The 144179-nt window shown below is 44.5% G+C and overlaps 2 protein-coding genes and 1 pseudogene across 3 annotated transcripts in view; all 3 read right to left on the bottom strand.

Moving 5' to 3' along the window:
* Window positions 1-50395: 50395 nt before the first annotated feature.
* Window positions 50396-102439, bottom strand: LOC141172569 (tumor necrosis factor receptor superfamily member 14-like). Of its 2 annotated transcripts, XM_073656920.1 has the most exons (7): window positions 102190-102436; window positions 86396-86480; window positions 73281-73400; window positions 72834-72980; window positions 59888-59978; window positions 56657-56820; window positions 50396-54051 (listed from the first exon to the last, which is right to left on the bottom strand). In XM_073656920.1, exons 1-7 carry the CDS (start codon window positions 102223-102225, stop codon window positions 54029-54031), a joined length of 666 nt encoding a protein of 221 aa, XP_073513021.1. In that variant the 5' UTR covers window positions 102226-102436; the 3' UTR covers window positions 50396-54028. The 2 variants fall into 2 exon arrangements, with proteins under 2 accessions (XP_073513021.1, XP_073513022.1); XM_073656921.1 differs by lacking the exon at window positions 72834-72980 and having other exon boundaries at window positions 102190-102439.
* Window positions 102440-113085: 10646 nt separating this feature from the next.
* Window positions 113086-113544, bottom strand: LOC141171797 (dual specificity protein phosphatase 23 pseudogene; annotated as a pseudogene).
* Window positions 113545-129107: 15563 nt separating this feature from the next.
* TNFRSF14 (TNF receptor superfamily member 14) overlaps window positions 129108-144179 on the bottom strand; it is a 26290-nt gene continuing 11218 nt past the window's right edge. Inside the window, exons 3-7 of the mRNA XM_073656919.1 lie at window positions 143050-143178; window positions 142603-142749; window positions 137093-137183; window positions 134991-135154; window positions 129108-134113 (exon numbers count right to left, since the gene is read on the bottom strand). Coding sequence (XP_073513020.1) covers window positions 134016-134113; window positions 134991-135154; window positions 137093-137183; window positions 142603-142749; window positions 143050-143178 — 629 coding nt within the window. The 3' untranslated portion in view covers window positions 129108-134015. The remainder of the gene's footprint in view (window positions 134114-134990; window positions 135155-137092; window positions 137184-142602; window positions 142750-143049; window positions 143179-144179) is intronic.

The raw sequence follows: 144179 nt of genomic DNA, 5'->3' as shown, positions 1-144179 counted from the left end.
CCGCATGCGCAGTAGAAGTTTCCCACGCTGTCAGTGACGGACGTCCAGGAGGTGAGCTGAGTTCATTGTCGGCTCATCTGGATGCCGTCACAGCGAGACACTGAGGAGCGCAAGCATGCCTGCGCTTCTCAGTGTCTGCGGGATGACATGCTGGATGGCAGCGTTCTGCTGCGGTCTAGCCTGTCATCTCGATGTAGCTGAGCTGGAGCTGTCCTGGGAACCATGGAGAGGTAAGGATGAGGTTGCTTTATTATTTTTCTTTTATTGCAGGAGATCGTTGGCTTCAGCTGGAATGGGCGTGATGGTAAGTATGGTTTAATTTAGAGCAATAAAGAATTGTGTGTTTATTTCAATTAAAGGACTTTATTCTGGGTGTTTGTGTTTTCTTTTAACTTTGACTATGGGGTTAGTAATGGGGGTGTCTTATAGACGCCTCTCCATTACTAACCTGGGCTTGATGTCAGCTGGCATTATAAGCTGACATCAACCCCAACCCTATTACCCCACTGCCACCGCTACAGGGCAGTGGGAAGAGCGAGGCTAAGTGCCAGAATTGGCGCATCCTATGGATGCGCCATTTCTGGGGCGGCTGACGGCTGGTGTTTCTAGCCTGGGAGGGGGCCAATATTCATGGTACCCTTCCTGGGCTATTAATATCAGCCTCCAGCTGTCTGCCTAGCCTTTGCTAGCTATTAAAATAGGGGGGACCCCACGTCATTTTTTTGGGGTCCCCCATTTTAATAGCTAGTAAAGGCTAGGTATTCAGCTGGAGGCTGATATTAGTAGCCTGGGGAGCTCCGTGGGTATTACCCCTTTCCCAGGCTTCAAACATCTGCCCCAGCCGTCTGCTTAACCTCCGCTAGAGACTAAAATTAAGGGGAACCCCACGCCAATTTTTTTTTAAATAAATCCGTTATTTTAACACTAGATGACAAGTACAGTAACCAGCACTGTCACTGTACTTCATATATATGTGACTGACATGTTTCTATCTATCTAATCTATGTGTGATGCTCTATCAGATGCTGAATTGCCGGCCGGCTTTTTTAAAGAGACGGTGCATGAAAACACTAATATTTGTTTTAATAAATCCTTTACACTAAATGACAAGTACAGTAATCAGCACTGTCACTGTACTTCATATATATGTGACTGACATGTTTCTATCTATCTAATCTATGTGTGATGCTCTATTCTTTCTATTCTAAATTGTCGGGTGCCGGCTTATGCCGCTGCTGAATTGCCGGCTTTTCATATATTGTCACAGAAGCGATGCGAACTTCCCTGCTCCGGACACAGCGCAGCGCTTCTGTGACAAGTGAAAGCTGTCGGCACAGAAGCCCTGCGCTGTGTCCGGAGCTGGGAATACGCAGCGATGTGTCAGTTTCAGCACAGAAGCGCTGACTGTCTGGACCTACCGCCGCCGTATTTTAACTCCCTCCACCTTATATTAACTCCGACATGGCAGGGATACGGCCACGGCAGCTTATTAACACCCCCAGAGTATCCCCGCATGTCAATTTCTGAAAGTTCAAAAGCATTACCGGCGTATAAGACGACCCCAGACTAGACAGAAGATTTTTCAGTCTTCAAAAGTCGTCTTATACGCCGGAATATACGGTATGTCCAATTTTCCCATTTTATTTTTGTTGTGGTGTTCCAATACACAGGAAATAAACATGTATAAGAAAGTAATACCTCATTTTCTGGAACTATTTCAGGGGTGCCAACACTTTTGGCCATGACTATGTAGCAATGTCAGGACTAAGCTCAGAGCAATGATTACAATTATGCGGGTTTTTTTTTGGCATGATGGGTGTTGTAGTTTTGCTGCAGAGCCACATTTTGCAGGTCTGATCCAGATCGTACAAGTTCAATCTCCCATAGGAAGGTATTAAATGGATGTTATTTAGGATGGGCCCAGAGCAGACGGATATCTGACCCATGCATGGCCGGAGTTCTCCATACCACCTCCTTCCATGTAGAGCTACAGCTGTCTGTAAAAGGAAAAAAAAAAGAAAGTGTTGCCAAACTGGACAAATTGTACAGTCTAAACATCTGGCATGTTGTGTTCAACAGGAAGGAAAACATCCTTTTGGAAGTCCTCCCCCCTCCCTTGTATTTCTCAGTTGCGAGGCTTATCTATTTTGCAAGAATTCTTCATTTAGACATCTTGGCCACAAGTCTTCAGGACGTCGTCGTGGCCTGACCCTCACTGCGTGCCAGCGTTAAAGCTGAAATGCCTGTTGGGATAAGTGTAGAATTTCTTGGATTAATCTCCGATGTGTGACTCCACCGAGAGTCCGGCTCATCAAACGCTGGAGCGAGGAGTGAGCCAGTTGTTCCAGTCTATATATCTGCCAAAGAGTTAGAACATTTAATACCGCACTATGGTCCTGCTCACAACACGCTGGGCCGAGCAGATCTGTGCACCGCTTATTCCCCAACAGTTGGCTTTTGTAACCGGTGACCTTCTTTGCACCCAACCTGTAATGGTGAAACATGAACGATTTTTCCCACCATTCACCCTGCGCAGAGGATTTCAGCTTCTCATACTGTGGGTGGTTTCTGGCTTCTCTGAGCTTAGTGTACGTTACACATGTTAATGTTTAGATTCCGCTTAAAGTTACAATTGTGAAATCTCTCACCTATACGTATAGGAAGCCAACTTTTTGTGTAAACTTTCAGAAACAACGTATAATAGTAATTTTTATTTATATAGCGCCAACATAATCCGCAGCAGTGTACAACATATGGGCCAGACATTTGTGGCTGCGGTCAGGATATAGATTTTTGGCATAGCCTAATGTTTATTTTTTGAGATCCGTATCACTTTTTTAAAAAAATGTTTTTAGATCCAAAATAAAAAATACTAAAAGGACTAATTAATACACCCCCCCCCCCCCCCCCAAGGACAACATCTGCATGGAGTTTGTATGTTCTCCCCGTGTTCGCGTGGGTTTCCTCCGGGTTCTCCTGTTTCCTCCCACACTCCAAAGACATACTGATAGGGAATCTAGATTGTGAGCCCCAATGGGGACAGTAATAATGTCTATAAAGCGCTGCGGAATTAATGGTGCTATATAAGTGAATAAATAAAAATAAAGTTTCCTATGTCATCTTTGCAATGGATCTGTTACACCCCACGTTTGACATCCATAACCTCTATTTTTTTTTTTTGTACATTCATTAATATGTAGAGGAGAGTCTCCTCCAAAAAAAAAAAAAAAAAACAACGGATAACACTCGCTCCTGCTGTGTTTTTTATTTTTGTACCTGTGGAAAAATGCTCATTAAAACTACCCGGCTAATATGCAGTCCCTTTTGCACATGGATGGAAGATAAGTTTGTCTGAAAGTAGAAAAACTCTATGAATAGAGAGGCGGCCGCGCATGTGTTCTCTCTCCATTATAGGGACGGACATATCATTGGTGCCAACTGTGCAGCTGCATAGGGTCCCCTAGAAATAAGGGGCCACTACCACCTCCAAAGCAAGTGGAATTGTGCATATGATGAGCTATTTGGTCTGCAAAGGGCCCTTATATTGTTCCTGCTCAGGGGCCCTATTATGTCTGTGTCCAACCATGCCATTAGGTCTCATTCACACGATAATGTTTCATTACTTGTTCAGTTTTTATTTTTCATGGATATAACCAGAGGTCAATATAATGTTTAATCTATTTTTTTTTTTTTCTGGAATGAGTGCAAAAAAAAGTCAATTTGTGGATCATAATTGTGCATTATAAGTCAATGGTTCTTGGTGGGGGTGGAAACTGAGCGCACATGGACCAAAAATGGATAAAAATCATTTTAAGGCTATGTTCACACACCTTTTTTTTTTCTAAAACATGCAATAAAAATTTCACAATGCCCATTTTGCGTCATAGTTGAGGCTTTTTTGGGTGTGGATTGCACGTACCTTTGTCTACAGCTCATGTTCAATCAAGTTTGTTTTATTCTGCAAAATATATATATATATTTTTTGCATTTCTTTTCAGTTATTACTTGGGTGAAAAAAATGCTAAAATTATTGCCATGCCTCAGATTTTTTTTTTTTTTTAAATTCCAGTTCTCAAATTATCAGGAAAAAAAAAACCTTCGTGAATGAGATTTCTGAAATCTCAAAGAGTTTCTCTTGGGACTGTAAAAAGTAGCTTTTAATTTGCATAAAAAAAAAAAAAAGCTGCATGTGAATATGGCAAATAGTCATTGAAATCAATCTTTTCTTCTTATAGTAAAAAAAAAAAAACATCTGAATGAGACCTTACAATAAAAAAGGAGCCTCTGCTGCCTGTGATCCCATCCGCTGCACCATCATGGAACAGAGTTACAATCTCAGTGATCGATCGTTTCATAACTTTTAAAGCTCCTTGTTACTATCTAGGAGTGGGGTGCACTTATTTTTCTTTTACCATGGTCCATAATGACAGCACAGAATTGGAAGACGAGGGTTGAAAATGGGGTTTATATTGGTGCCGATTATTACAGGTGGTTTTATTATGACTCCAAGAAAGTTTTCTCTGTCCAAACACATTGAATAAAGTTTTGTCCGACTCTTCGGCCTCGTCCATTATACTGGGAAATCCTCGTCTATGCTGGACTGTGTGATCTTCCCACTTCATTTGTCCGTATAATACTTGGCACCGGCCGCTGGAGCACGCAGCGCACTATTTCTATTATTGTTAACTGCATCGTACATTATACCATGGAAATGATTAGGAAAAATGGCCGGGAGCCTGCAAGCAGTTATGTATGATCAAAGCCCATGTCTGGGACATGATTGTTTATCTGCATAGTAATCCATACAAATGCCAGGCCCAGGGTTGTACGTCGGCCACCTATGGAGACCCAGATTCTGTACGCAGCACACATGCAGCGCTAATCATCAGGAATGACCAGTGTACGTGGTATATGTAGTATATTTCAGCTCATTAAATTGGTTTTCCTGTCTCCAGGCACAGTTGTTTTAAAAAATAAAAACATGTGCCTTATTCACCCTCCACAGGTCCAAACCTAAGTGTCTGTTATCGTCCAATATCTGAGCTCTGCAGTTCTGTGCTGTCATCTTTGCTAGAGGCACTGAGCTCAGTGATTGGCTGCAGCACTGTCTGTGCAGACAGGATTAGCATCGGAAACTTAGTGCTGGACCCAGGGAGGGTGAGTAAGGCTCAGTTTGTTTGTTTGTTTTTTTTAAACTGCACTGGATACCACTTTAAATGTATTTTTTTTGTTGTTGTGCTTTTTAACAATTTTCTTGTGTAAGGAAAAACGTCTGCTTTTGTGGTTATGTGCACTGCTCCTCCTGTAGTGATTAGTTTTGTTTCGCTGCCCGAGCAGGTGATGTCGGCCGTACATGTCGTGCGTTGTCTCTGCCTATTTTCCACTATATATTTCGGCCTAGAGAGTCGCTGACCAATGTTCTTCAATTTGAGTATTGTTCAGAAAAATCCCCCTCCCCCACCACGGTTATTACTTTATCTTCACATCTCTAGTGCAGAGCGCTCCTGACCCGGCTCCACACAGAAATGGGAATTATATCAGCCGCTGTAAAGCCGCCATACACATTAGAATGATTGTTCGGCTGAACGCTATCCCTCACGACGTCCCCCATACACAGGAATGCTGGGCTCAGCCGAGCTCTCCAGTGTTCTCTTGATGTCACAGCTCACCTCCTCCCTCTATATACAGTAGATAACACAGGACAACATGCAAGGAGTTTGTATGTTCTCCCCATATTTGTGTGGGTTTCCTCTAACTCCAAAGTCATACTGATAGGGATTGTAGATTGTGAGCCCTAATGGGGACAGTGATCATGTCTGTAAAACGCTATGGAATTAATGGCATTATATAAGTGAGTAAAATAAATACAGTAGATAATACAGGATCCACCATTCACAATAGTCACAGCTCACCTCCTCCTCCTCCTCCTGTACAATGACTGATAACACCTCTATATACAGTAGATAACACAGGATCCACCATTCACAATAGGTGATGTCACAGCTCACCTCTTCCTCTACAATGACTGATTACACCTCTATATACATTAGATAACACAGGATCCACCATTCACAATAGGTGATGTCACAGTTCACCTCCACCTCCTGTACAATGACTGATAACGCCTCTATATACAGTAGATAACACAGGATCCACCATTCACAAGAGCTGATGGCACAGCTCACCTCCTCCCCCTCCTGTACAGTGGTTGATAACACCTCTATATACAGTAGATAACACAGGATCCACCATTCACAATAGGTGATGTCACAGCTCACCTCCACCTCCTGTACAATGACTGATAACACCTCTAAATATACTAGATAACATGGGATCCACCATTCACAATAAGTTGTGTCACAGCTCACCTCCTCCTCCTGTACAATGACTGATAACACCTCTATATACAGCAGATAACACAGGATCCACCATTCACAATAGCTGATGTCACAGCTCACCTCCTCCTCTACAATGACTGATAACACCTCTATATACAGTAGATAACACAGGATCCACCATTCACAATAGCTGATGTCACAGCTCACCTCCTCCTCCTATACAATGACTGATAACACCTAAATATACTAGACAACATGGGATCCACCATTCACAATAAGTTGTGTCACAGCTCACCTCCTCCTCCTCCCTTCTCAATGCTCTTTGCCCAGATTAGAGCGTGCCCAGTTTACACTTCTATACAAATGAATAGTCTTATGTCCACGTGAAGAATAAATTTAAGCTAAAGACCTGACATAAATAGGCCATTTTCTGATGACACCTTCCCTTTAAGAGACACCAATGATCATTTTCCAGAAGTGTTTTCTCCTGACTCGATGACGTATTCCCGGGCCTTGACGTTCTGTTCTCCCCCCGGGGCAGGTGCCCCTCTCCGGCCCCTCGTCATACTGATAGACGTGGTATTCGGCTGGATATAAGTGGCGGTTAGCGCGACCTGCGAGCCACGAAGAACGTTCTCTACGGGAAGATTGTAATTTGGATGTGAGATAACACGTCTGGGAGAAGCCATGCAGACATGAGGGGTTACTCATAGGGCTACTGATTGGCAGCAGCGCTGACGTTCTGGACAGCACATGTCTGATAAGGCTCCCTCCATGGCTCTGTACCCGGTCGCCGATGTATCACACACCGGCTTCATGTCTTCTTCCCTCCCTTCTTGGCTTGGAGCTAAAATAAATGTTTAGTGGTTTTGTCCCGACTGCCTGAGTGAATTTGCTGTAAAAACTTTTGCATTTCGACATAAATTGCCAGAAATGAGACGAGAGTGAATCACACGTGTCACCGCAATGTGGAGCAGCCAGCAAGGTCTGCGGCCGCCATCATTCATCAATGACAGACATGACGGTCTCTTGTACACAGATGGAGGACATTTGCCAAGTTTCTAGCTTGTCAGAACAGTTTGTGGTCTGCAAAGCGCGTAGTCGAACACCTGGCACCCCCATCGATCAGCTCCGATGCACAGAGAGTACAGAGCCAGAACAGCACAGCGCCCTATAGTGTAGTGGCCAATGTCAGGTACTGTGGCTCCGCTCCTATTCACTTCAATAGGAGCTGAACTGCAGTTCTTGGCAGCGGCCACTACACCGTGTACGGAGCTGTGCTGTTCTGGCTCTGAATGTGGGCGAGCCGGGTGTCAAACTCCCATTGATCATCTATAGGTCATCAGCTCCATACACCATGTAGTGCTCGTTCTTGGGTACTGCAGCTCAGCTGTTAGAGTAAATTCAAGCTGAACTGTAGCGTCCGAGAACGGGCACTACATAATATACAGGGCTGTGCTGCTTCCTGATCATCCAGGAACTATAAACAGCTAATCAGTGGGGCTCCCGGACGTTGGACCCCCACTCATCCGATATTTTCCTAGTCTGGTCTTTTTTTCTTTAAGGAGTATTCAGATCTCCAAGATCCTATCCCAATATGTAGTAGGTGTAATAATAATAATATTAGCAAATACCTTCAATTAGAAATGTAATATAGTTCTTCTGATTAGCTATGTCACTTACCCCCATGTGCAGGCCATTGCAGTAGCTTAGGTATCCATGGTTACAACCACTCATATAGTGAGTTGCTAGTGGTTGTAACCATGGATACCTAAGCTACTGCAATGGCCTGCACATGGGGGTAAGCGACATAGCTAATCAGGAGAACTATACTACAATGCAGGTATCTGCTAAGATTATTACTACATATTGGAATAGGATTTGTAAATGGGAATACCCCTTTTAAAGAGTGACCGTCATTTTTAATTTTATTTCAGAAATCAATAGTACATGTGAAAATAAGAAACTTTGTTATATACAGGTGCCTCTCACAAAATTAGAATATCATCAAAAAGTTAATTAATTTCAGTTCTTCAATTCAAAAAGTGAAACTCATATATTCTATAGAGTCATTACAAACAGAGTGATCTATTTCACGTGTTTATTTCTGTTAATGTTGATAATTATGGCTTACAGCCAATGAAAACACAAAAGTCATTATCTCAGTAAATTAGAATACTTTATAACAACAGCTTGAAAAATGTTTTTAAAATCTGTAATGTTGTCCTACTGAAATGTATGTTCAGTAAATGCCCTCAATACTTGGTCGGGGCTACTTTTGCATCAATTACTGCATCAATGCGGCGTGGCATGGAGGCGATCAGCCTGTGGCACTGCTGAGGAGTTATGGAAGCCCAGGTTGCTTTGATTGCAGCCTTCAGCTCATCTGCATTGTTGGGTCTGGTGTCTCATCTTCCTCTTGACAATACCCCATAGATTCTCTATAATAGATTCTCTATGGGGTTAAGGTCAGGCGAGTTTGCTGCCAATCAAGCACAGTGATACTGTTGTTTGTAAACCAGGTATTGGTACTTTTGGCAGTGTGGACAGGTGCCAAGTCCTGCTGGAGAAGGACATTTCCATCTCCAAAAAGCTTGTCAGCAGAGGGAAGCATGAAGTGCTCTAAAACGTCCTGGTAGACGGCTGCGCTGACTTTGGTCTTGATAAAACACAGTGGACCTACACCAGCAGATGACATGGCTCCCCAAACCATCACTGATTGTGGAAACTTCACACTAGACCTCAAGCAGCTTGGATTGTGGCCTCTCCACTCTTCCTCCAGACTCTGGGACCTTGTGGAGTGTGTCAATGACTGCCTTCTGGACATCTGTCAAGTCAGCAGTCTTCCCCATGATTGTGGAGCCTACTGAAACAGACTAAGGGACCTTTTTTAAGTAAGCCTTTGCAGGTGTTTTTTATTATTTATTCTAATTTACTGAGATAATGATTTTTGTGTTTTCATTGGCTGTAAGCCATAATCATCAACATTAACAGAAATAAACACGTGAAATAGATCACTCTGTAATGACTCTATATAATATGAGTTTCACTTTTGTATTGAAATAAATTAACTTTTTGATGATATTCTAATTTAGTGAGATGCACCTGTATATCTTATCAGAGAAATCTGCTTCTTTCTCTGCCAAAATTGATCAGTCATCATCAAAATTGTCAATTTGGAGGTAAAATCTGTATTCAGTGAAAACAGACTTTCAAGTTCCTTAAGGAGACTATTAATAACGGTGAAAAGTGAATGAAAAATGTTTTAAAAATATCTGGAAAAACAAAACAAAAAAAAGCCCCTAAAAGTTCAAATCAACCTTATTTTTTCACCATTCATAATAAAGATATTAAAAAAAATACACATGTGGTATTCAGAAAAGTCAGATCTATCAAAATATAAAACAACCCGATTGGTAAACAACGCAAACGAAAAAAATTAAAGAACGACAAAATTACGTTTTTTTTGTTGCTGCAATTCCAAAAAAAGGCTGTGACAAGCGATCAAAAAGTCACCTCTATCCAAAAATGGTATCAATAAAAATATTGTCTCGCCATGCAAAAAATAAGCCATCACTCAGCTCCAGCGTCCGAAAAAATAAAACTGTTACGGGTCTCGGAAAATGGCGACACAACACAAAAATTTTTTTTACATTTTTTATTTTTTTATAATAAAAAGCAAAGCTGGACATGTTGGGTATTGCCATAATCACATTGATGACGAGGATCATATTGCAAGGTCATTTTTACCATAAAATGTACACCGTAAAAACAATTCCCAAAAAACAATGTAAGAATTGCGTTTTTTTCACAATTTCACCACACTTGAATTTTTTTTTCCCATTTTCCAGTACACTGTGTGGTAAAATGAATGGTGTCATGTCGTTTTTACATCGCTGTGCATTATGTTCATTTTTTGCTGGAACCCACCTGTAAAAGGCGTCATGTGCACAAAGCCTCAGGGAGAACTACTCATTTGGATAAGTGCTGTCCTAATGGGAAATTTTTACTTATTCCCAGTTGTTTATATAGCACCATCTTATTCCACAGCGCTGTACAGAGATTGCCATAACTTCCATAGAGCTCACAATCTAATTTCCCTAAGGGCTCATTCAGATATCTAATTTTCACATATGAGTGCTATTCATGGTTTTCACGGATACCCCTCATACCTATGGGGCCATACACATGTCCACGGAAAATCGGGGTCAAAATCAACAATTCAAGTCAATGGGTGCGTGAAAAAATCGGATCGCACTCGGATGACATCAGAGTGTGGTCTGATTTTCACGGACTGTCAGAATGGAGAAGGTGGAGAAACTTTTTTTTGTTTTACTTCTCACAGATGACAGTCGGAGCACACTCTGATCAGAATCCGATGTGTGAATGAGCCCTAACTTAGAAAATTGGACCGATTTCATAAGAAGCCAATTATCCAATCAGTAGAAGGACAACATACAAATTCCAAAAACATTGATTTTACATGGAAATAAAACCATATACAGTATGTACACACAGAAACCTCTCCAAAAACCACCTCGTTCATTGTTATTTCCGCTGTAGATCATACATTGAATCCATTGTTTTATACCTAGGTTTCTCCGGTTTTCAATGCAATTTTGGGTGGTTGTTTTTAAAAAAAAATTCCCTATATATCAGGGGCGGAACTACCGCCCGTGCAGCCCGTTCATTGAACGGGGGCCCCGAGGGAGAGGGGGCCCCTCCAGCCTCCAGCAGGGCCGCCATCAGGGCATGACTGCCCTGACTCCAGTATGGGGCCCGGCCGGTAGGGGCCCCCTCGGAGCCTCGTTGGGGAGCCCCCTCTTGTGCGTCTCTCTCCTCATGGGGCCCCCGGCCCCATGCTAAGCGCCGGGTCCGGGACATCTCAGCACTGCGCTGCTACGGCAGCGCCTTCATGATTCCCTTGACTTCCGGTCATGTGACGGCGCCGTCACATGGCCGGAAGTCAGGAGAACCTGGTGTCAGCGATTTGGACGAGCGCCAGGATTCTGCAGGGATCGCATGGGGGTAAGTATAACAAGTTTTATTTTTTTTTTTTAAATACAATTAGCTTGGAGTGGGGGGAATGGGAGATGAGAGATGCACATGTGGGGGGGGGGAGATGAGAGATGCACATGTGGGGGGGGGGAGATGAGAGATGCACATGTGGGGGGGGAGATGAGAGATGCACATGTGGGGGGGGTGAGAGAGGTGCACATGTGGGGGGAATGGGAGATGAGAGATGCACATGTGGGGGAGATGAGAGATGCACTTGTGGGGGGAATGGGAGATGAGAGATGCACATGTGGGGGGGATGAGAGATGCACATGTGGGGGGGTGGGAGATGAGAGATGCACATGTGGGGGGTGGGGAGATGAGAGATGCACATGTGGGGGGTGGGGAGATGAGAGATGCACATGTGGGGGGGGGAGATGAGAGATGCACATGTGGGGGGGAGATGAGAGATGCACATGTGGGGGGGAGATAAGAGATGCACATGTGGGGGGGATGAGAGAGGTGCACATGTGGGGGGAATGGGAGATGAGAGATGCACATGTGGGGGAGATGAGAGATGCACATGTGGGGGGAATGGGAGATGAGAGATGCACATGTGGGGGGGATGAGAGATGCACATGTGGGGGGTGGGAGATGAGAGATGCACATGTGGGGGGTGGGGAGATGAGAGATGCACATGTGGGGGGTGGGGAGATGAGAGATGCACATGTGGGGGGGATGAGAGATGCACATGTGGGGGGGTGGGAGATGAGAGATGCACATGTGGGGGGGAGATGAGAGATGCACATGTGGGGGGGGGGTGAGAGATGCACATGTGGAGGGGTGGAAGATGAGAGATGCACATGTGGGGGGGGGGAGATGAGAGATGCACATGTGGGGGGGGGGAGAGATGCACATGTGGGGGGGGGAGATGAGAGATGCACATGTGGGGGGGGGAGATGAGAGATGCACATGTGGGGGGGATGAGAGATGCACATGTGGGGGGGGAGATGAGAGATGCACATGTGGGGGGGATGAGAGATGCACATGTGGGGGGGTGGGGAGATGCACATGTGGGGGGGGAGATGAGAGATGCACATGTGGGGGGGAGATGAGAGATGCACATGTGGGGGGGAGATGAGAGATGCACATGTGGGGGGGGGAGATGAGAGATGCACATGTGGGGGGGGAGATGAGAGATGCACATGTGGGAGGGGATGAGAGATGCACATGTGGGGGGGAGATGAGAGATGCACATGTGGGGGGGGGAGATGAGAGATGCACATGTGGGGGGGAGATGAGAGATGCACATGTGGGGGGGGAGATGAGAGATGCACATGTGGGGGGAGATGAGAGATGCACATGTGGGGGGAGATGAGAGATGCACATGTGGGGGTGGGGGAGATGAGAGATGCACATGTGGGGGGGGAGATGAGAGATGCACATGTGGGGGGGGGATGAGAGATGCACATGTGGGGGGGGGAGATGAGAGATGCACATGTGGGGGGGGAGATGAGAGATGCACATGTGGGGGGGGAGATGAGAGATGCACATGTGGGGGGGTGGGGAGATGAGAGATGCACATGTGGGGGTGGGGGAGATGAGAGATGCACATGTGGGGGGGGAGATGAGAGATGCACATGTGGGGGGGGGATGAGAGATGCACATGTGGGGGGGGATGAGAGATGCACATGTGGGGGGGGGATGAGAGATGCACATGTGGGGGGGGAGATGAGAGATGCACATGTGGGGGGGTGGGGAGATGATAGATGCACATGTGGGGGTGGGGGAGATGAGAGATGCACATTTTGGGGGGGGAGATAAGAGATGCACATGTGGGGGGATGAGAGAGATGCACATGTGGGGGGGTGGGGAGATGATAGATGCACATGTGGGGGTGGGGGAGATGAGAGATGCACATTTTGGGGGGGGGGGATAAGAGATGCACATGTGGGGGGATGAGAGAGATGCACATGTGGGGGAGGGGGATGAGAGATGTGCACATGGGGGGGTGGTGAGAGATGCACATGTCGGGGGGGAGATGAGAGATGCACATGTGGGGGGGGGAGATGAGAGATGCACATGTGGGGGGGGAGATGAGAGATGCACATGTGGGGGGGAGATGAGAGATGCACATGTGGGGGGGGAGATGAGAGATGCACATGTGGGGGGGGGATGAGAGATGCACATGTGGGGGAGGGAGATGAGAGATGCGCATGTGGGGGGGGAGATGAGAGATGCGCATGTGGGGGGGGAGATGAGAGATGCACATGTGGGGGGGAGATGAGAGATGCACATGGGGGGGTTTGAGAGCTGCACATGGGGGGGGGGTTTGAGAGCTTGCCATGGGGGGGTTGAGAGCTGCACATGGGGGGATAAGAGCTGCACATGGGGGAATTGGGAGTAGGGGGATAATGAGCTGCACATAATGAATGTGGGGTGGGGGAGAGTAAATGATAAATGATGATGGGATGGGGAGAGCACGGACATGATATAATGAATTGGGGCAGGGGGTTGCATGTAAATAATGAATGCGGGGAGCAGGAAGTATAGAGTAGGGGGCGTTGCGGATGCAGGTGTGTAACTGGTAACAAATTGGCGGAAAGAGTAGAGGTTCTAATTAAATTATATATTAAGTGCCTATTTACAGTTAATGGGGGCACCGTGGTGGATTACAATTTATATTTGGAATGGTAGGTTGCATAATAACTAACCATATATTGATGGTGGATGCACGTCTGTATTCAGCTGCTTAATGTAGAAGTTGGAGAATGTGCTCTAGATAACTGTGTTATTTTATGCAGAGACGAGTCCTGGCCGGAAGACGTGATGGCGGTCTGTGCTGGATGAAGGAGAAAAGCGTAGCTGAAGGACTTCACCTAGAGACGTCACCAGTGAGTCAGTGTATTACATGTACACTTACACTATATACTATGTACTGGGCTCCTGTGTATAATGTCACTGGTGATCACTGTATTACCTGTACACTATATACAGAGCTCCTGTGTATAATGTCACTGGTGATCACTGTATTACCTGTACACTGACACTATATACAGAGCTCCTGTGTATAATGTCACTGGTGATCACTGTATTACCTGTACACTGACACTATATACAGAGCTCCTGTGTATAATGTCACTGGTGATCACTGTATTACCTGTACACTGACACTATATACAGAGCTCCTGTGTATAATGTCACTGGTGATCACTAGATTACCTGGACACTTACATTATACATACCATGTATAGAGCTCCCGTGTATAATGACACTTATGGTAATATTAGTAATGTGGTGGTAATATTAGTAATGTGGTGGTAATATGTGGTCTGGTCATGGTGTGGCAGTTTTTCTCCCTTCTGTGTGGTATTATTCGGTCACTATGTTGTGGTAATATGTGGTCTGGTCATGATGTGGTGGTATTCCCTGTATGTGGTATTATTGATCATTTTAAAAAAAAATGTATATGACACATTCCCTTAAAGAAAACTAAATAAAAATATATCTAAAAAGAGTATTGGATATTTTAAGAAAATTTTAATAGGTTAGAGTAGGGCCCGGCCAGAAGAGTCTACCTTATCGTGGTGGCGGCTTTAAAAATCTTTTGGCCAAAACAAAAGCTGCTGGCTATGTATGTGGCGCCGTCACATGGCCGAACGTCAGGAGAACCTGGTGGCAGCGACGTGGACGAGCGCCAGGATTCTGCAGGGATCGCATGGGGTTAAGTGAGAGATACATGGGGGGGATGAGAGATGCACATGGGGGGGATGAGAGATGCACATGGGGGTGGGTGAGACATGCACATGGGGGGGTGAGAGATGCACATGGGGGGGATGAGAGATGCACATGGGGGGGATGAGAGATGCACATGGGGGGGTGAGAGATGCACATGGGGGGGATGAGAGATGCACATGGGGGGGATGAGAGATGCACATGGGGGGATGAGAGATGCACATGGGGGGATGAGAGATGCACATGGGGGCATGAGAGATGCACGGGGGGGCATGAGAGATGCACATGGGGGGATGAGATCTGCACATGGGGGGTGAGAGATGCACATGGGGGGTTATGTTTACATAACTTTGTTGCCTTATGAAGGGAGGGGGGGGGCCAAAAAAATTCTTGCACAGGGGCCCACTACAGTCTGTGTCCGCCCCTGCTATATATATATATATATGCATATATAAATGTATATATGTATATACATATATATATATATATATATATATATATATATATATATACAAACTTTTATGCATACTTGAAGTTTTAACTTTTCAAGAACTTTCTCCAAGTGACTGCAGCACCGCCCTGACGCTCCCTCCTCCTCTACATAACTTCAAAAGTGGTTTAAACCCTAATGGCTTTGTAAGTAAGCCGAAGAAGTATGTGTGTCACACACCTGTGCACGCCGCCACGCTTGGCCGTCCTTGCGGTATTTATTTTATTCTAACCATCTTGTGCCGTAGACACAATGGGCGGACTGTGACTCCCGACATCTCCATCAAGATGCGCTGAAACAATGTATTTAATGAATCAAGTTTAAAAACTCGCAGAAAAGTATTTTTTCCCCAAAATTCCAACGTGAAAAAAAAACAACAAAAAAAGCAACTATCTTCTTCTTTCCCACTTTCCCTCATCCTCCACTCGCAGCGACTTGATACATGAATATCTCCATTGAAGGCGTCGTTCTTCCATGTGTTGTCCGTGACTTTTCCCCATCCGGACACACAATGCACACAGCTGTTTGCATGAAACCTCATTTGCATAAGTGGTAGTAAAAAAAAAAATGGACAATTTTGCGTGTGTTGGAAACACGTCCGTGTTCGTTTGATGTCTCCTCAGTAGAGATCTAGTGATAAGTTACATTTTTCGTTTAATTGCTGCCGCAAAAGCCATTTACAGACCACTTCACAGAGTTTACTGCTGCGATGAACCCCGGTCCAGACAAAGACGGAAAAAAGTTCTCATAAATCTTTACAATTTGACAGTATTTTCCTCCCTCTTCCACTGCACTGAGATACTGCAGAAAACCACCAGCCATTGATCCTGCCCCTGGCAAAGTCTTACAGGGAACATATTTATCTGTAAAGGGATCCGTCACCAGACAACTGTCTGTAAATTCTAGTAAAGATAAGCTGAGGGGGAGAATTTGCCCAAGGAGGGGCGCCAGGGTCGGTAATGGGCCCACAAACTATCACAGCATTTTTTGCATATTGTTTGTAAATTTGTAAAATTCTTTGTAAATATTTGTAAATTGTTTAGGTCCCCATGGGCTTCGGTTTCGGGTACCGCCGCAACCTTTGCTCCACGTCCGATACTTTTTTATTATCTTACATTAATAGTTTATTTGTACATAGTTTTTTCAAGCATGTGTTCTGTCCGGGTTTTTCACAGACAGAGCACGTACCCCTAGCCTATATGGCTGTTCACATGTCCAGGTTTTTTTGCAAACCGAGTGTCCGCAAAAAAAAAAAAAAAGAGTTTTTGGTCCCAGTCAATTGACCATGCAAATCAATTGATCCGCGAAAAAAAACTGACTACACACGGATGCCATCTATGTGTCCATTTTTTTACTGTTAGATTAAAAATCTGTTATTTACTCTCCCTCCCTGGGTCCACGCTGACAACGCTGCAGCCAATCAGTGAGCTCGTCAGCTCTGCCCGAGTTAGTGGCACAAGCTGCTCCGAGCTGCTGAACTCACCGATTGGCTGCAATGCTGACAAGAGCAGACGCTAGGAGCTGCGGTGGAGACTGATTGCTGGACCCAGGGAGGGTGAGGTAAGTGCATTTTATTTGCTTATTTAAAACAAAACTGTGCTTGGAAAGAGTTTTCTGAAACTGGAAATTCTTTTAACGAGTAGGAATTTTTTTTCCCCATATGAAAAAAACTGATGCCGCACTGAGGATAAAAATGGACACACGGACCCAAATTGGATGAAAATCTCAGACACTAATGAAAACTGGTCTGTGTGAATGAGGCTTTAAGGTCAGGGAGCTGAGAAGAATGCACTATACACAATTGCCTAAATGTCATGAGTTTTTTTTTAGATACTTGGACCACCAGCCAAATTGTAATAATGCTCGATCATAAGGCAATGTTAACGTGGCTGTAATCAGCTGATGATTAAGCAAAAAGCTCATTTGTCTTCCGATCAGATAGTTTATCGCCAAAACACCATCATCTGCCAACAATATGCAAACTGCATGGGGACCAAATGATCGTATTAAAGGGAATCTGTCAGCAGGATTCCCCTCCCCCCCAAACTATTCATATGCTCATGTAGCTCTTTCAAAGACAAGTCCAGCAATACCTTTACATGGCCGGTCCTTTCCTCCGTTACTGAGAAATCATAGATTGAATTGATACACAAATGAGGCTGAAGAGTTATGGTAGATTTGAATCCTCTGTCACTCCAGCTCTACTCCCCACCCAGTGCCGCCTCCTCCTGCTTGACTGATGGCTCCTTTGTCTGAAGTCACACTTCATAGAGGCTGGGCGGAGAATAGAGCTGAAGTGACAGAGGCTTCAGATCTACCATAGCTCTGACGATAGGGATGGATGACACATTATTGGTGCCCTCTATATAATATTACTCTGCTCTTCACTTTTTCAACTCCTGCAGATTAGGGTCATTTCTTCGCAAGCACCCCATTAAAATGATATTTTTTGGCTTTTGTAAACTTAGGTTTGTAAATCTCATGTTTTCTGTTTCCGATGGTAATGTTTTATCATTTTGTTCTGTAGCAGAATCTTGTCTCGTTCTGCTCTTTGTAAAATCAGCCGTCTAATCCAGAACACGTGCCTAATTACATCTTAAAGAATGTGTTTGCAACCATGTTTCTTCTTATTGCTCCAACACTAAAATGAAGCAATTTTGTAAAGAATCTTTCTTCTGTCTGATCCTTCAGCCATTCTCTTTTCCATGGAGAAAACTTTAAGGAAATGTGATGACATCATGGGGACCCCACAGCCGAAGTCCTATTTGCTCCCCTTCCCCCCCCCCAAAAAAATTATAATTTTCAGCGGGATCTCAAAAGTGCATATCTCACAACTTTTCAGCCTTGAGAATGTAATTTTACCCCTATTGAAGCCCCTTAGGGTACGTTCCCACGATCAGTAACCGCTGTGGCCCCGACACTGCACAACGTCCTCACCACTTCCGCCCTCATTATGCAAATGAGCAGACAGACACTTTTTTTTTTTTTTTACATGCGGACTTTCCTCATTGATGTTAATCTAGGGGGAAAGTCCACATGCGGACCTACAAGAAAAACTGACATGCTGCGGATCTGTATGATGCACCCCATGTCCGTGTCTGCGGGTGATCTGCAGGTGCACGGAGACGTATAGTGGACATGGGATTTCTAGAAATCCATCCCTTATTCTGTAACATCTGGCCGCTATGGTTTTGACTCTGAATAAATACACAGCATTAAAACAGCAGCAAATCCAGAACGTGGGAACACACCTGACGCGCCCCTGGGCCTTCTGTGTCGTGCGGCATCGCGTGCACGGGGGCTTACCCGGAGCCGGATCAGATGGGGGTAGTAGTCTCGTGGCGGTGACCCGGTCCGTGCCCAGGGAGTCAGACTAAGTGGCGCTGTATATTAGCAGTTGATGTTGGACGACTACGCCACCCGTTGAATGCAGCTAAGGAGTTGCTGCTGCAGGGCAGACCGCTGAGGCCGGTGGTAGGATTGTGCAGCGTGATAGTATAACCCCCAACGGGAGGGGTATGGCCTCAGGGCAGCCGACGTGGATGATGGGGGTAGCAGGAACCACTCAGAGACGATGCGGTGTAGTTCAGGGTCTTTACTGGTGACAAAGATAGACCCTCCCGGAGTACTGGCTAGCGGTTGGGGCCTGGTCAGTCCTTGAGCAGATGGGATCTCCCCTGGCCAGGCGGAGTTGTAGGCCTCCCAAACTGACTGTACTCTTTTGGCTACCTTGCTAGAAGCGAGTATAAGTAGCCCACGTCCCTGAGTGTACCGTGTGGTGCTCACCCGTATGGCCGGTGACTCGGGGCCTTCTAGTAGCTTCCGCTCCACGACGGCGGTGCTGGTCCCATGCGTGTGACCGTGCCTTCGGGTTTCTTGGCCAGAGGACCTGAAATCCCCTGCCTGACGGATTCTGCTGCTGGGTAGGAGTTAGTCCCCACAGCCTCGGACTCCGGGTCCGGTAAGAAATCTTCTCAGTCAGGGCGAGCTCTGCAGCTGCCAGCCCCTGACTCTTTGTAACACTGCTCCCACAGAGCTCCTGTTGTTTCTTCCTATGCTGCTTCTCTTCTCTACTCCTGGCATGGCCCAGGAGCTGGGCCCAGCCGGAGCCACAGCTCCCTGTCAGCCCTCCTGGCCGAACTCTCCCTCAGAACTCCCTAACCCTGCCTCAGCCCCAGGTTTATACAGGGGAAGTTCTTCCCCTCCCAGGACTGGGCAGGAGGTGTGGCATGCATAGGATTCCTGACCAAGAGACCTCCCACCTGCTCTCAGACATAACATTGCATTACTGTGGAAACCAGACCCCTGGGGTGCCACATTCCCCCCTAGTGAAATTTAGTACTCCGGGACTAAACATATTTTTAGAAAAACATAACAAGGTATAAACAATAATAATACAATAAGAAAAACACATAAAGATGGTCACGGCGTGTCCGCAACCGGGTGCAGTTTTTGAAGAAAAGCAAGGTGTCCATTTCACCAAAACAGGGAGACGTAACCAGGTAGGGGTCTGTCCTGCCCCGAGTCCTTAACAGTCTTTTAGTCCATCCTGGGTTACGCTCCACTAACTGTACAAAGGATTCCCGGTAAATCCACCAAGGACTCCTATAAATTACTAGAAACACATAATTATTTACAGGATATGGCCGCTCTCAGTCCTCGGCCAGTGGGGATAAGGATTGGCTGCTCACAGTCCTCAGCCTGGTAAGGGATAGGGGCACATGGGGAACCATTCACTAATCCCAACGGGGACCATATTTTAATTAGCAGCAGTCCTTGTACCCTTACGGGTAACTATTTACAGCTCTTTATTCACGCTACTTCCCTTCAGTAGCTATGTCCTCTTTGTGCTCCCTCCTGAGGGTAGTCCTCAGACCCGTCCGGGTCCTCTTGGCTTTCCTCGTATTGGTAGTACTGCAGCTCCTCCTTGGTTAGCTGGGTTAGTATCTCTGCGACAGTCCTCCTCCCAGGTGGCCAGGACTTTACCCCCCTTTGGGCTGCCCCGGTTAATTGGGCCACCAGGATGCTCACTTTTTGCTCCTCTGTGAGGGGGTACACCTGGAAGAGGCTATCCAGCTTTTCTCTAAAGTCATGCAGGGTATGTGACTCCCCTGAGTACTGGGGTAGCCAGGCTGCCCCCGGGATATAGGGCATGGTGAAAGGCATGACCGCAACAGCGGTGGCGCTGGCGGGGGTTGAAGCGGTGAAGCTCTCCTCCGTATCCGACATCCTTCTCCCCCCTAGTGGACCGTGGCCTACCTTGCGATGATCCTCTTCCGTAGGCCGCGGCTCCACAGTGGATCGTCAGGGTTGAGGACCTTCCGTCGCGCTCCTGTGACGTCGGCGTCTGCTGGGCTCCTTCCAGGACCTTACGCAACGTCCGGACGTGAGGCGGGGCTTCAGTTCTCGCGCGCTTTCGGAGTCCACGCCCCTCTTCTTCCCGCGCGGCGTCCTCAAGATGGCGTCCAATGGCGGGAAAACTCCACGTATGGCGGGAAGAAGGCCGAAGATGGCGCCGGATGGCAGGAAAACTCCACCGATGGCGGGAAGGAAGCGGAAGATGGCGCCGGATGGCGGGAATCTTCACCACAGGTAAGTTTGAACAGTCTTTTTCAGGCACGCAGTACCCGGTGGTTGCGGGCACGAGATCCTGCCGACTACGCCAAAAGTTGACGCGCCCCTGGGCCTTCTGTGTCGTGCGGCATCGCGTGCACGGGGGCTTACCCGGAGCCGGATCAGATGGGGGTAGTAGTCTCGTGGCGGTGACCCGGTCCGTGCCCAGGGAGTCAGACTAAGTGGCGCTGTATATTAGCAATTGATGTTGGACGACTACGCCACCCGTTGAATGCAGCTAAGGAGCTGCTGCTGCAGGGCAGACCGCTGAGGCCGGTGGTAGGATTGTGCAGCGTGATAGTATAACCCCCAACGGGAGGGGTATGGCCTCAGGGCAGCCGACGTGGATGATGGGGGTAGCAGGAACCACTCAGAGACGATGCGGTGTAGTTCAGGGTCTTTACTGGTGATAAAGATAGACCCTCCCGGAGTACTGGCTAGCGATCGGGGCCTGGTCAGTCCTTGAGCAGATGGGATCTCCCCTGGCCAGGCGGAGTTGTAGGCCTCCCAAACTGACTGTACTCTTCTGGCTACCTTGCTAGAGGCGGGTATAAGTAGCCCACGTCCCTGAGTGTACCGTGTGGTGCTCACCCGTATGGCCGGTGACTCGGGGCCTTCTAGTAGCTTCCGCTCCACGACGGCGGTGCTGGTCCCATGCGTGTGACCGTGCCTTCGGGTTTCTTGGCCAGAGGACCTGAAATCCCCTGCCTGACGGATTCTGCTGCTGGGTAGGAGTTAGTCCCCACAGCCTCGGACTCCGGGTCCGGTAAGAAATCTTCTCAGTCAGGGCGAGCTCTGCAGCTGCCAGCCCCTGACTCTTTGTAACACTGCTCCCACAGAGCTCCTGTTGTTTCTTCCTATGCTGCTTCTCTTCTCTACTCCTGGCATGGCCCAGGAGCTGGGCCCAGCCGGAGCCACAGCTCCCTGTCAGCCCTCCTGGCCGAACTCTCCCTCAGAACACCCTAACCCTGCCTCAGCCCCAGGTTTATACAGGGGAAGTTCTTCCCCTCCCAGGACTGGGCAGGAGGTGTGGCATGCATAGGATTCCTGACCAAGAGACCTCCCACCTGCTCTCAGACATAACATTGCATTACTGTGGAAACCAGACCCCTGGGGTGCCACACACCCTTAGTGTTCCCCCGCACTAAGATACTCCTTTAATGGCCTTCTTAAAGTAGGATTCCAACAAATGTGCCCCCCAAACACAGTAAGATACCCCATGGTGAATTCCTCTACAGTACCCTCCACACATCTATAATATAACCGGCCAAGCGTCCCTCTGTCTGAAGCCTCTATAGACTGTGCATGTGTGACGTGCAGTCAGGCTCCAGACAGAATCACGCATCCAGCCGTTACAGGTAAGAGGAGTGTATGGCGCCGGAGATCACGGTATGTGTAGACACTGAACGCATACTGTGATCTCCGGCGCTGTACTTACATACTTACCAGATCGGGAGGAGCATTGCCGGGGCGCCTCTCTTCTGGCCGGAGACCAGGGTCGGAATCGGCGCATGTGCATAGTGCTATCCGGTGCCATTTTACTGAAGACACATTTGCAGTGTGTCTTCAGCAAAATGGCGCCGGACCGCACGGTGCTCTGGCGCCGCACTCCTCCCCCGGCCTCCAGCAGAACAGGACACAGCAGCGCTGGAGCACAGAGAAGAAAGGTGAGTATAACTGTTTATTTTTTTTGTATGTGTGCAGAGGAGTACCATGCACACCGGGATTGGGGGTTGAGGGGGCCACACATACCAGGATTGGGGGGGTGAGGGGTACCATGCATACCAGGATTGGGTGGGAGAGGGAACCACACATACCAGGATTGAGGGATGAGGGGGCCACACATACCAGAATTGAGGGGATGAGGGGACCATGCATACCAGGATTGGGGGATACCATGCACACCAGGATTGGTGGATGAGGAGTGCCATGCATACCAGGATAGGGGATGGGGGGTGCCATGCATACCAAGATTGGGGGAAGAGGGTGCCATGCATACCAGGATTGAGGGGAGAAGGGTACCATACATACCAGGATTGGGGATGAGGGGTGCCATGCATACCAAGATTGGGGAATAGTGGGGCCATGCATACCAGGATGAGGGATGGGGTGCCATGCATACCAGGATTGAGGGATGAGGGGTACCATACATACCAGGATTGGGGATGAGGGGTGCCATGCATACCAGGATTGGGGATGAGGAGTGCCATGCTTACCAGGATTGAGGGGTGAGGGGTACCATGCATACCAGGATTGGAGGATGAAGGGTACCATGCATACCAGGATTGGGGGATGAGGGGTACCATACATACCAGGATAGGGATCTGCGGGGGCATGCATACCAGGATTCGGATGAGGGGTGCCATGCATACCAGGATAGGGATGAGGGGTACCATGTATACCAGGATAGGGATGAGGGGTACCATGCATACCAGGATGAGGGACGCCATGCATGCCAGGATTGGGGATGAGGGGAGCCATGCATGCCAGGATTGGGGATGAGGGGTGCCATGCATACCAGGATTGGGGATGAGGGGTGCCATGCATGCCAGGATTGTGAGTGAGGGGTGCCATGCATACAGGATTGGGGATGAGGGGTGCCATGCATATTAGGATTGGGAGTGAGGGGTGCCATGCGTACCAGGATTGAGGGTGAGGGGTGACATGCGTATCAGGAATGAGGGTGAGGGGTGCCATGTGTACCAGGATTGAGGGTGAGCGGTGCCATGCGTACCAGGATTGGGGGTGTGGGGTACCATGCATACGAGGATAGGGATGAGGCGTGCTATGCATACCAGGATAGGGATGAGGGCAGCACATAACAGAATGGGGGAACAGGATTGGGGAGCACAAATACCAGGATGGGGGCAGCACAAATACCAGGATGGGGGCAGCACATACCAGCATGGGAGACCATATACCAATAAAAATGCTCGCCACCCAGGCGCAGAACGGGCTCAATAGCTAGTACAGTATGATGACCTACAGTACTCCCTCGCAAAGTAGGATACCCCCACTATGACCTCAACACAGTATGATGTCCCCCACACACAGTATGATAGTCCCCACAGAGCCCTCTACTCAACATCATGGCCCCCACAACCTTCCACACTGTATAATGGCCCCTACACATTATAATGGCCCCCACTAGCCCTCCAAGCATTATACTGACACCCCACGTAGCCGTTCAAATAACATAAAGACCCCCACAGATTCCCCGTTGATTAAAAAGAAAATACCTCTCCAAGTTCCCCCGCTGCTCCGGTCTCTGCACTGCTCGGCACAGCGGGTGTGATGTAATGACGTCATCTTGCCCAGTGTGCTGAGACGTCTGATGCCCAAGGAGAATGATGGAGGAGAGAGCGGACGGCTGTTCCATCATTGTTTATGACTGTATCTGCATGCTGAATTCGGATACAGTTGAAAGTGTGATACCGGGTGTCAGGAAAACACACTTGGTCAGACCTTGCAGCCCTCTGGCGCCCCCTTATCCTGCTGGTCAAACACGGTATTGACCGAGGATAAGCACAGGCGCAGCTGCTCTAATTTATGTCGACTATTGTGGCACGTGATGTGACAGGACGTATATATACCACCAGTTCCGTCCAGGTACGTATATATACCTCCGACCAGCCACCCTCAAACCGCAATATCACATAAATACTGGTATACTGCCACCACCGATCGCTTAACAGGTGGATCGGGTACCCGTTAGGTAACGTGAATTAGCGGGTGAGGAACGTGTTTGCTTGACATAGGACAAGAAGAACGAAGCAGGTAAATAATAATAATTTACTCCCGAAAGGGGGCAGTGTTTACTAAAGATATACAAGATATTATAAAAGAGACAATTTACATATATGCATAGACAGTTATTAAAATAAAAGGGATAAGTAATAGCAAAACCTGCGCCACGAGGTGATGGTGTCAGATTCTGTGGGGGGGACGGCTCCCCGGAAATTAGATGTGATTCTTCCACGCAGCGAGGTGTGCATGCGTCTGACGTCCCTGGCAAGAATCTGCTGGTTTATGGCTGTTCTGGTTTTTAGTAAGGGGCCAAAACACCAGGAGACACCCATGTCGCTTACCTGACAAAACGGCTCGGTTTTGTGAACCCACCCAGCTGCATAAGACATAAAAATCCTCCATCTTTCATATCTTGGTGTGGGGGGGTCCCACATCCAAGATGGAGACATCATGTTTGTCGTTACTAATATTCATGCAGCTGGATATCAAATATGATATCTCTATGAAGCTCAGAACCCATTTCCCGGGCTTCCGGCGGTTTCCCAGCCATGCAAGATATACCATTGTAACCGGAAAAAGGTGAGCATTCCAAAAATGTGGTCCCTGGGTTTGTGACAGTCATGTGCCTTATTAAATTCTTCATTAACCGTACAAACTTTTAAACAATAGGATTTTGGAGGGAAAGACCAGTTTAGACTAGAAGGTTTGCTCTTCGCTGAGATTTTATGGCAGTAATAAAAATTCCTGATGTGGGGGAAAGCACTGAGTTCTATGTCTTACAAATGGACAGGGGGTGGAAATTTAGGACATCTCTCATTTTTAAAACTCGGACAAAAATACATTTTGCCTGACACCGGGCAGGGAGGCCCCCGGTCGTGTGGTCTGCCGCTCCGCTGTCTGGAGCTATGGAGACCCATGGATCTGCATTGGAACTTTCGACACAAAACTTTTTACCTTTTCCAAAATTACTTTTTTAAGCTTTTTTTTTTTTAGATGAAAAATGATTGTGAGCTGAGCCTAGGAACAAACAATGGCTCCAAATCATCTCCAAATGTGGTTTGCCCTATGCCAGGGGGGTAGATATAAGGGGGGCAGAGGTAGGTTGCCCCAAAGTCTGCGTTATCCATTTTTCCACCTCCGGTCTCTACAGGGAGGAGGACTGCTGCTCTGTACTGGAGGATGTCATCGCTGCACCACTTGGCACCGTTGGCAGCACAGTTGGAGGCACTGAGTATTACGCAGCACGAAGTACCGGAGAAAAACACACGATTTACAGAAAACAGAAGTGGTTTCTTTTCGCTGTAACCTCAAGTGGCTCGCCTGGCTAATGACTTCATAGGGAGCTGCATGCTCCAGTCTAGACACCCTTCCTCCTCAGTACTACAGGCTCCAATGTGATCAGCAGGGAAGACTCATAGGCAGAGATCATGAGGTCAGTCTGGGTGTTTTCTCCCATCTGCACAACCTGCATAGACGGATACAGCTGCATCCTCCCCAATATGACTCTGCACTCACACTTTGCACCAAGGCATTTCTCAACCATTACCACATCCAAGTGGGAGTCGCAGTGAGCGATGGACATTGTCCTCCGCAGTCTGGCAGCGGGATCAAGCCTGACTCCAAAATCACCTTCATGTCAGATTTGTTATTCTGTTCCTGAGCTTTTGATTTGTTCCACAGGTTTATGCATACTCAGACTTCATGTAAAACCGCAAATAGGCAGCAACGTCGTCTGATGGCAGGAGTCCATTCACAAGAGACGCTTAACTCCTTACAGGCCAACTCAGCGCTCAACGTGTCCAGTGAAAAGTCGCTGAGCATTCAGGGTGCGATATTACGGTCTCCTGTTAGTGGAGAATTACTTGTGACTATCAAGAATCTCAGATTCTATGAACAACCTTAGGGATTGTTCACACTGGACGTTTTCGCATGCAGTATTTCAAATCTGGGTATGTATAGGCGCAGCAATTATCTGCTAAATTTCCATTGCAGATGATGAAAGTTAAATCTCTCGACAGTTATGCAGCAAAGTTTGCCATATCTGAACACGATCTTAGAGAAGCTATCATCAGAAAATGACTTGTTTAAATCAGATCTTTGTGTTATTTAAAAAAAAAAGTACATTTTTTTTTTGCGAAAAACAAAATGAGAAAACTTGCAATTTTCACACTGGCCACTGGGGCATTTTTAGAATCATACTTCCTGTCCTTTCAAGAAGAGTTTCCAGCAGTCTCCTTATCAGCAGAGGCAGGATGACAATGACAGGTAGCACCTCTATACACAGCTGATAGCACAGGATCATAATAGGTGATGTAGCAGTTGGACTTATTACTTCACAATAACCTTTGCACACGCTCATTGGACGCTTCAAAACAAAAGAGTCAGAGTCTGTTCATGGTGGCTGATGTACATGTATTGTTTCCTGAAACAGGAAGTTAGAGTCTAAAAAATCCTCAGTGGCCGGTGTGAAAATTGTAAGATTTCTATTTTGGGCGATCAACAGAGATGGACACTGAGGTTATTGCACAACTTGTAGTCTGATTTACATGATTTTACGGACATGGTCACAAAGAGCAAATAAGCTGTGAGATGATTTTGCAGGCAAAAAGTTGCATGAAACTAAATGAGATTTTAACTCCCAATTTTTATTTTTGCACTTCTTCATTTTCTTCTTCTTCTGCAAGAGTGAGAAGAGAAAAAGAGAAGAAGAAGAAGAGAGGAGAGAGAGAAAATTTTCCAGTTCCAAAGTTCGGGTCCCCATTGTTTTCAGTGGAAAATAAATGATGTCTCAGAAAATGGTAACAAAATTATATATAATATATAAATTTGTTTTACAAATTTCTTACATTTTTTAATCACTAAAAAATATTCAAAACAACTATATAAGTTTGGCATCACGTTAATCATACTAATCTGGACAATAATTTTGCCAGGTCATTTTTTACCGCACATTGAACACTTTATTGTTTGATTAATCGGTCTGTATACTGCAATATTAGAGTGTCATCAGTGTTTTTGGATCCCAGTTTCAACAGTGTTCGGTTTTAGTGATTTTCATGTATTAAAAAAAAAAAAAAAAAGAATTACAACGCGTCTCTCTATCCTTAGTAACGTTAATGATGGACAGCACACGGACTGTACAATGATGCCGTCTGTGCGCTGTCCAGGATTTTCACGGACACACAAACATGTGAACGTCACCATAGATTATAATTGGTATATGCTTTATCGGTGAAAAAAATAATAAAACATATGCATCACATAGGTGATTCATGGACGTCTGAATGAGGGCTTAGTAGTTGAGATGGGTAATAGGGTGAGGATGCTTGATGTCGGTTGTGAACAGGGATGCTTTTCCCAGTATATGGATAAGATAAGGCTGATAGCATTGCCCACAAGACATCACTCTCTTCTACCATGAAAGAGTTGACTTTGATTTTCAGCTTCATGAACTTTGGCTGACTTTCCCTATTGACAGTCTTTCACCCCAAGACTGAAGATTAAATGGTCACAAGATGAGCTTGAACCCAGATCTTCCCCCGGTCACTGGGGTTATCCTCAGGGGGGCAGCGGATGAATGGACTCTGTTCAGGTTTCTGTCGCATTTTTATGCATACAACCATTCCTGAAACCAATAAATCTGTGAAACAAGGAGCAGTTACTAAGTGTGGGACATGAGAATATTCTATACAATGGTCATAGTGAATGGTCTATACAATGGTCATAGTGAATGGTCTATACAATGGTCATAGTGAATGGTCTATACAATGGTCATAGTGAATCCTGCATTGAGCAGGGGGTTGGACACTATGACCCTGGAGGTCCCTTCCAACTCCCATCCTCCACGGCTGGCCAGAACCTCATTATTTGTTTAGGAGCAATGGTGGACATACCATTGGTGGACCCTGTGCAGCCGCCCAGTGGCCCAAGAGGTCAGGAGGCCACCACCACCTCCAAAGCAGATGCATCATGATGAGCTATGGGATTGCAGATTGCCCATATATTGGCTTTGCGCAGGAGCCTTCTCCTCCTGGACCGGCTGTGCACAATGTCATGTCATGAAGCACACAGACGTACATTATGGGGATCCTTGTCAGTCCGACTTAACACAACCGACATTCATGGTCTGAATATTGCCCGTCCGTTGGTCTCCTGATCCAAACTCCACAGACTCAGAGGTATATTCTGTTGAGTTTGGGTCAGGAGATCTGCGTCTGGTCTGGACATTGTGACGTGTCATACTGGTTTCATACCAGATCCAAAATACGCCGATGTATGTAGTCTTAAAATTTGTACCTTTTAGTGAAACAAGTGTCCGTTTTTTCATTTTTTTAGAACAGATTTGCTCATTGGCTGTGTCTGATATAGCAGCCTAGACTCATTCACTGCAATACCAGACCCATCCATTGGATAAGAGTGGCGCTATTTCCGGAAAAGGTAATTATTTTTTTTTTCTAATCCAATGCAAGTTTTTTTTCTACAAAAGAAAGTCACTTTGCTACACTAACCATAGAAAAAAATGACAGCACGCACTAGCCTTGTGTATTTTGTGGATAAGACAGTGCTGGGTTAATAGCATTGAGGTCTGTGAATTGCAATATTCAGCAGTTCTCACCAATTGTGCACCACTGCTGACCCTTGTACATCACATTCCCCTAATATTGCACCCGTCCTGTCCAAGTTTCAAGTAGGAGACTGAAGTCCCTATAGACAGAACAAGAAATAAATGATGTGCAAATCAGTGGGGTGCAAACGGCTGAGAACTGTGACTGAGCCCCCCCAATAAAAATGACACCTTTTTTGTAGAGATCCGACATGCCAGTCATGAGAAATCTAGTGAAGTCCTATGCAAATGAGGCTGGAAGTGATCAGGCTGGAAGTGCACAAGGGGTGGGAGGAAGAAGCTGTTCTGATGCATTGACACGCCCCCAGTGCACTTCCAGCCTGATTTGCATATGGCTTCTACACTAGATTTCTCATGACTGGCACATTGGATCTCTACAACAAAGGTATCATTTTTATTGGAGTCGCTGTCACATTGTGTTCAAGATTATTGTAATTGTTCTTGTATTATACCCCTTTTTCACATGTAAAGCACCAAGGAATAAATGGAGCTATAATAATAATAATAATAATGTGCGCCAACGCAGCCGTACCAACACTTCCATATTTCATAACATGCTGACAGGTTCCCTTTCAAGTCACAGCTGTGACTGGACACATGCCTCGGGGGTATGCTGCCCCTATGCCATTACTAAGGGATGACTATGGTGTTGTAATCTTATCAGAGTTCTGTCATTTATTATATAAATCTTACGACCCTTATCTTGGTTCTGTAATCCATCTGCAATCTGATGATATAATCCCAGAAGTGTAATAACTCCCTGTTATAATACCAGTGAAGTACAATATATCAGTAAGACCCACTCTTATAGTACAATAGTGCTATAAGAGAGGACAGTATATCACGGTGTGGTCTGACGATATATATGAGATCATAGACAGTTTTTTGTCTCCCATGTACAGTGTGTATTCTTCTATTTTACCCACATTGGAGTCATAGACGGTTGAAGAACCGTTGATTCGGTGATTGTCTGGTGAACAATCATGCCACAGCTATACACATTTTACAGTGGATCACCCTGGCCATATACATGTTCAATGACGCCGGTTGAAGGCTGAGATCTTCAAGGAAAGATGTTCATGGACTAAAAACCAACATTTTTCAGCATGACTCTTCTAGATGGAGTCAGTCTAGGGCAGAGCTTCCTAATCTTTTTCTTCTGGGGCTTCACCAGAGAGTGGTGCAAAATTAGGTAAAAATGAAAAATACTGCTCAATTTACGTTTTTGTTTCTTTTTACTTTCCTGAATCAGGAAATTAGTCAGTTATGTTTCTAAACTTTTTCTGCACAAAAAGCACTTAGAGGTTTATAATCATTTCCCAGAATATGGATTTCTCTGCTATGCCTCGCCAAAAACTAGGGGGTGACTCAGAATTTGACAAGCACAAGTTTAGGGCACTATGCATGGTTTCCCCACTTATTTAGAGCCATCATATTCCACAGACATTACCATCCCTGTAATGGTAATGGGGCTCACAATCTACATTCCCTATCTGTATATCTTTCAGGTGTGAAAGGAAACTGGGGAACCCGGAGGAAACCCACGCAAACATGGGGAGAACATACAAACTCCTTGCAGATGTTGTCCTTGGTGGGATTTGAACAAAAGGACCCCAGTGCTGCAAAGCAACAGTGCTAACCATTGAGCCACCAATTGTGCTAACTACTGAGCCCCTGGTCAGCAAAAGCCGTTTGTGCGTTACATTCTGCAGAGATGAGTCGTGGAGGGAAGAAGTCTTCATGGTGGTCTGGGCCAAATGGAGAAGAGAATCTAAAATGAAAAATTCCAAACAGAGAGGACTTTGCCTGTGAGTCACAGTCTGTCGTCGTTCTTCATTGTTAAAGGGGTTGTTCACTACATTTTATTACCCCCCCCCCCCCAATGTATCCCCCCAGGCCCTTAAATGTCTTTGTAATTACCTTCTGTTGCAGTTACTGCCTGTCAGCGGCGCTATCGGTGGCTGCTCACAGGCATCACGTGACCCCAGGCTGCAGCCAGCTCTGACATCCGCTGATGTCACGTCATGGTTCCGGATGCAGCCGGGGGTCTTTCTTCTGCGTTCCACCGGTGGATGCTGGGCTGTGGGTGGGGTTACCGCGCGCTCTCCCTCTCCCCATTCATTGGGAAAGCGCGCGGTGGATGCTGGGTGTGACGTGCGGGGTAACCCCACCCACAACCCAGCATCCACCCCAGGGACCACGTCACTGATGTCACGCCTCACTTGACGTCACATCAGCGGGGGGTCACGTAATGCCTGTGAGCAGCCAAGGATAGCGCCGCTCACAGGCAGTAAATGCAACACAAGGTAATTACAAAAACCCTCAGGGGCCCCGGGGGAATACATTGGGGGATAATAAAAAGTTGTGAAAAACTTATTTAAAGAACTGTTGTGGTTAAAGTCTTGTGTTTTTAACAATTTTCGACAAACATGTAAAGTGCAGCACGGTGGCTCAGTGGTTTAGGACTCTTGCTTTGCAGCGCTGGGGACCTGGGTTCAAAACCCACAAAGGACAAAATCTGTAAGAAGTTTACATGTGTTTCCTCCCATGCTCCAAAGACATATTGACTCCAAAGACTCTAGACTGTGAGCTCCAATGGGGACAGGGATGATCATGTCTGTAAAGTGCTGTGGAATATGATGATGCTATATATGTAAATATAGTAGAATGTTGCTAGGAAAAGACTGGGATCTAAGGTGTATGGTTTCTCCTTGTGGAGAGTGACATCCTGTGTCTGGCATGCCAGTATGACTTAAACGCCCTGCATGTTCCTCTGAGAAATTAAATATGCAAATTGCCTCTTCAGAGAAGAAGAGGGATTGAACCCTAGCACCACCTATTGGAAGAAGCAATACTAAAAATCAATATCGAGCCTTGCAATATGACTTAGGCTAAAAGCTAAATCAGAATCTCAATTTGCAGACACAGTGTTTTGGGGTTTTTCCCCTCATCAGTGCAAAGCTTGGATTTGGCTAGGTGAGAGGCTCTGGACTGAGGTCTAAGGGGTAATGTTTCTCCTTGTGGAGAGTTGCATGGCAGCTAGGAAAATACATCACTCACTAATTAGTGGGGATCTCCATAACTCCAAATGAATAGGGATCAGTGCCTGTATGAGACTTATAAATGCAGGAAAGTCATTATCCAATTCCATTGGCTACCAAGCATGCTCTTTATAAACAGTGCCACCCCTGTATACAAGCTGTGTGTGGTATTGCAGATCAACGTTATTAAACTAATTGAGATGTAACCATAGGACCTATTTTTTTTTTTTTTTGCAAAAAAGCAGCAATGTTTTTCTAATCCTGTCCATCACCTTCATTAATCACACACCTGACACAATGCAGAACGCGCCGCCACATACTGTATCTGTGCAATGCTCAGTATCTAGAGCTGAGGTGTTTGCCTTGAAGTTATAGGCCAAGTCTGTGAAGTGTGGAATAATCTATGTCATGCATACATCTGGCTTGGGCTGGATCGCCTTGGCATGTGCGAAGTATAAATTAGGCAGGACATAACATAGGCATGAGAAAGCGGAGAACACCAGCCAGGCCGTGAGTCTCCTGTATCCAGGCAGTTGCTAAAACAAGTGCACGCACAACAGACGGAGGCTCGCTCCAGCCCCGGACACACCACGGCAATATCATAAATAATCTGTTACTGGGAGCGCAGCTGCCAAGATCCTCGTCTCTAGAACAGAGCAGGAACGTTTTCGGGCAGGTTCGCTTTCCTGCGCGGAGAATTCCCTTTATGCATTGGGATTTCTTTTCACAAGCTCACAAAATCCATTGCTGCCCAGTGACTGTTATTAGCATTGATCTACATAACGTCATCATGTTTGGATGGTCCGACCTTTACTTCTATGCAAAAAAAAACCCCAAAACGCGGGGAATCCTTCCTCTATGTTAAGGTTATGTACACCTTTGTGAAAAATGTTTCATTGCTTCCTACATTGCGAAGTTAAGCAACTTTCTAAATAGTTTTCATTAAAGGGAATCTGTCATAAGGTTTTTGCAACCCCAGTATGATGTAGGGGCAGAGACCCTGATTCCAGCAATGCATCACTTACTGGGCTACTTTGTGTAGTTTTCTCTGTTTTCTCAGCTGCAGATCTAGCAGTTCTCTGAATGCTGAACTGTGCATAACCACACCCACACCACTGATTGGCTGCTTGTACACTTGGCATAAGCAAAATGCTGCCAATCAGCGTTGGGTGTGTGGTTAGACTACCTGGCAGCAAGTTGACTAGTCCTCTAGTGAAAATCTACTGATAAAGAGTGAATTTATCAAAACTACAGCAAGCAGCCCAGTAAGTGACACATCGCTGGAATCAGGGTCTCTGTCCCTATATCATACTGGTCTTAGATTAGGTAGCAAAAATCTGGTGACAGATTCCCTTTAACAATTTTCTACCATCTTACTCTTGCAAAGTGTTTGTAAGTTGTACTCAGTTCTGACTGCTCTCTCTGCTCCCATCTCCCTCCTCTCCGTGTTAGGGCTCTTTCACATATCACTATTTCTGGTACGAGTGGTGACAGTTTCCACACGTACCGGAGACACTGACACATGCAGACCCATTCAAATTAATAGGTCTGCGCACATGTCAGTGTGTTTCTACGGACCGTGTGTCCATGTGCTCCACACGCTGACATGTCTATTTTTGGCCGACAGCAAAATAAAAAAATCTATATACTTTACCTTCCCAATCTTCGGCTGTTCCTTTGGTAGCACCAACGTGTTCCCCTGCTCAGGGGTCTCTGTATGCTGACAAGGATGCGGAGATCGCCAGGAGTCTTGGCTGGTGGAATCACGAGAGTGCCAGAATATTGGGTCAGTAAGTATGTATGTATGTATATATATATATATATATTTTTTTTTTTAATTTAACCTACTTTTGCAGCAAAATTTGATTCAGATCTGCAGTAAAATCCAGAACAATGGGATTTATTTGCAGAATTTTCTATACCTATTAACTTCAATGGAGAAAATCCACAAAAGAAATAAAAATCCTTGCTCATTTCACAGCCTGGTGTCAGACCCTCACTGATCTGAAATCAATGGGTCATCAGTATATAAGTCTTGGACAATCCTTTTAATGTTGGAGGTGCTTTCGCTTATGTCCTAGTCTACACAGGAGTGGGATTATAGCAGTAAAATACACGATCAGCAGGAATAGAAGAGATGCCATGAGGTAGACTGTATGGACTTAATATATGACCGGCACATTAAAGCCGTTCTTGTATATGGTTGCAACTTTCTCTTGGACTACGTTCCCACGATGAGCTTTTTATGCTTCGGATTTAAAAAAACCCGCAATTAACCTATTTTCCTTAATGGGTGTAGAAAATCTGCAACATCAAAAACTCACCAAAAAGCTCAGCCTTAAGACTATTGGAGCGCAGCTCTGGAGCACAAACTGCTACCGCTACTACCGCTAATGTGTAAGCTTTTAGAACCCACATACGTTTTTTTATCTTGCATTGATGATTTGGGTTAAGAAGCAGAAATGTTTCCATTAATACGCCGCTATCCTGTTCTTCTTATGGGACGTCTCTTTTCTGCTCCATTCAGCAGTTTTTCACGTTTTCTTTCCGCTTATTATGTTTGTAATAAAACACTTTCTTTCGCCTGGGAAAATCTCAGCTCTATTCATCCGGATGGTTTTCTGGATACTGCAGATTTATAGCGTATTGACTGGAAGGTATTCGGGTATTGAATGCGCCGACCAGTCGTGAAACCATAAGCCTGGAAGATTCTGTGACCATTGTGCACCGCACAGACCGGCCATGGCCACGGACGGGAACGCATCTGAGCTGGGGATAAAAAGACTAATTGTCTTTTGTCATTTTTACAAGGAGTATTTAATGGAGGCGAAGGTATCAGCTGTGAGGGAAATTCCAAAGATACTTCTCCAGTTATGTGATATTACCCCAGAGAATTCCCAGACAAAGTCCATCTGACAGCTTCTCTGTGGTTAATGCTCCTCCACACAAGGCGCAGGGAGTGGGATCTATGGAGTGCTTAGTGGGGAAGGAATTCCTGGCATCTCCCAGAGATATTGAATGCTCACCTAACAGCCGGGCTTATCAAACCTCTCCACAATACACAGTCCTCCTTATAAGCGGTGATAGAAATCTGGTGCACAGGGGCCTGGAAGGGATCAACGGGGCCAGGATATGGATCACCTGTGAAAAAGACTGGATACGGGTGTAATCCAGAGGCTGCAACAAATCCCAGATTAGCCATGCAATTGCTCATTCACACTCACCTGTGGCAAGTAACAGTTGTGGGAAAATGAAAATCACACCTGAAACCAGATATAAAGGGGAGAAGTTGACTCAATCTTTGCATTGTGCCACACTAAGCATGGAGAACAGAAAGAGGAGAAGAGAACTGTCTGAGTAGTTGAGAACCAAAATTGTTGCACAATCTCAAGGTTACAAGTCCATCTCCAGAGATCTTGATGTTCCTTTGCCCACAGTGCACGACATAATCAAGAAGTTTACAACCCATGGCACTGTAGTTAATCTCCCTGTGGGGACGGCAGAGAAAAATTGATGAAAGGTTGCAACTCAGGATAGTGTGGATGGTGAATAAACAGCCCCAATCAAGTTCCAAAGAAATTCAAGCTGCCCTGCAGGCTCAGGGTGCATCAGTGTCAGCGCAAACTATTTGTCGATGTTTGAATGAAATGTAACGCTCTGGCAGCAGACCCAGGAGGATCCCACTGCTGACAGAGAGACATAAAAAAGCTAGACTGCAGTTTGCCAAAATGTACGTGAGTAAGCCAAAATCCTTCTGGAAAAGCATCTTGTAGACAGATGAGACCAAGATAGAGCTTTTTGGTAAAGCACATCATTCTACTGTTTACCGAAAACAGAATGAGGCCTGCAAAGAAAAGAACCTACAGTCAAATATGGTGGAGGTTCCAAATTATTTTAGGGTTGTTTTGCTGCCTTGACTGTGCGCAAGGCATCATGAAATCTGAAGACTACCCAAGGATTTTGGGTTGCAATGTATTACCCCGTGTCAGAAAGCTGGGTTTGTGTCCCAAGTTATGGGGTCTTCCAGTAAGACAATGACTCCAAATATACTTCAAGAAGCCTATTGGTGGGGTTTTGTGTTAAATTATGTTTATTTTGTCTTCTTTTTCTCAGTTTTTTGTGCTGTTCCAATACATACAAAGGAAATGTGTATAACAAAACATCTGTAATTGCAATACTTTTCTGGGAGAAATACTTCATTTTCTGGAACAATTTCAAGGGTGCCAACACTTTTGGCCATGATTGTACATGGAGTTCAATATTACCACAGTGTTCACCTCCCTCTTGTGGTGGCTGTCGGTAGGCAGAATTTTAGTCTCTGCTTAAAGTGGTTGTCCACTACAGCTTAATAGTGTTGTCCGTTTTTTTGATAAAAGTGTGCATCTCTATGTGACTGCAGACTCCTGAATCCTTACAGTGTGCACATGACGAGCTGTCGGGATTCTCTGGTGTTGACAGGGAGAACAAGCCGTCAAGTGACTGTAAGGATGCGATTTGCATACATGCGATCACATGCCGACTAGACGTGCTCGACCTCACTCAATGCAAGTGAATTTTCGGAATGTGGCCCGTAGTAGGCAAAGTCACGTGACCACTCCTGCTCTCACCATCTACATCGGAGATTCCCGAGACCCCCAATTAAGATAAATACAGTGTATGCTGGCCTCCTGCAGCAATACCTTTCCAGCATTGTCGGTGCCACTGTTCCCAGAAGTGAAGTGACTTGTTGTGTCACGTGCCCGCTGCAGCCAACAAGTGGCCTCTCGTCAGCTGCAGCTCATTGATATTCTGTCAGGGCAGACGTCGGCACTGGTGAAATAGTCTGGACTGCAGCTGACGAGAGACCACCGCCTGCACGTGACGCAACGAGTCACTTCGCCACCGGGAACAGTGGCACCGACATCGCTGGAAAAGCATCGCTGCAAGAGGGGAGTATACACTGCTATTTTAATTAGGGTACCAAACTGATTAAGGGGTAGTTGATTGGTAGTGGACAAACCCTTTAACATAAAAAAAACAAAGACAAAAAAAAACCCTACCACTATTAAGACATACGTTACCTGACCTTGCATTCTACATCTATGGAGGAGCCAGATGTCATACACCAGGAGCGCAGGAACTTAATGTAAATCCTGAATTGAAGTACTAGGCTATGTTCACACATTGCGTTTTTGCAGCTTTTTTTTTTTTTAATACAAATTAAAAGCTGCGTTTTACAGTACCAGCAAAAGCTATGAGAGTTCAGAAATCTCAGGCACACACATTGTTTTTTTCCTGACTGAATTGGTAAACTGCTGAGTTTTTGTAAACTGCAGCATGTCACTTCTTTCCGCTTTTTTGCAGTGTTTTTTTTCACCCATAGAAAGCAATGGGCAAGTGCAAAAAATCAGGTATCAGATTTTGCTGTGTTTTTGGAGAGGAAAACTCCCGAACAGCAGGCACTAAACTGTATCAACATGAAAAACGCAGCAAAAAATGCAGCAAAGCAGTTTCTTACTGCCAAGAGAGCAGATATTGCCTGCAGAAAAAAAAAACGCAGCAAAAACACAACTTTCTTTTAAATAAAGTGGACCCCAAATGCTCTTTAATACCTAAAATAATAAACAGAGCAGGTACTAACTGTGGTCAGCGGTTCTGACCGTCTACCTCGGAACAGCCGCTGAGTTCAGTGATTGGCTGCAGCAGTGATGTGTACTGTTGACCTTGACGTCACCACCGCAGCCAAAACACTGAGGACAGAACAGCGTTGGGAGCCGCACTGCACCTGGGGAGGACAATTACCTGCTTTGTTGTTACTTTAGGTATATAGGAGTGGAATTTGAGGTCGACTTAAATTGGAAAACCCTTTTAAGACGTATTGTCCATATTGTGTAACATGGTCTGACATCAGAAGATTTGATTGCATGGGTGCATGTGCTGCGACCACTACCTATTGCTAAAATGAAGGTATAAAAGTAGTCATTAGTCTTCCTTCTGCCGATTCAGGTTCTCATTCATCCCTCTTCCTACAACCAGGCTTGGACTGGCCCATAGGACAACAGGGGAATCCTTCAGTGGGCCACCACCCTCTTATACGAGCAGTACTTGGCACAATATACTTGAATAAGATGCTGCCTTTGTACACAGTGATTCATTTAAAAATCTGCCCAGATCATTATTATATAAATTTGTGATTGAGAATAATGTCACATTTGCATGTAGCTGAAAAGTGGGGTCCTGGAGCTGTTTTACTGGTGGGCCCTTGTCACCCCAGTCCAACACTGCCTACAACGGTCCATTTTTTCCTTTTTACAAAGGATTCGATTTAAGATTGTGCACAAAATAAAGAAAGATCTAATAGTAGGTGAACCAATATGATGCACAAAATTATACAAAATTGTCTAAAGATGCGTCAAATATATCATCCATCATGTACCACTGTGATAAATCAGGTGACATTTTAGTTTTGTCCAACTTTACGATGTCTAAATAAAAGATGGGACCAGTGATTCTATTACTAGGGCGCCATACATATGATATTAGCAATAGTATACTATAGACGGTGCAAACATAGACTTGACTGTCTGAAAATGCTCCAAATTTATCGCAGTGGCTCACATTGAAAAAGAATTTGGCTCATCTTTAACAATAAAAAAAATTGTGCAACTTTCTACCACCTCTGGATGACTTACTTTGTGCCACGTTTTTGCGTTTACATTTTGGTGCATGTTGTTGCATTTTTTAAACCACGCTCCTTTACCTTAGATCCACACCCACTTGGCAAGAGCCAGGGAAAAAAAAGCTACAACAGAAGAAAAAAAATTGAGACTAAAACTCAATTAGAAATTTTCACAACGAGGTCTGAGCACAAGCACATTAGTAAATCTGCTCCATCAAGTTTTAACTGATGCCACAGCTGCTGAGATGGAAGAAGTGTCTCTGTATTCTGAATGCAGCCAATAAAGTGCGCTGAGCTGTATCCTGAACTCACATAGCAATGAGTGAAGAGTGCTGCGCATGTGCAATCACATCTCCACTCTCTGCACCTGTTGAACCGAGGGGATTGGGACCACCTCTTTTGGAGATAAGTGCAGGTCTCAGAGGTAGAACCCACACCTATTACACATTTATGGTATATGCTATGTGCCATGTCTGTCATGAGATAACCCTATTAGGCTGAGTTCACATGATGCGTTTTTCATGCGTTTCTGCGGCGTTTTTGCAGTTGCGTAAACGCCGCGGAAACGCATGAAAAACGCATGGTAGAAGGGCAGCAATGTTCCCCAATTGAAATCCGCATGTGCTGTGCCCATGATGCGGATTTTTGCGCAGCGTAAACGCTGCGCTCAAAAATCCGCAGCATGTCAATTAATTTTGCGGAAACACTGCTTTTTTGGCGCCATTGACTTGCATTAGACCGCATCACTGTATATGTTGATGCGCTTTTCATGCGTTCTAATGTGCAGATGGTACCCGGGTGTGGATGAGAGGACTCTCATCCAGACCCAGGTACCATTAAAAAAAAAAGAATAAAATAAAAAATATATACATACTCACCTTCTGACGGCAGGCGCAGCGCTCCTGCTTGGTTCCCCGCACTTCGCGGTTGAATGAAGAAAGACCTTCGCTGACGTCAGAGTCATGTGACGGGTCACGTGACGCTGACGTCGGCAGGTCCTTCAGTCTTCCCTGCCGGTAGCCTGGACCGAGTGAAGCAGGACACCGGGGGCCATCAGAGGGGAAAGTATATATTAATTTTTTATTTTTTGACATTCACACACTATATAAATCCATGCCGGCTGCATGGATTTATATAGTGTGAAGTTGACAAGCACTTTCCAAGTGATGCTAAAATCGCTTGGGAAGCGCTTGTCAACCCGCATGCGGAAATGAAAGTGAAGACCGCTTCATTTCCGCATGTCCCTGGCAGGAAACCGCATATACAATCCGCATGTGTTTTTTCCTGCCAGGGAGATGCAGAAATGCTCAGGAAAAAATCCTGAGCATTTCTGCATCGTGTGCACATACCCTTAATTTGGATTCAAGAAAATACAGGCAGGTGAAATAAGTATAAAACTCGTCACTAATTTTCGAAGTAAATATATTTCTAAAGGTCCTATTGACATGAAATTCTCACCAAATATCGGTAACAAACCATCCAATCCACACAGGCAAAGAAATCAAACCATAGATGTTCATTAATTAAGGTACACGTATGTGTAATAATGAGAGATGATACAGGTAAAAGTATTGAACACGCTTACTGAAATGTAATTAATACTTCGTACAAAAGCTTTTATTGGTGATGACAGCTTCAAGACACCTCCTGTATGGAGAAGCTAGTCGCAGGCATTGCTCAGGTGTGATTTTAGCCCATTCTTCTATTTTCCCTTGGTAGGTGCTGTTAGTTTATTTATAACACATGTGAGCACAACGTGCAAGCATTCACTATAGCCATAATAAAGATGAACCTGTACAAATATTTTCAGTCGCTCTTGACTCTTAGGTTTGTTCTGTGTGACTAGTTTTTCAGTCTTTACACTCAGTGGAGCACTGCCCCCTAGTGACCACATAAGAAAAATACACTCAAACTTGTAAATTGAAAATAACACGCTAAACGAACAAGAGCTGACACAAGAGATAATGCGAGTACACATCATTGTTTTACACTGAGATAGTAAAGCACTGGTATATAGAGTTGATCCATTGTATTACTGTTTAGTCCCGTAAAGGAAAAATGAAGTCAGCACATCCCTAAGTGAATTTAAACTTGATTCTTTATTGATTCCTCCATTAAAAGTTACTTGAGTTGCTTCATCATGAATGCCTCTTACATGTTTCAATTGGTAAGCCTGCTTTTAGTCAGAGACTAAGCCCTTTATCTATGTGGTGTATTGGATTGAATGCATTATTTTGCATTGTAAAATATATAGACTGCACGACCAGAAAAGTGAAAAAAAAAGTATTGCAGAGCACCTCTCCAATATTAACAACAAGAATGTATTGCATTCTGGAGCCGTAAAACATTTTGTAACCCTGCTTTACTCTTCTCCGCAACTTTATCCCTGACTTGTCTGGTGTGTTCCTGACCTGTTCCTTTATCTCTAACCTGTCTGGTGTGTTCCAGACTTGTTTCTCTATCCCTGACATGTTCTGGACCTGTTCCTATATCCCTGACCGGTCTGGTGTGTTTCTGACCTGTTCCTCTATAATTGACCTGTCTGGTGTGTTTCTGACCTGTTCCTCTATAATTGACCTGTCTGGTGTGTTCCCGACCTGTTCCTCTATCCCTGACCTGTCTGGTGTGTTCCTGACGTGTTCTGGACCTGTTCCTATATCCCTGACCGGTCTGGTGTGTTTCTGACCTGTTCCTCTATAATTGACCTGTCTGGTGTGTTCCCGACCTGTTCCTCTATCCCTGACGTGTTCTGGACCTGTTCCTTTATCCCTGACCTATCTGGTGTGTTACTGACGTGTTCTGGACCTGTTCCTATATCCCTGACCTGTCTGTGTGTTTCCGACCTGTTCCTCTATCCCTGAACTGTCTGGTGTGTTCCTTACGTGTTCTGGACCTGTTCCTTTATCCTTGACCTGTCTGGTGTGTTCCTGATGTGTTCTGGACCTGTTCCTTTATCCCTGACCTGTCTGCTGTGTTTCTCGGTTTTCAAGATGCTGTTTGATCTCTAATGCTCTCAAACAAACCTATGAGGCCTTCACAGAACATCTGTAGATACACTGAGAATTACTCACAGGTAGATGCAATGTAATAATTACATAGGTCTGCAAGGGTATAATTGTTTGAAAAGAAGTGATTTTTGTGCGCTTTCGATTGCTGAACTCAGTAAAAATATAGAAAAAATTCCATCACGTATAGTTTTTTCACGAACACTAACTTCATAGATTTTTTCTTGCACCATATTTTGACCCCTTTGCGTGACCTTTGGTGGATGATTTTTGTGTCATTAGATTGGTTAGAAATTAATAGACACTGCGCTGCGATTGGCTGTGGGCAGAGAATATTTTCTTAACCCAGCTTCCAAAAAAGTGTGGTGGTGTCCATAGCATCCAATCAGAGCATATCTTTCATTTTACCTCAGCAATATAAGAAATAAAAGCTGTACTGTGATTGGTTGTTATGGGCAGTAAAGACAGATTTTTTTTTTTTAGTAACCGTTCATAACAGTGTGGTGGTGTCCATAGCAATCAATCAGAGCACAGCTTTCATTTTACCTCAGCAGTATAAGAACTGAAAGCTGTACTGTGCTTGGTGACTACTGGGAGATTTTCTTTTAGACAGAGTTCATTAGAGTCTGGTGGCGGTGCGCTGCCTACCACGATTCCTTTCAGTATTTAGTGATTGTGGTGGATTAAGCTTCTGTTTCTAACATTATCAAAATGGCTACAAGGCGGGTGTCAAAATTCACCAGACAGTTTTGAAGAAACAACGAAGAAGACCTAAGACAGTAGTCTAGAGGGAAGAAAAAGCCTTCGTTTTGGCATCCCTATGAACTGGAGGGAATCTTGAAATCATAATGATGCACATGCAATGTGGAGGGATTTTACCTTGAAAATAAGAAGGAAATTATATACCCAGACCTGCCCCATCAGGAATTCACTCTGTGCCTCACGGTCCAGGAATACCTGTCTCTTCACCAAAGAAACTTGAAGATACACCTGATACAGAACATGAAGAGCAGGATTCTGATGAAGACTTTCACGCTAGTCCCGACGAGCCACAGCTTTTTTCACAGCTCAAATTAAATGATTTAATCAGGGACTTGGACCTTCCTAAATATTCTGCAGAACTTTTAAGTTCTAGCTTTAAGGACAATAACCTGCTAGCTCCTGGTACTCTTTTTTTCATGGTACAGAATCAGAAAAAAAGTAATTCCTTCCACAATTTTCTGAAGATAGTGCTCTAGTGTATTGCAGTGATGTTCCTGGGCTGATGGAAAAATTTAACATCGAGTACAATAAGCGAGTGGAGACTATTGATTCATCCAAAAAAGTCTGAAAGCTGTGCTACTGCACAATGGCAGCAAATATGCATCCGTGCCTGTAAGGCATTTTGTACACTTGAAGGAAAACTATGAGAATTTAGACTTTAATTCTCAAGAAACATAACTACGAGGATCAAGGATGGTCAATATGTGGTGATCTGAAAGTTCTTGCTTTGCTTCTTGGGCAGCAAAAAGGATACACAAAGTACCCATGCTTTTTTTGTGAATGGGACAGCCGGGAGAGGACTCAAAAAAAGTTGGCCAAAGAACATCTTTGCAACCTGGACTCAAGAACATAGTTGCGGAAAGTTTAGTTGATCCCACTAAAGTTCTCCTGCCACCACTCCACATTAAGATTGGACTGGTGAAGCAGTTTGTGGAAGCTCTACTGAAAGAAGGGGAAACTTAAGTTCCTGTGTACCAAGTTTCAGAGATTGTCTGAAGCAAAACTGAAGGAAGGCATTTTTGAGGGTCTGGATATTCTGAAACTCATGAAGGACGACGTGTTCAGAGCAAAAATGAAAGTGGGTGAGAAAAAGGGCTTGGGATTCTTTTAAAGAAGTTGTGAAGAAATTTCTAGCTAACAAGAAAGATCCAAAATTTAAGTCCATCGTGGAGAACATGCTAAAATGTATCAAAGCCTTGGGTTGTCTGATGAATTTGAAGTTACATTTTTTACATTCCCATTTTTACAACTTTCCTGAAAACCTTGGTGCTGTTAGCGAAGAGCAAGGAGAAAGATTTCATCAGGATATCAAGGAGATGGAATGACGATACCAAGGTAGATAGAACGTGAACATGATGAGGTACTATGCTGGATGCTTCACAGAGAAGATCCGCAGGCGTTCTATAAGAGAAAAGGGATCAAGAGAAGCTTTAAAGAGAAAAGGCGCAATAATTTTCAATAAAGTTGCAGAATGAATGTTCAGTAAAGGTTTCTATATAATATTGTGCACATTTTTGCCACAATAAAAATTTTTTCTTGTTCATCTTGCTTGAATGTAATTTCAGAAGCGTTTTGTGCAAAATCCATACGTTAGGGTTAAAAATAGATGCACTATTTTTTTAATCAGGGCATAAGAAAACATAAGAATCAGTCATTAGATTTTTTTTTTCCAAATCAAACCCAAATTTGGCATACCTGTGTTCTGTGACTTCTGGAGACAAGTGGTCACTCAGGATTTTATTAAAGTGGTATCAGACTACAGAGGGCTGAATACAAAGGCACCTCACAATTTCCAGATTTATATTTTTTAAATAATTAGAAAACCATGAATCATTTCCTTTACAGTTCACAACTACTTGCTACTTTGCGTTGGTATACAACATAAAATCCCAATAAAATACATTGAAGTTTGTGGGTATAATGTGATTTTTTTTTTTTTATAGAAAAGTTCATTGGGTGTGAATACTTTATCAAGGCACTGTAAATGGTTAAACAGCAGTGGTCACAGGTAGCTCTTGGTGCGGCTGTTCCTGCAGGTGCTGGCTGTATAGCACAGATTGCACCTGCCCTAAATGTGGTGAGCTCAAGTCCTGAGCCCGCTCCATACACCAGCACCCAAACGCTGCAGTACAGAATCAGGGTGTAGCAAAGGGGTTAAAGCAATGGAATAATCAGTGTAAGTTCCCTAATGTGACAAGAGGGGGAAAAAGGAGAGAAATGAAAACAAAACAAATGTCTTAATTAAAACAATTTTTATTTAACAAAAGTGCTCATATATGAGATATTAAAAAAAGATACATAAATTGTTTTAAACAGTAATTTAAACTGCTTGTAAAAAAAAATAATCAACGTTAAATATTATCATATGCATACAACCAAAATATACAGCAACTGATTCAAACGAAAAAAAATATGCTTTTTGGGTCATCAGGCAGGGAACAGCAAGTTGAAAACGGACGTTTCATAGCCTGTTTACACAGCTAAACCACACGCTTGAAGCAATTGTCTGATCTGTAATACAACCCCTGGCAAAAATTATGGAATCACCGGGCTCGGAGGATGTTCATTCAGTTGTTTAATGTTGTTGAAAAAAAGCAGATCACAGACATGGCACAAAAACTAAAGTAATTTCAAATGGCAACTTTAGGGCTTTAAGAAACACTAAAAGAAATTAAAAAAAAAATGTGGCACTCAGTAAGGGAAATTTTTTTCAGACCAAGCAGAGGGAAAAAATTATGGAATCACTCAATTCTGAGGAAAAAAATATGGAATCACCCTGTAAATTTTCATTTCCAAAACTAACACCTGCATCAAATTAGATCTGCTCGTTAGTCTGCATCTAAAAAGGAGTGATCATACCTTGGAGAGCTGTTGCACCAAGTGGACTGACATGAATCATGGCTCCAACATGAGAGATGTCAATTGAAACAAAGGAGAGGATTATCAAACTCTTAAAAGAAGGTACATCATCACGCAATGTTGCAAAAGATGTTGGTTGTTCACAGTCAGCTGTGTCTAAAATCTGGACCAAATACAAACAACATTGGAAGGTTGTTAAAGGCAAACATACTGGTAGACTAAGGAAGACATCAAAGCGTCAAGACAGGAAACTTAAAGCAATATGTCTCCAAAACAGGAAATGCACAACAAAACAAATGAGGAACGAATGGGAGGAAACTGGAGTCAATGTCTGTGACCGAACTGTAAGAAACCGCCTAAAGGAAATGGGATTTACATACAGAAAAGCTAAACAAAAGCCATCATTAACACATAAACAGAAAAAAGCAAGGATACAATGAGCTAAGGAAAAAGCAATCGTGGACTGTGGATGACTGGATGAAAGTCATATTCAGTGATGAATCGCAAATCTGCATTGGGCAAGGTGATGATGCTGGAACTTTTGTTTGGTGCCGTTCCAATGAGATTTATAAAGATGACTACATGAAGAGAACATGTAAATTTCCACAGTCATTGATGATATGGGGCTGCATGTCAGGTAAAGGCACTGGGGAGATGGCTGTCATTACATCTTTAATAAATGCCCAAGTTTACATTGATATTTTGGACAGTTTTCTTATCCCATCAATTGAAAGGATGTTTGGGGATGATGACATCGTTTCTCAAGATGATAATGCATCCTGCCATAGAGCAAAAACAGTGAAAACATTCCTTGAAAGAAGAGATATAAGGTCAATGTCATGGCCTACAAATAGTCCGGATCTCAATCCAATTGAAAATCTTTGGTGGAAGTTGAAGAAAATGGTCCATGACAAGGCTCCAACCTGCAAAGCTGATCTGGCAACAGGAATTAGAGAAAGTTGGAGCCAGATTGATGAAGAGTACTGTTTGTCACTCATTAAGTCCATGCCTCAGAGACTGCAAGCTGTTATTAAAGCCAGAGGTGGCGCAACAAAATACTAGTGATGTACTGGAATTTTCTTTTGTGTGTTTGTTTTTCATGATTCCATAATTTTTTCCTCAGAATTGAGTGATTCCATAATTTTTTTCCTCTGCTTGGTCTGAAAAAAATTACCCTAAGTACTAATTTTTTTTTCTTGATTTCTTTTAGTGTTTCTTAAAGCCCTAAAGTTGCCATTTAAAATGACTTTAGTTTTGTGCCATGTCTGTGATCTGCTTTTTTTCAACAACATTAAACAACTGAATGAACATCCCCCAAGCCCGGTGATTCCATAATTTTTGCCAGGGGTTGTAGATCGTTTACTGCGCATAGGCGGCCAATGTTCTCGACAGCATGAGTCCTGTTTACACAAGATAATGTGCTGCCGAGAACGATGCTCTTTTGTGCAGCACCAAAGATCATTTCACCTGATGAACAAGCATTTTAGTTGCTCATCGGATGATCAGCAGAATGTATATTATGAAATGATCATTCCTTTGATTGGTAAATGGACCTTAGGGATCTTTATTTCACTCATCAACACTGAAATTGCAACACCAAGAAGGAAAAGTCATGGAATTATGAAAATCACAGGATGGATAGACGTGTTACTGATATGGAAACAAAATTTTCAAATTAGATTTATTCAATTTTGAGCTGGTCATGCACAAAATACACGCACTTAGACAACCATTAATAACCTCACTGATGGCTGCCAAGGCGTGAGGAATGTTATGCCACATTGACTACACTTGGGCAACAAATCATCAAGATCCGCTGCTGGCAACTGCCGACCAATGATGTCCCAGATGTGCTTGGTGGGAGACAAGTCAGGAAACGTTGTAGCATGTTTAGGCCATGCAGACTGCTCACAGTAGCACGAGTAATATGCAGCCTGGTGGCAGTGTGTTGAAAAACAGCTCCTGAGATACATTTCAGAAATGGACTCACCTCTGGTTCCATGACCAAATCAATGCAAAGCCGAGCGGTTATTGTAGCTGGAATGACGACTAGAGGGGGTCCGTCTTCCATATAGTGTGCCACCCCACAACATAATCCCAGGAGTAGGACCGCTGTGATGTTCCATCTTGAAGGCCTCTTTATAACGCTTCCCCTGTGATCTCCAGAAAATCTTTGGCTATCATTACATCCAATGTAAAAACAGGACTCCTCACTGAAGAGGATAGACCTCCATTCCAGCCTACAATGCCATTTTGTTCTGCATCAAGATAGCCTTCAAGAGCGGTGGATTGAGGTCAATGATACACCTGTAGCTGGACGCCTGGCATGTAGCCCAATGTCACGTAAACACCTTCTGATGGTTTGTGTAGACACAGATTGATGCCATATTTGTGGTATGTGACGTCCAATTTCACTTGCAGTCCAGAAAGCATCAACTGTGGAACCAGTGGTGCGGCCATTTCTCCAAATTAGCAGAGGAGTCATTTTTCAGCACAAGGACAGGCAACATGTTGCTCGTGCTACTGTGAGCAGCCTGTGTGACCTAAACATGGTACCATGGCCTGCAGTGTCTCCAAACTTGCCCCCATCGAGCAGATCTGGGACGTCATTGATTGGCAAATGCAAAGGGAGCTGGCAGCAGTGGATCTTGATGATTTACTGCCCAAGTGTATTCCCTCAGACAACCAATAATAACCTCATCAGTAACACGTCTATCCATCAAGCGATTCCAAGAATTCAATGACGTTTCCTTCTTGGTGTTGCAATTTCAATGTTGAGGAATTTATTTACTTCCAGATGCTTAAAAATCATCCTTGGTCTTGTGATCATCACACAGAGGCACAGGATTGTTACGAGAAGGTGTACCACTTACTGCACTCTTTGTAATTACCTGTGTACCTTTGTGACTGTAAAAACGGTTGAATATTTCAGTTGAGTCAGGGATCCCCAACTCCAGTCCTCAAGACCCACCAACAGATCATGTTTTCAGGATTTCCTTAGTATTGCACAGGTGATGCAATTATCACCTGTGCAATACTAAGGAAATCTTGAAAACATGATCTGTTGGTGGCTCTTGAGGACAGGAGTTGAGAAACACTGACTTAAGAGAACCAGTTATGTAAAAAAAACAAGGGTTGGCATGACAACCCGGGGTCTGCAGGAGACCCCTGTGGTTGTTATTGCCGAACTGCTGCTATGAGCGCCGCTCGATGGTCGATGCTCATAGCATATGATCATTTTTGTTACACAACTGAAGCCCTGCTATGTGTAGTACAAGCGATCAGAAGATCACAGCTTCAAGTCTCTTAATAGGACTATTGAAACATGTGAAAAAGTAAAAAGCTTTTAAAAACATAAAAAAATATAAAAAGTTCAAATCACCCCCCTTTCATCCCATTCAAAATAAAACAATAAAAAAAAAATACACATCTTTGATATTGCCACGTTCAGAATCGCCCGATCTATCAATCTATAAAAATAATTCATCTGATCGGTAAACAGCGTAACGAGATAAAAAAAATTAAAAATGCCAGAGTTACGATTAACTGGTCGCCACAACATTGCAATAAAATGCAATAACGGGCGATAAAAACATTGTATGTACACCAAAATAGTATTAATAAAAATGTCAGCACGGCGCACAAAAAATAAGCCCTGACCCGGCCCCAGATCCAGAAAAATGGAGACGCTACGGGTATCAGAAAATGGCACTTTTTATTTTTTACCAAACTTTGGATTTTTTTTCGCCACTTAAATAAAAAAGAACCTTTTGTATGGTTGGTATCTACATACTCATAATGGCCTGGAGAATAATAATGGGCGGTCAGTTTTAGCATTTAGTGAACATGGTAAAAAAAAAAACAAAAAAAAACTATTGTGGAATTGCACTTTTTTGCAATTTCACCACACTTGGATTTTTTTTTGCCTATTTTCCAGTACATGATATGGTAAAATCAATGGTATTGTTCAAAAGTACACCTCGTCCCACAAAAAACAAGCCCTCACACGGCCATATTGTCAGAAAAAAAAAAAAAGTTATGGCTCTGGGAAGAAGGGGAGCAAAAAACGAAAATGCAAAAACGGAAAATCCCACAGTCCTTGAGGGGTTACTCGAAAGATATGGGGTTAGTATGAAGATTAATAGTGTTCGAAAGCTGTGGAGGCGCCAACCAGAGAAATCAACAAAAACGGACTGCAGTGGATGCTGAAAAGCTGTTGTGAAGTGTGGGGTGAGCGTGTAATGAGCACAATACAAACAGCATCCAACAATAAAGGTCTCAGACCGGATGAAGCTAGTGTGCTTACTTTAGAACTGCATAATCCTATTTGAAAGATTCCTCACCTTCCCTTGTGCTGAACATCTCATCACAGCACCCTCCCAGAGAGTCCCCCCGTCTGCCTGTATCCAAAGACCTCCACTACACAGGACACAAGCATCACATGATAGGACGGATTTACAGCCTTTAAAAACAAACCATTCAATGACTACAGGCGCAGAGATCTTGCAAACAGTTAATTGATACTCAATACATTAGAAAACTGCATAACTTTTCATTAGATAATACATACATTTTATTTCCAGTAATTATATCTCATTAAACAGAGTTTTCATGATATTATTAATTACAAATTAACAATGCCATTTACATGCTGTTAAATGGGATTTAAATAGTATGGTGCCACCTGGTGTTGAGTAATATACAGCAATGTGCACGTCCACCTGATGAGCGTAGTGTTCGTGGTCACACATGCTCAATCACTCTCTCCACAGCCAGGTCTCTGCATAATGATCCTCTAGTTTATTGCAGAGTGCCAATATAAATTGTTTTCTGCCCCATTTGTTAGGGAATGGACATGGAGTATAGCTGAAGACACATTTTGTATTTCTCATAATAACACAATTTGCATATTTAATTTCCCAGAGGAGCATGCATGGCTTATTACTCTCCTCACTCTGACATGCCAGGCTTGGCTTGTCACCCTCCACAAGGAGAAACATTACCCCTTCGACCCCAGTATAGAGCCTCTCATCTAGGCAAATCAGTTCTCATACTTTGCACTGATGAGGGGCAGCGACCCCGAAACACTGTCTGCAAATTCAGATTCTGGTTTAGCTTTTATTCCAATTCATATTGCAAAGCTCATTAAAGGGTCAATATTGATTTTTAGGATCGCTGCTTCCAATAGTTTGCGCTATAGCGTTCTAGTCCTCTTCCTCTCTGAAGAGACAATTTGCATACGTACTTCCCATAAGAAAGGAATTCTACAGTGGGCTGCCGAAGGGGGAAAAAGTCCCTGTCCAGAATCTGTCCCATCAGTACAAATTAGTAGCAGCACACACAGAAACAAATCCGAGGATGCACATCCTGTTGAAGTTTTCCCTGGTGTTGTCGGCCCCTCACCCGCACGGGCCCGGTCGTGACCGCGGTCTTTATGACCATGGTTTTTACGACTGAGATTTCCACAGATTGCCCAAAAATAAAACAAAAAGAAAACCACACCCCATCTTTGACTGCAAAACCAGAACACAGAAGCATTGCTGGTATGGAAGAATATGTCTGACATAAGAGCTACATGGAAAGTGCGGTCATACAGTCTCCAGCACATGACTCTCGGAATTTATTGAAACAAGAAAAAAAGAACAAAATAAAATACAAACCGAGGGCAAATCAATGGGGACTGTGTTAAATTTCCAAGAAGTTTCTAAAAAAGCGAAGGCTGGAATATAATTGATTGATATTGGCAGGATCACTTTTACGTTACACTGGTTGTCATAACTCTCTGGCTTTTGCTTATAATGGCACCCAACTTTCCAACTCTGTGATAAACCTTACCATTCCTGTCTGCATTAACCCAGGATGTTTGTAAGCGGATCCCGCACGACCCCTGTCTGCCACTTTTCTTTATGACCAGCCTGTTTTACTTTGCCTGTGTTATTTCCTGCATCTGGCTCAATTTGTAATTATCTAATTAAGATGAACACAAGCCCCCCTCTCCTTCACACCTGAATGCATGTATTATCTCATATATTGTGAGTAGTGGGTCTGCTGACTTACACTGAGCAGACTATCACCCAAGTGTGATGCATGAATTAGACCTGAATGGAACCAGAAGGAAACTGGATACCCAGGCAAAGTAACCAATGTTTCTGTTTGTTTTTACTCTCTCCCCTATAGTCCTCCACTTTCTAGTAACCACTCTAATCCCTACACGTAGTAAGGAACTGGTCATCTCTCCCTCCATCCTCCCCATCCATTTCACCTCCTCCTCAGACCTATTCCTCAACATACAATCCTGTGTCTCCAAACACAGACAGCCACCTCATGCCCCCTCCTGCTCCAACCTGCTAACACTTTCCTTGCCCCTCCTCACTGCAGACGATCTTTCTCCAAACCCTGGCCCTCCTCACCACATCCCTACAGTCACTTCCACCTCCTATTCACGATCCATCACAAATTTTTAGCAATCTTTCTAACCCATACCCATTCACCCAATCCCCGCTCCTCCAGTCCCACTAACAGTAGCCCTATGGAATGCTCACTCTGTCTGCAGCAAACTATCCTACATTCATGTTCTTTTCATTACTAACAAACTTTCCTTCCTCTGCATCACCCCCTCTGACACAGCCTCTCCAACTGCACTTTCGTACGGTGGATTCTACCTTTCCCACACCACTCGCCCAAGCGGCAAGCATGGTGGAGGATTTGGTTTTCTCCAGTCAGATAACTGTGCCTTCACCCAAATTCCACTGCTGTCCTCCATTACTCTCCCCTCTTTTGGGTTGCACTGTGTGCGCATTAATTCCCCCTCCAACTGGCTGTCATTTACCGCCCCTCAGGGCGAGCCGCCACTTTCTTCGACCACTTTACCACCTGGTTACTTCACTTCCTTTCCGCCGACATCCACACTATCATCATGGGCGACTTCAATATACCCATTGACACTTCCCATCATCAGTCTCTAAGCTTCTATCTCTCACTTCCTCCTTCAGCCTTGCTCAATGGTCCTCTGCAGCCACTCACAAAGATGGCCACACTTTGGACCTCATCTTCACCCGTCTCTGTTCCCTATCTAACCTCTAGCCTCTCCCTCTTTTTGACCACAACCTACTTACATACTCTGCCATCTCTTCTCCAGGTCTACAATCCCCACTTCACAAACTTGAACAACCTCGCAGAAATTTCAAACACCTTGGCCTACACTCACTCTCTGAATCTGTTCTCCCTCTCACAGACAAACTCCTTACATGATGCAGATGATGCTGCCGCTTTATATAACACCACAACAGCTGCAGCTCTCTTTTCGGTCACTCCCCCCCACATAACAAAGCTCACACACTCAACAGGCGACCCTGGTACACCTGCCTGACTAAAGAACTGAGACATGCTTCCATGGTTGCTGAGCGGAGATGGAAAAGGTGTCACTCCAACGAGCACTTCATCACATTCAAACAGTCCCTCACTGCTTTCAAGTCCACACTAACTGCAGCAAAACAAATCTACTACTCATCTCTCATATCTTCCCAGTCTCACAACCCTAAACAGTTATTCAACACTTTCAATTCTCTGCTAAGCCCACCAGCTCCTCCTCCCTCTCCTCTCATCTCAGCTGAAGACTTTGCCTCACTCTTCAAGCAACTCTACCCTTACCTACTGTATCCTCACCCATCTCTTGTAGATTGTGAGCCCTCGTGGGCAGGGTCCTCTCTTCTCCTGTACCAGTCGCCGACTTGTTTTTATTCAAGAATATTCTAAATTGATTTTGCTAAGTATACCCCCTTTTCACGTGTAAAGCGTCATGGAATAAATGATACTATAATAAATAATAATACTACTAATAATAAGGGAGTGTTATGGGCATGCTCTGTGACAAATGCAGACTCCACTGTGCTGTTCATGGATGGGTTGGAGGATTCGAGCCATCTCCTTTCGTAAAAGGTGCGATCCTGTCTCCAGTTAAATGAGGCGTTTCCTCCCATTCTAATCCTGCTCTCAAATAATGAGATGACAGCTGACAATGTCCACTGTGTACACAGCACAAGCTGAAAAGTAATAGAAGTGTTCGCCTATTGTAAGGCCTTAGTTAAAGTTATTTTTCACACTGGCATCAAAGACAAGTTTCATTGGTTGGTTGTGGTGTTCCTTCATAGCTGCTGTTCTTCTACACGTCTTGTGTGTTCATCTCTAAATAAAAGCATAGGGTGTAGATATGTTACAGTATGTACCATACAAACAGAATGGAGATTAGGAAGATAAAAGATTGTTGTGCCCACAGATACCCATATACACTGCTCAAAATAATAAAGGGAACACTTAAACAACAGAATATAACTCCAAGTAAATCAAACTTCTGTGAAATATAACTGTCCACTTAGGAAGCAACACTGATTAACAATCAATTTCACATGCTGTTGTGCAAATGGAATAGACAATAGATGGAAATTATTGGCAATTATCAAGACACCCTCAATAAAGGAGTGGTTCTGCAGGTGGGGACCACACACCACATCTCAGTACCAACCAATGCTTTCTGGCTGATGTTTTGGTTACTTTTGAATGTTGGTTGTGCTTTCACACTCGTGGTAGCATGAGACGGACTCTACAGCCCACAGAAGTTGCTCAGGTAGTGCAGCTCATCCAGGATGGCACATCAATGCGATCCGTGGCAAGAAGGTTTGCTGTGTCTGTCAGCGTAGTGTCCAGAGGCTGGAGGCGCTACGAGGTGACAGGCCAGTACACCAGGAGACGTGAAGGGGGACATAGGAGGGCAACAACCCAGCAGCAGGACAGCTACTTCCGCCTTTGTGCAAGGAGGAACAGGAGGAGCATTGCCAGAGCCCTGCAAAATGACCTCCAGCAGGCCACAAATGTGCATGTGTCTGCACAAAAGGTTAGAAACCGACTCCATGAGGATGGTATGAGGGCCCGACGTTCACAGATAGGGGTTGTGCTCACAGCCCAACACCATGCAGGACACTTGGAATTTGCCACAGAACACCAGGATTGGCAAAGTCGCCACTGGCGCCCTGTGCTCTTCACGGATGAAAGCAGGTTCACACTGAGCACATGTGACAGACTTGACAGAGTCTGGAAACGCCGTGGAGAGCAATCTGCTGCCTACAACATCCTTCAGCATGACCAGTTTGGCAGTGTGTCAGTAATGGTGTGGGGTGGCATTTCTTTGGCGGCCGCACAGCCCTGCATGTGCTCGCCAGAGGTAGCCTGACTGCCATTAGGTACCGAGATGAGATCCTCAGACCCCTTTGTGAGACCATATGCTGGTGCGGTTGGCCCTGGGTTCCTCCTAATGCAGTACAATGTCAGACCTCATGTGGCTGGAGTGTGTCAGCAGTTCCTGCAAGATGAAGGTGTTGAAGCTATGGACTGGCCCGTCCGTTCCCCAGACCTGAATCCGACTGAGCCCATCTGGGACATCATGTCTTGCTCCATCCACCAACGTCATGTTGCACCACAGACTGTCCAGGAGTTGGCGGATGCTTTAGTCCAGGTCTGGGAGGAGATCCCACAGGAGACCATCCGCAACCTCATCAGGAGCATGCCCAGGCGTTGTAGGGACGTCATACAGGCACGTGGAGGCCACACTCATTACTGAGCCTCATTTTGACTTGTTTTAAGGACATTACATTAAAGTTGGATCAGCCTGTAGTGTGTTTTTCCACTTTAATTTTGGGCGTGGCTCCAAATCCAGGCCTTCATTGGTTAATAAATTTGATTTCCGTTGATGATTTTTGTGTGATTTTGTTGTCCGCACATTCAACTTTGTACAGAACAAAGTATTCAATGAGAATATTTCATTCATTCAGATCTGGGATGTGTTATTTGAGTGTTCCCTTTATTTTTTGAGCAGTGTATAATGGAAAGAAAGTCATAATTCAGGGTCAGCATAGAATGACTGTCCAAATAAAGCACAGGTGCTTAGTGCACCCTTGATGGCAGAGCAGTCCATCTTCTGGAGCTACTTGTTTTCAACTATCTCCAGTACTCTGGCTCCTATTAAGCCAGAAATGAAGAGAAGGGCAGAGAAAGATGGAAAACAAGCAAATGGGAAGCTGCACTGAACTAGTTGCCGAAACCAAGGATGCGTCAAGGATTTGTCATAACTTCGCAAGTTACCACCAACCTACAGGATAGGTGATAACTTGCTGATTGCTGGGAGTCAAATGCTGGGACTCCCACCGATCTAGATAGTGCTCTGAAACAGCTACTTAGAATTGAGCAGAGGTCAGACTGTCCCACCTCTAGCGGACGTGCGGAGACCGCAGAGTTACAGCTTTCTCTGGCAGCTCCATAGATAATGAATGGAGCAGTGGTGGGAATTAGCGGCCTCTGCTACATTCTAAGCGGAGTGATCTAGCTGACATCTCTTTAAAATGGAACATTGTATTTTATAGTATACAAAATAAAATGTTATTTGTGAGACAGCAAGATGATTACTAGAGGGGAAGGGAGGATGTGTCACTGGTGGGACCCCACTAAGAGAGTAAAGTCAATGGACAACCACATTATTCATCCTCGGGATCAAAAATGTCAATTCTTCAAATAACGTCTATATACCCTCAGCGGGAGAACAGGAAGGTGTTATTACAGAACAATAAGGGAAATCTATAGCAGAATACTCGGCTCTGAAGTGCGCGCTTCCTAATCCCCCATCTCGGGTACTGTAGGTTGTTGCAGATTTTGGAAGCAGGATCCGCATCGTAAACCCACAACAAATCCTCCATGTGTGAATCTGGCCCTAATGTGCCGCCAACATGGAGACTTGACTTACCTGGTTTATAAATAGGATTTCTGATTACATATATTATCACTGCAAGTAGTAGAGAGACATGTGCTAATGCTAATCCGGCTCCAATGTGACTTCTCTTTTCTTTACAAATGGAATCAGCGGTCGAATTTCCTTCTTTATCTAGAATCTGACCCAATTCCTCGCACCTGCAGAAAACACAAAATGTAGATGATTCTTATATTATGGTGAACACTGTCTATATTGTGCTTCATTTACAATTCAAGAACATGCAAAGTAGTTCTAGGAAAAGCAGGAGAGCAGCTCATCTAGAATGTAGGAAAGTTCTCACATGGAAGAAGAACATTGTATGGAATAAGGAATGAGAAGATGGAGATGAAGGTGCAGAAGTCTGCCCGGATAATGCCAGGCACCCACCACCCAGCAATCAGAGGCATGGAATATGAACAGAGAAGGGTACTGTTATATAAGAGGCCATTACCATATGGCATCTGATGGATTTTTGCCAAATGCTATAGGGAGGGCAATGGTGACCCTAGGGTTATGGGCCCATACAGAAAAACAGTCAACATTATACATAGCAACAAATGACAGCTGCCATAAAAAGCCTTCAGGAGAAGTGCAAAGACAACCAAAGGATGGAAGTCATAGAAATAAAAAGGAGAAAGATCGATAGAAAAGGGACAGAAAAGTAATTATTTAAAGGGGATGGTCGCTTTGTGTTTAATTTATTAAGGAAGACATGATTTTGTGGCACTTAGTAATACATGTATTACAGGTTCTTATTCTTCTTCACAGGCTGCATCTACTGCTGATAGAGAAGCATGAGACCAGACCTGTCCAACCAGACCTGACCACCAGCCTTCTCGAATTATGCCCATTTTTAATGCAGCATCACCTGTGGGTCCCCAGATCACAAATATCCGATACTGACTATCGGCCTTGTCCCTCATGCACATGGATTTCTCCAGAATCTCTGGATCTAGTGATATTAGGTCGTGTAGATTTTGGGATATTCAAATTCTTTGCATTTTTACGTTGAAGAACATTTTTCTGTAATTGTTCCACATTATGTAGACGTAGTTATTCAAAGATTGGTGAAACTCTGACCATCTTTCTTCTGAGAGACTCTGCCTCTCTAACATGCTTCACTTTTTTAAATTATGTGACCAGTGGAAAATTGACCCTCCAGCTGTTTTTCATTAGTACCATTTATTTTTTCAGCCTTTTGTTAACCCTTCCTAAACTTTTATTGGGACGTTTTGCTGCCAACAATTTCTAATTGAGTTAATTTTTTACAAGTGAAGTGGAAAAATGTCCAACGTTCAACTTCTGATTGGTGCTCAACGTTCGGTTGTGAAGAAAACATGGCGATAAGAGATTTCCAAGTCATTGCATTTCGTTTTTTTCTTTACATCTTAGATCCCCCTCATATTTACGTCTTTCTGGTACGCGTGGCATCTGTAATTTTCACAGATACCACATGTACCCATTAAAAGGTATGGTGATCTTCACATGTCCGTGCTCTCACTCGGACTGAGTGTTCATGTGAACCACACAAAGACATGTTAGTATTTTTTCTTCTGGTAGCACAGATGACACGGGCCAATGCAAGTCTATGGATCCGTGAAAAACCTGTACAGCACACGAATGGCATCCGTATGCTGTCTGTTTAAACACTGCAAAGTATAGGAGAAACTTTGTAACATCATTCTTTTATCCATACCGGAAAAACACTGATATATGACACTGATCCAAAATGCTGATGACACTGGTACAGATTTTGCCGGTGCCGATTTTATACGGAAGAGTGAAGGAGGCCTTATGCCCCGTTCACGTGTTCAGTATTTTACATCAGTGTTTTAAAGTCAAAACCAGGAGTGGGTGAACAACGCCGAAGTGGTGACGTGTTTCTATTATACTTTTCCTCTTATTGGAAGCCGAATCCAAGAGTGGAACAAACTGTTGTAAAATACTGACCAAATACTGAACGTGTGAACGTGACCTTACACATCGTCCCATCTTTTTGGAAATTCGGGTTGTAAATTAGAAAATGCAACAAAATCATGTCCCCAACACATTTCTTAAGATAACATATGTTATTGGAGGAAAAATGTCACGGGTGTGTCAAAAGTGACAGTCGCCCTGCAGTTGGTTGCAGAAGATCTCTTCGTTTGGCATTACAGACTCCTTCTTAGATCTGTCTCATTCTAGGATCCAGCAGCTACCTCCCTCCTGCTAATTGACACCCAGGCCTGGGTGTATAAATACTTTGTTTGCTATAGGGAGGCGCGGGTGATATTCACATGTACCCTTGTGAAGGCTTGGAGCAATTACAGTCTGTTTACTTCCACTCTGGTGCTAAAAGGACGTGTGGTGTAATCTCTCTGATGTTGGCTCAAGCTAAGTTACTTTCCCCCGTGTTTGTCTCCCTTGTTGTCTTGCATTGTTAGTGGGGACTGACTAGTGCTCATGCCCCCCTTCCCTATCCTGGGCCAAGCTCTAGGGAAATACAGGGTTTAGGTTCCTGTGAAGCGATCGGTGACGAACCAATATAGGGACGATAGGGGAGACACGGTGATATCAGATCAGCCAAGGACTCTCCATTTACCTAGAGTCTGGGCCCCCTTCCCCTCTTCCCTTCATGTTGCATTTCGTCTTTCCCACACCTTGCGTGACAAAAAGTGGTCGGCATATTAAATTTAACAACCAATCCTTTTGCTCCCAGGAGGACACATCATCACAGGATGGGTCTCGTAACAGTTTTAGGTCCTTTTACACAAAGTGATTATCTGCCGATGTAAACACTGGTGTAAGAAATCTCAAGACAAACCAGTACAACACTAATTCGCTGGCTCATATGATTGTTTTTAAGCATGCGTAAGAGTCATCATTACCAGTAGCCATCGCCCGATATAATCAGGGGATTGGCGGCAGATAACATGCATTGTATAAGGGGGTACAGAGTAACCATATTAGCAATGATTCTGCCCCCCCAATTATTGACGGTAGCGGAGCACCCAATGAACTTAACATAGTAGATCAGAGGTCATTACTTGGCCGACGTCAGGACATTACTCACCTTTCTGCATGCTCAGGCACAGTCAGCAGAGATAAATCTCTGCTGGATCTCTGCAGAGACAACTGAATTGTGACAGTTACAATCCTATAGTTGCCAAGTCACAAGTTATTGCGTGGCCCATTATTAGATTATCCTGAAAAAAAATAAACCTACAAACAACAACAACAACATACTTCTTCAACGGAGAACATTCAGCTGCGTTGTTTCTATCGCTGTAATGACCCTCTGGACATTTCTCACACTCCGTGTCTGTTACCAGAGCCCCTATTACAGAAAAAGAAAATATTGTGCCGTTAAGGACTTTACCTTCTGATCACCAATTTTTTTCCTGAAAATCTTTGAAATGCGGTGTGAATTCCCTGCAGTTGGTCTCTCCTGTCTGTACAGGGGGAGGACGATTTCAATCACAACATTTTAAGAAGAGTTTCAATTCTCTATTATATTCTTGGCTTTACACAATTAACGGACTTCAAAATAAATGGTCAAACAGTAGTTTACTTTTTTTTTTCTCTCTGTCGCTAAAGGTGAAATGTAACTCGCAACTTTCAGAATTTTACTACAGATTACGTCAAACAGCTTTATGTTTTGCTTTCAATTAAAAAAAAAAGCAAAAAAAACGTTACTGGCATTCTAATAGAATGAGCACATCTATGGGGTTCGGTATTTGTAATCAGAGCTCCTCTTCTGCAAAGTGCAGCCATATTGCGTGTGATATGTGGGGAAAATAAGTATTTGATATGCCAATTTTGCAAGTTTTCTACCTACAAAGAATGGAGAGGTCTGTAATTTTTATCGTAGGTACACTTCACCTGGGAGACAGAATCTAAAAAAATCCAGAAAATCACAATGTATGATTTTTATATAATTAATTTGCATTTTATTGCATGAAATCAGTATTTGATACAATAGAAAAACAGAACATAATATTTGGTACAGAAACCTTTGTTTGCAATTACAGAGGTCAGACGTTTCCTGTAGTTCTTGACCAAGTTTGCACAACTGCAGCAGGAATTTTGGACCACTCCTCCATACAGATCTTCTAGGTTTCGGGGATGTCACTGGGCAATATTGAGCTTCAGCTCTCTCCAAAAACTTTCTATTGGGTTCAGGTCTGGAGATTGGCAAGACCATTCCAGGAACTTGAAATGCTGCTAACAGAGTCACTCCTTAGTTGCCCTGGCTGTGTGTTTCGGGTCATTTTCATGCTGGAAGACCCAGCCACGACACCTCTTCAATGGTCTTACTGAGGGAAGGAGGTTGTTGGCCAAAATCTCGCGATATATGACCCCATCCATCCTCCCTTCAATACGGTGCAGTCGTCCTGTCCCCTTTGCAGAAAAACACCCCCCGAAAGTATGATGTTTCTGCCACCATGCTTCACGGTTGGGACGGTATTCTTGGGGTTGTATTCATCCTTCTTCTTCCTGCAAACACAGCGAGTGGAGTTGTTACCAAAAAGTTCTATTTTGGTCTCATCTGACCACATGACCTTCTCCCCTGCCTCCTCTGGATCATCCAGATGGTCACTGGCAAACTTTAAATGGGCCTGGACATGTGCTGGCGTGAGCAGGAGAACCTTGTGTGCCCTGCAGGATTTTAATCCATGACAGTGTGTTACTAAGGGTAATGTTTAAGACTGTGGTCCCAGCTCTCTTCAGGTCATTGACCAGGTCCTCCTGTGTAGTTCTTGGCAGATTCCTGACCTTTCCCAGAATCATCCTTTCTCCACGAGGCGAGATCTTGCAAGGAGCACCAGACCGAGGAAGATTGATAGTCATCTTGTGTTTCTTCTATTTTGTAATAATTGTGCCAACAGTTGTCTTCTCACCAAGCAGCTTGCCTATTGTCCTGTAGCCCATCCCAGCCTTGTGCAGATCAACAATTTTGTCCCCAGTGTCCTTAGACAGCTGTTTGGTCTTGGCCATGGTGGAGAAGTTGGAGTGTGATTGAATGTGTGGACAGGTGTCTTTTATACAGGTAACGAGTTCAAACAGGTGCAATTAATACAGGTAATGAGTGCAGAGTAGGAGGGCTTATTAACGAAAAGCTATCAGGTCTGTGAAAGCCAGAATTCTTGCTGGTTGGTCGGTGATCAGATACTTATTTCATGCAATAAAATGCGATTTAATTATGTAAAAATCCTACAATGTGATTTTCTGGTTTTCCTTTTTAGATTGTGTCTCACAGGTGAAGTGTTCCTATGATAAAAATTACAGACCTCTCCAACCTTTGTAGGTGGGAAAACTTGCAAAATCGGCAGTGTATCAAATACTCATTTTCCTCACTGTATGAAGCAAACCTCACTTTTATTTCTCCACAACCTGAATTGCATTAACTATTGTCACGTCCCAGTCAGAGAATGAATCTACTCTGGTCCACCATCCAGGTCGGTCCTCCGTGGCAGCCAAACCAGGCAGTGTTCACTTCTGGGCTGAACGCTGTATAACCCCGCCCACACCACTGATTGGCCACTTTCTTATTACACTGTGCATAAGCAGAAAGCTGCTAATCAGTGCTGGGGGTGTGGTTGGACCAGGAGGCACCAGACACCTAGTCCTGTAGTGATAATCTCTTGCTGATAAAACACTGATTTAATTGAAACAACAACACAGTACAGTAATTGACACATCATGCTGCTCTCTGATTACATATCGAAAACCTCCTGACAGATTCCCTTTAATATTTTTTTCTTATCCCAAGGATGTACTAGAGATTTGGGTCCCACCGGCGTCTATTTAGAGAATGTGGCCCCCATCATTCAACTCTAAAAATGACTAAGTGCACTTCATTGAGCAAATAGAAATCGAATATAGGGAACACCCATCAGACAGTTTTGCAATTTTAATTTTCTTAATTCTTATGCCCTTAAAGGGGTTTTCCCACGAATGAAAGTTCATTTTAATCAATAGATCTTGGAATAATAATAATTTCCACAATTGGATGTATTTAAATAAAGTGTTCCTGAGCTGAGATAATCTTATAAATGTGCCCCTGCTGTGTACTGTGTAATGGCTGTGTCTGACCATATAGGGACATGGTCTGATCATACCACAGCTCCTGGGCAGGGGAAGAAGCAAAGGAATATACAGATATTACAGCAGGGGATCGCAGCTGATTCTTTTTGTGAGGTAAAACATTTCACTGCCTGTTTTTAAACAATGTTTTGCTTCAAAGAAAGAATCAGCCTTTTTTTTTTTTTTTTTTTTTTTTTTTAGGTACCACATCACATTTGAAGTGACATTGAGGGGTCTACACTGTGTTCCAAATTATTATGCAAATAATATTTTCTCAGATTTTCCCAAATTACCTATATGAATTGCAGTCATTGTAATTTTCCAGTCAAATAACTATTAGAGTACAATTGAAAGGTTTTTGTACAAACTGCCTATGATAACAGTATATTTTAAAAAAAATAAAAACTCAAACTGCACTCAAAATGCATGTTCCAAATTATTATGCACAGCAGAGTTTTCAACCTTTTCATTTTAATAAAGAACAAAAAAATGGTCATTTTTGAAATGATAAGCATTAGCAGGTTATTACAAACTGAAATCAAACAGTTTTCAACTCAAAACTTTATTCTAGGTGATGTTACATTTGCACATAGGACCCCTTGTTCGAAAGGAGCTTCTGAACTCTCCCGTCCATTGAATTTGTCAGGTTTTGGATGGTTTCTGCTTTAATTGTTTTGCATGAGGACAGAATATCCTCCCAGAGCTGTTGCTTAGATGTGAACTGCCTCCCGCCATCATAGACATTCCTTTTGATGATGCTCCAGAGGTTCTCAATGGGGTTGAGGCCAGGGGAGCATGGGTGCCACACCATAAGTTTGTCCCCTTTTATGCCCATAGCAGCCAGAGATGCAGATGTGTTATGTGCAGCATGAGACGGGGCATTATCATGCATGAAAATGATCTTGCTGCGGAATGCACGGTTCTTCTTCTTGAACCATGGAAGGAAGTGCTGTTTGAGAAACTCAACATACATTATGGAGTTCATCCTTACCCCTTCAGGGATCCTAAAAGGGCTGACAATCTCTCTCCCCATGATTCCAGCCCAAAACATTACTCCACTTCCTCCTTGTTAGCGCTGTAGCCATGTTTGCATGGGGTGTCCATCAACCAGCCATCCTCCACTCCATCCATTTGGACCATCGAGATCATTTCATGCATGATAATGCCCCGTCTCATGCTGCACATAACACATCTGCATCTCTGGCTGCTATGGGCATAAAAGGGGACAAACTTATGGTGTGGCACCCATGCTCCCCTGACCTCCAGCCCATTGAGAACCTCTGGAGCATCATCAAAAGGAGTGTCTATGATGGCGGGAGGCAGTTCACATCTAAGCAACAGCTCTGGGAGGGTATTCTGTCCTCATGCAAAACAATTGAAGCAGAAACCATCCAAAACCTGACAAATTCAATGGACGAGAGAGTTCAGAAGCTTCTTTCGAACAAGCGGTCCTATGTGCAAATGTAACATCACCTAGAATAGAGTTTTGAGTTGAAAACTGTTTGATTTCAGTTTGTAATAACCTGCTAATGCTTATCATTTCAAAAATGACCATTATTTTGTTCTTTATTAAAATGAAAAGGTTGAAAACTCTGCTGTGCATAATAATTTGGAAAATGCATTTTGAGTGCAGTTTGAGTTTTTTATTTTTTTAAAAATATACTGTTATCATAGGCAGTTTGTGCAAAAACCTTTCAATTGTACTCTAATAGTTATTTGACTGGAAAATTACAATGACTGCAATTCATAAAGGTAATTTGGGAAAATCTGAGAAAATATTATTTGCATAATAATTTGGAACACAGTGTATATGACAGAAAATACCCAAAAGTGATACCATTCTAAAAACTGCACCCCTTAAGGTGCTCAAAACCACATTCAGGAAGTATATTAACCATTCAGGTGCTTCACAGGAATTAATGGAATGTGGAAGAAAGCAATGAACATTTAAATTTTTTTCACGAAAATTTTACTTTAGACCCATGTTTTTTGAAATTTCACAAGGGTAACAGGTAAAAATGGACCCAAAACTTTGTTGTGCAATTTCTCCTGAGCACACCGATACTCCATATGTGGGAAAAAAACACTGTTTGGCACACGGCAGGGCTTGGAAGGGAACAAGTGCCATTTGACTTTTTAAATGTAAAATTTGCTGACATAATTAGCGGACGCCATGTCACATTTGGAGAGCCCCTGATGTCCCTAAACAGTGGAAACCTCCACAAGTGACACCATTTTGGAAACTAGACCCCTCAAGGAACTTATCTAGCAGTTACACAGAGCAGGATATAGGTGTGGCATGCAAGACCATTAAACAAACTTGCATCCTGGTCATCTGAATTGCAAAGTGTGCTCACCATATGTATTTGTTCCATTTATGTCCTGCTGCAATCACTCACATCTACCATCCTCTCACAAACTAAGCACACTCCATTCATATAAACCCCTCTCTTTTCCTATGTACAGCTCTCATGCTCTCTTCGCAATGTTAAACCGCACAGATCCATTCATTCCCACCATAAAACACAAGAGACGCTCTCACAAATCACTCGAAAAACCGCTCATTCTCTCGATTTTCCTTCTCTTAGTCGCATGTGATCTCTCTCCTAATTCAGGACCTTCTTGTAATAATAACACTAACTCCTTCCCTGCTACACTCAGAAACCCTTCAAATCTCATTAATATTCCTTGCATGCCTTCTATTTCTTTTAATTGTGCCCTTTGGAACGCTCGGTCAGTATGTAACAAACTCTCCTATATCCATGACTTTTTCCTTTCAAATTCCCTTAATCTTCCGGCTCTCACTGAAACCTGAACCCAGCAGTCGGACACCAAAATGTATCAAACTGTTGAATTGGCCACTCGTAACATTTCTGCCATCTCTCTAAAGTTTTTTTTTAGCCTAATCATGGTCTGTTTCCCTTCCATTGAGAGCTCCTTAGACCGTATGTTGTGGTTTCACAGCAACAGCTTCCAAATGCAAATGCCACACCTGGAATCAGCTCGAGACCTTTTACCTGCTTAATTGATGATGGATTAATGAGGGAAAAGTCCATGCAGCTCATTAAAGAGCTTTTGACATAATGGCCCAATTACTTTTCATCCCTTTAAAAAGAGTCTGATTCACATTAAAAGCTGTAATACATAATATGGATTATATAACTATCTTGAATATGTTTTAGTAAACAGCTAAAATGCCAAAATGTTTGTCACTGTCCAAGTATTTCTGGACCTAACTGTATTACAAAGTTTCTTATTTTCATGTGTACTATTTTTTTGGGCACAGGTGGATCAGCGCCTTCCAGCTGTATAGAAGTGCTGACTTATTTACAAGCCCTTATGTCTCGGCTCTTATCAGGACCATGCATACTGCAAGCTTTCCTCCACATGTTTTCCTTTCCGGATAGTTGTCAGGCTATTTAACTTGCTAGCAATGTTAGGTCATTGCCAATTGTAGCTTTGATCATGAGGTGTGTTTGCTCTGAGCTCCTTGTCTTGTATTCTGATCTTTGCTGATCGACCTTGGATTTGCCTTAACCATCCGTTTGTGTATCTCTTTTGTCGCGATCTGCTACCTTTTTGGAATTCTGATCTTGGACTGTTCCCTGACTACGCATTTGTCTCACCCCTCTGTCCATAACGTACCCTCTTGGTTTTTGACCTCGGACCTCTTGACTACTGTGAAGAAATGGCATCAGACAGACCCTGCAGAATCCCACCGCTGACATCAATTGTGAAGAAATGGCAGCAGAGAGACCCCGCAGAATCCCACCGCTGCCACCAATGTGAAGAAATGGCAGCAGAGAGACCTGGTCGAATCCCACCGCTGCCACCACTTGTGGTCCACACCCTGCCACCCGCCTGATGTCACAATAACTTCAGACGGATCACATGATATGGATCTGCCCTTTGCACCAACGTGATGTTGCGCACCCCCTTGAGGACACGTAAGGTCAGATTGGTACAGTTCTTCACAGTCACTCCCTGTCCATATGGATACAGGAAGGCACCAGGGAGTGAGAAGAGGTGGCCCACTCAGTCACTGACGTGGCACCACACTTGCTCACACCTCTGACACGCTAAGAGGCTCCTTCACTACCTCCAATGAAGCAGAGCCTGGTCGGCCTGGGAGAGCTGCCACCAGTTTCTATTAAATATAATAGAATTATATTGGGCTAGAAACCAGCCCGGTAGCATGTTCGCTGGACTAAACAGACGTGAGAGTTCGTGGATCAAGATAAAAGAGAAGCCCAAGGTTATATATTTAATCGCCTTAGGGGCACACTAGACAATTCACAATATACATAAGGGTTATACGTACACAATGGTCAAAGTTGCAAACACAATGGTAGGGGTATAAAAGATATAAAGCAGTTATTAAGAGTCAAATGAAAGGCCTGGCTCTCGGGGGAAGGGCTGCCACATGAGAGGCTTGTGGGGGCTTCTCTCTTTGCCGCAGGACTTCTCCCACAAGTGACCACACAACCTCCCAAGGGAAAAAGACAATGGAGCCAGGGCAGCTGGGCTCTTAACCCCTCTGGGTCACTCCCCCTTTCTGCCTCCTGGCTGAACCAAAATCTCCACTCCTGGTCTCTCTCAGCGAAAAACTCCCAAAAACTAAAATGGGCTATACCTTCTTAATGGACAGTCCTAGGGAGCCGGTTCTGGTGTCATCGGATTCAGCCAGGCCCCTGCTACGCGTAAAGCTGTGCATCTCCCTTTCCCTATGCACTGGACTGTGCTGAAAGCCAGGGTGACATTCCCCATTCTCTTGGGTTTCTAAAAAGTACTTGGTGTATCACTGGGATGTATCGTATTCCCATAACTTGGTGTTGAATTATAATATTGGACCAAAGGACCGCATGGCTTGGAGTCCACAGGGGGTTGTCCTGTGCAGCTCACATCTGCTGTGAAGTATGTCACTCCCTGCCTCTCGGCCGTCTCCCTTGCAGGAGTATCAAATTACACTGTGCATTGAAGATCTCTATAATCCCCGCCAAACAGGGCACAATGATTGACATGGCATTATCTTGAATATTCTTCACACCTCCCCCTTTATAGGGTGATAGGGGGCAGCACCACCCGGTGTTCCCCCGTGCGCCTGTCCACAATTTCCCCTTGTCGGGATAAGCCGTCAGCATTGCCATGGTCGCGGACCTTTTTGAGTCGAATGGCGAAGTGGTACTGCTGGACCGTGAGGCTCCAGCGAAGCAACCTCCCACTCATTCCAGACACGGTGTGTAACCAGCTCAGGGCATTGTGGTCTGTTAATTGGCATCCGTACAAGTATGTCTGCAGACCTACACAACTGCCAGACATTCCCTCTCCATCGTGGAATAGGCCACATCCCTCGGCAGGAGCTTCCGGCTCAGGTACAAAACGGGGTGTTCATGGTCCATGGTGTCGACCTGGCTGAGCACAGCACTGGCCAAAGTCACTGGCGTCGGTCTGCAATACAAACGACTGCGTGAAGTCGGCTGCCTGTAGTACGGACGGCCGTCTCACAGTCGTTTGTCCAATCAACTACAAACGGCAGCTTCTTCTTGGTGAGGTCCGTCAGGGGCTTCACCAGGCTACTATAGTGAGGGACAAACCTTCAATAATACCCGGCGGTGCCCAGGAATGACATCACCAGCTTCTTGGTCCTGAGGATGGGCCAGGATGCGATGGCATCCACCTTCTCAGGCTCTGGCTTTAGAACTCCCCCACCTGCTCAGTGTCCCAGGTAGTGGACCTCACTTATACCCAGCTAGCACTTTTCTGGCTTAATGGTCAAGCCTGCCCATTGGATCCGCCCGAGCACCTGCGCCAGATGCTCCAGGTGATCCTCCCAGGTGGGACAAAGATGGCAATGTCATCCAGGTATGCGGCCGTGTACCCTTTAAGTCCCTTAAGCAGTGTGTTGACCATCCACTAAAAAGTGGTAGGGACATTCTTCATGCCGAATAGCATCACTGTGGACTCCTGCAGTCCGAATGGGGTGATAAAGGCAGAGCATTCCCGTGCCTCGGGGGTCAGGGGAATCTGCCAATATCCCCAGCTCAGATCCATGATGGTCAGGTACTTGGCCCTGGCTAACTGATCGAGCAGGTCATCGATGCGCGGCATTGTGTAAGCGTCGGTGACCGTGACAGCATTAAGCCCCCTGTAGTCCACGCAGAATTGGGTTGTCTGGTCCTTCTTTGGGACGAGGCCCAAGCACTGCTGGATGGTTGGATGACCCCCAGCTTCAGCATCTCGTCAATCTCCTAGCGCATGTGCTTCTGCTGTACCTCCAGGGAGACCCGATATGCTGAACGCCAGATTGGGAGGTGATCCCCGGTGTCCACCGATGGACAGCTGACTTGGTCCTTCCGGGCTTGTTATTGAACAAATCCCAGAAGGGGTGTAGGGTTGCCCACAGCTGGGTCTGACAACAGCTGGTGGCAAACCTCCATGTCTTCGATGATCCCACCACTGCCACCAATGTGAAGAAATGGCACCAGAGAGACCCTGCAGAATCCCACTGCTGCCACCAATTGTGAAGAAATGGCAGCAGAGAGACCTCACAGAATCCCACCGCTGCCACCACTTGTGATGGATCCACACCCCACCTGACGTCACTATTACGTCAGGTGATATGGATCTGCCCTTTGCACCTACGTGATGTTCCGCACCCCCTCGAGGACATGTAAGGTCAGATTGGTACAGTTCTACACAGACACCCCCTGTCCACACGAGTACAGGAAGGCACCAGGGAGTGAGAAGACGTGGTCCACTCAGTCACTGACATGGCACCAGATTCGCTCACACCCCTGAGAGGCTGAGAAGTTCCTTCACTAGCTCCAGAGAAGCAGAGCCTGGTCGGCCTGGGAAAGCTGCCACCAGTTTCTATTAGATATAACGGAATTATATCGGGCTAGAAACCAGCCCGGTGGCATGTTCGTTGGACCGAACAACAGAAGTGAGAGTTCTCAGATAGAGATAAAAGAGCAGCCTAAGGTTAAATTATATATTTAATCGACTTAGGAGCAGAATAGACAATACACTATATACATAAGGGTTATACGCACACAATGGTCAGAGTTTCAAACACAATAGTTGGGATACAAAAGATATAAAGCAGTTATTAGGAGTCATGTACTAGTCAGATGAAAGGCCAGGCTTTCGGGGGAAGGGCTGCCACATGAGAGGCTTGTGGGGCCCTCTCTTTATTGCAGGTCTTATCCTACACGACGTGACGTCACGACCTCCAAAGGCAAAAAGACAATGGAGCTAGGGCAGCTGGGCTCTTAACCCCTCTGGGTCACTCCCCCTTTCTGCCTCCAGTCTGAACCAAAATCTCCACCCCTGGTCTCCCTCAGCTAAAAACTCCCAAAATCTAAAATGGACTATACCTCCTTAATGAACGGTCCTAGGGAGCTGCTTCTGGTGTCATCGGATCCAAAAGGGGCCCTGCTACGCGTGGATACCAAGCACCAGGGCCCTAGGGGCCCCCGCAAGGCTGTGCATCTCCCTTTTCCTACGAGCTGGACTGTGCTGAAAGCCAGGGTGACATTCCCCATTCTCTTGGGTTTCCAAAAACCTACTTGTGTATTACTGGGATGTATCGTATTCCCAGAACTCGGTGTTGAATTTTAATATTGGACACAAAGGACCGCATGGCTTGGAGTCCACAGGGGGTCGTCCTGTGCAGCTCACAACTGCTGTGAGCAGGACTGTGGAGTCTGAGTCGTGGAGTCAGAGTCGGAGCCCATTTTGGTGTAGTCGGTATAAAATGGACCGACTTCGACTCCTAAAATATATAATAAATTGGGTACAGTAGTTCAATGCAGTTTGTGGGTGTGATGAACCCGTAGCCGCCATCTTGGTAATGATAAATCATATCCAGGGATGGCCACACTTCAGCAGCCCCCACCCTTGGGACCTTCTGTTAAAACGTCAACTAGATAGTTTCCCCCCATAAGATAAGAAGCCCCAGGGCCTACTTAACACTTGAATGCTAGGAGCTTCAAAGACTTCGAGAGGAAACACAGCTAGCAGGGGGGGTGCTTCGTCCATCTGTAACTCTGACCATTTGTCCCATAGGACTAGTTTCTTTGTCTGTCACAAGCATGGAGGCATAAGATATAGAAACATGAATACTACACGCATGTTGCGTGGGATGGGCCAATAAAAAATATCACGGCGTCCCGGAGCCATTGCGCACACAAACCTCCGCGGTAGACGTTTGTACGTGCTCTGGAAGCCAAGATATAGCGCTGAGCCATTCCTGAGGACCGTATGGTATCATAATTGATATCAAAAGGTCGGTTACGGCGGCCCGAATCCATGGGAACCCCTGGGGGTATCTTGAGACCATCCCAGAAGAAGTTATTGGGTTCCTTAGAATTTGGGCTTCTGATCGAAGTTAGACCCGAGGGTGGAGACTGAGCCAGCTGACCTCACCAGCAGTGGGCGGGACGGGGCAGGTAAGATAGCAGGACAGACAAGAGATCCCTCAGTCTTGACCCAAGAGTGGGGTGCTGAACATCTGAGCACCAGTTGGGGCCACCAAGGGGAGGAGCAGTTTGACCATGCGGTGGTAGGCCTCAGCCTGTAACAAAGAACCGTGCCTGCGACCGCAGAATCCTCTCCCTGCGTCACAAGAAAATCAAGAAACCGGTAACTGATATGCTGTGGTGATTCTGTGTGTTGTATTCCATTGTTATATAGTTTAGCCTGACCTTATACCTGTGTATATTTAGTTGTATATCGTGTATCTAGTGTATTATTATAATCAATTACCTCAAGTAATTGTGGGCCTGCCTTTTATTCTGCATAACGAACGCACGTCCGTGTGAGCTCGGCTCAAGCCAAAAACGCTACCCAGGGTTGGTTCCTGACCCGATATAGGCCCATTCACGGACTGGGCGTATATCTAAAATAGGGACTGGTGGCAGCATACCAACTGGGGATTGGGGAAGGCTGGTAGTGACGGTCGGAGGTTCAGATATATATATTCCTGGCGCGGCCAAGGAAGATATATATACCGCCCTCACTACAGAGGGCCCCGATACCCAGTAGGTTACAGGACAGTCTCCCTGGCGACCGCTTATCCTAGGTGCAGTTCCTTGACTGACCTGAGGCTAAGAGGGCGCTAGCGAGTTGTGCTGTGTAGTGACGTTACGGTTTAGTGACGTTGAAGGGATAACACTCTACCGTGTTCCCTGCGCTGGTTGCAGCTACCTGGCACTACTTTCTCTAGGTGCAGTACCTTGACTGACCTGAGAGGTAAGGGGGCGCCAGAGAGCTGCACCCACCGGCCGGCTTTCATCACAGTGGGGAATATTTTTTCATAAGAATTTGGGAAAGTTATGAAATGTCCTATAAATGTCTGTCCTATTCCTGATCTAAGGGTCTAGACTTTTAGCTGAGATTAATCTGTGCTACAGTAAATTTTATCACTTAAACATGAGCCATGTATGAGGGAGTTTGAGTTGTGGACTCGGTGGCATGGAAATTGAGGAGTCGAAGTAGGAAGTTTGGCTTACCGACTCCACAGCCCTGGCTGCGAGGTATGTCAATCCCTGCCTCTCGGCTCCCTCCCTTGCAGGAATGTCGAATTACACTGTACATTGAGGATCCCTGTAATCACCGCCAAACAGAGCACAATGATTGACATGGGATTATCTTGAATATTCTTCACAACTACCCAGCCTCATGGCTAGTCCATGAGTAGTGACTAGCATCACACATGGGCCTCATTCTTCTACCTCAAGCTGTGCAGCATAATGAACGCTGCTGAATCCTCGTACTGTCCTAGTCTCTGCTCACATCTGCATTCTTCGTTTCCATTGCTCTGCTTTGTTGTGAGAGCGGAACAACAGCAAATGACGACTGCCGGATCCATCTCATCACGGACATCTGATGGACCACATAAACTTCAATGGGGTCAATTTTGATTTCATTATACTGTATGCCATTTTATTTGGCAAAATATCAAAGCATGTTATATTATTTCGTGCAGTATCTGCGACTATAACCCCTCTGACGTCCCCACAGCCTTGTGTGCAGGTTCCCTACCTATAGCCGGACAGCACTGTTATACACTTCTTGTCGCAGTCACACACAGTAAAGTCCTTACCGGGCTTCTTTACATATTGACCGGGCTGACATTGTGTGTAATCTTGACATATGTAGCAGTCTGGGTTCACACAAAAGTGATCGGCTGAACATTCGCAAACCGTGTTAGAAGATTCTGTACAGTTTTGTTTTACTATGAAATTGGCCCCTGAAAAACAAAGCAACAGGACGGTCAGGACGGCAGCGGGAAGAAGCCGTATGGGACTCACATTTACAGCTCATACAATACCAGGGTAGGGGATGAGAGGCTGATTGTTTGGGGTCCCACCGCTTTGTCCCCCACTGATCCGGAGTGCGGAGCTCTGAAGTGCCCCTTTTAAAAGAATTGATAGCAGCGTCGCTCCAAGCTTTTATGTCTTGCCACGTGGCACGCTATGGCTGGACATATGGTCACCATCATAGTGGTAACAAACTTTTCTATAATTCCAGATACTTTTATTGCACTCACCACAATCTTTACATCGGAAACACTCGGTGAGCCCGTTCGGATGATTCTTAGACATCTCTGCACAGATTATGCAAACGCTGCTGATCAACTCTTTAATGCAATTAGCTTTCATAAAGAATCCTGAAAATAAAAAAATACTTTGTGTAACAACCTGAGAACACCAGAAGACATTATATACAATGCAATCTGGAGAAAGCGAGGAGTAAAGTTGTGAATGTAATGAGTTGCAATGTTGCACAAGTGCAGCTTGTCCTATAGTCCAGAGCTGCATTCACACTGCTGGCTGCTACTGGACAGTCAACAGGTTTATTGCTAGATATTGCACACTCCCCTCTTGAAGTGCCAGGAATAGTGTTAAGTGAACGTGCTTGGATAACTTGGTGTTATCCAAGCACGTTCAAGTCCTAACCGAGTGTCTTCGGCATGCTCAGCAAAAATGTTTGCGTCGCCGCAGATGTATGTCTCGCGGCTGTTAGACAATTCCTACATGTGTTGCGACTGTCTAACAGCCGCAAGACATGCAGCCACGGCGACGCGAACATATTTGACGAGCAGCCGAAGACACTCAGGACTTGATCGCGCTCGGATAACATCTTATAAGAGCACGTTCACTCAACACTGGCCAGGAAGATTCTTTTCCACAAGCGATAGTTCAACACCAAAGAGCCAGATTTAAAACACAAACACCGGCCATTAAGTGCCGGACCATAAATAATTATTAATTAATATTGGGTGAAAAGGCAACGCTCCATAGGCTCTTAGAGGAAGAAGATTACTCACATCGCACAGAACAGTGTCTGGTCAAGACTATTTATTAAGACAAAAAGCAGCTGAAGCAAATACCAAGTGCAGAGTCTTACATAATTGCACAGGACACAACGTTTTCGGAGGACGCACTTCTCTTATACATGTGTGGTATGAAACAGCTAGACTGCTATATAGGTATCAGCAATCATGAATACCATAAATGTTGTCCAAACTTTAAACGATACAGGTGCTTCTCACAATTATAATATCATTAAAAGGTTAATTTATTTCAGTTCTTCAAAACAAAAAGTGAAACTCCTATATTATATAGAGTCATTAGAAACATAGTGATCTATTTCAAGTGTTTAGTTCTGTTAATGTTGATGATTATGGCTTACAGCCAATGAAAACACAAAAGTGATTATCTCAGTAAATTAGAATACTTTATAACACCAGCTTGAAAAATCTTTTTAAAATCTGAAATGTTGCCCTACTGAAATGTATGTTCAGTAAATGCCCTCAATACTTGGTCGGGGCTTCTTTTGCATCAGTCACTGCATCAATGCGGCGTGGCATGGAGGCGATCAGCCTGTGGCACTGCTGAGGTGAAGCCCAGGTTGCTTTGATAGCAGCCTTCAGCTCGTCTGCATTGTTGGGTCTGGTGTCTCTCCTCTTCCTCTTGACAATATCCCATAGATTCTCTATGGAGTTAAGGTCAGACGAGTTTGCTGCCAATCAAGCACAGAGATACTGTTGTGTGTAATCCAGGTATTGGTACTTTTGGCAGTGTGGACAGGTGTCAAGTAGTGTTGACAATTCCGATACTGAAATATCGGGTATCGGCCGATATTCGCAGTATCGGAATTCCGATACTTAATTCCGATACTTTTAGAATATCGAATACCGGAATCAGAAGATCCCATAATGCCTGCGCTCTGCAGTGTCTCTGAAGGATGACAAGCTGGATGGCAGGGCTCAGCTGCGATCCATCCTGTCATCAAAATGCCATCCCAGAATGAGAGAATTCTCCTGATTGTTTAAAAGCCGGCGGGCGGTAAAAAGTCGCCGGCTTTTAAACAATCACACAGCCCCATACTGCTTCCCCGCAGCCTCCCACGCCGATCCTCCGCTCTCCCCATCCTGATCGTAAGTTAGGACCGGGCGGGGAGCGCAGCACCAAGGAGCGGGGAGCGAAGGACCCGGGTGGGGAAGCCGGCAGTGAAAAGACTTCACCGCCGGCTTTCCCGTTCTGTGCTGCGCTTTCCCGCCGGTTATTTCAAATGAACAGCTGAGGTATCCGCTGATGCCGATCAGATGTTCATTTGAAGTAGCTGCGATGCCCTCAGAGGGTTCATGTGAGTTCATGCTTGACTGCATTGCATGAACTCACATGAACTTTCCCACAGCCACACAGGTCAGCCTCACCTCCCAGACCATCAGACCGTTCATGATTAGTGTGTGCGCGGTGTCTGTGCGATGTCTGCGGGTGTGTGTGGTGTCTGTGCGATGTCTGCGGGTGTGTGCGGTGTCTGCGGGTGTACGCGGTGTCTGTGTGATGTCTGCGGGTGTGTGCGTGCAGGCAGACATAGGCCGATGTGACACTACTACTCCCATCGGCCTATGTCTGTCCCCGTCCACTCGTGCCAGCAGGATCAGCTCGATATGAGCAGTAGTTCCCATCAGCCTGATCCTGCTATTTAAACTGCCCCATATGTTATTTTGCCCCTATACACATCTTTTATTCTTTTAGGCTCCCATATATATTTGTTTTTGGTCCCCAATAAATTTTAAATACATGTCATTGGTGGCCAGTGGTTACCTAAAATAAATTAGTTTATACATTACCTGTCCCTGTCGATCGCCACCTAAAATAAAGTAAAAAATTAAAAAATACACCTATACTCACCTAGACACCTAATTCCCCGAAGCCATCGATCTCCTGTAATAAAATATAAAATAATAAACCACAACCTTATCCTTACCCCTCCGTAGTAGTCCACGAGTGTCCCACGAAGATCTCCAGTTTAGAGCAGCCACATAGAATGTGACCGCTCTGAACCGCTGCCGCCGCTAGAATGACGGGGCCGTAAAGCAGCCCCGTCATTGCATAAGTGGGTTCGCCGGAGTTCAGGCAGCGCTGCTCCGGTGAGCTCCTTTATGGCCCCGCTGACCGTGAGAAATTCCCACGGTACAGCAGTGCCGTAAAGGAGGTCTCCGGAGCTGCGCTGCCTGAATGCACTCCGGTGACCTCAGTCAGTGGCTCCCGCTGCCGGGAGCGGACGTGTTCCCGGCAGCGTGAGCTTACAGCAGCTGTGCACAGCTGTCACCATCTCCAGATGTGACAGCTGTGCATGGGAGATCAGCGCAGGAACGTGGACAGGTAACTATTTTTTTTTAGTAAACTAAGAATTAAATAAAATGGTGTGTTTTATTTCAAATTAATTATTTTTTTCTGGGTGTAGTGTGTGTTTTTTCTTTTTAACAATTTGTAGGTTAGTAATGGGGGTGTCTTATAGATGCCCATCATTACTAATCTGGGCTTCATGGCAGCTGGCGCTGACATGAACCCCACCACTATTACCCCCTGCCACCGCACCAGGGCAGCGTGGAAGAGCGAGGCTAAGTGCCAGAATGGGGGCATCCTACGGATACGCCATTTCTGGGGCGGCTGACGGCTGGTGTTTCTAGCCTGGGAGGGGGCCAATATTCATGGCACCCTTCCTGGGCTATTAATATCAGCCCCCAACTGTCTGCCTAGCCTTTGCTAGCTATTAAAATAGGGGGGACCCCACGTCATTTTTTGGGGGGGGTCTCCCATTTTAATAGCTAGTAAAGGCTAGGTATTCAGCTGGGGGCTGATATTAGTAGCCTGGGAAGCTCCGTGGGTATTACCCCCTTCCCAGGCTTCAAACATCTGCCCCAGCCGTCTGCTTAACCTCCGCTAGAGACTAAAATTATGGGGGATCCCACGCCAATTTTTTTTTTAATAAATCCTTTATTTTAACACTAAATGACACTTGAGGGGTTAATAAAGATGCAGTCCTTAAATTATTATTTATTTTTTTAATTAATTTTTCCCAAAAATTTTGACGTGGGCTTTGCCATATTTTTGTATGCCAGCCAGGTACAGCATCCAGGAACGGGCTGCCCCCAACTCCCAGCTGCCTATTTGTACCTGGCCGGACACAACAATATAGGGAAGCCCTTTTTTTATTATCATTTCATGAATTTCATGAAATAAGTAAAAAAAAAAATACGTGGGGCTTCGCCCTATTTTTGTGTCCAGCCAGGTACAACTAAGCAGCTGGGGGCTGGAATCCACAGTGCAGGGTGGCCCAAGCTTTGTGGGCCCCCCCTGCTGCGAACTGGAGTCCGCAGCCACCCCAGAAAATGGCGCGTTCATAGAAGCGCCATCTTCTGGCGCTGTATCCAGCTCATCCAGGGCCCTGGTGCGGTGGCTCACTGGGTAATAAAGGGAATAGGGCCAGCTTTGTATTATCCGCTGGCCCTAAGCCCGAAATTCATGGAGTTACGCCAATATTAGACATGACAGCCATGAATTTCTAGTAAAGTAATTAAAAAAAACACAACACCCAGAATAAAGTCCTTTAATTGAAATAAACACACAATTCTTTAATGTTCTAAATTAAACCATACTTACCGTCACGCCCATTCCAGCTGAAGCCAACGATCTCCTGCAATAAAAGTAAAATAATAAAGCAACATCATCCTTACCTTTCCATGGTTCCCAGGACAGCTTCAGCTCTGCTACATCGAGATGACAGGCTGGATCGCAGCAGAAAGCTGCCATCCAGCCTGACATCCCGCAGACACTGAGAAGCGCAGGCATGCTTGCGCTCCTCAGTGTCTGGATGTGACGGCATCCAGATGAGCCGACAATGAACTCAGCTCACCTCATGCACGTCACTGACAGTGTGGGAGAATTCTCTTGCGCATGCGGTGAGCGTGAGAGACTCGGCTCATCTGGATGCCGTCACAGCCTGACACTGAGGAGCAAGCATGCCTGCGCTTCACAGTGTCCGCGGGATGACAGGCTGGATGGCAGCTTTCTGGATGTAGAGCTGGAGCTGTCCTGGGAACCATGGAAAGGTAAGGATGATGTTGGTTTTTTACTATTTTTCTTTTATTGCAGGAGATCATTGGCTTCAGCTGGAATGGGCGTGATGGTAAGTATGGTTTAATTTAGAACAATAAAGAATTGTGTGTTTATTTCAATTAAAGGACTTTATTCTGGGTGTTGTGTTTTTTTTTAAATACTTTACTAGAAATTCATGGCGGTCATGTCTAATATTGGCGTGACCCCATGAATTTCAGGCTTAGGGCCAGCTGATAATACCAAGCTGGCCCTAACCCCTTTATTACCCAGTGAGCCACCGCACTAGGGCCCTGGATGAGTTGGGTACAGCGCCAGAAGATGGCGCTTCTATGAATGCACCATTTTCCGGGGTGGCTGCGGACTGCAATTTGCAGCGAGGGGGGGCCCCAGAAAGCTTGGGCCTCCCTGCGCTGCAGATTCCAGCCCCCAGCTGCCTAGTTGTACCTGGCTGGACACAAAAATAGGGAGAAGCCCCACGTATTTTTTTTTTTTTTAATTATTTCATGAAATTCATGAAATAATAAAGAAAAAAAGGGCTTCCCTATATTGTTGTGTCCAACCAGGTACAAATAGGCAGCTGGTGGTTGGGGGGCAGCCCGTTCCTGCCTGCTGTACCTGGCTGAACACAAATATAGTGCGAAGCCCCAAGTAAATTTTTTTAAATTATTTCAGGAAATTCATGAAATAATTAAAAAAAAATTGATGTGGGCTTCGCCCTATATTTGTGTCCAGCCAGGTACAGCAGGCAGGAACGGGCTGCCCCCAACCACCAGCTGTCTATTTGTACCTGGCCGGACACAACAATATAGGGAAGCCCTTTTTTTTTTTAAATTATTTCATGAAATAATTAAAAAAAAATTGACGTGGGGCTTCGCACTATATTTGTGTCCAGCCAGGTACAGCAGGCAGGAATAAACCAACATCATCCTTACCTTTCGATGGTTCCCAGGACAGCTTCAGCTCTGCTACATCGAGATGACAGGCTGAACCGCAGCAGAAAGCTGCCATCCAGCCTGTCATCCCGCAGACACTGAGAAGCGCAGGCATGCTTGCGCTCCTCAGTGTCAGGCTGTGACGGCATCCAGATGAGCCGAGTTTCTCACGCTCACCGCATGCGCAGGAGGATTCTCCCACGCTGTCAGTGACGTGCATGAGGTGAGCTGAGTTCATTGTCGGCTCATCTGGATGCCGTCACAGTCAGACACTGAGGAGCGCAAGCAAGCCTGCGCTTCTCAGTGTCTGCGGGATGACAAGCTGGATGGCAGCATTCTGCTGCGGTTCAGCCTGTCATCTCGATGTAGCAGAGCTGAAGCTGTCCTGGGAACCATGGAAAGGTAAGGATGATGTTGCTTTATTATTTTTCTTTTATTGCAGGAGATCGTTGGCTTCACCTGGAATGGGCGTGATGGTAAGTATGGTTTAATTTAGAACAATAAAGAATTGTGTGTTTATTTCAATTAAAGGACTTTATTCTGGGTGTTTGTGTTTTTTTTTTAACTTTGACTAAGGGGTTAGTAATGGGGGTGTCTTATAGACGCCTCTCCATTACTAACCTGGGCTTGATGTCAGCTGGCATTATAAGCTGACATCAACCCCAGCCCTGTTACCCCACTGCCACCGCTACAGGGCAGTGGGAAGAGCGAGGCTAAGTGCCAGAATTGGCGCATCCTATGGATGCGCCATTTCTGGGGAGGCTGACGGCTGGTGCTTCTAGCCTGGGAGGGGGCCAATATTCATGGCACCCTTCCTGGGCTATTAATATCAGCCCCCAGCTGTCTGCCTAGCCTTTGCTAGCTATTAAAATAGGGGGGACCCAACGTAATTTTTTTTGGGGGGTCCCCCATTTTAATAGCTAGTAAAGGCTAGGTATTCAGCTGGGCGCTAATATTAGTAGCCTGGGAAGCTCCGTGGGTATTACCCCCTTCCCAGGCTTCAAACATCTGCCCCAGCCGTCTGCTTAATCTCCGCTAGAGACTAAAATTACGGGGAACCCCACGCCAATTTTTTTTTTAATAAATCCTTTATTTTAACACTAAATGACAAGTACAGTAATCAACACTATCACTGTACTTCTTATATATGTGGCTGACATGTTTCTATCTATCTAATCTATGTGTGATGCTCTATTCTTTCTGTTATAAATTGTTGGGTACCGCTGCTGAATTGCCGGCCAGCTTTTTTAAAGAGACGGTGCATGAAAACACTAATATTTTTTTAAATAAATCCTTTACACTAAATGACAAGTACAGTAAACAACACTGTCACTGTACTTATTATATATGTGACTGACATGTTTCTATCTATCTAATCTATGTGTGATTCTCTATTCTTTCTATTCTAAATTGTCGGGTACCGCTCCTGAATTGCCGGCCGGCTTTTTTAAAGAGACGGTGCATGAAAACACTGTTATTTTTTTTAATAAATCCTTTACACTAAATGACAAGTACAGTAAGCAACACTGTCACTGTACTTCATATATATGTGACTGACATGTTTCTATCTATCTAATCTATGTGTGATGCTCTATTCTTTCTTTTCTAAATTGTCGGGTACCGGTGTATGCCGCTGCTGAATTGCCAGCTTTTCATGTTTCACTGTGAGCAATGTTCCCATCGATTTGGGCAACCACCTCCCCCAATACATTCTACATTATTGTTAGTTGTTTTCCTTCATGTAGAATTAACCTACAAGGAAAGAAAGGGTTTATTTTCATTCCGATATTTGTGTCCCATTGACTTGCATTGGTTTCCGGTATCGGAATCGGCGATATCCGATACTTTTTGGGTATCGGCCCGATCCAATTCGATCCGATATTTCCTGATATCGGAAGGTATCGCTCAACACTAGTGTCAAGTCCTGCTGGAGAATGAAATTTCCATCTCCAAAAAGCTTGTCGGCAGAGGTAAGCATGAAGGGCTCTAAAATTTCTGGGTAGACGGCTGCGCTGACTTTGGTCTTGATAAAACACAGTGGACCTACACCAGCAGATGACATGGCTCCACAAACCATCACCGATTGTGGAAACTTCACACTAGACCTCAAGTAGCTTGGATTGTGGCCTCTCCACTCTTCCTCCAGACTCTGGGACCTTGATTTCCAAATGAAATGTAAAATTTACTTTAATCTCAAAACAACACCTTGGACCACTGAGCAACAGTCCAGGTCTTTTACTCCTTGGCCCAGGTAAGACGCTTCTGGCGTTGTCTATTGGTCAAGAGTGACTTGACAAAAGGAATGCGACACTTGTAGCCCATGTCCTGGATACGGCTGTCTGTGGTGGCTCTTGAAGCAATGACTCCAGCAGCAGTCCACTCCTTGTTAATCTCCCCCAAATTTTTGAATGGCCTTTTCTTAACAATTCTTTCAAGGCTGCGGTTATCCCGGTTGCTTGAGCACCTTTTTCAACCACACTTTTTCTTTCAACTCAACTTTCCATTAACCGGTTCCCGACCGCCCACTGTAGATAAACGTCGGCGCTTGCTGGGCTCTGTGCAGCGCCGACATTTAAAAACGGTGGGTGGTCTCGCAGCACTCAGGACCCACAGGGTCCTGCAAGCACTGCGATTCCGGTGCAGAGCGTTAGCTCTGACAGGGAACATCATCGGGACCTGATTGGATCAGGTCCCAGTGATGTTAACCCTTTGCTATGTTCTATATGCCGCGATCTATAGTGATCGTGGCATATAGAAGATAGGAGGAGAGGGGGTCGTCTTACTTACCTCTCCGACGACCCCTGATACCTTCCAGGACCTTGGGTTGCTATGACAGCTGGAGGTCACATGACCGCCTCCAGCTCTGCCATATATGGTGTCCTGCCTGGCTCAGCCTGCAGCTGAAGCCAGGCAGGAGACTGACTGTGACACAGTCAGTGAAGATCTCATACATATATGTCTATTACATTACATGAGATCAGTGATCAGAAAAATAAAAATTAATGTCCCATACAGGGACTAAGTAAAAATGTAAAAAAAAGTAAAAAAAAAGTTTTTAGACTATTAAAAAAAAAATTAATCACAAAATAAATAAATAAAATATTAAACCAATAAATCCGTATATTTTTACAAAACCAAAAAAAGTACACATATTTGGTATCGAAACAACCCGAGCTATAAAACTGTCACACTAATTAACTCCTTCTGTGCACATCGTAATAAAAATAAATAAAAAACGGAGCAAAAAAATATGCTTTTTCATCATATCGCCAAACAAAAAGTGGAAAAAAATGCAATCAAAAAACAAAATAGAAATAAAAATGGTACCGCTGAAAACGTCATCTTGTTCCGCAAAAAAAAAGCCGCCATACAGCTCCATCAGCCGAAAAATAAAAAAGTTATAGCGCTCAGAATAAAGCAATGCAAAAAAAATATTTTTTTCTATAAAATTGTTTTATTGTGTAAAAGCGCCAAAATAAAAAAAAATACAGTAAGTGTAGTATCGCTGTAAATGTACTGACCCGAAGAATAACACTGCCTGATCACTTTTACCACATGTAGAACAGCATAAAAAAAAACCTCAAAAAACAATTCCTGAATTGTTTGTTTTTGTTAATTTTACCTCCCAAAAAAAGGAATAGAAAGCGATCAAAAAATGTCACGTACCCAAAAATGGTACCAATAAAAATGTCAACTCGTCCCGCAAAAAACAAGCCGTCACATGACTCTGTCGGCCGAAATATGGAAAAATTCTAGCTCTCAAAATATGGTGATGCAAAAACTAGATTTTGTAAAAAAAAAGCGTCTTTTAGTGTGTGACAGCTGTCAGTCATAAAAACCCGATATAAATCTGGTATCTCTGTAATCGCACCGACCCGAAGAATAAAGTAATCTAATCAGTTATATCACACTAGGAACGGCGTAAAAAATAAATAAAACCAATTCTTCACCTGCTACTGATTTGTTTATTATGTCTCCCAAAGATCGCAGTAAGGCTCTGCCCACATTTGTCCTGCGCTCTGCGCTGAGCGCTTACACCAGAGTTTCCGTGTAAATCTCTGAAATACGTGATTCAGCCGAAACCCATGATGGAAGATTCCCTGTAATGAGGCAGATATAGGCCACTGTGGACGCCGTCTGGCCTGTGATCCCACGGTGTCATTTGTTTTAGGCGTGCATAAAAGTGCGGTTGCCCACAGTTTTGTGCACTTCTGAAAAAAAGGACACCGCTAAACAGAGGCCAGACGGAGTCCAGAGTAACTCTGCTGCCTCATTACAGTGAATGGATCCCGCAGGGGTTTCATCTGAATTACATCACTTGGAAATTTAGATGGAAACCCCGATGTAAGTGCTCAGCCTAGAGCGCCGGATAAATGTTACGTAAAATGTTCCCAATAAAAGCTTCAACTCAGTCGTCAAAAAAAGCTAGTCCCCACTCAGGTCCGTCATCTGTTAAAAATATAAGGGACTTCCAAGTTACTGGTAGCAGAAAGGCTCTGGAAAAGCGAAATGGCCCTTGCCCCCCAAAAGAAATTCTGAAAATTTTGTGCTCCCAAATCCAAATGCCTATTCTACAATAATTTGTTCTCCAATTGTCAAATAGCACTCCGTCCCCCCCAGATCTCGCCGTATGGCTGAGTGGTACGATACAGCCACATATGGGGTATTGACACTTTTAGAAGAAATTGTGTGACACATTTCGGCACCATTTTTACCCATTGCCCTGTGTGAAAATGTAAAATCTGAGGGTAAAACATTTTTTTGTGGTAAAAATATAATTATGCTTTTTTCACTGCCCAATGGTATAAATTTAAAAATTAAAAAATACTCACTACTTCCCTAGATGAATTCCTTGAGAGGTGTAGTTTACAAAATGGGGTCACTTGTGGGGGTTTCTGCATGTCAGCGACTCTTCAAATGTAACATGGTGTCAGCTGCCTATCCCAGCCAATATAGCACATCCTTTCTCTTCCGAACCCTGCCGTACACCAAAGCAGTGGTTTTCCCCCACATATGGGGTATCGGCGTACTCAGGAGAAATTGTACAACAAATTTCATGGTGCAATTTATCCTATTACCCTTATGATAATGCAAAATTAAGGGATGAAAAACTGTTTTGTGGGAAAAATGTGAAAATTTTATTTTTACAGCTCAATATTATAAACTTCTGTGAAGCACCTTGGGGTTCAAGGTGCTCACCACACATCTAGATAAGTTCCCTAAGGGGTCTAGTTTCCAAAATGGTGTCACTTGTGCGGGGATTCCACTGTTTAGGCACATCAGGAGCTCTCCAAACGCAACATGGAGTCTGCTAATTATTCAGACAAATTTTACATTCAAAAAGTCTAATGGCGCGCCTTCCCTTCCGAACCCTGCAGTGCGCCCAAACAGTGGTTTTCCCTCACATATGGGGTATCAGCACGCTCAAGAGAAATTGCACAAAAAAATTTGGGGTCCATTTTTTCCTGTTACCCCTGTGAAAATAAAAAAAATTGGGTCTAAAGTAACATTTTTGTGAAAAAAGTGAAATGTTAATTTTTTTCTTCCACATTCCAAAAATTCCTGTGAAGCACCTGAAGGGTTAATAAAGTTCTTGAATGTGGTTTTGAGCACCTTGAGGGGTGCAGTTTTTAGAATGGTGTCACTTTTGGGTATTTTCTGTCATAAAGACCCCTCAAAGTGACTTCAAATATGATGTGGTCCCTAAAAAAATGTTTTTGTAAATTTTGTTGGAAAAATGAGAAATCGCTGGTCAACTTTTAACCCTTATAGCTCCCTAACAAAAAAAAATTTGGGTTCCAAAATTGTGCTGATGTAAAGTAGACATGTGGGAAATGTTATTTATTAACTATTTTGTGTGACATATCTCTCTGATTTAAGGGCATGAAAATTCAAAGTTTGAAAATTGCAAAATTTTCAAAATTTGCGCCAAATTTCCGATTTTTTCACAAATAAACGCAAGTTATATCGAAGAAATTTTACCACTATCATGAAGTACAATATGTCATGAAAAAACAATCTCAGAATCAGGGGAATAAGTTGAAGCGTTCCAGAGTAATTACTTCATAAAATGACAATGGTCAGAATTGAAAAAATTGGCCCGGTCACGAAGGCAAAAACAGGCTCTGGTGCAAAGTGGTTAATATGCTTGGATACAGCACTCGGTGAACAGCCAGCTTCTTTAGCAATGACCTTTTGTGGCTTACCCTCCTTGTGAAGTGTGTCAATGACTGCCTTCTGGACATCTGTCAAGTCAGCAGTCTTCCCCATGATTGTGAAGCCTACTGAAACAGACTAAGGGACCTTTTTAAATGTGTAGGAAGCCTTTACAGGTGTTTTTTGTTAATTATTCTAATTTACTGACATAATGACTTTCGTGTTTTCATTGGCTGTAAGCCATAATCATCAACATTAACAGAAATAAACACTTGAAATAGATCACTCTGTTTGTAATGACTCTATATAATACACGAGTTTCACTTTTTGTATTGAAGAACTGAAATAAATTAACCTTTTGATGATATTCTAATTGTGAGATGCACCTGTATTTATTTAAAAAATATAAAACATATTGATATGACTGCTCTATAGACATCAGGCTATACACTGACACAGGAGTGTAACTACTGCTGTGTCAGTGTATAGCGCTGAGCTGCCGGGAATGAGGTCACCGGAGTTCAATCAGCTGATGAGCCCCGGTGACCTCACTTACAGCACCACTGCAGCGTGGGAATTTTCTCACGCAGCGGTTGTGCTGTAAGGGAGGTCACCAAAGCTTCATTAGCTGATGACGGAAAAAAAAAAAAGGCAGATTCTGGGAAGTTCAGGGATTTCTACAAGGGATTTTTCTCAATTTTTGGAGCAGGTGACAGTTTCTCTTGAAGTGTAATGTCATATGAAAGCCTAAACCGCCTCTTTTCTCATTCCAGGACACACGCTGATGTCCATAAATCCATGTGTACTGTGTGTAGACACTGGATATGACAGATACTACATCCATAGATGCGTAAATGGAGACGGTCACTGGTTTGGTAAATTACACTACGGCCCCGTCTTGTGATCTAAAAAGACGCAAATCCAGCATGTGCAGTGCTCACTCTAGGAATCTATGGGAACCAACATCTGATATGGAATGAGGCATTTCACCACTTTATATGCCATTACACATCGGTCTATGGCATTTTTGAAATGTTAGCAGTTAGTTGCCAAACCAGTTAAAGCTACACAATATATAATGTTTACAGACATATTTTGTAAACTGAACATCACATAAAAATACAGACTAAAAGAAAATGGTTATAAATTGCAGAACCACCCACCTTTATCACACATCGGGCAGCAGACGTTACTGATTTTGTATTCCTTCGGAAGGCAAGCAGAAATAACATTGACCATGAAAACCAGCTAAAATATAAAAACAAAAAGAGAGAAGGTAAATTACTTAATTAGGAGACCGTAAACTATGATTATATTACTAGGAAGGGGCGGCATCTCGTACAGGAGACATCCCAGCTGTGACCCAACATGTGGTCCGATCCGCTGGTATATTATGCTGCCCCCATCCTATAAGTCGCTCCGTGAACACGCAGGGAAGGTTCTGATCACTGCAAACCTCATCCTGACTGTGGACTCCAGACACTGTTTCTTCATAGTGTAGGATACATTATAAGGGATATTCCCGTCACAATCACTTATTATAAGCCTTGGTCAAGGGACTTCTACTTCAGCAAAAATACGCTGTGTCCAAAGCGCAGCTGGTTCCTGATCATGTGGACATACCCAAAGGCTAACCAAACAGCTGTGAGCTGTTATTAATAGCCAGGGAACATGTTAGCCTAATGGCCCCTTCCTAGGCTAAAAGTAGCAACCCTCAGTCGCCCCAGAACTGGCACTTCATATTTGAATGGGATTAGGCGTAATAGGATTAGGGGTAATGGAATTAGGTGTCGCTGACACCAAGCCCTAGGTTTAGTAATGAAGAGGTGTCAGCATCCTTGACTGCAAAAGACCTTCAGAAAGATTTAGCAGACTCTGGAGTTGTGGTACATTGTTCTACTGTTCAAAGACATCTGCACAATTATGGCCTTCATGGAAGAGTCATCAGAAGAAAACCTCTCCTGCATCCTTCACCATAAAATTCAGCATCAGAAGTATGCAAAAGAACATCTAAACAAGCCTGATGCATTTTGGAAATAAGTCCTGTGGACCGATGAGGTTAAAATAGAACTCTTTGGCCACAATGATCAAAGGTATGTGTGGAGAAAAAAGGGCACAGAGTGTCCGGAAAAGAACATCTCGCCAACTATTACCCCTTCACCCCCGAACCTGTTTTCACCTTCCTGACAGGGCCATATTTTACAATTCTGACCACTGTCACTTTATGATGTAATACTCTAAGGCTATGTGCCCACGATGCAGAAATGCTCTGGATTTTTCCTGAGCGTTTCTGCATCTCCCTGGCAGAAAAAACGCATGCAGATTGTACATGCGTTTTTCCTGCCAGGGACATGCGGATGTGAAGCATTCTTCACATGCAATTCCGCATGCGGGTGTCAAGCGCTTTCCAAGCAATTTTAGCATCACTTGGAAAGTGCTTGTCAACTTGGTCACACTATATAAATCCATGCAAACGGCATGGATTTATATAGTGTGACCTGAGAGAATGTCAAAAAATAAATCTATGCTTACCTTCCGATGGCCCCCGCAGTCTTGCTTCGCTCCGTCCTGGCTGCCGGCAGATCGCGGTACACTGAAGGACCTGCCGACGTCTGCGTCGCGTGACCCGTCACATGACTAGGACGTCAGCGCAGGCCCTCCAGTCCATCGCGATCTGCCGGCAAGGGAGGAGGAGCGCACCGGGGGCAGTCAGAGGGTAAGTATGCTATTTATTTATTTATTTTTTTACAGTTTCTATGGTACCCGGGTCCGGAGGAGAGTCTCCTCTCCTCTAGACCTGGGTACCATCCGCACACTTAACGCATGTATTTGACGCGCCCAGGGTGTTGGGGACGACTCGGCGCCCGGGCCTTGTTGTTAGATTTGGGGGAATGTCGCGGTGACCGGCTCCCGGGCCCGTACCCTGTGGTCACTCTTAAAAAGAAAGGAATGGGAAAAAGGTGTATGGGATAGGGGATAGTTTGCGACGCCACCCGTGGTGTCTGGTGAGAATCACCAGCGCTGCTACAGTCCTCTGAGGCCGGTGGTCAGGCAGCTTAGTTGGCGCGGCTCCCCACAGGTGGAGCAGGGCCTCAGGGCAGCGTAAGGAGAAGGGATGCAGGACAGAGAGGACCCAGCCGGGTCAGTGGAAAGGTAGAAGAATAGGCACGCACACCGTAGTTCACTTCAGTACCTTTACTGGTGGTGTTTCAGGCACGATCCAGGGCACTGTAGGGTGAAGGGTGCATATCAGGACTCTCCCCAGTGAGCGGGTGTGGGGCCTCCTGTTTCTTGCCTTTTCCTGATAAGTTTATGACCTGCCAGAAGCTAGGCCTAACTTGGTCTCTGTCTTGCACCGGCTGACCTGGTGGTAGGGCCTTCTGTTGGAGATCACACTCCCTGGTTTCTTGGGCCTCAGTGACTCCTGACCCTGGTATAACGGTCAGCTTCTGGTATTCCTGGGACATATAGTTCGCCAGGGATTCCGGTAGTTTCTGCTGGTCCTTAGGGATCCCTGCAGACGCGGACCCGGTGTCCGGTAGATGCTTGTGGGGTGAGCTGGTTAAGCTCCTCTGCCCCCTATGTAGCTCGCTACTCCACTTGCCTTCGGCCGCTCAGGGCCCTCACTAGGCTTCACACTTGCAGTAGGCCTCGCTACTCTTCACCGCTCTTATGGCGTCGGCACGCCTTAGGCTCACTAACTGAGCTCCCTGAGTCTGGGCTGGACTGACTTTAGACTGTGTCTCCAGGCTGTAGATTCCAGACTGACTAACTGCCTAGCTCCACCTTCCCTTTTTATATCCCTAACGGGCTCCCTCTGGTGGTCTGAGGTGGAAGGTGGAGGTGTGTGTATGCTGTGAGGGCCTCTTGTGGAGGAATCCGTCCATGCACCCCTCTAGGATCTGTGGCACCAATGCACAGCAGGGCGCCACATATTCCACATGTGCTTATCTAGTGAAGCGGAATACAAGCGTTCTAATGCAAGTCAATGGCGGCAAAAACGCAGCACTTCCGCAAAATAATTGGTAGTGCTGCGTTTTTTTTCCGCAATGATAATCCGCAGCGGAAATTTCCGCAGCATGTGCACAGCACATGCGGATTATCATTGGGGAACATGGCAGGCCTTCTATCATGCGTTTTTTAAGCGCTTCTGCAGCGTTTTTGACAGAATGTATATGACAGAAAATACCCAAAAGTGACACCATTCTAAAAACTGCACCCCTCAAGGAGCTCAAAACCACATTCAAGACGTTTATTAACCCTTCAGGTGCTTCACAGGATGTGAAGTAATGTGGAAGGAAAAAAATGAGCATTTAACCTTTTTTTCACAAAAATGTTACTTTAGACACATTTTTTTTTACTTTCACAAGGGTACCAGGAAAGAACACACTGTAAAATTTGTTGTGCAATTTCTCCTGAGTACACAGATACCCCATACGTGGTTGAAAACTACTTTTGAGGCACAGTGCAAAGCTCAGAAGGGAAGAAGCGCCATATTGGAGTTCTGATTTTGCTGGACTGGTTTTAGGGGGCCATGTCACATTGGCAGAGCCCCTGAGGTGCCAGAACAGCTGTATCCCCTGTAAGTGACCCCATTTTACAACTACACTTCTCAATGAATTCATCTAGGGGGTGCAGTGATCATATTGACACCACAGGCGGATCACAGAATTTTATACCATTGGGCAGTGAAGAAAAAATAATTACATTTTTACTATCAAAATTTTGTTTTAGCCCCAGATTTTACATTTTTACACTGGGAAATAGGTAATAATGCCACCAAAATTTGTCCCACATTTTCTGCTGAATGTAAAAATACCCCATATGTGGTTGTACAGTACTGCTTAGCCACACGGCGAGACTCGAGAGGGATTGAGCGCTATTTGCTTCCTGGAGAGGTTACAGAAAAGAGCCCTAAAAATGAACTTTTAACCCCTTCACGCCATAGCCCTTTTCAGTTTTCGCGTTTTCATTTTTTGCTCCCCTTCTTCCCAGAGCCATAGCCTTTTTATTTTTGGGTGAAAATGGGCATGTGAGAACTTGTTTTTTGCGGGATGAGTTGTACTTTTCAACGCCACCATTGGTTTTACCATAACATGTACTGGAAAACAGGAAAAAAAATCCAAGTGTGGTGAAATTGCAAAAAAAGTGCAATTCCACAAGTTGTTGTTTTTTTTTTACCATGTTTACTAAATGTTAAAATTGACCTGCCATTATTATTCTCCAGGTCATTACGAGTTCGTAGACACCAAACATGTATAGGTTCATTTTTATTTCAGTGGTGAAAAAAAAATCCAAAGTTTGTTTAAAAAAAAAAAAAAAAAAGGAGCCATTTTCTGAGACCCGTAGCGTCTCCATTTTTTGCGATCTGGGGCTGGGTGAGGGCTTATTTTTTGTGAGCAGAGTTGACATTTTTATTGATACCATTTTGGTTCAGATATGATCTTTTGATCGCCTGTTATTGCATTTTATTGCAATGTTGCGGCGGCAAAAAAAAACGTTATTCTGGCGTTTGGATTTTTTTTATCGTTACGCCGTTTACCGATCTGACTAATATTTTTCCTTTATTGTAACAAAAGTGCTCAACTGCTATGAACGCCGACCACTGGGTGGCGCTCATAGCAGATCGGCTATGACAGCCATAGGGGTCTCATCTTGACCCCGGGTTGTCATGCCAACCCATCAGTGACCCGCGATCATTTGATGTGGTCGCCAATGGGTGAAGCCAACAAGGTCACTTCCCGGAAGCGCGAGTTAAATGCCGCTGTCAGAGTTTGACAGCAGCATTTAGCTAGTTAACAGCCGCAGGTGGATCGCAATTCCACCCGCAGCTGTTGCGGGCACATGTCAGCTGTAAGAATCAGCTGACATGTGCCCGGAAAAGTGCAGGCTCAGGGCCGGAGCCCGCACCACAGGGGGGGACATGGCATGCACAGTACATGTATGGTGCATGTCGTGAAGGGGTTAATATTTAATAGTAAAAATCTATAAAACACATATAGTGCTAGACACAATTCTAAACAAAGTGTAGTGCTAAAGTGGCAACGTGCATAATATTATATAGTAGTACCTGACTACAGACCAGGGCTGTGGAGTTGTAGTCGGAGTCGTGGAGTCAGTGTCCATTTTGGTGCAGTCGGTATAAAATGGACCAACTCCAACTCCTAAAATATAGAATAAATTGGGTACAGTAGTTCAATGCAGTTTGTGGGGAATATTTTTTATAAGAATTTGGGAAAGTTATGAAATGTCCTATAAATGTCTGTCCTATTCCTGATCTAAGGGTCTAGACTTTTAGCTGAGATTAATCTGTGCTGCAGTAAATGTATCATTTAACCCCTTTACCCCCCCAAGGTGGTTTGCACGTTAATGACCAGGCCAATTTTTACAATTCTGACCACTGTCACTTTATGAGGTAATTACTCTGGAACGCTTCAATGGATCCCGCTGATTCTGAGATTTTTTTCGTGACATATTGTACTTCATGATTGTGGTAAAATTTCTTCGATATCACTTGCGTTTATTTGTGAAAAAAAATAGAAATTCGGTGAAAATTTCGCAATTTTCAAACTTTGAATTTTCATGCCCTTAAATCAGAGAGATATGTCACGCAAAATAGTTAATAAATAACATTTCCCACATGTCTACTTTACATCAGAATAATTTTGGAACCAACATTTTTTTTTTGTTAGGAAGTTATAAGGGTTAAAAGTTGACCAGCGATTTCTCAGTTTTCCAACAAAATTTGCAAAACCATTTTTTTAGGGACCACATCACATTTGAAGTGACTTTGGGGGGTCTATATGACAGAAAATACCCAAAAGTGACACCATTCTAATAAATGTACCCCTCAAGGTGCTCAAAACCACATTCAAGAAGTTTATTAACCCTTCAGGTCCTTCACAGGAATTTTTGGAATGTGGAAGGAAAAAAAATGAACATTTAACTTTTTTCACAAAAATAGTAATTTAGACCCCAATTTTTTTTATTTTTTACAAGGGTAACAGGAAAAAATGGACCCCAAAATGTGTTGTGCAATTCCTCCTGAGCAAGCTGATACCCCATATGTGGGGGAAAACCACTGTATGGGCGCACGGCAGGGTTCGGAAGGGAAGGAGCAGCATTTGACTTTTTGAATGTAAAATTTACTTGAATAATAAGCGGACGCCATTTTGCGTTTGGGGAGCCCCTGAAGGGCCTAAACAGTGGAAACCCCCCCCAGAAGTGACACCAGTTTGGAAACTAGGCCCCTCAGGGAACTTATTTAGATGTGTAGTGAGCACCCTTAACCCCCAGGTGCTTCACAGAAGTTTATAACATGGAGCTGTGAAAATAAAATAAAAAAATCAAACTTTTTCCACAAAAATTATGTTTTAGCCCAAATTTTTTTATTTTCACAAGGGTAAGAGGATAAAATGGACCCCATAAAACTTTTGTGAAATTTCTCCTGAGTAAGCCGATACCCCATATGTGGGGAAAATACAGTGTTTGGGCGCACGGCAGGGTTTAGAAGGGAAGGAGCATTGTGTGACTTTTTGAACGCAAAATTGGCTGGAATTGAGAGTGGTCGCGTTTGGAGAGCCCCTCATGTGCCTAAACAGTGGAAACCTCCCACAAGTGACCCCATTTTGGAAACTAGACCCCTCTAGGATTTTATCAATGGGTATAGTGAACATTTTTAACCCAGAGGTACAACATAGAAATTGATAACATTAGGTCATCAGATTGAATAAGTTGTCATTAGTCTTGAGCGCAAGTGCTCGCTACTTGAGTTTATATCAGGTACTCAGGTATGCACCATGTATCAAGGGTGCTCGAGTGACATGCTCGAGTCCCCGCCCACATGTTTCACAGTTATTAGACACCCAAAAAAACCATGGGGGTATCGCTGGTGCATGGCAGGCAATCCCTGCAAGGCTTTTTTGGCCGCGAAGCATATAGGGCGGAGACTCGAGCATGTCACTCGAGCACCCGTGATACTCAGTGCATACCCGAGCACCCGATGCAAACTCAAGTAGCTAGCACTTGCGCTCAACACTAGTCGCCATATCGTCATAATTATTTTTTTTCATTTACTTTTGAAAAAATCCCAACCCTAGCACAACCCCAACCCTAACCGTAGCATAACCCTAGAGTTTATTTTTTACGCCGTTCCTTGTGCGGTATATTCTTCGGGTCGGTGCGATTACAGCGATACCAGATTCATATCGGGTTTTTATTATTGACAGCTGTCACACACTAAAAGTCTTTTTTTTTTGCAAAGACTAGTTTTTGCATCACCATATTTTGAGAGCTATAATTTTTCCATATTTCAGCCGAGAAAGTTATGTGATGGCTTGTTTTTTGCGGGATGAGTTGTCGTTTTTATTGGTACCATTTTCGGCCATGTGACATTTTTTGATCGCTTTCTATTCCGATTTTTGGGAGGCAGAACAAACAAAAACCAACAATTTAGGATTTTTTTGGGGCTTTTTTTTATGCCGTTCTGAATGTGGTAAAATTGATAAGGCAGCTTTATTCTTTGGGTCAGTACGTTTACAGCGGTACCACATTTATATATTTTTTTATGCTTTGGCGCTTTTACACAATAAAAACTATTTTATAGAAAAAATATTTTTTTTGCATCGCTTTATTCTGAGAGCTATAACTTTTATTTTTTGGCTGATGGGAGATGTATGGCGGCTTGTTTTTTGCGGGACAAGATGACGTTTTCAGCGGTACCATTTTTATTTGCATTCGTCTTTTTAATCACATTTTGTCGGTTTGATGATAAAGCGTAGTTTTTTGCTTGGTTTTTGTATTTTTATTTTTTATTGTGTTCACTACAGGGGTTTCCTAGTGGGACAGTTTTATAGGTCAGATCGTTCCGGACGCGGCGATACCAAATATGTGTACTTTTATTGTTTGTTTGTTTTTCAGACTAATATTTATTTATGGGTACAGTATATTTTTATTTTTTTTTACAATTTTTTTTTTTTTTTCACTTTCTGATTCTTTTATTTACTTTTACACTTTGTCCCACTAAGGGACTTTCATTTTTTTAACTCAGTTCGCTTGCATAGCATAGAAATGCTGCAGGAGCATCTCTATGCTATGCAGGCTGCAGCCCTGCACACACAAGTTAGTTAGACTGCACACTGAGCAAGATCTATCTAACTTCCTGCTGTCTGGTGACCCGGATGTCGTCATGACATCAAGTCACCATGACAACCACCGGGACCCCGCACAGACAGCGCGGGACGCCGGGGAAGAGGCGAGTAAGCGACGCTTACCTCCTCTTGCCACGAGGATACTGCGATCGACTTCGATCGCAGCATTTTGGGGGTTAATGTTCTGGGAGTGGAGTGGGACCGCTCCTAGCACATAGCACCGGGTGTCAGCTGTGAGAATCAGATGACACCCGGCGCCGATGCGTACTACTACGTATCTGGTCCATTAGGCCCAGGGCGCAGATACGTATTAGTACGTATCATGTCAGAAATGGGTTAAACATGAGCCGTGTATGAGGGAGTCTGTGTCATGGAAATTGAGGAGTCGGAGGTTTGGCTTACTGACTCCACAGCCCTGCTACAGACAATGTTGTCATATAATATTGCACTTAAAGACAAACGGCCCGGGAGAGAGTTGAACTCCACTCATATGATTCATGTAATTATGGCCGTATAACCTAATATCAAGGGCACAGGTTTCAACATTTAGAAATACTTTAGCGTAAAAAACACTATAGCAGGATAATAGATATAACCAGGGTGTAAGGGTTACTGTATATACAGATAATCAAGTCACAATCACATACCAGGCTAGAGATCCCCAGCTAGCATATACCATTACACGACACCCCCCATTATACTCGATACCAACAATAGAGGTGTCTGTGAAAGACTGGAGGTGTCTGTGTCTGGAGTGCAGATTTTCCTAGAATAGTATGCAGACTCCATATACCGAGCCCCTAAGTGCTAGAAGAGCAGAATCCTCACTCAAGTGACCCCATTTTGGAAATCATACCCCTTGGGAATTTATCTACAGGTGTGTTGAGGATTTTAACTACATGGGTGTTTTCCAGAAACAAGCAGCAGTGGATGTTGCTGAGTGAAAATTGCAAACTGTTGTTGTAGTGACTAGTACGTTGTAGTGACCAGTACATTATGCCCAGCTTGTGCTTCTGGAGACACGCACCCGTTAATTAGGCGGGCTCTCATAGATACAGAAATATCAAGCATATGGATGCTAACTGCTGGTCGTCAGGCAATCCCCGCATGTTTTGTGACTGTAACAGCTGAAAAACATGTGGCAATGGGTACTCGGACATGTCACTCGAGCACCCGTGATACTCTGTGCATACCCGAGCACACTATGCAAGCTCGAGTACTTATCTTAAAAAGGGGTTGTTCACTAAATGGACAGCAGTTACAGGGAGAAAATGAAATTATATCCTTCCTGCAGTCGCTTGTTTCTTGTCATTGGGACGGTGCAGGGAACAGTAAAGCTATATAATCACTTCCCGGCACATTGATTGCCAGCTTGCTTTCTACACACACAGTCAATTAAAGTACCAGGGAGCAACAGCAGCGCTCAATGCATAGTCCCAGGTACAGCAGAAGACATGGGGCCAAAATAGACTCCACAGGGGCAAAGTGTTGTGAATCTATTAGAAATTGTGGAATCACATGGTCAATGATTCGCTTATCTTGTGATGTTAAAAAATGTAATTTAAGGGAACGCATGTGCTATGCCTTTTTCCCCCTCATTACATTATACCATAGAGATGTTAAAATTATTATCTTTTTTTTAAACAAAGCCAATAAAACTTTTCTAAACTTTTTGTTAAACACACAGTTAACACCTGAGATTAACTGCTGTGATCACAGCGGTTTATCCTTTTAGGCTACGTTCCCACAATGAGTATTTGATGTTGCAAATTTTCTGCACCTGTTAGGTAAATTAGGTTACTGGCATATTTTCATTGTGTTTTTTTGTCTCTTGTCGGTATGTCATGTTTTATATAGAGCTGCATTGTGATATATTTCATAATATTTGGCTTTGATAAAATTTTATAGTCATGTACGGATTACAAGAGTTTTTTTAAAATGCAGATTTTCTTCATCTCATCCAAGTCTATTAGGACAGTACAAAAATAAAAAGTATATTTTCCTGTGAGGGGCCGCAAGGATCTGTGCTAGGACCGATTCTTTTTAACCTCTTTATTGATGACCTTGGGGACGGGATTGAGAGTAAAGTAATAGGATATTAAAATCTGATCTTGACATCACGATATTGTAGAACGATCAGGATAAGATGACTGAATGGGCAAAAACTCGGCAGATGAGGTTTAATGCAGATAAATGTAAAGTAATGCACCTGTAAGCCATAATCATCAACATTAACAGAAATAAACACTTGAAATAGATCACTCTGTTTGTAATGACTCTAAATAATATAGGAGTTTCACTTTTTGTATTGAAGAACTGAAATAAATTAACTTTTTGATAATATTCTAATTTTGTGAGATGCACCTGTACATTAAATGGGAGTATACTTGGGACTACACAACAGGAGAAGGACTTGGGTACTCTGGTTACAAGTAAGCTGAGCAGCAGCACTCAATGTCAAGCAGCAGCCGCAAAAGCAAATACGATTTTAGGATGTATAAAAAGAGAAATAAAATCCCACAATCTCAATGTACTGTTACCCCTTTATAAAACACTGGTGAGGCCACATCTGGAAAATGGGATCCAGTTTTGGGCTCCATATTTTAAAAAGGATATTCAGAAGTTAGAGTCAGTTCAAAGGCGGCAACTAGATTATTACAAGGGATGGAGGCCTCTCATATGATGAGATGTGGAAAAAGTTGAACTTGTTTAGCTTAGAAAAATGACGCCTTAGAGGAGATCTCATTTACACGTATAAATATATGTGTGGTCAGTACAAAGGGCTAGCACATGACTTATTCCCTCCAAAGACCATACTAAGGACCAGGGGGGACTTATTACGGGTAGAAGAAAGGCGATTTCAGCAGCTAAACAGGAAAGGATTCTTTACAGTCAGAGCAGTCAGACTGTGGAATGCCGACCACAAGAGATAGTGATGGCCGACACTATAACAGCTTTCAAAAAAAAGGTTGGACGATTTCCTTGATACACATAACTGTAACATCCCTGGCGAATCCCTGGCGATTAAGCCGCCGTGTGTTCGTGGTCGGATCTGACGAGGCCCCTAGTCATGCCCCTCCAGGCACTCCTCGGTTCGTGGCCCAGTGGGACCATTAACCATGCTCTCGCCAGTCAGTCCGGGTGTGAGCGCAACAATAACATTGTGGGCTACAGTTAAATTAGACAAAATGTTACACCTATAGTAGTACAATTGATCCAGGGTTTTAGGACTGATCGCCTTTTCTTGGGTCAAGAAGGAATTTTTCCCCGTGGCTCAAACTAGCTGAATGTGTCTTGGGGTTTTTGCCTTCTTCTGGATCAACAGATTTAGGCATAGGGATTTTAGTAATACCACTATTAGAATCTTAAGAGTAATACAAATAATAAAACTAATTAAAAAAAATTATAAACTGGTTCATTTGTAATTGTAATAGTGCAGTAATAATAAAAATGGCAATAATACATTTGTGAGGCCAAGTCCCAGTAAGTTAGTGTAGGGAGTACAATTGGGGGAGAAAGGTTGAACTGGATGGACCTAGGTCTTTATTCAACATACAGTGGGGAAAAAAAAGTATTTAGTCAGCCACCAATTGTGCAAGTTCTCCCACTTAAAAAGATGAGAGAGGCCTGTAATTGACATCATAGGTAGACCTCAACTATGAGAGACAAAATGGGAACACAAATCCTGAAAATCACATTGTCTGATTTGGAAAGAATTTTTTTTCAAATTTTGGTGGAAAATAAGTATTTGGTCAGTTACAAACAAGCAAGATTTCTGGCTCTCACAGACCTGTAACTTCTTCTTTAAGAGGCTCCTCTGTCCTCCACTCATTACCTGTAGTACTGGCGCCTGTTTGAACTTGTTATCAGTATAAAAGACACCTGTCCGCAACCTCAAACAGACACACTCCAAACTCCACTATGGCGAAGACCAAAGAGCTGTCGATGGACACCAGAAACAAAATTGTAGCCCTGCACCAGGCTGGGAAGACTAAATCTGCAATAGGCAAGCAGCTTGGTGTGAAGAAATCAACTGTGGGAGCAATAATTAGAAAATGGAAGACATAAAAGACCACTGATAATCTCCCTCGATCTGGGGCTCCACACAAGATCTCACCCCATGGGGTCAAAATGATCTTAAGAATGGTGAGCAAAAATCCCAGAACCACAAGGGAGGACCTAGTGAATGACCTGCAGAGAGCTGGGACCAACGTTACGCAGGCTACCATCAGTAACACACTACGCCGCCAGGGACTCAAATCCTGCAGTGCCAGACATGTCCCCCTGCTTAAGCCATTACATGTCCGGGCTGTCTGAAGTTTGCTAGAGAGCATTTGGATGATCCAGAAGAGTATTGGGAGAATGTCATTTGGTCAGATGAAACCAAAGTAGAACTGTTTGGTAGAAAGAAAACTCTGCTGAGTTGCATCCAAAGAACACCATACCTACTGTGAAGTATGGGGGTGGCAACATCATGCTTTGGGGCTGTTTATCTGCCAAGGGAACAGAACGACTGATCCGTGTACATGAAAGAATGAATGGGGCCATGTATCGTGAGATTTTGAGTGCAAACCTCCTTCCATCAGCAAGGGCATTGAAGATGAAACGTGGCTGGGTCTTTCAGCATGACAATGATCCCAATCACACCGCCAGTGCAACGAAGGAGTGGCTTCGTAAGAAGCATTTCAAGGTCCTGGAGTGGCCTAGCCAGTCTCCAGATCTAAACCCTATAGAAAACCTTTGGAGGGAGTTGAAAGTCCGTGTTGCCCAGCGACAGCCACAAAACATCACTGCTCTAGAGGAGATTTACATGGAGGAATGGGCCAACATACCAGCAACAGTGTGTGCCAACCTTGTGAAGACTTACAGAAAACGTTTGACCTCTGTCATTGCCAACAAAGGATATATAGTACAGACCAAAAGTTTGGACACACCTTCTCATTTAAAGATTTTTCTGCATGTTCATGACCACGAAAATTGTACATTCACACTGAAGGCATCAAAACTATGAATTAACACATGTGGAATTATATACTTAACAAAAAAGTGTGAAACAACTGAAAATATGTCTTATATTCTAAGTTCTTCAAAGTAGCCACCTTTTGCTTTGATGACTGCTTTGCACACTCTTGGCATTCTCTTGATGAGCTTCAAGAGGTAGTCACCGGAAATGGTCTTCCAACAATCTTGAAGGAGTTCCTAGAGATGCTTACCACTTGTTGGCCCTTTTGCCTTCACTCTGCGGTCCAACTCACCCCAAACCATCTCGATTGGGTTCAGGTCTGTTGACTGTGGAGGCCAGGTCATCTGGCGCAGCACCCCATCACTCTCCTTCTTGGTCAAATAGCCCTTACACAGCCTGGATGTGTGTTTGGGGTCATTGTCCTGTTGAAAAATAAATGATGGTCCAACTAAACACAAACCGGATGGAATAGCATGCCGCTGCAAGATGCTGTGGTAGCCATGCTGGTTCAGTATGCCTTCAATTTTGAATAAATCCCCAACAGTGTCACCAGCAAAGCACCCCCACACCATCACACCTCCTCCTCCATGCTTCACGGTGGGAACCAGGCATGTAGATTCCATCCGTTCACCTTTCCTGCGTCGCACAAAGACACGGTGGTTGGAACCAAAGATCTCAAATTTGGACTCATCAGACCAAAGCACAGATTTCCACTGGTCTAATGTCCATTCCTTGCGTTCTTTAGCCCAAACAAGTCTCTTCTGCTTGTTGCCTGTCCTTAGCAGTGGTTTCCTAGCAGCTATTTTACAATGAAGGCCTGCTGCACAAAGTCTCCTCTTAACTGTTGTTGAAGAGATGTGTCTGCTGCTAGAACTCTGTGTGGCATTGACTTGGTCTCTAATCTGAGCTGCTGTTAACCTGCGATTTCTGAGGCTGGTGACTCGGATAAACTTATCCTCAGAAGCAGAGGTGACTCTTGGTCTTCCTTTCCTGGGGCGGTCCTCATGTGAGCCAGTTTCTTTGTAGCGCTTGATGGTTTTTGCAACTGCACTTGGGGACACTTTCAAAGTTTTCCCAATTTTTCGGACTGACTGACCTTCATTTCTTAAAGTAATGATGGCCACTCATTTTTCTTTACTTAGCTGCTTTTTTCTAGCCATAATACAAATTCTAACAGTCTATTCAGTAGGACTATCAGCTGTGTATCCACCTGACTTCTGCACAACACAACTGATGGTCCCAACCCCATTTATAAGGCAAGAAATCCCACTTATTAAACCTGACAGGGCACACCTGTGAAGTGAAAACCATTTCCGGTGACTACCTATTGAAGCTCATCAAGAGAATGCCAAGAGTGTGCAAAGCAGTCATCAAAGCAAAAGGTGGCTACTTTGAAGAACCTAGAATATAAGACATATTTTCAGTTGTTTCACACTTTTTTGTTAAGTATATAATTCCACATGTGTTAATTCATAGTTTTGATGCCTTCAGTGTGAATGTACAATTTTCATAGTCATAAAAATACAGAAAAATCTTTAAATGAGAAGGTGTGTCCAAACTTTTGGTCTGTACTGTATAACAAAGTATTGAGATGAACTTTTGTAATTGACCAAATACTTATTTTCCACCAAAATTTGAAAAACATTTCTTTCCAAATCAGACAATGTGATTTTCAGGATTTGTTTTCTCATTTTGTCTCTCATAGTTGGGGTCTACCTATGATGTCAATTACAGGCCTCTTTCATCTTTTTAAGTGGGAGAACTTGCACAATTAGTGGCTGACTAAATACTTTTTTTCCCCACTGTACGTCACTAAGAATTGACATGTTGCAGATATTAATTCCGCACTGCAGCTCAGTTTCTCCAGTGTAAAATAAAAACACAGCGGGCAGGAGATTTCTAGAAATCCCATCCACTTTGCTGCAAAACGTAATAAGCTGCTTTTTATGCAGCATTAAAAAGGCACCAAATACTCATCGTGGGAACTTAACCTTAGATGCCGCTGTCAATCGTGACTGCAACATTAGGAAGTTAGGAACAGGATGGTGGAAGGGGGGCACTTCCTGGCAATTGATAAACTTCATAAGAAACTGGTAATTATGAAATAGACAGAAATAATATTGAATCCCCTGGGGGAACTAATTTAAATATATATATTTTTTTACCCCATACAGTAAATGTCAAAAGAAAGAAAAATAGCAGAATTGCTGTTTTTTTTCTCATGTCCCGTCCTAAAAAATGGAAATTACAGAAAAGAATAATAAAAAAAAAACATATGTACCCCCCAAATGTTGCTAATGAACACTACAGCTCATCCCACAAAAACAGCCAAAAAACAGTATTGACAAAAAAAAGTGTCATATAACATATTTGTAGGAAAAAAAACAAAAAAAAACACACGACCGCACATCCAATGGTGCTAACCGACCAAAAATATGATTAAGCGAGCAAAAGTCGCCAGAAACGCGTCAGAGCCAGCATCACATCATCCTTGTATGGAAGGTTAAAGATATGTATTTGTAATAAAGCTTGAAGATTTCTTTTATTAATGGATGTGCCTGTCCACCTCTCTTTTGTATCAAATCAGGCAATGTTGGAAATAATTATTAAAAAATGCAACTTAAAAAACCCCTCAGCAAAATAATTAAAAATGCCAAAAAAGTGCGCAGAAAACCTGAAAGAGAAAGTAGCTGCGACCTCTGATACAGGGACAAGGGACATTAATTATTCGGGTGTGACTATTATAGGGAGATGACACATTGCAGATATACTATGCTTTGTGCCCGCAGGGTGCCCGGATGTAGCACCAGGAATGTGCAGTAATCAGGCTGCACCCTCCGCTCACCAGGGATAGCGCCACCACCAGGAAGCGCCCGTCCATGTCGTCTGTGATCTGACCGCAGTCGGGATGTCACCATTCTCATCATTGCGGTTTTGGAATCCTCCGCACTCCCCGCAGTAACGGACGATCCATGTCCAAAGATTCACAACGTTCCAAAGTTCCGAATAGAATCTTGCGACTTTCAGGCTTCAATAGGGAGGAGTCACATGACTGCGGGTCATCCAGGGAGGAGCTGTAGAGAGGTGTGGGACGTGATCCCCAGAAATATATAGCCTAAGTGGACGCGCTGCAGATGTTAGACCTGCTATGTTGGTTGTTTTTAGCTGCAGGGTGTCTCCAGATCGTGAACTTGTGAAGACTCGTTTACAGTGCTGCTGTTGTAATTCCCAGCAGAAAATCCCATATGAGTACACCCCATGGAAACCTAAAAGCAAATCCCCTTCAGGCTCTGATTTCATTCTGGCAAAATCGCACTAAGCAACCAATAAACGTGTCCTACTAGAAATCAGATATGAACAGGAATGATCTGAATTTATGATGAAAGAAAACAGAATTTTTTTTCACATAGGGTGAAGGAGAAATGATAGACATCGTACAACCTGATATACACCTGCGTCTGTCTCTGGAGCTTATATCTGCAGTGGAATCAGTTGCATCACATTTAGGCACACGGCACGGCCGGGGATATACCCTAGAATAACTATACAGCTTCAGTCACAAGACCCTATTCCATCATCATAAGAAAACCACAATAAGGCACCATAGACATCCACAGGACCCTATTCCATCATCATAAGAAAACCACAATAAGGCACCATAGACCTCCACAGGACCTTCTGTATCTCCACCTGGCTCTGATTTCATATGGAACTTTGGTAGATAAAAGTTGTGCCAGGTTCTAGTGGAGGTTAGACATTCTTGCAGGGGGAGAATACTCATACAGCCCCTTATATTAGCGGATGGTATTCCATAGAGCATGTGCCACCATAAACCCTCCTGCCTAAGGCCTCATTCACACTGCATTTTTTTATCACCCATGTGCTATAAGTTTTTTCAACTGCCTGCACACTGACACATTATATTCTACAGGGCTACTCACACATTTGTTTTTGTGGTCGGCAAAAAAAAAGAATGGAGCCAGTGGCATAACTTGAAGTTTGTGGACCCCAATGCAAAATCTCTAACGGAACCCCAACTATCATAAATCTTTAATAGTATTGGTCTTCTCCTAAGGTCCAAAGGGTCCTTTTGGCCACTCCCCCAGGCTCTCGGGCCTGGGTATAACAGCAATCCCACACCCTCCATAATTTACACCCCGTAATGGAGACATGTCCTACTATAGTCATGTCCTATTCGCCCATTCATGTGAACGGGTTAGTGAAAAAAAAATGAACTGCACTCCGATGGCATCCTAGTCACATCCCAGTGTGGTCAGTAATTCATTAACTTTGCACTAGTAGTTCAGAAAACCTTCATCCATTGTTTTTTGCCTACGAGAAAACACAACAGCACACATGAATAGCGGCCCCTTTTTTTGGATGTGAAAAATAAGTCCTAAGGCTGGTTTCCCACATCCTGATATTTCCGGTACTGGAAAAAACAGTACTGGAGATATCCACGTCCATGTCCATGTGTACCTGTGTGGTAACCATGTCCGCATCAGAATCAGACATACCGTCGCCTGGGAATCAGCGGTACAGTTAGCGCTGTTCCCAGGCACCAGGTACTGAAGGAATCTCTCATCATTGTCCCCTGCTTGCACTGTAATCAGCACGAGCAGGGGACAATGTTGAGAATAGTATTCTGCTGCCGCTGTCTCCATCAAGTGTAAAAATAAGAATAAAATAGAAAACACATTATACTCACCTTTACACCTAATTCCCTGAAGCCATTGTCCCCTGCAAACAAACCAAAAATAAAAAAAGAATATCCCTCACCTGTCCAAAGATGAAATAATCCAGTGTCACATTTCTGCATCAGCGTGAGCAGTGGTTTGAGGCAACAGTTCACGCTGAGGAGCAGGGGAAAATTACTCGCTGCAGCAAGGGATCCCCTGAACTGCTCTGAGCTCGCTGAGTGACAGGACACCGCACAGTTAGCTCAGCCTAGTTCAGGGGCCCGCTCGCTGCATCAAGTCATTCTCCCCTTCTCCTCAGCGTGTGCGGTGGCCTCAAGCCACTGCTCACGCTGATGCAGAAATGTCACACAGATGGATTACGCCGTGGGACCCTATATATCACTGAAACTTCAGACAGGTGAGGGATATTGTTCTTTTTTATTTTTGGTTTGTTTACAGGGATCATGGCTTCAGGGAATTAGGTGTAAAGGTGAGTATAATGTGTTTTTTATTTTATTCTTATTTTTACACTTGTTGGAGACAGAGGGGGCAGAATGCTACTCTCAACATTGTCCCCTGCTGGTGCTGATCGCAGGGCAAGCAGGGGACAATGATGACAGATGCCTTCAGCACCTGGCGCTTGGGAACAGCGCTAACTGTACCGCTGATTCCCTGGGGCCGGTACGTGTCACACTGATGACACATGGATATCATCCATGTGTCATCAGTGTGGGACGTTTTGCGGCCCGTGTGGTGTGCAAAAAATGAACATATCAGCATATTTTGCCCACGGACGCAAGGTCTGTGGAAACACACTGACATGTGCAGAGACCCATGCATTTGAATGGGTCTTCATGTGCATGTGTCTCTGGTATGTGTGAAAACGGTCACCAGAAGTACTAGAGGCACTGACGTGTGTAAATGAGCCCTGAGGCTGATTTCACACATCCATGTTTTATAATTTGAGTCCGGATTGAGATATGTGTTCCTGACCCGCTCTGCAGACTTATAGGCATATATGGAGGCTGTCGATTTCGGATCAAGTCCTGACGTTGCGTTCAAAATGTCTGTGAGAGCCGTACTTTTGGGGTAGTTTTTATGGCAATTTACACTTAAATTGGACCATTATCATTTTTCCCCAAAATTTTTATTGACCATTTTTGACCCGCTACAGGCATTTTTACTTTGTATGTAATAGAAATGACTTCAGACAATAATAACAGATTCAAGGGTTACTCACCCTCCCCAGGTCCAGCATTGTATCTCCACCGCTGATCCTGTCTTTATTGGCAGGTTGCAGCGTTGATAACATGATTACAAAGCACTGTCCGCTGCAGCCAATCACCAGGGTCAATGGCTCATGCTGTCTACATCAGCATATCCAGTGAGCTGAGTGATTGGCTATAGCTGTTGTCATGATGTCAAAGCTGCAGCCTAACAACAAAGAACAGATCAGTGGCAGAGGATCAACATTGGACCTGGGGAGGGTGAGTAACACTTAATCCTATTATTTTAACCTAGTAAAAGCTGATAGGGAGGGAAACTTGCATACGGGAAAACCTCTTTAGGCTAAGCCTCTGTAACCCATTTTAAAGAAGGCTTTTTACAGGATTTATTCCTTTAGGCAACGTTCACATATTCAGTATTTTACATCAGTATTTGTAAGCCGGAATCAGTAGAGAAACGAACAAAGGAAAAGTATAATAGAAACACTTGCACCACTTCTGTATTCATCACCCACTCCTGGTTTTGGCTTACAGTGCCTACAAGTAGTATTCAACCCCCTGCAGATTTAGCTGGTTGACACATGCGGAATTAACTTGGCATTGTGACATTTGTACTGTAGATCAGCCTGGAAGTGGGAAATGCACTGCAGCAAATATTGTTTGTTTTTTTTTCTTTAAAAACGTTAAAAGTTAATTCACAGTGTCATTTATTATTCAACCCCTCAAACCACAAGAATTCTGTTTGGTCCCCCTAAAGTATTAAGAAGTAGTTCAGGCACCAAGAATAATGAGCTTCACATGTGTGGATTAAAGATCTCTTTTGCCAGCCTTTTCTGACTATTTAAGACCCTCCCCAAACTTGTGAACAGAACTCAGACATGGTCAACATGGGAAAGACAAAGGAGCATTCCAAGGCCATCAGAGACAAGATCGTGGAGGGTCACAAGGCTGGCAAGGGGTACAAAACCCTTTCCAAGGAGTTGGGCCTACCTGTCTCCACTGTTGGGAGCATCATCCGTAAGTGGAAGGCTTATGGAACTACTGTTAGCCTTCCACGGCCTGGACAGCCTCTGAAAGTGTCCTCCCGTGCCGAGGCCAGGCTTGTCCGAAGAGTCAAGGCTAACCCAAGGACAACAAGGAAGGAGCTCCGGGAAGATCTCATGGCAGTGGAGACATTGGTTTCAGTCAATACCATAAGTAACGTACTCCACCGCAATGGTCTCCGTTCCAGACGAGCCCGTAAGGTACCTTTACTTTCAAAGCGTCATGTCAAGGCTCGTCTACAGTTTGCTCATGATCACTTGGAGGACTCTGAGACAGACTGGTTCAAGGTTCTATGGTCTGATGAGACCAAGATCGAGATCTTTGGTGCCAACCACACACGTGACGTTTGGAGACTGGATGGCACTGCATACGACCCCAAGAATACCATCCCTACAGTCAAGCATGGTGGTGGCAGCATCATGCTGTGGGGCTGTTTCTCAGCCAAGGGGCCTGGCCATCTGGTCCGCATCCATGGGAAGATGGATAGCACGGCCTACCTGGAGATTTTGGCCAAGAACCTCCGCTCCTCCATCAAGGATCTTAAGATGGGTCGTAATTTCATCTTCCAACAAGACAACGACCCAAAGCACACAGCCAAGAAAACCAAGGCCTGGCTCAAGAGGGAAAAAGTCAAGGTGTTGGAGTGGCCTAGTCAGTCTCCTGACCTTAACCCAATTGAAAACTTGTGGAAGGAGCTCAAGAATAAAGTCCACATGAGACACCCAAAGAACCTAGATAACTTGGAGAAGATCTGCATGGAGGAGTGGGCCAAGATAACTCCACAGACCTGTGCCGGCCTCATCAGGTCTGATAAAAGACGATTATTAGCTGTAATTGCAAACAAGGGTTATTCCACAAAATATTAAACATAGGGGTTGTATAATAATTGACCCACACTTTTATGTTTAAAATTTAATAAAATTCAACTGAGCAACATAACTTTTTGGTTTGTAAGATTTATGCTTCTGTTCATAAATCCTACTCTCGTTTGCAGTTTGAAGGCTCTAACTTATTTGCATCTTATCAAACCAGCTAAATCTGCAGGGGGTTGAATACTACTTGTAGGCACTGTACAAATACTGATGTAAAACACTGATGAAATACTGAACGTGTGAGCGTGGCCTTAAACTGAGTATTTCCTCCAATTGCCTCTCTTCCACTGACTCTGGAACATAGGGGGGATCGCTATGGAGAAGGGACAGTGTGGAGTGGGATAGCGGTGGAGAAGGGGCAGCGTGGGGTGGCATCGTGATGGAGAAGAGGCAGCATGGGATTGCAATGGAGAAGGGGCAGCGTAGGGTGTCTATGGAAAAAACAAGCAGCGTTGGGTGGGCTCAGTATGTAGGAGTAGTGTTGAGGTTCAGTATGCGGAAATGGGCTCAGTATGGTGAAGGCTAACGTGAGGGAGACAGTTCAAAAGTGATGAGGGTGGGACTGGTAGAATTCATAAGGGATGATGGCGTGGTGGTCATAGTATATAAGGGTGGATGGCGTGGTGGTCATAGTATATAAAGGGGATGGCCTGGTGGTCTTAGTAAATAAAGAGGGAAGGGCGTGGTGGTCATAGTATAAAATGGGGGGGGGGCGTGGTGGTCATAGTATAAAAGGGGGGGCGGCGTGGTGGTCATAGTATAGAAGGAGGGACAACATGGTGGTCATCGTATATAAAGGGGGATGTTGTGGTGGTCATAGTATATAAGGGGGCACGACGTGGTGGTCATAGTATAGAAGGGAGGACGGCGTGGTGGTCATAGTATAGAAGGAGGGACGGTGTGGTGGTCATAGTATAGAAGGAGGGACGGTGTGGTGGTCATAGTATAGGAGGGACGGCGTGGTGGTCATAGTATATAAAGGGGATGTCGTGGTGGTCATAGTATAAAAGGAGGGATGGCGTGGTGGTCATAATATATAAAAGGGGATGTCGTGTTGGTCATGGGGTATATAAGGGGGGCGGCGTGGTGGTCATAGTATAGAAGGAGGGACATGTGTTCTCTATGTGTGTATAAATATGTGTGTGTATATACAAGTGCTTCTCACAACATTAGAATATCATCAAAAAGTTAAATTATTTCAGTTCTTCAATGCAAAAAATTAAACTCATATATTATATAGAGTCATTAGAAACAGAGTGATCTATTTCAAGTGTTTATTTCTGTTAATGTTGATGATTATGGCTTACAGCCAATGATTATGGCTTATAGCCAAAGTCATTATCTCGGTAAATTAGAATAATTAACAAAAAACACCTGCAAAAGGCTTCCTACGCATTTAAAAGGTCCCTTAGTCTGTTTCAGTAGGCTCCACAACCATGGGGAAGACTGCTGACTTGACAGATGTCCAGAAGGCAGTCAGTGACGCACTTCACAAGGAGGGTAAGCCACAAAAGGTCATTGCTAAAGAAGCTGGCTGTTCACAGAGTGCTGTATTCAAGCATATTAATGGAAAGTTGAGTGGAAGGAAAAAGTGTGGTAGAAAGATGTGCACAAGCAACCGGGATAACCGCAGCCTTGAAAGGATTGTTAAGAAAAGGCCCTTCAAAAATTTGGGGGAGATTCATAAGAAGTGGACTGCTGCTGGAGTCATTGCTTCAAGAGCCACCACACACAGACGTATCCAGGACATGGGCTACAAGTGTCACATTCCTTGTGTCAAGCCACTCATGACCAATAGACAGCGCCAGAAGCCTCTTACCTGGGTCAAGGAGAAAAAGACCTGGACTGATGCTCAGTGGCCCAAGGTGTTGTTTTCAGATGAAAGTAAATTTTGCATTTCATTTGGAAATCAAGGTCCCAGAGTCTGGAGGAAGAGTGGAGAGGCCACAATCCAAGCTGCTTGAGGTCTAGTGTGAAGTTTCCACAATCAGTGATGGTTCAGGGAGCCATGTCATCTGCTGGTGTAGGTCCACTGTGTTTTATCAAGACCAAAGTCAGCGCAGCAGTCTACCAGGACATTTTAGAGCACTTCATGCTTCCCTCTGCCGACAAGCTTTTTGGAGATGGAAATGTCCTTCTCCAGCAGGACTTGGCCCCTGTCCACACTGCCAAAAGTACAAATACCTAGTTTACAAACAACAGTATCACTGTGCTTGATTGGCAGCAAACTCGTCTGACCTTAACCCCATAGATCTCTATGGGGTATTCTCAAGAGGAAGATGAGAGACACCAGACCCAACAATGCAGACGAGCTGAAGGCTACTATCAAAGCAACCTGGGCTTCCATAACACCTCAGCAGTGCCACAGGCTGATCGCCTCCATGCCACGCCGCATTGATGCAGTAATTGATGCAAAAGGAGCCCCGACCAAGTATTGAGGGCATTTACTGAACATACATTTCAGTAGACCAATATTTCGGATTTTAAAATAATTTTTCAACCTGTTGTTATAAAGTATTCTAATTTACTGAGATAATGACTTTTGTGTTTTCATTGGCTGCAAGCCATAATCATCAACATTAACAGAAATAAACACTTGAAATAGATCACTCTGTTTCTAATGACTCTATATAATATAGGAGTTTCACTTTTTGTATTGAAGAAATAAATTAACCTTTTGATTATATTCTAATTTATTGAGAAGCACCTATATATATATATATATATATATATATATACACTGCTCAAAAAATTAAAGGGAACACTCAAGTAACACATCCTAGATCTGAATGAATGAAATATTCTCATTGAATACTTTGTTCTGTACAAAGTTGAATGTGCTGACAACAAAATCACACAAAAATCATCAATGGAAATCAAATTTATTAACCCATGGAGGCCTGGATTTGGAGTCATCCCCACAATTAAAGTGGAAAAACACACTACAGGCTGATCCAACTTTGATGTAATGTCCTTAAAACAAGTCAGAATGAGGCTCAGTATTGTGTGTGGCTTCCACATGCCTGTATGACCTCCCTACAACGCCTGGGCATGCTCTTGATGAGGTTGCGGATGGTCTCCTGTGGAATCTTCTCCCAGACCTGGACTAAAGCATCCGCCAACTCCTGGACAGTCTGTGGTGCAACGTGACGTTGGTGGATGGAGCGAGACATGATGTCCTAGATGTGCTCAATTGGATTCAGGTCTGGGGAACGGGCAGGCCAGTCCATAGCTTCAATGCCTTCATCTTGCAGGAACTGCTGACACACTCCAGCCACATGAGGTCTGGCATTGTCCTGCATTAGGAGGAACTCAGGGCCAACCGCACCAGCATATGGTCTTACAAGGGGTCTGAGAATCTCATCTTGGTACCTAATGGCAGTCAGGCTACCTCTGGCGAGCACATGGAGGGCTGTGCAGCCCTCCAAAGAAATGCAACAGAACACCAGGATTGGCAAAGTCGCCACTGGCGCGCTGTACTCTTCACAGATGAAAGCAGGTTCACATTGAGCACATGTGACAGACGTGACAGAGTCTGGAGATGCCATGGAGAGCGATCTACTGCCTGCAACATCCTTCAGCATGACCAGTTTGGCAGTGGGTCAGTAATGGTGTGAGGTGGCATTTCTTTGGAGGGCCGCACAGTCCTCCTTGTGCTCGCCAGAGGTAGCCTGACTGCCATTAGGTACCGAGATGAGATCCTCAGACAACTTGTGAGACCATATGCTGGTGCGGTTGGCCCTGGGTTCCTCTGTGGCGCCCCTGAGTGTTCAGTCGCCACAGAGGTACTGCACCTCACCTGAGGTGTGGCATCTCCATTTCTCAGGTAAGGAGGAAGTACTGCCCGGGACCCCAACACCCGCATTCAACACTACACTACTCCAGGCCGGCAGGAAGGGCATTATGCACTTCTTCGGCTGCTCTGTCCCTGGCTGGAGTGGGGGGAACCAAAGAGAGGAGGAACCAGTAGTGGGTGTGGGTGGAGGACGTAGAACAGGGGAGCACTTAGAGAATAGATATAAAAAGGGAAGCCATCTTAGGGTGGCAGTGCAGTGCTGTGCAGTGAAGTGAGCAGTAAGAAGAGGAGGGGAGCAGAGTCTCTTCAGGAGCTCTGCTCCAGAAAAGGGCCTAGTAAGATGGAGGCCCAGGAGTGCGAGGGGAGTCAGGGAGGAAGGCTCCGGTAACAGAAGGGATCCCAGGGGGTACAGTGAGTGCAGGACGGCACCCGTACGCCCGAATCTGCCAGGCGTCAGAGGGATCAGGCCGCAGGAAGGGAACCGGTCCCTGGACCAGCCGTGTTACTCCAGGTCTCGGCTGGAAAAACCGGAGGCTTCTGCACTTCCATGGTGCAGTTGCCACAGCCTCACCCTAGTCGCCGTGAAGGGCATCAAGTAGGTCCGGGAACTCCAGGTTGCCCAGAGGGACTTCAGAGTACCCGATCGGGACTGTGTGTGGGGAGCGCAGGGCAGGAGGGAGAAGACCCAGCGCGGGAAGTCGGCCGAGGAAGGAACATAAAGACAGGGGGTCCCGTAAAGTGCTTCTGATACACCTGAAGGAGTGCTGAACCCCCTACCTGGCAAACGCAGCGCGACGTGGGAGTCTGACACCTGGGCAGTGTACCCGAGGAACCTGAAAAGAACTGTGAGTAAACTCGGATGACTGCACTCCACTGTCTCTGTCGGTTATTTTCATCACCCCACCGCGCCTGCACTACAACGCCCAGCATCACCATCTGCACCTACACTGTCCCGGGGGCCCGCTCCGCCTGTGGGGAGCAGAAACATCCCAGCTGCCATCCCATCACCCCCGGAGGTCTGCAGCAGCGCCGGTAACTATTACCGGAAACCACAGGTGGCGTCACGAGACAAACTAAAAACACTAAAACCCCTTTTAAAGAGTGACCCAGAGGACGGACCCGGGAGCCGACTGCCGTGACATCCCAAGGAGGTAAAGGCCCAGGTACCGAGTCTCTCCCCATATCCCGCCTGGGTGAGTCACCTCCTAATGCAGGACAATGCCAGACCTCATGTGGCTGGAGTGTGTCAGCAGTTCCTGCAAGATGAAGGCATTAAAGCTATGGACTGGCCCGCCCGTTCCCCAGACCTGAATCCGATTGAGCACATCTGGGACATCATGTCTCGCTCCATCCACCAACGTCACGTTGCACCACAGACTGTCCAGGAGTTGGCGGATGCTTTAGTCCAGGTCTGGGAGGAGATCCCACAGGAGACCATCCGCAACCTCATCAGGAGCATGCCCAGGCATTGTAGGGAGGTCATACAGGCACGTGGAGGCCACACACAATACTGAGCCTCATTTTGACTTGTTTTAAGGACATTACATCAAAGTTGGATCAGCCTGTAGTGTGTTTTTCCACTTTAATTTTGGGGGTGACTCCAAATCCAGGCCTCCATTGGTTAATAAATTTGATTTCCATTGATGATTTTTGTGTGATTTTGTTGTCAGCACATTCAACTTTGTACAGAACAAAGTATTCAATGAGAATATTTCATTCATTCAGATCTAGGATATGTTATTTGAGTGTTCCCTTTATTTTTTTGAGCAGTGTATATATATATATATATTTTTTTATTATTATTTTACTCATTTATATGGCGGCATTAATTCCACAGCTCTTTGCAGACATCATCACTGTCCCCATCGGGGCTCACAATCTAGATTCCCTATCAGTATATCTTTGGAGTGTGGGAGGAAACCCACACAAACACGGGGAGAACATACAAACTCTTTGTAGATTTTGTCCTTGGTGGGATTTAAACCCAGGACCACCAGCACTTCAAGGCTGTAGTGCTAACCACTGAGCCACCGTGCTGCCTGATATTGTATATAAATACTACATGTTGTACTGAGTCCCTTCATTATATTCCATAGTCCCCAGGGAGTGCCCACTTAACCCTTGTCACTTAATGTAGTGGTGGAACTGTATCACCGCCTTTTCCTGCTCGGTTGTCTCTATGGATCCATGCCGGAGCTGGCGGATTTCATGAATGGCGTCCACCCTGGTGATCTCTCTGAATATTACCAGATAGCAAGCCAACATGGCACCAGTTCGGCTATAACTGTGAAGGCAGTGAACTGAGACAGCCTCTCCTTTGGCTCTGGCATCCTCCACAATTTTCAGGAAAAAGTCTTGATCTGCTCCAGGCTGGGTGGGCAGAAGTCCATGATACAGATATGGTGAAGGGTGATGCCAGGGCAGGTGTCGTGGTAAGGTTTTTTTTTGCTCCGTCAGGGTCACAAGGTGTCGGATACCATTCTCATAGAGGTAGTCATAATGAGCCGGTAGACGGGGCGTTATCATGCCAGCCGCAAGGCCAGGTTCCACCCAGGAAAAGTTGTGTGGTGGAACAGGGGGCATCGCTACTACCTGGAACCCCAAGGTCACTAGTTCCAGTGCAATCTCTTCAGGGCCGCTATATAAATCCCAATTACTCCTGCCCAACCCCTAGGAGCTGAGGAGTTTTATTATATATTTATTAGATTGTGAGCCCCGATGGGGACAGCGACGATAATGTATGTAAAGCGCTGCGGAATATGTTAGCGCTATATAAAAATAAAGATTATTATTATTATTATTATTATTTTGTGATTTTTAAACAAATATTTTTGCAACTTTTTTTTCACTTTTTCACTGAGGCTAAGTGCCCACGATGCAGAAATGCTGCATATTTTTTCCACATCTCCCTGGCAGGAAAAACGCATGTGGATTTTACGTGCGTTTTTCCCGCCAGGTAGAAGCGTTTGTCAAGCGTTTTTGCATGCATTTCTACATGCGGGTTATCAAGCGCTTTTCCAAGCTATTTTATCATCACTTGGAAAAGTGCTTGACAACTTGGTCACACTATATAAATCCATGCAACCGGCATGGATTTATATAGTGTGGTCAAGTAATAGTTTAAAAAAAAGAATAAAAATGGTAAAAAATAAAGATTATACTTACCTTCCGATGGCCCCCGGTGTTTTCTCTGCTCCGTCCGGTCTGTTGTATGGGTCGCGGACGTGTGAAAGGACCTGCGGTAACGTCATTGAGTCATGTGACAGGTCACGTGACCGCCGACGTCAGTGGTCGCATGACCTGTCACATGACTAAATTACATCATGGCAGGTCCTTTCACACCACCGCGACCCATACAACAGACCAGACAGAGCGGAGAAAACACAGGGGGCCATCGGAAGGTGAGTATAATCTTTATTTTTTATTTTAAATTCTTTTTTTTACAGGTTCTATGGTACTCAGGTCTGGAGGAGAGTCTCCTCTTCTCCACACCCGGGTACCATCCGCACATAGAATCGCATAATATCCATATGTGCAAATGTGCTGACACGGATGATATGCATTTCAATTCAAGTCAATGGCGGCAATTACGCTGCGTGTCCACAAAATTAATGGACATGCTGTGTATTTTTCCACAATGATAACCCACAGCGAAAATTTCCGCAGCATGTGCACATGCGGATTATCATTGGGGACCATGGGTCACGTATTACCAAGCGTTTTTTAAGCGTTTTCGCTGCGGAAATTCCGCGGCGAAAATGTTTGAAAAACGCATAGTGGGCACACAGCCTGAGTCTCACTATGGGACTTTCACTTTCCGCAGTCTGATCGCAGTTATAAGGTATAACAGTGAGGAGAATAGCTATGCCTTCTAGCTGTCATCCCTGCAGACACAAGATAGTTTGATCGTGCGCTGCGCCTTGTCTTGATGACATCGGGTCACCATGGCAATGATCGGGACCTTACGATGACATCGCGGGGCCTCCGATCCAAGAGCAGAAGGGCTTTTGTTGCAGCATTTAGGGGGTCAAAATGTCATGAGCGGTGCAGGCACCGGTCCTGGCACTGAGTGCCAGCTGCCTCTGTGCGGGTGCAATAGCTGAGGCCTAATAATACGTACCTGGTTATTAAGGTCTAGGGGACAGGGACGTATTATTACGCCTCACGTCAGAAAGGGGTTAAGCATGGACTGATGAAGCAGTTTGTGAAAGCTCTACCGAAAGAAGTGGAGACTTAAAGGGGTTTTCCCATGAACAAAAGTTCATTTTAATCAATAGATTTTGGAAAAATACCAACTTCCACAATTGGATGTGTTTAAATAAAATGTTCCTGTGCTGAGATAATCTTATAAATGTGCCCCTGCTGTGTACTGTGTAACGGCTGTGTATGACCGCGCAGGAACATGGTCTGATCATACCACAGCTCCTGGGCAAAAATCCAAAAATCTTGTCACTCACTTGGGTTCTCTATGAAGGTAGATACTTTACCCATGATCTCAGATTACCTGATTATGATGATCTCTTATGTGCCACGTTTTTGTTTTGTTTTATTTAAACTATAAGGTTACTCCATCTTTTTCTTATTGATTAGTGAATTGCTTAATGAGTTTTGTTTTTGATTTATATGCATTACTATGACCCTATATCTGTATGTTTCTTATATTTAGATAACCTTAATAAAGGCATTAGCCAAAACGTTGGAAATTCTTGTTCCTTTGGGTCGCTCTTAATAAACTTATTTTTTGGCATCAAATAATTTTTCTCTTATTGTGCCGAAGGTATACATTCCATATATATTCACTCACCTTAATAGCGCGCACACTGTAGCCGCAGTGCGGCTCCTGCAACTGCTCGGCAGTCGCATCTGCCCGCTATTAAAGACTATGAATATTCACTACCCCCCACGCCCATGGGAGTGGGTTGTAGTGAATATTCATGGTCTTTAATAGCGGGCACACATTACCGCAGAACCACTGCAGGAGCCACGCTGCGGGTACAGTGTGCACGCTATTAAGGAAAATGAATATTCACTGCTCTCCACAGAGAAGATCCGCAGGCCTTCTATAAGAGAAAAGGGATCAAGTGAAGCTTTGAAGAGAAAAGGCGCAATAATTAATTTTCAATAAAGTTGCATAATTAATATTCAATAAATATATAATATGGTATATATTTTTGTTACATTAAAGATTTTTCTCGCTTTCATGTAAATTTGCGAGTGTTTTGCGCAAAATCCATATGTTATGATTAAAAATATAAGGCTGTGTGCCCACTATGCGTTTTTTAAGCATTTCCGCAGCGGCAATTCCGCTGCAGAAACGCTTAAAAAATGCTTGGTAGAAGGTCTGCCATGTTCCCCAATGATAATCCGCATGTGCTGTGCACATGCTGCGGAAATTTCAGCGGCGGATTATCATTGTGGAAAAATCCGCAGCACTACCAATTATTTTGCAGAATCGCAGCGTTTTCTCCACCATTGACTTGCATTAGAACGCATGTAATCCGCATCACTGCATCTGCAGATGCAGATACCAATGTGCGGATGGTACCCAGGTTTGGAGAAGAGGAGACTCTCCTCCGGACCCGGGTACAATAGTACCTGTAAAAAAAAGAATAAAAAATATACATTATACTTACATTCTGATAGCCCCCGGTCTCCATAGTGATGCGTTCTGGCTTGCCGGCAGCTCGCGATGTTCTAAAAGGACCTGCAGTGACGTAATTTAGTCACGTGACGGGTCACACGACCGCTGACGTCGGCGGTCGCATGACCCATCACATGACTAAATGAAGTCATGGAAGGTCCTTTTAGTCCACCGTGAGCTGCTGGCAAGCCAGGACGGATCGCTAAGGACACTGCGGGCCATCAGAAGGTAAGTATATGTTTTTTATTTTTTACCATTCTTTTACGGTCACACTATATAAATCCATGCCGTTTGCATGGATTTATATAGTGTGACCAAGTTGTCAAGCACTTTCCAAGTGATGCTAAAATCGCTTGGAAAGCGCTTGCCAACCCGCATGCGGAAATGCATGTGAAGAACGCTTCACTTCCGCATGTCCCTGGCAGGAAAAACGCATGTACAATCCGCATGTACAATCCGCATGCGTTTTTTCTGCAAGGGAGATGCAGAAATGCTCAGGAAAAAATCCAGAGCAGTTATGCATCGTGGGCACATAAGTGTTTTTTTTTAATCAGGGCATAAGAAAACATAGCAATCAGTCATTGGATTTGAATTTTTTTTTTTCATAAACTCAAATTTTGTATTTGGCAAATGGTCACTCAGGATTTTATTTAGGGGTGTCAGACAACAGGGGCTGAATACAAATGCACCTCACAATTTCCAGATTTATATTTTTAAAATAATTAGAAAACCATGAATCATTTCCTTAACAATACTCAAATACTTGCTACTTTGTGTTGATATATCACATAAAATCCTGATAAAATACATTTAAGTTTGTGGGTATAACAAGAAAAAATGTAGAAAAGTTCATTGGGTATGAATACTTTATCAAGGCACTGTAAATGGTTAAACAGCAGGGGTCACAGCTAGCTCCGGTTGGGGCTGTTCCTACAGGTGCTGGCTGTATAGCACAGCTTGCTCCTGCCATAAATGTGGTGAGCTCAAGTCCTGAGCCCGCTCCATATGTGACGCCGAGGGGATGGGGACTACTCAGCGCCCGGGCCTTGATGCCTGGTCTTGGGGGATGTCGGCTCCCGGGCCCGTATCCTGGGGTCTCTCTTAAAAAAGGGGAAATGAAATGTCAAAGTTTGTGACGCCACCTGTGGTGTCTGGTGAGGGTCACCAGCGCTGCGGCAGTCCGCTGAGGCCAGTGTTGTGGCAGCTTAGATGGTATCGCTCCCCACAGGTGGAGCAGGGTCTCAGGGCAGGGTAGGAGGGGAGATGCAGGACAGAGGGGACCCAGCCGGGTCAGAGCAAGAATGGGAGCACACAAGAAAGTCACTTCTGTACCTTTACTGGAATTAGTTCAGGGACACCCTGGCGCACTGTAGGGTGAGGGGTGCACGTCCGGATTCTCCCCAGTGAGCGGGTGTACGGCCTCCTGTTTCTTGCCTCTCTGTAGTAAGTTTCTGACTTGCCTGGAGCTAGGCCTAACTTGGTTTCTGTCCTGCACCAGCTGACCTTGTGGTAGGGCCTTCTTTTGGAGAGCACTCTCCCAGCTTGTGGGGCCTGCGTGACACCTGGCTCTGTAACGTATCAGCTCTTGGGTGATCCTGGGACTTGAAGTCTTCCAGGGGTCTCCGGTTGTCTCTACAGGGGGGTATACGACCCTGTAGACGCGGACCCGATGTCTGGTAGATGCTTTCTGGGGTGAGCTGGTAAAGCTCCTCTGCCCCCAATGCTATTCACTCCTCTAGCCTTCGGCCTACTCGGGCCCTCACTAGGCTATACACACTGGCAGTTAGCTGGCTGCCTCTTCTGCCGCTCTCTGAGCGTCGGCAATGCTCCTGGCTCACTAACCTGAGCTGCTTGAGTCTAGACTAGCAAACTGAAACTAGACTGAGCTCCAATGCAGACTGACCTGTTTCTGTGTCTCACTCTGCAGGAACTCCCTAGCTGCTCTGTACTCTAGCAGGCTAGGAACTGAACTGCCTAACTCCACCCTCCATATTTATATCCCTATCTGGGCTCCCTCTGGTGGTCTGAGGTAGGGTGAAGGTGTGTGTATGCTGTGAGCGGCCTCTTGTGGAGAAATCCTTTAATGCACCCCTCTAGGATCTGTGGCACTATTGCGCAGCAGGGCGCCACACATACACCAGTACCCAAATGCTGACGTGCTTATTGAATCAGGGTGCAGCAAAGGGGTTAAAGCAATGGAATAATCAATGTAAGTTCCCTAATGTGACAAGAAGGGAAAAGAGAAATTAAAAAAAAAATGTTCTAATTACATTTTTTTTTATTGAACAAGTGCTCAAAGATATTAGAAAAATTATACAATAATTGGTACAAACAGTAAACAGCTTGTAAAAAAAATAATAATCCAATACAAAAATTTGTCTGTATAAGTCCCCCCTAAAATTTGTAAAGTGCTGCGGAATATGTTGGCGCTATAAAAATAAACTATTATTATTATTATTATTATTATTATTATTACCTAATACATACAACTAAAATAAACCAACTGATTCCATTGGAAAAACTTATGACTTTAGGGTCATTAGGCAGGAAACAGCAAGTTGTTCTTTACAAAAGATAAGTGTTGCAGCCTCAATTTTAGACTACAATTATGTTACTGACTGTTATTCATGATCTCCGCTTGCAGTCACGGAGTAAAGGTGGATTTATACCATCCGACTTGCAACATTAAACAACCATTAAAAAGACGGATTTTGGTAAGACCTTACCTGTAAAATCCTTTTCAGCGAAGGAAGGAAGGGAGACACATATCAATTACTAGTGGGTAGGCGGAGCCCCACAGGGATAGTTCACATCAGATTTATAAAAAGTGACGACCGGCCCCTCCAGCTTAGGCTCCTCCTACTCCCATGTTCCTCAGTCCGTACACAAGCTAAGGAAGAGCAGACAACACCAGCAGAACAACACAACCCCTTCTGAAAAATCAGAAATGCGAGAGAACAGGTTGTGCATATAACAGAAAGAACACACACAGTCCCAGGATCTACTCACTGGACCTGACAACTGCGATGAGCTGGCAATGCTGGAACAGAGCCCTAGCGCGCCGACCCCCGCCCAGATGACCGCCATCAGAGAGGAGTCGCGCCGCATCTGGAAAACAATAATGCACTTCTGCCCTGGGAGGGTGCTGTGTCTCCCTTCCTTCGCTGAAAAGGATTTTACAGGTAAGGTCTTACCAAAATCCGTCTTTCAGCAGCAGAAGGGAAGGAAGGGAGACACAGATCCATTACTAGTGGGACGTCCCAAAGCAGTCCAGAACTCAAGGGTGGGAAACAGTGGCAGAATCGCCAACACCCCAACAACTTAGTCAAGTGCGCAACAAGCGCCGAAAAGGAGATAAAGAGATAACCTAAACCACCGCCGCCTGCAGGACCCTGCGTCCCAAGGCCGCATCGGCGGAAGCACTCACGTCCACTTTATAAAATTTAGTAAAAGTGTGGACGGAGCGCCAGGTAGCCGCCTGGCAGAGCTGCGCTGCCGAGGTCCCCTGACGAAAAGCCCACGACGAACCAACAGCTCTCGTGGAATGAGCTCGAACCTTAACCGGACAAGGCTCGCCCTTGAGCCAGTACGCCTCCAGGATAGACGAACGTAACCACCGAGCTATAGTGTCCTTGGAAGCCCGCTGACCACGCCGATGACCAGCAGGAATCACAAAAAGAGAGTCCGACTTCCGAAACCCTTGGGTGATCGAAATATAGAACTTCAATGCTCGCACCAAATCCAACGAGTGCAAGGCCCGCTCCTTTGGACTCTTCAGTTTCGGACAGAGGGAGGGCAACACGATATCCTGATTGACGTGGAAACTTGATACCAACTTAGGCAAAAAATCGCCACGGGTACGAAGCACCACACGGTCCGAGTGGAATTCCAGGAAAGGGGGCGAGCAAGACAGTGCCGCCAACTCAGAAACCCTGCTCATGGAGGTGACCGCCACCAGGAAGGCCACCTTCCAAGAAAGCAAGTAAAGCGTAGCTGAATCCAAAGGCTCAAACGGCCCATGTTGAAGAGCCTCCAAGACTAGGTTGAGCCACCAAGGAGCCACAAACACCCTCCGAGGCGGAAACTGACGTGCAATGCCGCGAAAAAACGAACGCACATCTCTGCGCGAGGCAATAGCCTTCCGAAAAAGCACAGACAGTGCAGATACCTGACCCCGCAAGGTACTAACTGCCAGACCCTTGACCAAACCACATTGCAGAAAGGCTTAAGAAGTTGGAAATGGAGAAAACCCTTGGGTTTCTTGATGAACCAGAACACCATGAATTGAAGGCCTCCCCAGTTCTGTGATAAATCCTAGCCGTAGCTGGACCTCTGGCCGCCAGCAAGGTGGCAATGACATCGGCTGAAAACCCACGACGGGTCAAGATCTCGGTCTCAAGAGCCAAACGAAGAGACTTCAAGTCCGGATGGCGAAAGGGCCCCTGGGTTAACAGGTCCGGACGAAGAGGCAGTGGAAACGGAGGCGCCGCCAGAAGAGACACCAGCGTTGAATACCACGCTCTCCTCGGCCAATCCGGCGCCACCAAAATCGCCGAGATCTGTTCGAGTTTGATCCGCCGGAGCACTAGAGGGAGTAAGCATACCGGCGGAAACACGTAGATCAGCTCGAACTGGTCCCACGGGGCCACTAGAGCATCTACCGCCACAGCTTCCGGGTCCCTGTACCTGGACATGAAGGTCGGGATCCTGGCGTTCAACCTGGATGCCATAAAGTCCACTTGGGGAGTCCCCCAATGGGAGCACAGCAGTGCAAAAACTTCCGGATGAAGGCTCCATTCTCCTGAATCCACCTGCTCGCGACTGAGGAAGTCCGCCGTGATATTCAGCGCTCCTGGGATGTGAATCGCGGATATGGCTGGAACCCTGGACTCGGCCCAAACCAGGATCCAAGACACCTCCATCATGAGTCTGGAACTCCTCGTCCCGCCCTGATGGTTTATATACGCAACAGCTGTCGCATTGTCCGTCTGAATCCGGACCGGCAGACCGCTCAAAGGGACCGTCCAATATCGGAGACAGAGAAAAAATGCTCTCAACTCCAGGATGTTGATCGGCAGAGACGACTCCTCTGACGACCAGACCCCCTGAACCCAGAGATCGTTCCAAACCCCCCCCCCCAGCCAGACAGGCTGGCATCGGTGGTAAAGACCGACCACCGTGGGAGGAGGAAGGATTTCCCCAGGGATAAGGCCTCTGGACGTAACCACCATCCAAGAGACTCTCGCACCCTGCGGGAGATACCGACACAGCGATCGATCCCAACGGGTCAGAATAAGATCTTGGAGACCCCGGGAATGAAATTGTGCAAACGGTACTGCTTCCATTGCCGCCACCATCAGACCCATAAGGCGCATACACTCCCGAAGGGACATCGTCATCGCCGACCTCATAGCCTGGACATAGTGACGAAGGTTCGCTTGTTTGTCCGGAGGTAGGGACACCGCTGCCCGTACCGTGTCGAAATGCATCCCCAAGAACAGGATTGACTACGAAGGCTCCAAAGACGACTTCTTCCAATTGACCAGCCACCCGAAGTCCTCCAGGTTCTGAAGGGAGAGATCGCGGGCTGTCACCGCCTCCTCCGCTGTGGGCGACACAATTAACAGGTCGACCAGGTAGGGGAGAATTGCAACTCCTTGCCTTCGAAGGAGTGCCATGAGTGGCGCCAGAATCTTTGTAAAAACCCTGGGTGCCGAGGCCAACCCGAATGGTAGGGCCACAAACTGGTAATGGGCCTGACCTATGGCAAAACGCAGGAAACGCTGGTGAGCCCTGCCGATAGGGACATGCAAATAGGCATCGCGGATGTTGATCGACACCAAGACATCGTACTGCGACAGGGCCGCCACGACAGAGCGAAGAGACTCCCTATGGAATTTCCGGGTCCGGACATAAAAATTCAAATCCTTGAGGTCCAGAATGGGGCGAAACTTTTCCTCCTTTTTGGGGACCACAAAAAGGTTGGAGTAAAACCCCCTTTCCCGGTCCTCTGGCGGAACCGGAACCACCACACCCTGCTGCAGAAGAGTGTCGATCTCCCGCAGCAGTGCGGCTGCCAGCTTGGGCTCGGACGGGATGCGTGACTGGCGAAACCTGTCCGGGAGTCGAGAATGAAACTCTATGAAATAGCCTGCCGACATAACCCGCGTCACCCAGGCGTCCGATACGTGGGACGCCCAAAACGACCCGAATTGTAGCAGACGACCTCCCACCCGAGAGCCCTCGGGCGGGTTCCTGGCGTCAGTCCGCCTTAATCGGGCTTTTTGTCAACCTCCCGTTTGTCCTGACGGAAGTGTTGTTTCCAGGGAGTACGGGATTTCTGGGTGGTCTTTTTCCCAGAAGACGAGGGACGACCCGATCTCCAAGAGGGCTGACGGAACCGTCCCCTGGGCCGAAAGGACCGGCGACCACTACCTGCAATTGACTTGCCAGACATAGAAGCCGCTACCTTCCGCTGCGGCAAAGCCGAATCCTTGGCCTTTGCAATCAGCTCCGTGAGGTCTGAACCAAAAAGCTGACCGCCCTTGTACGCCAGACTCAGCAAACCTTGTTTGGATACTGCGTCTCCAGTCCACTGTTTAAGCCACAGTGCTCTCCTGACTGTGACAGCCGAGGATTGAGCCCTGGACAGAACCGAAGTAGTATCCAGCACTGCGTCCCTGCCATATCGGGCCACCTCTTCCAAAAGCTGGAAGAGTCTTTCCACTTCAGACGGCGGATCCAACCACCGCAGAGAAGCCTCACCAGCCCACATGGCCCCCAAGGCCGCTCGGAGTCCATGACCCGCGGCCTCGTAGATGGAACTCGCCGCTAATTCCGTCCTTCTGTCCAGCGGTTCCTGTAGACTCGCCTTCCTTTTAACAGGAAGCAAGGAGGATTTGCTCAGCTGAGACAATGGCACGTCCGCTACAGGAGAGGGGACCCAATTAGCGATCGTCTCCGTGGAGCAGGGATACAGGGCATCAAAGAACCGCAACCCCTGGAAGCGTTTATCCGGACACAGGCCTTCTTTCTCCACCGCCTCGTTAAGTTCCATCATGCGCTGGCAGTGTCGAACGAGCCCGACGCGACTCCTGATACAGACAGGTCGACTTGCCAGGCCTCGTCACCTCTTCAGACAGCTGTAACGCTTCCCGCATGGCTCCAATAAGAGCATCCACGCGGCCCGAAAGCGAAGCAGAGCAACCCTGCCGATCCTCTTCATCAGAATCGGAGATCTCACCAGCAGAGCTTGTCGGTAATTTCGAAGCCTCCAATGCGCTGCGCGGATGAGACAGCGCCACCACAGGCCTGTGGCGCTTCCTGCCTCGTGACGCCGGATGGGACTTAGCTGATACCCAATGACCCAGGAGGTTAGACAGACTGTCTCTGGAGCGAGTGAGCGCCTCCACTTTAACATCACTGAGACCCCCGACAAGTGTCGAACCTGACGCCGTCGAAGACCCCGGCGCATCAGATACACGTGACCGATCCTGAAGCGGGCCGGGAGAGAGGTCCGCGCCCCCTGGACCCTGATCCGACATGCCCCCCACGCAGCTGCGAGCGTCGCGGATAAGGCGGTAATAACCCTTTACAATGGGTACAGTAACTGGGAATATGTGATTCCGTTATCACAGCCTGTTCCCCCACAAAAAATTCACCAAGCACTGAAGGGTTAAAGCTTCTCCTTAGAGGGAGAAAAAACTACCCCAGCTCTGCAGAACAAAGGTTAACCTATTACAGAAAGGGTTAACTGTTCTGATAAGGCCAGACCCCCAGAAAGGGTTAATGCTGCTGACCACGCAAAGCACCTTTGCCTTAAAAGGTCAGAGGTGTGCACTCAGCAGAGAAGCAGCAGAGCTCTGCGCTGCAATGGTGAGAAAAAACAAAGGAATCTTCTGCCTTAAGAGACAGAAGTGACTCACCAGCTGGCCGCGCTGTTCCTGGAGCCTGTGTGTGTGTGTGTGAGGGGGGAGCAGGGAGTTGCGATAGCAGAGGGCCCGTGAAGAAGGAGAAGGGGGGGGGCGGGGACAGCTTCAGCGCGCGCTTTTCGGGGCTTCCTGCTTGAGGCTATGATGGCAGGCAGCCAAGAGCGCGAAGCCACGCCCCCCGACACTAACGGAGCCCGCGTTCCTCTGTCCCTGCTCCCCTGCCACCCGGGGAAGAGGCATGTGCTGTGCATCACCAGATACTGTTCTCTGTGCTCAGCCAGTCATGAAATCTGCCCGCATGTGGGTCTCTGAGGGTCTTGTGATTCCGGCTCGGGGTGCGGCAGGAAGGAAGCACCCGTCTCCTCAGCAGTCAGGGCCTTACACCGGGGTGCCGTACCCCTCTGCCTGCAAGGACAAAAAGGCAGTCACCATTCTGTCAGTAACAGCGGCTACCGCTGCAGCCGCTGAAGCACTCCACACACACACAGATGGCACTTACCCAGCTGAGCACCACAGGGACCCCCAGGGATGTGTGGCGCCATGGCCCTTCGCTCCCCCCCCCACGGCGGAGTGCGCAGGGACCCCACATGAGCGGTGTGCGTCTCCGCCAGGGAGGGCCCTGTATCCCCCGGGGCCAGCAGGGTTCTGCGGGGACCTCCTTAGGGGGTACGCAGATCTGCCAGGGGAGGGCCAGGGGTCCCAGCAGCGCTGAGACCCCCTGAGACCTCTAGACCACGGGGGTCCAGGTCTCCTGGTAAAAATAAAAAATTCTTCTGAGGAGCTGCAAAGGCAGCGACTATCCTCTGCGACCTCAAATTTTAGACTGAGGAACATGGGAGTAGGAGGAGCCTAAGCTGGAGGGGCCGGTCGTCACTTTTTATAAATTTGTGGTGAACTATCCCTGTGGGGCTCCGCCTACCCACTAGTAATGGATCTGTGTCTCCCTTCCTTCCCTTCTGCTGCTGAAATGTACTGATCCGATCGGCGGTCATTTTATAGCTTGTTTACACAGCCAAACCATATTGTTTACTGCGCATAGGCTGCCACTGTTCTCAACAGCGCGAGTCCTGTTTACACAGGATAATGTGCTGCCGAGAATGATGCTCTTTTCTGCACCAAAGTTCATTTCACCTGACGAACAAGCACTTTATTTGGTCATCCGATGATCAGCAGAACAATTATTATGAAATGATCATTATTTTGTTACGTAAATGGACATTAGGGATCTTTGTTTCACTCCTCAACATTGAAATTGCAACACCAAGAAGGAAAATTTGTAGAATTATGAAAAATCACGGGATTGAGACTTCTTCCCGATATGGAAACAATATTTTCAAAATTTGATTTATTCATTTTTGAGTTTGTGTCATACAAAAAATACACGCACTTAGACAATTAATAACCTCACTGATGGTAGCTAAGGCGTGAGGAATGTTCTGCCACATTGACTACATTTGGACAACAAATTATCAAGATCCGCTGCTGGCAGCTCCGTTGGAATTGCCGACCAATGACGAGACAAGACAGGAGACGCTGTAGCATGTTTAGTCCATGCAGACTGCTCACAGTAGCATGAGCAATGTGCAGCCTTATGGTGGTGTGGTGTTGAAAAACAGCTCCTGAGATACTTTTCAGAAATGGTCGCACCTCTGGTTCCATGAGGAAATTAATGCAACGCTGAGCTGATATTGTAGCTGGAATGAAGACTAGAGGGGTCCGTCTTCCGTATAGGGTGCCACCCAAACCATAATCCCAGGAGTAGGATCGGTGTGATGTTCCCTCTTGAAGGCCTCTTTATAACGCTTCCCCTGTGATCTCCAAAAATTCTCTAGCTATCGTTACATCCAATGCAAAAGGCAGGACTCCTCACTGAAGAGGATAGACCTCCATTCCAGTCTTGATTGTCAGTTTGCTCTGCATCACAAAAGCTTTCGAGAGCGGTGGATTGAGGTCAATGATACACCTGTAGCTGGGCGTCTGGCGTGTAGCCCAATGTCGTGTAAACACTGATGCCATATTCTTGGTATTTGATGACCAATTTCACTTGCAGTATAAAAAGCATCAATCATGGAACCAGTGGTGCGGCCATTTATCCAAAGTGGCCGAGGAGTAATTTTTCAGCACAAGGACAGACAACATGTTGCTCGTGCTACTGTGAGCAGCCTGTGTGACCTAAACATGGTACCATGGTCTGCAGTGTCTCTGGACTTACCCCCATCGAGCAGATCTAAACGTCATTGGTTGGCAAATGCAAAGGCAGCTGCCAGCAGCGGATCTTGATGACTTACTGCCCAAGTGTATTTCCTCATACAACCAATAATAACCTCGTCAATAATATATCTATCCAACAGATGATTCCAAGAATTCCTTCTTGGGTGTTGCAACTTCAATGTTGAGAAATTGATTTACTTCCAGATGCTTAAAAATCATCCTTGGCCTTGTGATGATCACAAAGGGGCACAGGCTTGCTACTAGAAGGTGCTCCGCTTACTGTACTCTTAGCTGTGTTCCTTTGTGACTGTAAGAACAGTCGAATATTTCACTTAAAGAGAACAAATTATGTAAAAATAAAAAAACCTACAGATATGGGGTAAACCGCAGATTAATATTTGTTCTAAAGCTGTGCGGACGCCAGCCAGAGAATCAAAGAAAACGGACTGCAGTGGATGCTGAAAACTGTTGTGAAGTCTGGGGTGAGCGTGTAACGAGCACAATACAAACTACATCCAATAATAAATATCTCAAACCGGATGAAGCTAGTGTACTTACTTTGAAAATCAGTTATGGCCGCATATTCTTATTTGAAAGATTCCTCGCCTTCCCTTGTGCTGAACATATCATCATCTCATTCAGCACCGAGGTTCTATTTTCTCTCGTACCTGACGACCGGCCAATCTTACCAGTCGTTACTGCCGTACCCCTATTTATCCTTTCCAGGGAGTCCCCCCGCCTGCCTGTATCCAGAGACCTCCACACAAGACACAGGCATGACATGATAGGACAGATTTACAGACTTTAAAACAATGTAGATTCCCATTCAATAACTACAGGCGCAAACCGTCAGATGATACACAATACATTAGAAAACAGCATAACTTTTCATTAGATAATACATATAATTACAGGAAATGAAATGTATCTCATCAAATCACAGATTTTAATGATATTATCAAATATAGTCTTTTTATAGACCATAAAATGAACAATGCCATTTACATGCTGTTAAATAGGATTTACATACTATGGTGCCACCTGGTGTTCAGTAATATATATCAATGTGCACGTTCACCTCATGAGCGTAGTTTTCATGGTCACACATGCTCAATCACTCTCTCCACAGCCAGGTCTCTGCATAGTGATCCTCTGGTTTATTGCAGATTGCTAATATACACTGCTCAAAAAAATAAAGGGAACACTCATTAACACATCCTGGATCTGAATGAATGAAATATTCTCATTGAATACTTTGTTCTGTACAAAGTTGAATGTGCTGACAACAAAATCACACAAAAATCATCAATGGAAATCAAATTTATTAACCAATGGAGGCCTGGATTTGAAGTCACCCCCAAAATTAAAGTGGAAAAACACACTACAGGCTGATCCAACTTTAATGTAATGTCCTTAAAACAAGTCAAAATGAGGCTCAGTATTGTGTGTGGCCTCCACGTGCCTGTATGACCTCCCTACAACGCCTGGGCATGCTCCTGATGAGGTTGCGGATGGTCTCCTGTGGGATCTCCTCCCAGACCTGGACTAAAGCATCCGCCAACTCCTGGACAGTCTGTGGTGCAACGTGACGTTTGGTGGATGGAGCGAGACATGATTTCCCAGATGTGCTCAATCGGATTCAGGTCTGGGGAACGGGCGGGCCAGTCCATAGCTTCAATGCCTTCATCTTGCAGGAACTGCTGACACACTCCAGCCACATGAGGTCTGGCATTGTCCTGCATTAGGAGGAACCCAGGGCCAACCGCACCAGCATATGGTCTCACAAAGGGTCTGAGGATCTCATCTCGGTACCTAATGGCAGTCAGGCTACCTCTGGCGAGCACATGGAGGGCTGTGCGGCCCTCCAAAGAAATGCCACAGAATAGAATATACTTACCTTCTGATGTCCTCCCTGTATTTTCGCTGCTCCGTCTAGTGTCTTGGGTGGCTCGCGGTGTTGTGAAGGACCTGCGGTCACATCATTGAATCATGTGACATGACGTCATGGCAGGTCCTTCACAACACCGCGACCCATGCAGCAGACCAGACGGAGGGGAGAAAACACCAGAAGGACATCGGAAGTTAAGTAATTACTAAGCGTTTTTGCTGCGGAAATTCTGCAGCAGAAACGCTTGAAAAACGCATAGTGGGCACGCAGCCTAAAGGGTCGATAATGACTTTCAGGATCGCAGCTTCCAATAGAGGGCACCAGAGTTCTAGTCTTCTTCCTCTCTGAAGAGACAATTTGCATATGTACTTCTCATAAGAAAGGAACTCTACAGCTGGCTGCCGGAAGGGGAAGAAGTCCCTGTCCACAAACCGTCCCAGCAGCATAGATTAGTAGCAGCACATATGGAAACAAATTTATGAAGAAAACGATTTTAATGGATATTATTGAAATAGGATTTATTTTACACTGTCCAATAGGCACTCATAATAGGCTGACCATTCCTGTTTTTCAGTTTCTGCCGTGTACAATTTATCAAAGGCAGGACTACAATGAAAGGTAACATCTCTTTTATAGAGTCAGATCACACTGCAAACAATAAGAGATGGTCACAGCTCCCCCTGCTGGCACAGGTTGCAGAGCATGCCCACAAAACTATCATAGTCAGTAGGTTTTTCTTTTTATGTTTAGGTGCTTGTTTTAAAGCAAATTCTGCCGCTGCTGTTGGAGATGAGGGAGAATATATTCTACACTTAGAAAATAAAAACAGATTTGTCTTTAAGACTTAGTGCGATTTGATGTACAGTACAGACCAAAAGTTTGGACACACCTATAAGTGGGATTTCTTGCCTTATAAATGGGGTTGGGACCATCAGTTGTGTTGTTCACACTTTTTTGTTAAGTATATAATTCCACATGTGTTAATTCATAGTTTTGATGCCTTCAGTGTGAATGTACAATTTTCATAGTCATGAAAATACAGAAAAATCTTTAAATGAGGTGTGTCCAAACTTTTGGTCTGTACTGTATATATCCGTCATACTGATAGAATGGGAACTACTACGGTACCACTGTGATCAGTCGGAGTCGCACAACTGATCTACATAGCAGAGCTAGTGCTGGGATCATCGCTCTCACTGATCCCTGCAGTTTAACCTCTCATTTGTCACTGTTTGTGACATTTATGTCGCATAATTGTGATAGCGGCACAGGAGGAGTTTGACAGAGGTAGAGCGCTCCCTCTGTAATAATAATTTTCACATATTTTTGTAAATATAATAAAGATTTAAAAATATTTAATATACATATGTGATATTGTCATTGTATCAAACTGCAGAATGCAAGTGTCAATTAAACAATTGAGAATGGTTAAAAAAATTGCAGCGGGGGAGGTAGAATTTCAATTTTACATTGTATTATTTAAATTTGTGACATCTATTGTGAATGGTGGATCCTGTGTGATCTACTATATAAGGAGGTTTTTGTTTTTTTTGTAAATCAGAATTTTATTGTCATATTAGAAAATACATCCAAAGTTGCAAAAAGCTTGACAACGTATTAGAATCGCTAAATCACATAACAAAATATTTCAGAAATGAGCTTGTAAACAATTAGGTGGTAACAGTGAAATTTTAAGCAAATTATCTATATAGCTCATAACGTAAATGAATAGTCACATGTAACTTATAGAGAGAAGGGTAGAGAAAGAAAAAGAAGAGTAATATACGGGTTAAAACAAACTAGGAGTGATGGGATAAGTAGAGAGAGTAAGTGAGGGGGAATTGGTTTCTCTTCATGTAGGTCTTATTTTAATTTCGTGAAGACAGATTTATATAATACCACATTAAAATGGGTATGTAGATGTGATTTATTTTGAAAGGATACCTATAAATGCTAAATATTGAGAGCAAATGCTACAATTGCTATTCAATTTTAATTTAACCTGGTGGTCAGTTCTGAAGTTTCTCTAAATGCAATCCAAGGCGCCCAGGTGTTATATATCTTATCGGAGTTCCCAATGCTTTGGCCGATCGGTTGCTCCATTCTGAGAATATTATTAAGTTTGGATACAAAATCAGGGCGTAATGGGGGGTTTGTTTGTTTCCAGTAGCGGGGGATTCAATTTCTGATAGCTGTGAGGAAGTCTCTAAGTAAGCCTTTCTTAAATCTGGAGATGGAGATGTCACATAAAGATAGTAAGGCTAATTCCATAGTAGGATGGATTTTGTATAGGGACATTTTGTTGCATAGATCAAATATTGCTAACCATAGACTTTTAATTGGTGGGTATGACCACCATATGTGTGAGTATGAGCCCCTTTCCTCCCAACATCTCTAACATGTGAGTTGTAGGGAACATGGAATGAATAGTGGATGGACATCTCTACCACCGAGATAGTATCTTGTAGCTTCTCTCTTGAGATACTGAACAGTGAGGATCTTAATGTGAATAGGAGAATCTTAGAGCGGTCCTCAGGTGATAGGGGTTTTCCCAGGTCACTCTTCCATTTTGAGAAGAATAAAGGGGGATCATGTGATGTAATTTGATTCTCTTGGAATCTCTTGTATAGTAGAGAGATGGTCTGGTCTGGTGGGCTCCTCATCAGGCATTGGGATTCAAAAGTGAGTGGCCTAAAAATATTAATCTGCTTAGATATCGTGTTGATAAAACTTGAAGAACCATGAGCCTACTGGAGGTTCGATTCCAGAGAATATATCCTGTAATGTTTTCATTTTGGAGTGGTCTCTGTAATCATAAACAATTGGATATTTGTCTTTGTGTTTGTTAAGAAAGATTGTTTTTTTATACCTGCAAGGCTGGGTTGTCGGAAATTGGTGTTAATGGGCCTGGTATGGACAACATATGAAGTGTTCTGTTCCTATGTCTGATGAATAAGACCAGGTTCCTAGTGAGAAAGGAGAGAGTGCCACTGTGTTCGTCGGCTTTTCTTCCGGACCATAAAGTTGCCAAAGGATTATATTGAGAGGGAGCCACCTCCAAGTCAACCCATTTCTTGCAATTTTTATGGTGAAATAGGTCTAAAGTACAGGTTTCCGAGCGAAGAATAATTATAGAGAGAAAAATCCGGAAGACCCAAACCTCCAGCCTGTTTTGATCTGCATAGTAAAAAATAGGATAGGCGTGGGCGTTTGTTGGACCAGATGAATCTTGTTATTGCCTTCTTGAGTCTGGAGAAAAAGGAGGCTGGAAGGAAGAGGGGGATTGTTTGGAAGAAATATAAGAGGCGTGGTAGAAGATCCATTTTAATTGCATTTATCCTTCCAAGCCAAGATAGTTGTAGTTTATTCCATTTCTCCAGATCAAGTTCTGTCTTATGTAAAGCTGTCTTATAATTAGCATCGTATAATTGTGATGTTTTTGCGGTTAATTTTATGCCCAAGTAAGTGAGGAAATCAGAGCGCCATTTAAACGGAAAAGAGCATAACTGGGATACAAAGTTGGTTGTAATGATATATTCAACAACTCAGATTTGTGGGAGTTTATTTTGAAATTACTTAAGGAGGCAATTTGTTCAGTTGTAAATAAGATTTGATTTGGTCTTGGGAGTGAATGTGTTGGGAGATCTTTAGTATAAAGTTAATCAGTTAACCTGTCTAGGATGATAATGAGACTGCTGAAAAGGCTTCTGTACAGAGCAGGAAGTAGGAGTTTAGTATTAGGCCTTGTGTCTAGTGTGAAAACTGCAGGATGTTACCCCTCCACCCCCTAAAACAGAAAGTGATATGGAAAACTACAACTTTTTTTTTTTTTTTTTTTAAATTATGGATTATTTTAAGATACATACATCTTGAAAATCTAATTTAACTATGAAATTTTCTGATGACAGATTCCCTTTGATGAATACCAGAATTATACAGGAATTACAGGAGATTTTCTGTTCATTCTATGAAGCCGTGTGTTATACGGGATAAGCAATCGAGGCGCAATAAGAAAGATAAAATCCACTGAACACCGGGGTCTCTTATAGCAAGTTACTGTCCACCAGAAACCTGCCAGTGCATCTGGGGCAGATCACTGTCCACCATGGACGGGACCACCCCTGCACAGACCACCGGTGACCAGATTCAACTGAAGTCATTCACTACTACTACTCCGAGCAGTGAAAGAGCAGAACGGCATGAAAGCACTGATAAAAAGAGTCCACCTACTTTCTACCACTACAACTTCAGGCAGAAAATGTTCAATATGGAAAAATAAACTTTTAAATAAATTATTGGGAAAATATTGAAAGTAGAAATACGCGAATCTGTAAGAAATGTCTAGCCAGTGTTTCACCAATGGTTGAATTTCTTATTATTGAATATTTACTTCTACACAATTGAGGTTATAGGCGTATTCTGGTCTACAAAAAGAATCTCCTGTCCACTGGATAGGATTGGTGGGGGTCTTACCCAGTGGAGTAATTAGAGTACGAAGTGCCCTGGTGCAACATTTGGTCCTAGGCCCCTTGGTCAGATGTATGGGTCCTTGTAGCATTCTAAACCCTATTAAAGGACATACCAGTTGCACCCCCTCCCTGGTATATATGTACTTTATCCTATGTCCCAACTTGGATATATATTGTATATATATTTCCGATCCTGGTATATGTCCCTCATTCTGCCACTGTTCTTTAATGCATACAAAAAAATAAACCATTATACTCGCCTTCCCTCTGCTCCCCCACTGCGCAACATCCTCTTCTGAAGCCGGCAGCTGACTTCAGCGTGCAAGCAACGGGCAGCGCGTGACGTCACATCCCACCTTTGTCTGACTGCCAAACCAGAACATAGAAGCATTGCTGGTATGGAAGAATCCGTCTGACATAAGAGCTGCCTGGAGACTCAAGTGCGGCCATACAGTCTCCTGCACACGACTCTGGGAATTTATTGAAACAAGAAAAGGAGAAGAAAAAAAAAACAAAACAGGCAAGCCAAGAGAAAAGAAAATCAGTGGAACGTTCTTACATTTCCAAGAAGTTTCTTAAAAAAAATGAAGGCTGGAATATAATTGGTTGCTATTGACCGGATCATTTTCACTTTACACCAGTTGTCATAACTCAGAACTCTCTGGCTTTGGCTCATAAGGGAGTGTTATGAGCATGCTCTGTGACACATGCAGGCTCCACAGTGCCATGCATGGAGGGGGTGGAGGTCTCCTTTGGTAGACCTGCCTCCAGCTATACGAGGCGTTACCTCCCATTGTAATCATGTGCTCAAATAATGAGAAGACCTCTGACAACGTCCTCTGTGTACACAGCACAAGCTGAAAAGTAATGGAAGTGCTCGTCTACTGTAAGGGCTTAGATGCCACTGAGAAATATCACTTTAATGGAGAAGAATCAGTGACTGGTTTTTGCGCGTTTTCTTCTTGATGAGGCTTTCCACAGTCATCGTCCTGCACGTCTTGTGTGTTCATCTCTAAATAAAAAAAGCATAGGGAGTAGATATGTTATGTACCATACAGACAGAATGGAGATCAGATAGATAAAAGATTGTTGGGGCCACCGATACTCCATATATAATGGAAAGTCATCATTGAAGGTCAGCATAGAATGACTGTCCAAACAAAGCACAGGTGCTCGGTGAAGCAGTCCACCTTCTGGAGCTACTATCTCCAGTGCTCCCTGATTCCTATTAAGTCAGAACTGTCAATCAATGAAGAAGAGGGCGGAGAAAGATAGAAAACACGCAAATGGGAAGCTGCACTGAACTATTTGGAATGAGATCGGACTGTCCCACCACCGCTCCATTCATTGTCTAGGGGACTGGCGGAGACTGTAGAGTTACAGCTTTCTCTGGCAGCTCCATATATAATGAATGGAGCAGTGGTGGGAATGAGCGGCCTCTGCTCCATTATAAGCGGAGCGTTCTAGCTCACATCTCCATATTGTATTTTTGTATAGTATACAAAATATTTATTTATTTTTTTATTTGTGAGACCGAAGGATGATTGCTATAGGGGAAGGGTGGATGTCTCACTGGTGGGACCCCAATACTAGAGTAAAGTATAAAGTGAATAGGCAGCCACTTTATATATCCTTGGGATCAAAAATGGCAATTCTTCAAATAACGTCTATATACCCTCAGCGGGATAACAGGAAGGTGTTATTACAGAACAATAAGGGAAATCTATAGCAGAATAATCGGCTCTGAAGTGCACGCTTCCTAAACCCCCATCTCAGGCACTGTAGGTTGTTGTAGATTTCGGATACAGAATCCGCATCGTAAACCCACAACAAATCCTCCATGTGTGAACCTGGCCCTGATGTGCTGCCAACATGGAGACTTGACTTACCTGGTTTATAAATAGGATTTCTGATTACATACATTATCACTGCAAGTAGTAGAGAGACATGTGCTAATGCTATTCCGGCTGCAATGTGACTTCTCTTTTCTTTACATATAGAATCAGCGGTCAAATTTCCTTCTTTATCTAGAATCTGACCCAATTCCTCGCACCTGCAGAAAACATAAAATGTATACGATTCTTATATTATGGTGAACACTGTCTATATTGTGCTTCATTTACAATTCAAGAACATGCAAAGTAGTTCTAGGAAAAGCAGGAGAGCAGCTCATCTAGAATGTAGGAAAGTTCTCACATGGAAGAAGAACATTGTATGGAATAAGGAATGAGAAGATGGAGATGAAGGTGCAGAAGTCTGCCCGGATAATGCCAGGCACCCACCACCCAGCAATCAGAGGCATGGAATATGAACAGAGAAGGGTACTGTTATATAAGAGGCCATTACCATATGGCATCTGATGGATTTTTGCCAAATGCTATAGGGAGGGCAATGGTGACCTAGGGTTATGGGCCCATACAGAAAAACAGTCAACATTATACATAGCAACAAATGACAGCTGCCATAAAAACCCTTCAGGAAAAGTGCAAAGACAACCAAAGGATGGAAGTCATAGAAATAAAAAAAAGAAGTCGGTAGGAAACATAGGAAGACAGAAAAGCAATTTCTTAAAGGGGTTGGTTGATTGGTATTTAATTTATTAAATAAGACATGATTTTGTGGCATTATCAGGTTCTTATCCTTCCTCACAGGCTGCATCTACTGCTGATAGAGAAGCATGAGACCAGACCTGACCACCAGCCTTCTCGAATTATGCCTGTTTTTAATGCAGCATCACCTGTGGGTCCCCAGATCACAAGCATCCAATGCTGACCATCAACCTTGTCTCTTATGCACATGGACATAGTTATTCACAGATTGGTGAATCTCTGACCATCTTTGCTTCTGAGAGACTCTGCCTCTCTAACATGCCTTTTTTTTCCCACAGACGTGTGACCAAGTGGAAAACACTCTTTGCTGTTTTTGATTACAACTACTTTTCCAGCCTCTTTTTTATGATGTTTTGCTGCCACTTGTTTCTAAATGAGTTAATTATTTTCAAATTAAATGGAAAAATGTCCCAACAACTTTCACCTTCTGATCTGTGTTCTATGCTTTGTTGTCAAGAAAATATGGCGATAAGAGGTTTAGAAATCAATGCATTTTGGTTTTCTTTAAATCTTATGACCCCTAACATGTACATGTTTGTAATTTCATTCTTTCTTTATCCATACCAGAAAAACACTGATGGCACACTGATCCAAAACACTGATGACACCGGTATCGTTTTTTCTGGTACTGGTTTTATACAGACGTGTGAACGTGACCTTGCACAGTGTCCCAACTTTTTGGAAATTGGGATTGTAAGTTAGAAAGTGCAACAAAATCATGTCCCCAACACATTTAAGATAAATTAGAAAACCCTTTTAGTTTGGTCCTTCAAATTAGATTTAATGTGTATGGGGGAGAGGGGGCCTCGAGGCAAAATGGTCGGGCATATTCATTTTAACATCCAATCCTTTTGTTCCCAGGGGGGACAAGTCATCACAGGATGGGTCTCGTAACAGTTTCTGGTCCTTTTACACAAAGTGAGTATCTACCGGTGTAAACAATGTATAAGAAAATCACAAGACAAACTAGTACAACGCTCATTCGCTGGGCGATAGGATCTTTTAAGCATGTGTAAGAGTCATCATTACCAGTAGCCATCGCCCGAAGGGGATCGGCTGCAGATAACATGCACTGTATACGGGGGGACAAAGGAACCATATTAGCAATTATTCTGCCCCCCATTATAGCTCGTTGATGTATGGACAACCTCTTTAATATAGTAGATCAGAGGTCATTACTTGGCCGACATCGGGACATTACTCAACTTTCTGCACGCTCAGAGTCAGCAGAGATAAAACACTGCTTGATCTCTGCAGAAACAACCGAAATTACGATGGTTACAATCCTATAGTCGCCCGGCCACAAGTTATTATGTGACCCATTATTATGTTAATTCTGAAAAAAACAACAACAACAACAAAAAAAACTACAAACAACATACTTCTTCCATGGAGAACATTGCGTTGCATTCATTCTATCGCTGTAATGACCCTCCGGACATATCTCACACTCCGTGTCTTTTACCGGAGTCCCTGTTTAAGAAAAAGAAAATATGGCGTTGTTAAGGACTTTACATTATGATCACTATTTTTTATTACTGAAATACGGTGTGAATCCTCCGCAGTCCGTTACATCATTATAAGAAGAGTTTCAACTCTCTATTATAGTCTTTTCTTTGTGCAATTAACGGACTTCAAAATAAACGGTCAAACAGTAGTTTCCTTTTTTTTTCTCTTTTCGGTAAAGGGGAAATGTAACTTGCAACTTTCCGAAGTATTACTAAAGATTTCTTCATTACAACTTTAGGTTTTGGTTTCAATAAAAAAAAAAAAAAAAGCTATTGCCATTATTCTATTAGAATGAGCACATGTCTGGGGTTTGGCATTTGTAATTGGAGTTCCTTTTCTGCAAAGTGCAGCCATATTGCGTGTGATATATGAAGGAAACCTCAGTTTTATTTCTCCACTATCTGAATTGCATCAACTATTGTGTCAGATCCTAGTCAGAGATGAACAAAAAGAATGAAAACTACTCGGGTCCAGGGTCCAGGTCGGTCCTCCGTGCCAACCGAACCAGGCGGCGTTTACTTCTGGGCTGAGCCCCGTATATCCCCACCCACACCACTGATTACACTGTGCATAAGCAGAAAGCAGCCAATCAGTGATGGGGTGTGGTTAGCCTAGGAGGCACGAGACACCTAGTCCTGTAGTGATAATCTCCTGTTGATAAAACAATAATTTTATTGAAATCGCAATAAACAGCCTTGTAGGTAACATAGCTGGAATCAGGGTCTCAGTCCCTACATCATGCTGCTCTCAGATTACATACCAAAATCGGCTTACAGATTCCCTTTAATATTTATGGCGTATCCCGAGGTTGTTATACAGATGTGGGTCTCACTGGCATCTATTTCAAGAATGTGGCCCCCATCACCCAACTCCAAAAATGATTAAGTGCACGTCCTTGCTCAAATACAAATCGAATATAGAGGACACCCATCAAATATTCATAACAAATTCTGTGGATATTGCTTAAAAAGGGAATTGGTCACCAGGTTTTTCTATATAAATTCTATTTATCACCATTCCGTCCTCATTAACAGCGTTCTTGCAAGAGCCCAGTTCCTTGGCAAACCTAGGAAAATGCCGTTTATAATTCTCCCGCACCGTATGGCAATCACAGCTGTCTGGTCTGATGGGCATCTCCGGACAGGGCTCGGCGCCTCTTGTCTCTCTCTATGCAAGTAGCCATCTTTCCAGCCTAGATTCACATGCTGATATCAACACAACCTGCACAGCTCTTATTCTCGACTGTGCAGGAGCGAGAATTAAATAGATTGTGTGGATAATGTCATTTTCTTCGTAGGTATGTGGAGAAGATGTAATCTTCCGAAAAGGTTGCAACACTGATATCAAAGATAAAAGTTGGTAGACAATTTCTATATGAAAAACCTCAAGACAAGCCTCCTTTAAAGAGTAGCTGGCATTTAAATTTTTACTTATAGAAAAAAAAAAATAGTAAATATGAAAATAAGCAACTTTGTTAAAGGAGAAGAAAGAAGCAAATTTCTCAGATAAGAGAAACTTCAGTCACCCTGAAGTTGATTGCAGGAGATCTCTCCGTTTGGCATTACAGACAACTTCTTAGAAGCTGTATCTCTAAGACCCAGCGGCTACCTTTCTCTGGCTAATTAACACCCTGGCCTGGGTGTGTAAATATCTGCTGTGTGCCAGAGAGAGGTGCCGGCGATATTCATTACCCCTTATGAAGGCCTGAGCAAGAGCAGTACTTCTTCCTCTCTGGTGCTAGAGGACATGTGCGCATTTGTCTGGAGTCGGCTAAAGCTAAGTGATTTTCCCTTGTTTGCCGTCTTTAGTGTTCAGTGAGGATTGACTAGGGCTCATCCCCTCCCTTCCCTAGCCTGAGCCTAACGCAAAGGAAAGACAGGGCGAGGTACGCGTTTGGCGATTGGTAAAGAACCAATATAGGGACGTTAGTGGAGACAGGGTGACGCTAGGTCAACCTAGGAGGTCTCCACTCCCCCCTTTCCCTAGAGTCTGGGCTCCCTTTTCTCTTCCCTTTGTGTTGCACTTAGTCTTTCCCACACCTTGCGTGACATCTATGGAGAGACGAGGCGCTAGAAGCAGTGACAAAGTTCTATGGACCTTGCAGTAGAATGACTGAGCTCCAGCTGTCATCCATCTCAGTAACGATTCCTCTGCATTCACTGAAGACAGATTTTACCTGTGATCTGAGAATTTTGAAAATGAAAGCTCAGTCCAGGAGGAGAAAGAAGTGGATTTCTCTGATAACTTGTATATCTTAAGTCCAGAATTATTTGAACAGTGAACGAATTTTCATGATTTCAGCTCTGCAGGGCACTATTTTTTTTTATTTAAAATTAAACAACTGAGATGCAATTGGACATTTTTCTACAAAGCCTCCTCATTTCAAGGGCTCAAAAATAATTGGAAAAATTCACTTGATCATGAATAAAATGTTAATTTTTAAATACATTGTAGAGAATCCTTTACAGGAAATGACTGCCTGAAGTCCAGAAGCCATGGACTTCCCCTAATGCTGGGTTTCCTCCTTTGTGATGCTTTGCCGGCCTTTCCTGCAGCTGATTTCAGTTGTTCCTTGTTTGTGGGTCAAGCTTTGTCTTAGGCATGTGAAATCCTGCTCGGTGGGGCTGAGATCTGGTGACTGACTGGGCCATTGCAGAATATTACTCCTCTTTGCTGTAAAAAACTCCTGGGATACTTTCTCAATATGTTTTGGGTCATTTTCCCAGTGCCATTGGAAGCCATGCATGACCGAGCCATCACATAGCCTCCACAATGTGTTGCAGAGCATGTGTTGTGCTTTGTATCATCAGCCGTTCCAAGCGTCCTCCATACTTTCTTCTTCCCATCATTCTGGTACAGATTTATTAGTTTTGCTTTTCCAGAACTGGGCTGACTTCATTAGATTTTTTTTTGGCAACATCCAATCTGGCCTTTCCATTTTTAAGGAGAATTAATAGTTTGCACAGTGTTGTGAACCCGCTGTATTTGCTCACATGAAGTCTTCTTTTTATGGTAGACTTAGATAGTGAAACACCTACTTCCTGGAGATGGATGTTGTGAATGGGTTTTTCTTCACAATTCTGCCATCATCCACCACTGTTGTCTTCCATGAACGTCCAGGCCTCTTTGAATTTCCAACCTCACCAATGTGCTCTTTTTTATTTGCAGAATGTACCAAACTGTTGATTTGGCCACGCCTAACATTTCTGCTGTCTGATGAATTTCTTCTTTTTTTCCTGCCTAATCATGGTCTGTTTCTTTTTCATCGAGCTCCTTTGACCGTATGTTGTAGGTTCACAGCAACAGCTTCCAAATGCAAACACCACACCTGGAATCAGTACCAAACCTTTTACCTGCTTAATTGATTATGGATTAACGAGGGAAAAGCCCATTATAGAGCTTTTGAGATAACTGTCCAATTACTTTTCATCCCTTTAAAAAGAAGCAGCTACATATTAAAGAGCTGTAATTTCTAAACCCTTACTCCAATTAGGACGTGAACACTCTCAAATTAAAGCAGACAGTCTGCACCTTAACTTCATATTGATTATATAACTGTATCTTGAATACGTTTTGATAAATAGATAAAATACCAAAACTTGTGTCACAGTTCAAATATTTCAGGACCCAACTGTATTACAAAGTTTCTTCTTTTCATTTGTACTACTGATTTGGGCACAGATAGATCAGCCCCGTTCTGCCGTAGAGCGACATGGACTTATTTACAAGCCCTTATGGCTCGGCTCTTATCAGGATCATGCACAGAGACCTGCAAACTACATGACATACGAGTCTCCTTACGCCATGACTTGCAGACGTCTTATCAGCTCTCACTCTGCTCTTGCTCCAAATGAGAGTAGAAATCTTTATAAACCAATATATGGGCAGCGCCCTCCGATTTGTGATATTTAATGTTAATTATTTTATTCTATAAAATGAAAACCTGAATTTTGATTTTCTAAGCGTATAGAGTAAAATATTAATACTACGATTTCCCACAAGGAAAACAAAACCAAAAAACGCAGCACGCCTGTTTAAATGGCCGGCAGCGATGCAGATGGGTGGACCAAGCTGTGGACGTTCATCTGATCGCAGCCTTTAAATAAAGTGTATGTGCAAGGGTTGTACTTTATTTTCTCGGACTCAAGTTTCTGTTATAAGTCATGACTATAAGCACAGAGTGCAATCTATTGTTCTCATTTATCAGTCATTTCATATTCGAAAGAAGCCATTTGTAATGGGCTTCAACTGGATGATTAGCAGAAAGTTGAGTGAAATGTCTGCACCCTACCTCCCTCCAAATGATCACAAATAACATATCAAAAGGTATCACAAATGAGTTGTTTAGTAAGGAAGAAAATTGCAGATTGCTAGGTACTTTTACACTTTTTAATTAAAGGGAACATTTAACATTGAAGTTCGAAAGTGTAAGTGAAAGCAAAAGAACAGAAGAATTAAATGAAAATGAATCTACCTGGGACTTTTCAAGCAGAGAAATTAAGATATTTCCTGAACTGGTATAGACTTACATTACATAGTGTCACGATCCCGCCACACCTGAAGAGAGCTGGGACCACAGTGTCAAACATTACTGTTAGTAGCACACTACACTGTCATGGATTAAAGTCCTGCGGGGCACCCAAGGTCCCCCTGATCACGCCAGCACATGTCCAGGCCCGTTTGAAGTTCACCAATGACCATCTGGATGATACAGTGGAAGCATGGGAGAAGGTCATGTGGTCAGATGAGACCAAAATAAAACTTTTTGGTATTAACTACACTCGCCGTGTTTGGAAGAAGAAGTATGAGTACAACCCCAAGAACATCGTCCCAACCTTGAAGCATGGTGGGGAAAACATTATACTATGGGAGTGCAAAGGGGACATGACGACTGAACCGTATTGAAGGGAGGATGGATGGGGTCATATATTGCGAGATATAGGCCAACAACCTCCTCTCCTCAATAAGAGCATTGAAGAGGTGTTGTGGCTGGGTTTTCTAGCATGACAGTGACCCGAAACACACAGCAGGGGCAACTACGGAGTGGCTCCGTAAGACGCATTTCAAGGTCCTGGAGTGGCCTAGCCCAATAGATAATTTCCATTGCTCTGCTTTGTTGTGAGAGAGGAACAAAAGAACATGGTGACTGTTGGATCCACTTCATCACGGACGTCTTATGGATCTCATTAACTTCAATGGGGGTCGATTTTGTTTTCGTTATACTGTCTGCCATTTTATGGGCCACAATATCAAAGCACGTTGTATTATTTTTTGACCGCTCCAACACAGATGTCCCCACAGCCTTGTGTGCAGGTTCCCTGCCTATAGCCGGACAGCACTGTTATACACTTCTTGCCGCAGTCACACACAGTAATGTCCTTACCGGGCTTCTTTATATATTGACCGAGCTGACATAGTTTGTGCTCTTGACATATGTCGCAGTCTGGGTTCACACAAAAGTGACCGGCTGAGCATTCGCAAACCGTGTTAGAAGATTCTGTACACTTCTGTTTTACTATGAGATTGGCCCCTGAAAAACAAAGCAACAGGACGGTCAGGATGGCAGCGGGAAGAAGCCGTATAGGACTCACATTTACAGCTCATACAATAACAGGGTAGGGGATCATGGACTGATAGCTTGGGGTCCCACTGCTGAGACCCCCACTGATCCTGAGTGCGGAGCTCTGAAGTGCCCCTTTTAAGAGAAGTGATGGCAGTGCCGCTCCAAGTTTTCATGGCTCGCCAAGTGGCACACTACGGCTGGACATATGGGCACCATCACAGCGATAACAAACTTTTCTATAATTCCGGATACTTTTATTGCACTCACCACCGTCACAATCTTTACATCGGAAACACTCGGTGAGCCCGTTCGGATGATCCATATATGTGGTCTCTGCACAGATTACGCAGACGCTGCTACTCAACTCTTTGGTGCAATGAAATTTCACAAAGGATCCTGAAAGAAAAGAAAGAAAAAAAAAAAAAGAACCACAAAGTAACAACCTGAGAACACGAGAGAACAAAGTTATATACTATGCAATCTGGAGAAAGCGATGAGTAAAGTTGTGCAACATTGTAACTCATTACATTCACAAGTGCAGCTTGTCCTATAGTCCAGAGCTGCATTCACACTGCTGGCTGCCACTGGACAGTCAACAGGTTTATTGCTAGATATTGCATAAGTTTCTTTTTCACAAGCGATAGTTTAACACCACGAAAAAATGCAAACACCCAAAATCAGGTCATCAACGGCCAGACCATAAATCCTTAGTAACTAATATTGGGTGAAAAGGCAACACTCCATAGGCTCTAAAGCCACGGCCCCACTATCAGTATTTGGTCAGTATTTTTTCTCATGAGTGGGAGCCAAAAGCAGGTGAGGAACAATCAGAGAAAAGGTATAATAGAAACAAGTCACCGATTCTGCATTTATCATCCACTCCTGGTTTTGGCTCCTACTCCTGAGAAAAAATACTGACCGAATCCTGACCAAATACTGATAGTGTGGCCGTGGCCTTAAAGGAATAAGACTATTCACGTCGCACGTCCCTTATTCATGCGTGTTACTCATGATTCAGCTAGACAGCTATATACAATAAATGTTATCCAAACTTTAAATACAAATTCAAAAAATACAGTGGCTTGTAAAAGTTTGGGCACCTCTGGTCAAAATTACTGTTATTGTGAACAGTTAAGCAAGTTGAAGACGAAATGAACTGTAAAAGGCCTAAAGTTAAAGATGACACATTTCTTATGAATTCTAAGAAAAAAAAAAAATATTATGTTACTATATATATTTTACACACAGTACAGACCAAAAGTTTGGACACACCTTCTTATTTAAAGATTTCTCTGTATTTTCATGACTATGAAAATTGTACATTCACACTGAAGGCATCAAAACTATGAATTAACACATGTGGAATTATATACTTAACAAAAAAGTGTGAAACAACT

Source organism: Phyllobates terribilis, unplaced genomic scaffold, assembly GCF_046119375.1.
Source record: "Phyllobates terribilis strain yellow unplaced genomic scaffold, ASM4611937v1 Scaffold_12__6_contigs__length_324123572, whole genome shotgun sequence".
In the NCBI taxonomy this organism is placed as follows: domain Eukaryota; kingdom Metazoa; phylum Chordata; class Amphibia; order Anura; family Dendrobatidae; genus Phyllobates; species Phyllobates terribilis.
Note: the sequence above shows the minus strand (reverse complement) of the source record. Positions and strands in the feature narration are given on the sequence as shown.

Coding starts and splice junctions, on each gene's coding strand:
- LOC141172569 (XM_073656920.1), bottom strand. CDS start 102,225: ATGGACGGGCGCTTCCTGGTGGTGGCGCTATCCCTG. Junction 86,481..102,189: donor TGGTGGTGGCGCTATCCCTG/GTGAGCGGAGGG, acceptor TTTATATTTTAG/CTGGTTTTCATGGTCAATGT. Junction 59,979..72,833: donor TCAATATGTAAAGAAGCCCG/GTAAGGACTTTA, acceptor TTTCTGTAATAG/GGGCTCTGGTAACAGACACG.